The sequence below is a fragment of the Oncorhynchus mykiss genome, chromosome 30, assembly GCF_057628025.1.
Source record: "Oncorhynchus mykiss isolate SJ-2025 chromosome 30, ASM5762802v1, whole genome shotgun sequence".
In the NCBI taxonomy this organism is placed as follows: Eukaryota; Metazoa; Chordata; class Actinopteri; order Salmoniformes; family Salmonidae; genus Oncorhynchus; species Oncorhynchus mykiss.
In genome coordinates, this window is record NC_143051.1 from 32,436,399 (window position 1) to 32,546,510 (window position 110,112).

Here is a 110,112-nt window from a genome sequence, read left to right on the forward strand (position 1 = left end):
TGGATTTGAACTAGGGTGTCTGTAGTGATGCCTTTACCACTGAGATGCAGTGCCTTAGACTGCTGCACCACTTGGGAGACCAAAAGTGAATTGACACAGTGGGTCTCATTACAACATTCTTGATACTTTCTGGTGCGCAAATGAACAGCTCTGTAGATTTGATGACAGGAGGCCCATGTGGTTTGAAGAATTACAGTGGATTTGAAGTTTACTTTGTAGTTTGTTAATAATTAACATCATTTGGCACATGACCTTTCCTGGTCTGGTTTTAATGAACAACTCTCTGGAACAGACAGTGGTCTGATTCAGCACATAGAAGTGAAGGTATCCTGTGCTTTTTCCCAGAAAATACTTTCCTTTGTAGACCACCAAAATGAACAGTCATTACAATGGTATTTGACATGGCAAACATTGCTGGTTAAGATACAATGTTCTTGAACTTTTTCTATATGGGTAAGTTTATGTGTAGCAGCCTACGCATTAACTAAAGTGACTAAGTCAGCCTTGACCCAAAGACATTGCTCAGGACCACGATGACATACTTAAACAGTAGCGGGTAAAATTACTGAGGAATCCAAGCCTGAAAAAAAAGCCTATGTGTTTGGGCGGCAGGGTAGCCTAGTGGTTAGAGCATTGGACTAGTAGCCGGAAGGTTGCAAGTTCAAACCCCTGAGCTGACAAGGTCGTTCTGCCCCTGAACAGGCAGTTAGCCCACTGTTCCTAGGCCGTCATTGAAAATAAGAATTTTTTCTTAACTGACTTGCCTGTTTAAATAAAAAAATAATTGTGTTGTTTGCTCTATAAACCTATTAGTTCATGGACCTTGCAACTGTAGGCCTAAATCCGAGACAAAAAACCTGGGCACAGTGGCAGAATAGAAATCCTTGCTCTCTAGCCTAATTTCTTTTAATGGGCAACTTTAGCTATTTAACATTCGCCTTCTATTGAACTTCCATTCCCTCAGGCCAGGGGCACAATGTATTCTGTATGGTGGTATTCATTTATGGTTAGGTCAGAATCGCCGTCACTGGCCAGTACTGAGAATTAAGTAAAACCACCAGTCCAAATCCCTATTTCCATCCATGGCTAATTTAGGAAAGGGACAATTTTAGCTAGCTAGCCACCGGAAGACAACAACACAATGAGATGCAACAATTCAAGTTGTTTCTGTCAATGACGTAATTCTCCTGATGCGATGTGATAGGGGAGAATCCAAACAGGCTTCCCTTAACACATCTTTTGGTACGCCAGGACCTTTCACAGTTGAGTTCACTCAGTTTAGCATGTCAGAATATTTTTTATATTTTACTCTGCGAACATTAGAAGAGAGTTTTTTTTTTTTAAACGTGAAGACAAAAAGTTTTATACAATAAATGAATGTTCAGCGCCTCATATTGCCCAAGATATGGCACCCAGGCCTCTGACTTACAGACAGAGTCAATATTGAGGTGAACGAACATATCAATTATTATAAATGACTATGAGTCCGTCTCCTTGATGTACAAGGTGATTGTAATATGATGTAATACTTTTTGGACTGAGAGCCATGTACAGTGCCTTCAGAAAGTATTCATACCGTTGACTTATTCCACATTTGTTGTGTTACATCCTGAATTCAAAATATATATATTTTTTATTCTCACCCATGTACACGCAATAGCCCATAATGACAAAGTGAAAACATGTATTTTTGTGTGCAAATGTATTGAAAATTAAATACAGAAATATGTCATTTACATAATTATTCACACTCATGAGTCAATACTTTCTAGGTGCACCTTTGGTAGCGATTACAGCTTTGAGGCTTACTGGGTAAGTCTCTAATTCACACCTGGATTGTGCAACAACTGCTCATTATTCTTTTCAAAATTCTTTAAGCTGTCAAATTGGTAGTTGATCATTGCTAGGCAACCATTTTCAGGTCTTTCCATAGATTTTCAAGTAGATTTAAGTCAAAACTGTAACTCGGCCACTCAGGAACATTCACTGTCTTCTCGGTAAACAACTCCAGTGTAGATTTGGCCTTGTGTTTTAGGTTTTTCTCCTACAGAAAGGTGAATTAATCTCCCAGTGTCTGGTGGAAAGCAGACTGAACCAGGTTTTCCTCTAGGATTTTGCCTGTACTTAGCTACATTCTGTTTATTTTGTATCCTGAAAAACTTCCCAGTCCTTAACGATTACAAGCATACCGATAACATGATGCAGCCACTACTATGCTTGAACATATGGAGAGTGGTACTCAGTAATGTGTTGTATTGGATTTACCCCAAACACAACACTTTGTATACAGGACAAAAAGTGAATTGCTTTGCCACATTTTTTGCAGTATTACTTTAGTGCCTTGTTGCAAACAGGGTGCATGTTTTGGAATATTTTTTATTCTGTACAGGCTTTCTTCTAGTCACTCTGTCAATTAGGTTAGTATTGTATCCCATTTTATTGAGCAAACCACTCGATATCGTCCCTACGTTACTTCAGCATCAAACATGTCACCCTCCCTAGGAGGGTGAGCTCCTAGAGTGTGCGGCTTTCCTTGAACTTTTCTAGTATTGTGGAGTAACTACAATGTTGTTGATCCATCCTCAGCTTTCTCCTACCACAGCCATTAAGCTCTGTAACTGTTTTCAAGCTACCACTGGCCACATGGTGAAATCCCTGAGCGGTTTCCTTCCTCTTCGGCAACTGAGTTAGGAACAATGCCTGTATCTTTGTAGTGACTGGGTGTATTGATACACCATCCAAAATGTAATTAATAACTTCACCATATTCAAAGGGATTTTCAATGTCTTACCCATCTCCATAATTGTATGTGTGGGGTACAGAGATGAGGTAGTCATTCAAAAATCACGTTAAACATTATTATTGTACACAGAGTGAGTCCATGCAAGTTATTATGCGACGTGTTTAGCAAATTTTACTCCTGAACTTATTTAAGCTTGTCATAACAAAGGAGTTTAATACTTCTTACGTCACGCCTGCTCCCGCTCTTCCTCCCCCTGGTGCCAGGATCCCCAGCATTACGCACTCAAACCACCATCAGTATGCACACATGCCTTCTCCCCGTCACGCGCATCAGCGATCATTGTACTCACTTGGACTTAATTACTTGTGTCATTACCTTCCCTATATCTGTCTGTTCCCAAGCTCTTTTCCCTGCTTCAGGATTATTTGTCTCATGTCCGTTTACCCGTCTGTCCTGTCTTGTTTCCTCTCCTGTCCGGAATCGGCCGTTACATATTGAACTTATTTAGACTTGCCATAACAAAAGGGTTGAATACTTACTGACTCAAGACATTTCAGCTTCTCATTTTTAATTCATTTGTAAAAAGTTCTAAAAACATAATTTGCTTCGACATTATGGGTTATTGTGTGTAGGACAGTGACCAAAAATCTAAACTTTATCCATTCTAAATTCAGGCTGTAACATGAAAAAATGTGGAAAATGTAAATACTTTCAGAAGGCACTGTATCTCTAGGGCTTTGGTTGGTTGAATAGCCATTGACATAAGCATACGCAACAGTCAAATTAGATGGGATAATTTTAGCCCATATGATTTTTCTATTCAAATTGGCACAATACACAAGACTGTAGTACTGTACACAACCGAATAACTCTATTTCCTGCTAGGCCAAGGTGGTCTTGAGTTTCTCAAAGATCATTGACCACCAGATTGTAGGATCAGACAATCAATTCACATGCAGAATAACACTTTTTTCAATATTTTTTTGTTTAGTACAGCATCTTCAAATTGAGAAACCCAAGATGGTAAAAGGACTGAGTTTTTCATGGTTTTATAGAATTTCTACGTAAACAAAGCCAGGCAAAGCATGCTATTTGCTTAGAAGGGTATGATTTGTGCATTTGTATGGGCTGCAGGTGAGTTGATGCTGTATTTAGATCTCATTGGTATAATATAATGCTTTCTATTTTTGAGTTGACGTCTAGTCAGCATGTCGCTCTACTCAGCACGTACCTCGAGTCAAATTTCCTTTTATAAAGTCATTTGCATAGACTGAATGCACTGTCAGTTATACACTGAGAAACCAGACAACCCTATTCAAGGAAAAAGCTTTCGTGATAGCAGCGTGCATGTTATACTGTACTATCTGTGTACATATAGTGAAAACATCCTCATCATATATTTACAAAACAAATGTATGTGTGCTGTGTCTGTTTTCAGAACTAGAACTACACATAGCAAAATTGCACTAGGCTATGTAATAGCTGCATTAACAAAATGCAAAATAGAACACTGCATGATACACTTGTGTGTTTTTTCTGGACACACACTTTGCAGCACTTTAAGGCACTCAGTATGGAGTCAATTCCATATCAGTGCAGTCAATTCTTGGAGTGAAACTCAATTTTAGGAACAGACGAATAAATGAATGAATGAATGAATATCCTCATAAAAATTGACCCTTTCATTTACTGTAATGAAATATAATCAACCCCAACCCTTGTAGGATGCCATTAGTTTTACATGCCTAAATTATAACCTATATTCAAGTGTATTTCTTCAAAAGGTATTGATGTGGGATCTAAAAGTTAGCTAGACATCAAACTGAGGAATGCTGCTATTTAGGGAATTTTTCCTAGCCACCGTGCTTCTACACCTGCATTGCTTGCTGTTTGGGGTTTTAGGCTGGGTTTCTGTACAGCACTTTGAGATATCAGCTGATGTATGAAGGGCTATATAAATACATTTGATTTGATATTTGGAAAGGAATGGTTTCCACCTTATACAAGCTGGTTGGCCTCTTCCCCAAACAGCAACATCCCTACTCAGTTATGTTGGGAACAGGAAATTGGAAGAGGACATGGGTGTATCTCTCACCACAGTTTAGTGGGATGGGATGCAATATGTAAAAACACAACTTTGTAAGGTATACAATTATTCAATTGCACAGGGCTTATATCAAATCAAATTATATTTGTCACATGCACCGAATTAAACAGGTGTAGACCTAACAATGAAATGCTTACTTACAAGCCCTTAAAACCTGTTGTGACTAGGGGGCAGTATTTTCATTTTTGGAAAAATAACGTTCCCAAAGTAAACGGGATATTTTGTCAGGACAAGATGCTAGAATATGCATATAATTGACATCTTAGGATATAAAACACTCTAAAGTTTCCAAAACTGTAAAAATATTGTCTGTGAGTATACCAGAACTGATATTGCAGGCGAAAGCCTGAGAAAAATCCAATCCGGAAGTGACTCATGTTTTGAATGCTCTGCGTTCCGATGCATCCCTATTGAGCAGTGAATGGGCTATCAATCAGATTCCTTTTTTCTACGTATTCCCCAAGGAGTCTACAGCATTGTGACGTAGTTTCACGCCTTTATGTTGAAGAATACCCGTAAGCGGCTACATTGCGCAAGTGGTCACCTGATGGCTCTCAGAGGTAGCCATTTTTCCTCTCGCTCCTTCTGAAAAACCAATTGTCCTGGTGGATAAATAAATCGAATAGATATTTAAAAAACACATTAAGGATTGATTATAAACAACGTTTGCCATGTTTCTGTCGATATTATGGAGCAAATTTGGAATATTTTTCGGTGTTGTCTTGACCGCAATTTCCGGTCGATTTCTCAGCCAAACGTAAAGAACAAACTGAGCTATTTCGCCTACAAAAATAATATTTTTGGAAAAAAGGAACATTTGCTATCTAACTGGGAGTCTCGTGAGTGAAAACATCCAAAGCTCATCAAAAGTAATCAATTTAATTTGATTGCTTTTCTGATTTTCGTGACCAAGTTACCTGCTGCTAGCTGGACATAATGCTATGCTAGGCTATCGATAAACTTACACAAATGTTTGTCTTGCTTTGGCTGTAAAGCATATTTTGAAAATCTGAGATGACAGGGTGATTAACAAAATGCTAAGCTGTGTTTCAATATATTTCACTTGTGATTTTCATGAATAGGAATAGAAACAATATTTGTTTTGTCTTTTCTGGTGGATTAAACTGAAATTGCAACCAACTTTCTATGGCTTGTTTTAAAAATAGCGATATTTTGGAGATGTTTTCGTTTTCAAATAGCCAAAAGTGATAAAATGTATTCTGAATAAAGGGGAAAACGCCATTCTTTAACATGAGTGAGACATTCGTACTAATCTTCTAGAGAACCGGTTCGGATTTAAGTATAACTTTTGTATGCCTGAAGCCTTTAGTGAGTGGCCTAATGCTTTAATATTTAATGATTTCTGCCCTCCGAATTCATATTCATTATATAAATAGGCCAGTTTAATTTTCTCTGACTTGTCGTTCCAAATTAAATGTAATATTTTTTGCTCATATAATTTTTAAAACAAGTTCCTAGGTGTAAGCAAGGCCATAAACAAATAGGTAATCTGGGATATATCTAAAGAGTTAACCCGGGTTATTTTTCCACAAATAGACAGATATTTTATTTTCTATGGTAGCAAGATTTTATCTATTTTTGCAAACTTTCTATTAAAATGCATTGTAGCGAGAATTTCTTTCTTTTGGGATATGAATCCCAAGTATATCCACTTCACCGTCAGACCATTTTATTGGTAAACTATACACGGTAATGTAAAAGTTGTATTTTTTTGTGATCCAATACGTAATATAGTACACTTAATTACATCATAATTTGGTTGTAATCCAGAGAGGTTAGAACAATTATCTAGATCCTCTATGAGGCAGTGGAGGGATCCAAATTGTGGATTTAAAAGAAAACATGAATCATCAGTGTACAATGACACCTTTGGTTTTAAACCCTGGATTTTTAAACCCTTGATATTATTGTTGGATCTGATTTTAATAGCTAGCATTTCGATGGCCATAATAGATAGATATGCCGATAGTGGACAACCTTGTTTTACTCCTCTTAACAGTTTAATACTCTCTGAGAAGAACAGTGGGGCAAAAAAGTATTTAGTCAGCCACCAATTGTGCAAGTTCTCCCACTTAAAAAGATGAGAGAGGCCTGTCATTTTCATCATAGTTACACTTCAACTATGACAGACAAAATGAGAGAAAAAAAAATCCAGAAAATCACTTTGTAGGATTTTTAATGAATTTATTTGCAAATTATGGTGAAAAATAAGTATTCACGGCTCCATCGCACGCGATGGAACCGGTGTTTTTCTGAATCAAACGCGCCAAATAAATGGACATTTTGGATATATATCAACGGAATTAATCAAACAAAAGGACCATTTGTGATGTTTATGGGACATATTGGAGTGCCAACAGAGGAAGATCTTCAAAGGTAAGGTATGAAATATATCTTTATTTCTGCGTTTTGTGTCGCGCCTAGCGGGTTGAAATATGATTGCCTGTGTTTGTTTGCTGAGGTGCTATACTCAGATAATAGCATTGTATGCTTTCGCTGTAAAACCTTTTTCAAATCTGACATGTTGGCTGATTTCAGGAAAGTTACATTTTTATAGTAATTTATTTGAATTTGGCGCTCTGCATTTTCACTGGATGTTTTCCAGCTTCCGTCCCACCTATCCTAGAGAAGTTTTAAAACAAAAAATAAAATGAATAGAAATAAATCCTTAAAATTAACTTTGGTTAGTGGAGATGGAGGAGACCGAAACGAAAACATATACTTAAAGTAGTTTGCTACCTCTTTCCAAATATAATTTGGTGAATTATGGGTGACTACATAATTTGTAACAAGTTTCAGTAAATAATTTTTGGTAGCATTTCTATGTTGAAGATTATACAAGAATTTGGTGCATTTTCCCCCATATTCCATCCAGTTAGCTTTATTTTACATTTTTTTATTTATTTTTAATTTTCACCTTTATTTAACCAGGTAACCTAGTTGAGAACAAGTTTTCATTTACAATTGCGACCTGGCCAAGATAAAGCAGTGCAACAGAAACCACAACACAGAGTTACACATGGAATAAACAAGCGTACAGTCAATAACACATTAGAAAAAGAAAGTCTACATACAGTGTGTGCAAATGGCGTGAGGAGGTAAGGCAATAAATAGGCGATAGTAGCAAAGTAATTTATAATTTAGCAGATTAACACTGGAGTGATAGATGAGCAGATGATGATGAGCAGATGATGGTGTGTAAGTAGTGATACTGGTGTGCAAAAGAGCAGCAAAGTAAACAAAAACAATATGGGGATGAGATATGTAGATTGGGTGGGCTATTTACAGATGGACTGTACAGCTGCAGTGATCGGTTAGCTGCTCAGATAGCTGATGTTTAAAGTTAGTGAAGGAAATGTAAGTCTCCAGTTTCAGCAATGTTTGCAATTCGTTCCAGTCACTGGCAGCAGAGAACTGGAAGGAAAGGTGGCCAAATGAGGTGTTGGCTTTGGGGATGACCAGTGAGATATACCTGCTGGAGCACTTGCTACGGGAGGGTGTTGTTATCGTGACCAGTGAGCTGAGATAAGGCGCCACTTTACCCAGCAAAGACTTATAGATGACCTGGAGCCAGTGGGTTTGGCGACGAATATGTAGCGAGGGCCAGCTGACTAGAGTATACAGGTCGCAGTGGTGGGTGGTATAAGGGGCTTTGGTGACAAAACGGATGGCACAGTGATAGACTGAATCCAGTTTGCTGAGTAGAGTATTGGAAGCGATTTTGTAAATGACATCGCCGAAGTCGAGGATCGGTAGGATAGTCAGTTTTACGAGGGTATGTTTGGCGGCGTGAGTGAAGGAGGCTTTGTTGAAAAATAGGAAGCCGATTCTAGATTTAATTTTGGATTGGAGATGTTTGATATGAGTCTGAAAGGAGAGTTTACAGTCTAGCCAGACACCAAGGTATTTGTCGTTGTCTAGGTCAGAACCATCCAGAGTAATGATGCTAGTCAGGTGGGAAGGTGCGGCAGCGAACTGTTGAAAAGCATGCATTTGGTTTTATTAGCGTTTAAGAGCAGTTGGAAGCCACGGAAGGAGTGTTGTATGGCATTGAAGCTTGTTTGGATGTTAGTTAACACAGTGTCCAAAGAAGGGCCAGATGTATACAGAAATGTGTCGTCTGCGTAGAGGTGGATTATGTGGCAAATTATGTGGATATATTGAAGCAACATCTCAGACATCAGTCAGGAAGTTAAAGCTTGGTCACAAATAGATCTTCCAAATGGACAATGGTCACAAGTATACTTCCAAAGTTGTGGTAAAATGGCTTAAGGACAACAAAGTCAAGGTATTGGAGTGGCAATCACAAAGCCCTGACCTCAATCCTAAAGAAAATTTGTGGGCAGAACTGAAAAGGCGTGTGCAAGCAAGGAGGCCTACAAACCTGACTCAGTTACACCAGCTCTGTCAGGAGGAATGAACCAAAATGCACCCAACTTATTGTGGGAAGCTTGTGGAAGGCTACCCAAAACGTTTGACCCAAGTTAAACAATTTAAAGGCAATGCTACCAAATACTAATTGAGTTTATGTAAACTTCGGATCCACTGGGAATGTGATGAAAGAAATAAAAGCTGAAATAAATCATTGTCTCTACTCTTATTCTTACATTTCACATTCTTAAAATAAAGTGGTGATCCTAACTGACCTAAAACAGTGAATTCTTACTAGGATTAAATGTCAGGAATTGTAAAAAAAAAAACTGAGTTTAAATGTAATTGGCTAAGATTTATGTAAACTTCCAACTTCAACTGTATATAATAGGCAGTGCCAGAGGAATGCCAGAGGAATGCCCTAAAATAGTCAGAGACTCCAGTCACCCATAGACTGTTTTCTCTGTTACCGCATGGCGGTACCGCACGGCAAGCGATACATTGACCAACCCCTCCATTTGTTTTGTACACTACTGCTACTCGCTGTTTATTATCTATACATAGTCACTTCACCCCTACCTACATGTACAAATTACCTCGACTAACCTGTACCCCCGCATATTGACTCGGTACCGGTGCCCCCTGTATACAGCCTCGTATTGCTATTTAATTGTGTTACTTTTTATCACTTTTTACTTTAGTTTAAATAAATATTAGTAAATATTTTCTTACCCAACAGTGCAGTTTAGGAAGAGTTAAGGGCTTTAAGTAAGCATTTCACGGTAAGGTCCACACTTGTTGTATTCGGTGCATGTGAGAAATCAAGTTTGATTTGATTGGTAAACCATAGAGCATAGCCTAATATATCAATTGTCGGTATTTATGAAAGGTACCCCCTCCCCTTCTATTGTTTATTGTCATGTTGTGATGTTTGTTGTCACTGTGCTGTTGTTGTCATTGTAAAAAAAAGTAGAAACACATCAAAATACATTCTCTTTTTTACAATTGAAATTGCTTGATTCATTGTCACAATACCCAACCTCCATTACATACACACACAAGGATAGGAGTAGCATAGTGTCAGTTGCAGATCAGTGTGGCTGGGTTATTAAGTTCCTTGCTCAAGGGCACAACGGCAGTGAATGGTGCCTGGGAGCAGAGACCACACTTTTATCGCCAGGCCCTGGGCTTGAACCTTCCAGCTACTGGTCCGCCTCTCTAACTTCCATGCGAGCCATGGTCCGAATTCGTACTCAGAACGGGGCCAATACGGATCCCGGGTCCCTACAAGGTATGTATCCTGAAACACAACAGCTGTTTTGTCACTTCTCAGCAGGGTATAATCCAGTTTTACTGTACTTTCCCAGAGCCAGCTGCTATGCATTGAAGTGAATACTACTATGCTCAAATTCCCCTTCAGCTACTATTTCCTTTTTCCTTCTACTCATAAAAAGCCTTCAGTGTTTTGCTGTGTTTACATAATGAGAAAGCATCTGAAGGCCATCTGCCTCTAAAAACAAGGGTGGTGTGACACACTGCTTGCCTAACACACACTCCCTAATCGTTCATCGGAAAAGTATGTCCTCCAGCAGCGTCTGTCCGTATTACTGAGATAACCAGACAAAAAGGCTGTGTAATGTGGATGGCATTGTGCACAGTCAGTGATAATGATGGCCATGACTGCGCATTTAAGGGGTGAAAATGTGGGGTGAGAATCCTTAAGTGTGGGCACGTACTGTATGTGGTATATCACACGAAAAGGGGTTGTGATGAAGCCTGATAAAACGTCAAATGTACTGATGAGCATGTGATGACTAAGCAAATAGTACAACACTGTGTTGAGTATGCGTCACTTGAGTGGGTTGAGTCACTGATGTGATCTTCCTGTCTGGGTTGGCGCCCCCCCTTGGGTTGTGCCGTGGCGGAGATCTTTGTGGGCTATACTCGGCCTTGTCTCAGGATGGTAAGTTGGTGGTTGAAGATATCCCTCTAGTGGTGTGGGGGCTGTGCTTTGGCGAAGTGGGTGGGGTTATATCCCCAAGTAACAAACAAAAAAGTTACTTGGCCATTTTAAACTGGAATAAGAACCATAAAGTCCCCTGATGTCCAGTATATCAAAGCCTTCAGCTTGTCAGACCATTTTAACCAACATTGCACAATCAGACTGTGCACTTTTGATTCTAACACGTATGCTACAACTCACCAATTGCACTGATATCAACTGCTGTTAATAGATATATACTGCAGCATAAATACTGGAGGCTGAGACAGGAGGGGTCAGGAGACACTGGGGGGGCTAGGGTCAGTTTGTTATATCTGGAGTACTTCTCCTATCTTATCCGGGGTCTTGTGTGAATTTAAGCATGCTCTCTCTAATTCTCTCTTTCTTGCTCTCTCTTGGAGGACCTGAGCCCTAGGACCATGCCTCAGGACTACCTGGCATGATGACTCCTTGCTGTCCCCAGTCCACCTGGCCGTGCTGCTGCTCCAGTTTCAACTGTTCTGCCTGTGATTATTATTATTTGAACATGCCGCTCATTTATGAACATTTCAACATCTTGGCCATGTTCTGTTATAATCTCCACTCGGCACAGCCAGAAGAGGACTGGCCACGCCTCATAGCCTGGTTCCTCTCTAGGTTTCTTCCTAGGTTTTGGCCTTTCTAGGGAGTTTTTCCTAGCCACCGTGCTTCTACACCTGCATTGCTTGCTGTTTGGAGTTTTAGGCTGGGTTTCTGTACAGCACTTTGAGATATCAGCTGATGTACGAAGGGCTATAAAAATACATTTGATTTGATGATATTTCCTAGGTGATGATGACTGGGGAGAACACAGAGGAGCACTTCTTTAAAACATTCAGAAGCAAACGTCTTTAGATCTAGATGTCAGTTTATTGTCTGTAGCCTAAAAGTAAGCGATGATTTAGATCACACAATAGTTGGGCTATTGACTGGATTATTTCATTGCAGATTATTTGTGTAAATTGAGAGTTTATTTTATTTGAGTGGATACAGCAATGCTTATGTCAAGTTATTAAATTGAAATCTTTCAGCTGAAATAATAATGAAAACTCTTCACGATGCAGGGCAAGGAAGTCAAGCGTGTATGTTGAATTGTTTTTATTGACTATTGAACTGATTACACATTCCATGGGTAACACTCAGTGAAAAATGGCTTTAGCAGATCAGAAACTTGTACTGTATAGTAGTATATCTACGTGTGCGAAAGATAGTCTATTTGGTTATGGGTGCCGAGATTACTGCAAACATATGTGCCGTGTAAAGTTTAAAGCAAAATAAAAAAGACAACTTTTCACAAATTAAAAAAAATGATACTTTGAAGTGTAGAGAGACATTTATGTAAGAGTAGCCCAAAGTCCTTGTGTCTCACATGAACAATTACATGAAAAGGAAGAAACATTATTGCAAAAAGCATTTAAGGACAGCTTTATGGATTCTATCTTATGTTATATTAGAAAATGTTCCATATCCAAAAAGTGTGCCTTAAATAAATAAAAATATATTTCTTAAATCTTGAAATCTTTCTTAAAATGCAACAAAATCACAAAACATGTTTGCATAACAGCAACATTTTGTGTGTGTGTGTGTGTGTGTGTGTGTTTGAAGGCGTAACCATTGATTGCAACAGAGGTAGGAACATGATACATTTAATGAAACAATCAATGAAACAATATATCTAGACATGGGGTCCCCAGTTACATTCAGCCTTGGGACGATTTTTCCTTGAGTGCATGGTCGGAGGGCCGCAACACAGTTATAAATAATGGAAAAAAAGGTATACCCAAACGCGATTCAGCCCAGCTTAACAGAAAAAGCTGGTTTGTCCCATCAAGAAATCTATCAGATTTATGCAGAAACTGAGAGCACATTTTTTTCTTTATTCTGCCAGATAGTCACCAGTTGAAATATCCTTGATCACATTGGGAGACGATCACATACAGTATACCCCTATGTATGTGTAGGAATACTTGGGAACAGATTTCCTAAATTAAAATGACTTTGAGCTGATTTCCTGGTGATTTTACAGTCTTTTATGTCCAACAAAGAAAATTATATAGGCCTATAAAAAACATCTTCTTTTTGCCCAGAAAACTTGTGTGGTCAAATAAAAAACCCAAGCGCAGAATTTGGCCTCCACCTATTGGAGAGCCCTGGTCTAGACTGTATAGCCCACATACCCTATATGGACCATTTAAAATGAATGGACACCTGTTGAACTGAATAACTTTTTGCTGTCCTGCTCAAGATGTTATTCAGAAGATGGGGATGACAGGCTACTTGAACTCATTTTGGGCTACTTCAACTAACTCTTCACAGAGTTTGGATTGCTGGTCGATATATGCCAGTTTACGCTCTAGTTTGTCTCCCATGTTGAAGGCCCCTATCTTCCTCAACACCTCAGGAAGTTTCCTAACCTGATCGTTCCCTGCACTTAGGTCCCAACTGTTCATAAAGTCGTGAAGACCCCTTCTATTAAGCTTCATGACCGTTCCTATGAGCGGTTTCTTGCCTCCCTCTTGTGGCAGTCTCGTTGCTAACCGACGCATTCTTTTGATTCCCATCGTCTGGTGAAGTTGAATGAAGAACGTAGGAAGGATTTCATGCAGATATTCAGCTCCATCTGAAAATTAAAAAAACATGGTTGGGAAACTTAAACTCAGTTGAGGCCACAAATGATTAGTTCATTATAAATATTGTTATTCAAAATGTGTTTTACCACGAGTTTTGAGGTCATGGCATGAGGCGCACAGTGTATCGTGCCAGTCCTGGCCTTTCAGAACCACGCGCAGTCCACCAACTTTGCAGTTTGATTGCGCTTGACAGGTCGCTTTTGCGGAGGAAACTTCAGAATAGAATCCGGCCTGGCACTGCACACATTCTGTATCTTGTTGTGGTGTACCTGAGGAAATATTTTGAAATGTGTGCCACGTTATTTATCTCAAAATCATGTTTTACCAATTAAATGAGGAACACAATCCATTTAAGATTTGATTTGGGTTTGACATTCAATACATGCTAAACGGGGGGATTGATTTGCATGTTTGCTAATTGTTTGCGTAGCTAGTTTAACTAAACCATAGTGTGTATTGCAGTCACTACATGTCTATAGACTGCTTTCGTGGTAATGAACCATATCTACATAAATGAAATAATTGAAGTATCCCTTTAATTCACCTTAATTCGCAGATTTGTTATTGATGCCAAATGTCATTTTTACAATCCAAACCAAGACAAACACAATCAGGAGAGACTGAGACATCTGAACATGCAACCTATGCATATGGAACTATAGACTGTAAACGGTGATGATAAGAAAGTGTTTAAATCAAATAGATTAAGTGGAAATAGTCATTTGGCGTATAACATTTTCTGTATGTAAAACGCGGCCTCTATTTTAGCCATACCTGTAGTATTCGCTCCATACCCGGGGGGACATTCTTTATGTTTGATGCATGCTTCGTATCTCTTGTTGAAGTAGTAATCCTCCTTGCACTCGCACTCGCAGTTGTTGGATGGAGAACACGCCTGCTTGACAACCTGGTTCTCGGCGCACATGCTGCAGCGCAGGCACTTGGAGATGTGGTTCCAAAATTCAGTGTATGCCCCATTGGGACATTCCGCACAGTCGCTCTTTCGCGTTGCACTGCAGGGCGTGCGGAGGTACGTTCCAGGTGGACAGCGGTCACACACTAACGAAAGACCAGAGTAACGATCATCGTTCTTGAAAGTTCGGGCGTGTAGTGCCATACTGCCATCACCACTAACTAGCATCAACATAAAAAAAAGCTGTAGAGATAGAACAGACAGGTTGTCATTCACTTTGTTTATACATCATTTGGTTCACAAATTCATATTCAATTAATTGCAATGAACTAAAAAGACAGTTTTCATACAGACTAAGCATATGTTTCTACATACCGTCATTATGTAGGCTAATGCACCTCTCCTTGGATTCAAATAGATGCTTGATTTCTTTGGTCCAGAAACAAGACCGCCTATTTAAGGACGCGCCTATGCAAGCGTCACTGAGGTTGATTTTAACATAGCCTATTAGTCAGTTAAACGTGTTGACGTTGGTATGAGTAACCAATTTTAACCAAGCTGAAACGTTACAAATTCCTATAAAGATCATTTCCGATTGAGCCGACATATGCAGCGTTTACTGTGAATGCAGTCTCTGCTAAAGCAGGAGCATTAGCCTCCGCAGATTGAATAGAGACCCTATTCTACTGAATTGACCATTTCCATCCTTCAATAGTATATGCATTTTATGCAGAGTTCTTCTCATATTAATTTACTGTTAGAAATGCCTGAGATGTTAGGCTAGTCATGGAATCATACATTAATTGCACTGATAATAAATACTAGTTATTGTTCTTGTTAGTCTATTCATAGGAGGAAATGTCACTATAAGATACTAGGAACCCTTGGGGAAGGACATATCAAATAATATATTAATGAACTTCCTGAACCTCTCACCATGCATAATTGCTATTAGCCTACAAACAGGGTTGGGTAGGTTACTTTCTAAATGTAATCATGTTACAGTTCCTAATTACATCATCTGATTACTTTACCCCTTAAGAAGCATTCGAAGAAGACAAAATGGATCCATCAAGGACATTTGGTGCGTCATAATAATGGTCTGTGACTTGTGGTCAGACTTGCTCAGGTGGAACAAAGTTAAAACTGCAACTTTTTTCAGTGCTAAATTGAATGTCATTGAGAAAACAGAAAGGTGTCAATGTATTTTTTCACAAACATCCTTTCTGATTTAAAAGTAATCCAATAAGTAATCATCTAGTTTTTTTAAAAGTATCGTTCATCTGATTACAATATTTTAGCTGGTAACAACTGATCAGTTACTCACCAAACGTGTAAATTACTCACCAAAAGAATTATACACCCATATGCAAAATTTCTACCTTTTAAGATGTCAATGTGTAAATGTATGTTCAATTCAATCTCAAAGCCAATGACCAGCATGACAATATGAAAATCCCATGTGGATGTCTTCCTCTGTCCTAAAATTCCAACTGTCCTAAAATTCTAAATCAAATAGCTAAATGATCCATAGTATGACCATCTTAAAACAATTCCATATTTGGCAAAACAATACAAATACCATGGCTGTAGAAAAGGCCCATGGAGTTGGTGGAATACTCCTTTAATTCATTGCCATTTACTCAGCTGGGCCAGGGGCACTTTAATTAGGTCAGGTGGAAATGTCCGACAGATCTCAACACCATAAAAGGAGGAAATTGCCATCGCCTGATCTCGCTGCTTTCTCTCCCTTAACTCCATCTGATCCAGAAGTTCTGTGCGTCCATGAATCCACCACAGACTACTCAGTAAATATACCACTTTATGGTTAAAGGAATTCCTGCCTCAGTCTCATCCATTCCTCTGTCACCTGACACGTGACCACCTGTTCACCTTCACTGTCAGTCATCCTACCTGTCCAGCTACATACACAGATTCCACTAATCTTTCAATGGCAATGCCTGACCATTAGAAGTACCAGACAGTATGACTAAGTATGTGAGAAGTTCTCTTATTGAAATTGTTTAAAAAAATCTGTTGCTGTATATATTTAACAAAGTGCTGATGTACATTTCCCCTGTAAATGGAAACAATTATTCGCTCATTCCTTTGGCATGGGATAATTAACAAATCATTCCTCAAGTATGCCCAACAGACTTTCTTATTGCAAAAATACGCTTGTGTAGGCAACTATATTTGATTCCATTGGTGACTCAGGAGAAGACCTTCTTAGGTACTTAACCGTTAAAATTATTTGATTACACCCGCATGTGCATTTGGATAACAAACTGACCAATTAAATAAGACGCCGGTAAAACGAGGTTTACAAGAAACCTGGAAGGTGCTGGAAGGTTTATGAAGAACCTCTGTAAGCACGGCTGGTGAAAATACCATTAGTATTTTCAGTCTCATCCCTGTGGCATCTCTCAGTCTCGTCATTTCCGGTAACAATTTGTAGACTTGTTAACATGCTGCTTGTTGCTAACCTTACTTTGCTACCTGCCAACTTTACGTTTTTTACTTTTTAATTACCGTTTATATTTTTTGTTTGTCCCTCAACTTTTTCACCCCGGGCACTTTATCTGGATGTAGTTGTGAGGACCTCCACCAGCCGAAGCTAAGTAGTAACATTAACATCATGCCTTCTAATTGCAGTCGCTGTACTCATACTATACAGGAGAACGATCGCCTTATGGCGAGGATAGCTGTGCTGCAAGCCCAGCTTCAGACGCAATCGTTAGGCAAGGGGAATTTAAGTGTAGGAAAGGATGAAACAGCGTCTCTGCCACCAATAAGTACAGATCGTAGTATAGATCCCCTTGCACAGTCCCCGAAGCCAGACAATTTTCTCATGGCTTCTGGAAGGAAATGTTGTAGGAATGCTCAACCGGTGTCACTCATTCAGCCGACAGAAACTTTTTACCAGTTCTCCCCATTAAGCAATATATCGGAGGCAGAGGCGGAGCCTTTTCTGGTCTCTCCTCCTCCCGTTACGGGGTCTGAGACGCCGAAGCCTCCCACCATTAGCTCTGACAAATTGAAACCCTAGTCATTGACGACTCCATTGTATTACACTTAAACCGAATTATTGTCATTATTGAAAGAGTTTGTGATATCTCACATGTCAAAATAGGGATATTTAATGTTAGATCCCTCACTTCCAAGGCAGTTATTGTCAATTAACTAATCACTGATCATAATCTTGATGTGATTGGCCTGACTGAAACATGGCTTAAGCCTGATGAATTTACTACTGTGTTAAATGAGCCTCCCCTCCTGGTTATCGGACTATACAGTGGGGAGAACAAGTATTTGATACACTGCCGATTTTGCAGGTTTTCCTACCTACAAAGCTTGTAGAGGTCTGTAATTTTTTTATCATAGGTACACTTCAACTGTGAGAGACGGAATCTTAAACAAAAATCCAGAAAATCACATTGTATGATTTTTAAGTAATTCATTTGCATTGCATTGTATCTCCCCCGCACATCCTGCAAAAGCGGAGGAGTTGCTAGCATTCATGATAGAACATTTCAATTGACAAAAAAACTGCTGCATTTTTGTCTTTTGAACTTCTAGTCATGAAATCTATGCAGCCTACTCAATCACTTTTTATTGCTACTGTTTGCAGGCCTCCTGAGCCATATACAGCATTCCTCACTGAGTTTCGTGAATTCCTATCGGACCTTGAGGTCATGGCAGATAATATTCAGATTTTTGGTGACTTTAATATTCACATGGAAAAGTCCACAGACCTACTCCAAAATGATTTCGGAGCCATCATCGACTCAGTGGGTTTTGTCCAACATGTCTCTGGACCTACTCACTGCCAAAGTCATACTCTGGACCTAGTTGTCCCGTGGAATATATGTTGTGGATCTTCATGTTTTTCTTCATAATCCTGGACTATCGGACCACCATTTTATTACGTTTGCAATCACAACAAATTATCTGCTCAGACACCAACCAAGGAGCATCAAAAGCCGTGCTATAAATTCTCGGACAACCCAAAGATTCATAGATGCCCTTCCAGACTCCCTCCACCTACACAAGGACGTCAGAGTACAAAAGTCAGTTAACCACCTAACTGAGGAACTCATTTTAACCTTGCGTAATACCCTAAAAACAAAAAACATTTGTAATAAGAAACTAGCTCCCTGGTATACAGAAAATACCCGAGCTCTGAAGCAAGCTTCCAGAAAATTGGAACTGAAATGGCACTACACCAAACTGGAGGTTCCGACTAGCTTGGAAAGACAGTACCGTTCAGTATCGAAGAGCCCTCACTGCTGCTCGATCATCCTATTTTTCCAACTTAATTGAGATAAATAAGAACAATCCCACATTTATTTTTGATACTGTCACAAAGTTAACTAAAAATAAGCATTCCCCAAGAGAGGATGGCTTTCACTTCAGCAGTGATAAATTCATGAACTTCTTTGACGAAAAGATCATGATCATTAGAAAGCAAATTTCGGACTCCTCTTTAAATCTGCATATTCCTCCAAAGCTCAGTTGTCCTGAGTCTGCACAACTCTGCCAGGACCTAGGATCAAGGGAGACATCTCTTGACACATTGATGAAAATAATCATGGCCTCTAAACCTTCAAGCTGCATACTGTACCCAATTCCAACTAAACTACTGAAAGAGCTGCTTCCTGTGCTTGGCCCTCCTATGTTGAACATAATAAATGTCTCTCTATCCACCGGATGTGTACCAATCTCACTAAAAGTGGCAGTAATAAAGCCTCTATTGAAAATGCCAAACCTTGACCCAGAAAATATAAAAAACGAATCAGCCCGTATCGAATCTCCCATTCCTCTCAAATGTTAGAAAAGCTGTTGTGCAGCAACTCACTGCCTTCCTGAAGACAAACAATGTATACGAAACGCTTCAGTCTGGTTTAGACCCCATCATAGAATTGAGACTGCACTTGTGAAGGTGGTAAATTACCTTTTAATGGCATCAGACCAAGGCTCTGCATCTCTCCTCGTGCTCCTAGACCTTAATGCTGCTTTTGATACCATCGATCACCACATTCTTTTGGAGAGATTGGAAACCCAAATTGGTCTACATGGACAAGTTCTAGCCTGGTTTAGATCTTACCTGTAAGATATTGGTTTGTCTCTGTGGATGGTTTATCCTCTGACAAATCAACTGTAAATGTCGGTGTTCCTTTTGATAAAACATGGTGAATCCCCAAAATTGCCATTCCTGGAAGCCTATGTTTCAGGCATAAGGAAGTGGATGGCGTCAAATGTTCTACTTTTAAACTCTTTTAAAGGTCCCAAGAAACAAAGAGATCTTCTGTTGAATCTGACAATTAATCTTGAAGGTTGTACAGTCGTCTCAAATAAAACTGTGAAGGACCTCGGCGTTACTCTGGACCCTGATCTCTCTTTTGACATATCAAGACTGTTTCAAAGACAGCTTTTTTCCATCTACGTAACATTGCAAAAATCTGAAACTTTCTGTCCAAAAAGGATACAGAAAAATGAATCCATGCTTTTGTCACTTCGAGGTTAGACTCGGATAAAGCACTAAATAAACTTCAGTTAGTGCTAAACACGGCTGCTAGAATCTTGACTAGAACCAAAAAAATGGATCATGTTACTCCAGTGCTCTACACTGGCTTCCTGTTAAGGCTAGGGCTGATTTCAAGGTTTTACTGCTAACCTACAAATGCTGATGCTTGAATTGTTTACTGTGTGTGTTTGGTTTCTGAGTGAGTTTGAGAGTTAGCATTTGTTGGTTTTTCCCCAGTGTACTTGCCCATCCAAGAAGGATAAAGGTCATTGGCCACAGAAAATGACTTCAAATCACATTATACTGTATGTACAGTAGCTTTGATTGGACTGATTATATCAACATCATTCTTTCAAAATCTTAGCTAGCAGTCATTATCATGAATCAAGTCGACAATCTACTGGCAAATCCTTTTTAATCCTTGTCATATGAAGAGAAATTATAGATCAGTGCTCATCAGCCATTGGACATAAACGTTACACAAGTTGGAAATCTCAAATTCAACGAGGGGTTTTGAAGGAATCCGTGACAGTGGCTGTGTGGTCTCAAATCTGGCATTAAGGGGCTCTTTTCCAAGTTTAAAATGATAAACATTCAACATTGGCCATGCTGTAGATGAAGCATGATTTGTACCGCGCTCAAAACAACTGTTAACTCGGAACTGCGAAAACTTGACTTCAATGAGTTCAAGACAACTGGGAAATTGGGAATAAACAAGCTCCGACTGGGAAAATAGGTTTTGAACAGTCATCCAACTAGGAATTGTAAATTCGGCCTCCAGTTGTTTTGAAAGCACCATAAATCCAGAGAATGCCAGACTTTGATGACAAAATTTGGACCGCCGCGCCACCTTCCTGTTCAAGTGAGCACAGCACAACAAGGTGAGTCCAAAAATGTATTGTATGCTGCTGGATAAATTCTGTAATATGCCAGGGAGATACAGTTGAAGTCAGAAGTTTACATGCACTTAGGTTGTAATCATTAAAACTCATTTTTCAACCACTCCACACATTTCTTGTTAACAAACTATAGTTTTGGCAAGTCAGTTAGGACATCTACAAACTAATCAAACTGTTCAACCTACTTCTTGACTATCCTTTTACCCTATAGAGGGAATGTTTGGCGTGACACCTTCCCCATTTTAGGTAACCAGAATACCACAGAATTCGGTCATTGTATTTCAAGCACAGGCCGAGTCACATCCCCACATCTGTTCTCAATGTATTAACATTCCCTCTACTCAGTTTTCCCACATTATAATGGACTTCTTCAGAGCTTTTGACACAAAGATGTGTCACTTGACAACAGATTCACCTCATTCTCATGAATGCCTCGAAGATATTGAGCCTACTTCCTTTCTCTGTGCCATTTGAATTACATTATCTTCAGTCACTCTAGTTGTGGATATAACACATGCAATGGTACACCCTAGAGGGAACAAATGATGATGCACTAACTAACTTTCCAGGTTAACACATTGGTTGAATCAATTTTGTTTCCACGTCATTTCAATTAAATTGCGTTGCATTGATATCTGTGCCTAGTGGGTCGATTGACCAAAATGATTCATGATTATACATGGATAAACAACTGATTTATGTGACTATGACATTAGTCATGTATTCAATGACATGGCGTTTGGGAGTTCAGTCTGATACAACCCAATTGTTTTGTAATTACTTTATTCAAGATGTTCTTCATCAGAGGAACTAAGGAAATACCTACACATGACGTTTAGAGTATGAGCTAATGTACTCTGGATAATGTTGGTACACATTTACCTGTCTGACACCATTGATGAGGCTTGAGAAAATCCGAGGTGAGGCTTCTGCCCATTCTCCTACACAGTGCATTCTGGTTGGTGGCCCCATTACGGACAGTTGTCTGTCCCAATCTGGTACAATTATTGTGGGGAAGTCAAGCTGGAGAAAATAGCCCCCTGTACACTCTTCCTTCACACACTGTCACTTAGCTATGTGCCCGTATGTAAGAAATACAAATCATGACAAGGAATGGTACAGAACTGTGTATACACGCATAGGACATTTGCCTAGATATCAGTTATTGTGGTGTTTTTAGGTTTTGTAAAGAGAGCACAGTCAACCATTTGTAATCACTGCACCTCCACCACAGGTCAGTTCACTCCTGTGACTTTCTATTTACGGAATACAACTCAATCTTCACCTGTTAGTTGTATCTATCCACATGTATTACCTTGAACTTCTGTCCCTGAACAAATTGAATCCACACGTGTCCACTTTACAATAATGGAGGATGGCAAAGGACTTTATGGTTTACCTGTTGCATAATCAACTGACTGAATCACTTTACCTCAAAACATTAATTGAGAAATTCACAAGAAAGCTGTTGCAAAGTTGTCAAGAATATAAAGAAACAGTCATAAGAACTGGTGACACAGTTACCCAACTCCAGTCCTTGAGTACCCCCAACAGAACACATTTTTGTTGTAGCTCCAGACAAGCACACATGATTCTACTTGTCAAATAATTATCAAGCCCTCAACCAGGTTTTTTTTATCCCGAGCTACAACTAAAATGTGTGCTGTTGAGGGTACTTGTCACGGGAGTCATCGTCTGAAGAAGAGGAATCGGACCAAAGCGCAGCATGGCATGTGTTCATGCCTTTTTATTGTAACTGAACACTATAACAAAATAACAAAGAGAAATAAACAAAACCGAAACAGTCCTGTCAGGTGGAGAAAACACTAAACAGAAAATAACTACCCACAAAAACCATGTGGGAAAAAGCTGCCTAAGTATGGTTCCCAATCTGAGACAACGATAGACAGCTGTCCCTGATTGAGGACCATACCCGGCCAAAACAAAGAAATACAAAAACATAGAAAAAATAACATAGAATGCCCACCCAAATCACACCCTGACCAAACCAAAATAGAGACTTAAAAAGCTCTAAGGTCAGGGCGTGACAGTACTCGAGGACCAGAGTAGGGAAACACTGGCCTTGAAGGTGCTAAAAGTGCTTGTTGTTTTCCTCAGAGGTTGTCACTAGCTATGTTTCCATGAACTTGTCCAGTGATTTTTTTTGGGGGGGCATTTGAAAATGTGGCATAGAAATAGATGCAATAATTGCCTGCTACGGTGCATTCCCATTAAACTGTCTTGTGTCAATAAAAACGCCTGGACGTAATAATGTCACACCAAAAAAAAACAGTGTAGGATAAAAATGAAATGGTTTAATGTTTCTATTATCCATTTGGGCAAATTAATTGTGCATTAATAAATTGGCGACAATTTGGTTGTTGATCATTAATAGACTGCCATTTTCAGGTCTTGCCATAGCTTGTCAAGTCGATTTAAATCAAAACTATGTAGGCCACTCATTAAACGTTGTTGTGGTTAGCAACTCCAGTCTAGATTTGGCCTTGTGATTTAGATTATTGTCCAGCTCAAAGTTGAATTCGTCTCCCAGTGTCTGTTGGAAAGCAGACTGAACCAGGTTTTCTTGCAAGATTTTACCTGTGCTTAGCTGTATTCCATTTATTTTTATCCTAAAAAACGCCCTAGTCCTTGCCGATGACAAGCATCCCCATAACACGATGAAGCCACCACCATGCTTGAAAATATTTTCTACATTCTAGAATAATAGTGAAGATGTCAAAACTATGAAAAAAAACATGGAATCATGTAGTAACCAAAACAGTGTTAAACAAATCAAAATATATTTTAGATTTTAGATTCTTCAAAGTAGCCACGCTTTGTCTTGATGACAGCTTTGTAGAAGCTCTGGAGAAGCGTGCTGAGATCAATGGACAAGATAAATATTTTGTGTCCCTGCCTTTGACAAAGCGGCATCAGCGCTCACCTAAAAAGCCCATAATAATGCCACTGTTTGAGAGAAATTGTCCTTGTTTATGGCCAGAATTATGCGAGATTTTATGTGCTGTTGGAGGTGTGTCTTGGTCAGTTTAGCCATAGGAGGACGGTTTTTTGATTGGTTGAGCTGAGGTGGTTCAAATTCACATTCAAAGTCAAATGCACATTATCAGCTAGAGTGATGGTGCTTTCAATACAAATGGGAACTCTGAAAAATACAAGGTCAAATCATTACATCAGTGATCTTCAGGTCGGAAAGTCGGACCTCTAGAAAGAGGCCCGAGATTCCGAGTTGGAATTCTGAGTTGGATAACCTAGTCGGACCTTGTTTATTTCCCAGTTCCCAGTTGATTTGAACGTGGCAGTCACCCCTGTCGAAACAGAAAAGCAGAAAGGTGATGCCATTAAAAAGGGCTCTTGAGGGCTACGCTGTTAAATGTGTGAAATTAACCTACTTATTTTCTAAAAGTTCTGGTTCTGCTGGTCCAAGTGCTGTGTCTGTGATAAATGACAGATCAGCTGCTGTGGTGCTGTTGAGGTAGGAAGTAAACAGAGAAAGACACACTCACACACACTGACACAGGTCATGTAGCATACCAGTGGCGTGTATTCATGGATGCCAATGGAAGCTGTATATTGTATGAAATGTATTTCATACCTACCACAGTAGGCTAATTAGGGAAGGGGGATTCGGGGAAACATTTAGACACTAGGCTACTTCCAATATAGCCTAACAAGATGTTAGATTTGCTTTAATAACACATAGCTAAGGCAATAGACATCTACTAGATATTTATACAGTGAGTTTTACTAAACACAAGTCATCATGTATTTCAATTCAGGGATTTATGAGCTGCAGTAACAAGTGATTCAGGTGTTGGATTACAGTACATAGTCACTGCCACTGAAGGCTGGAAAGTCCCGCATATCTCCTGTTTATTTCATTCTCTGAAGGGCCTATTCACTTCTTGGCAGAAAGATACGGGAGCAGCATTGTCAAACGAAGCACAACACTGTAAATCTATCCACATCCACATAAACTAGTCCCAGCATCATTCTTTGACCAACACAAAAGGTTGTATACTGAATTCAATAGAAGAAAACAGAGAGAGGGAGACTGCCAGTTCCTTAATGTAGCAATTGACTGTATTTTACAGCACAGACATTAAGGTCTCTTTCTCTTTCTTTCATTGAATTATATGTAGCCTAATATTGAAACATGGTTTCATGGTTTCCATGTGTTTGATGACATTCCATTCACTCCGTTCCAGGCATTATTATGAGCTGTCTTCCCCTCAGCAGCCTCCACTGCATTCCAAAGTCTAATAACTTCAACCATGCTCAAAGGGATATTCAGTGTCTGATATTTTGTTGTTGTACACATCTAACAATTGGTGCCCTTTGCAAGGCGTTGGAAAACCTCCCTGGTCTTTGTGGTTGAATCGGTGCTTGAAATTCATTACTTGATTGAAGGACCTTACAGATAATTGTAAATGTGGGGTACAGAGATGGGGCAGTCATTAAAAATAATGTTAACCACTATTATTGAACTCCGGATGAGTCCATGCAACTTATTATGTGATTTGTTAAGCACATTGTTACTTATTTAGGCTTGCCATAACAACGCGGTTAAATACTTCATTTGTAAAAGATTCTAAAAACTACATTTCACTTTGACATTCTGGGGTAATGTGCTTAGATCAGGGACACAATTTCCTTTCCTCTACCTTATGATAGGTATGACAGTTATGACAGCTACCGTTTAGCTCAAATTCAGAACATTTATTTTAAAAGAATGGTGGATTTGTTAATACAGAAGCCTCTTTGTACCATGACAACTCCATACACATGCCATAACGGTATTGACTGAACATGAACCCATTAGAAATCCAGCCTATTTAGGCCTGTTGTCCATCAGTGTCCTGATACTGTAATACTCACTTATTAAATGCTAAATATATCCAGTCACGGAGCACAAATACTAAGTACATACTAAACACCACTGAAGTCAAGGTCATGTTGTTTGGTAGACAGGACCCTGCTTGATACTGCTCTACAGTATCCTTCTCTGCAGCACTTATCCAAACTACAGGCTACTTATCCAAATTGACAAAGTTCATAAAAGCTTATTTTTTGCTCATTTTTTAAATAGATTATCATATTAGTCCTATGTCGTAATAATACCAATAACAGAATTACGACATATATTAACTTCAAGTGTATGATTTTAGAAATTGCATGACTAAGTAAGTACACATTTTGATTTTAAGTACATCATTTCACCAGTTGTTTATCTGAATGATTGTGTCTAGTCTAAATGAGAGCACTGCAATCCAGCTCTTTCAAGCGCAATGTGTCAAGTTGACATATGGCAAGCATCCACAATGCCACAATTTCCCATCTGCTCAGCATGACTAGATGGAAGTTATCACATGGAGTTTCTCTAATCAGCATTTGGAGACAGGGCCAAGGAACTGACCCCCGCATAAACTTACAGTTTTATCAACATTTAGATAACCCTGATAAAAACTGGGAGTGAACTGCCAATCTAAGAATGTTATGGTTAGGATCATTCACAAGTGGAATGAGTTAGAAAACCCATTCCACTGACCTGACATCAGTTCATTCCAGTACATTAGAACCATTTACTGATGATACATCACACCCAGCTTTAAAGTTGTTGGGAACCTGCCTGAAAGAAGCACACCAATCTCTGCCAAGCGGTGTACCTCTCTTGGCATGAACAAAAGAACGACCTAGTACCAAGCCCTGGGGTACCGACATTGACCCCTCTCCATGTCATATGGCAGGAGCTATCTGTCATCTAGGGCAGCAAACCAGGAGAGTGAAGAGCCTAAGACAGGTGTACCCAAACTTTTGTGCTTTGTGAGGTTTCTGTTGCTTTGCGACCGACCATAAGGGTTTGGTATTTTATTAGGATCCCCATTAGCTATTGCAAAAGATAGATGGTGCCAGAGGGGATGGCAGACGTTTTACGTGCCCCCAGCCAACTTATTTTGTACATAATTTTGCCGCTACCGTCTCTTATGACTGAAAATAACTTCTAGACATCAGGACTGCGATTACTCACCACGGATTAACAGAATCCCTATTTTTCCTTTCAGGACTCTGTTGAGCCCGACACGAAAGATACACTGTTTCCTCCGGAACAGGCCCCGATCCCCATGATCTGTGTGAAGAATAGGCAGAGAAAGAGGGGGAGAAGGTCGGGCTGCCTTCTGAGAATTCGTAGGTGATCGAATAAACACCCACTTCCCTCCATTCTGCTAGTAAACTTGCAAACCTTGAACAATAAAATTGCTGAGTTACGCGGAAGATTAAACTACCAACGGGACATCAAAAACTGTAACATCTTATGCTTCATGGAGTTGTGGCTAAACGACAACAACATCAACATACAGCTGGCTGGTTATACGATTATACGATGTACCGGCAGGATAGAACAGCGGCGTCTGGTAAGACAAGTGGTGGCGGTCTATGTATTTTTGTAAACAACAGCTGGTGCACGATATTTTTAAAATATTTGTATTTTAGTTCTCATTTGCAACTGTGACCTGGCCAAGATAAAGCAAAGCAGTGTGACACAGAGTTTTCATCTGTATTCTTTGTAGCTGTTTATATACCACCACAGACTGGAGGCTGGCACTAAGAAAGCATTGAATGAGCTGTATTCCGCCATAAGCAAACAAGAAAACGCTGACTGAGGCAGCGTTCCTAGTAGCTGGGGACTTTAATGCAGGGAAACTTAAATCAGTTTTACCAAATTTCTATCAGCATGTTACATGTGCAAACAGAGGAAAAATAACTCTGGACCACCTATACTCCAAACACAGAGTCGCATACAAAGCTCTCTCTCTTTGGCAAATCTGACCATAATTATATCCTCCTGAATCCTGCTTACAAGCAGGAAGCACCAGTGACTAGATCAATAAAAAAGTGGTCAGAGGAAGCAGATGCTACGCTACAGGACTGTTTTGCTAGCACAGACTGGAATATGTTCGGGGACTCTTCCTATGGCATTGAGGAGTACACCACATCAGTCATTTGCTTCATCAATAAGTGCATTGATGATGTCATCCCCACAGTGACTGTACGTACATACCCTAACTAGAAGCCATGGATTAAGGGCAGCATCCGCACTGAGCTAAAACCTAGAGCTGCCGCTTTCAAGGAGCGGGAAGCTTATAAGAAATCCTGATATGACCTCTGACGAACCATCAAACAGGCAAAGCGTCAGTACAAGGCTAAGATCGAATCGTACTACACTGGCTCTGACGCTCGTCGGATGTGGCAGGGCTTGCAAACCATTACAGACTACAAAGGGCTGCCCAGTGAAACTAGCCTACAAGACGAGCAAAACTACTTCTATGCTCGCTTCGAGGCAAATAACACTGAAACATTCATGAAAGCACCAGCTGTTCCGGAAGACTGTGTGATCACGTTTTCCGCAGCCAATGTGAGTAAGACCTTTAAACAACTCAACATTCACAAGGCCACGGGGCCAGATGGATTACCAGGACGTGTACTGTGAGCATGCACTGACCAACTGGCAAGTGTCTTCACTTACATTTTCAACCTCTCCCGGTCCGAGTCTGTAATACATGTTTCAAGCAGACCACCATTGTCCTTGTGCCTTAATGGTAACCTGCCTTAACGACTACTGACCCATAGCACTCACGTCTGTAGCCATGAAGTGCCTTGAAAAGCTGGTCATGACTCCAATTAACACCATCTTCCCAGAAACCCTAGACCCACTCCAATTTGCATACCGCCCCAACAGATCCACAGATGATGCAATCGCCGTTGTACTCCACACTGCCCTTTCCCACCTGGACAAAAGGAACACCTATGTGAGAATGTTATTCATTGACTACAGCTCAGCATTCAACACCATAGCGCCCTCAAGACTCATCAATAAGCTAAGGTCTCTGGGACGGAACACCTCCCTCTGCAACTGTATCATGGACTTCCTGACGGATCACCCCCAGGCGGCAAGGGTAGGTAACAACACACTCATCACTCTGATCCTCAACACAGGAGCCCCTCAGGGGTGCGTGCTCAGTCCCCTCCTGTACTCCCTGTCCACTCATGACTGCACGGCCAGGCACGACTCCAACACCATCATTAAATTTGCCGATGACGCAACAGTGGTAGGCCCGATCACCGACAACGATGAGACAGCCTATAGGGAGGAGGTCAGAGACCTGGCCATGTGGTGCTAGGACAACAACCTCTTCCTCAACGTAATCAAGACAAAGGTGGACTACAGGAAAAGAAGGACCAAGCATGCCCCAATTCTCATCGACTGGGCTGCAGTGGAGCAGTTTGAGAGCTTCAAGTTCCTTGGTGTCCACATCACCAACAAACTAACATGGTCCAAGCACACCAAGACAGTTGAGAAGAGGACACAACAAAACCTATTCCCCCTCAGATCTAGATCCTCAGATCTACAGCTGCACCATTGAGCGCACCACTGCCTGGTATGGCAACTGCTCGGCCTCCGACCGCAAGGCACTACAGAGGGTAATGCGAACAGCACAGTACATCACTGGGGCCAAGCTTCCTGCCATCCAGGACCTCTACACCAGGCGGTGTCAGACGAAGGCCCTAAAAATTCTCAGACTCCAGCCACCCTAGTCATTTACTGTTCTCTCTGCTACCAAGTCTAGGTCCAAGGGGCTTCTAAACAGCTTCTACCCCCAAACCATAAGACTCCTGAACATCTAGTCTAATGACTACCCAGGCTATTTTCAATGCCCCCCCCCCCCTCTTTACACCACTGCTACTCTCTGTTGTCATCTATGCATAGTCACTTTAATAACTCTACCTACATGTACATACTACCTCAAATAACCGGTGCCCTGCACATTGACTCTGTATCGGTACCCCCCTGTATATAGTCTCGCTATTGGTATTTCACTGCTGCTCTTTAATTACTTGTTACTTTTATCTGTATTTTCTTTTAAACTGCATTGTTGGTTAGGGGCTCGTAAGTAAACATTTCACTCTAAGGTCTACTACACCTGTTGTATTTGGGGCATGTGACTAATACAATTTGATTTGTTGAAAAGCAGCAGCTACTCTTGCTGGGGTCCACACTTAACATGAAACATGACACAATACAAAACATTAATAGACAAGAACAGCTCAAAGACAGAACTACATACATTTTATTTTAAATGCACACATAGTTTGTGTGTATGCATTTATACGTAGGCTATCTAGGTCAAATAGGGGAGAGGTGTTGTGCCGTGAGGTGTTGCTTTACTGTTTTTTGAAACCAGGTTTGCTGTTTATTTGTGCAATACAATATGAGATGGAACGGAGTTCCATGCAATAATGGCTCTATATAATACTGAATGCTTTCTTGAATTTGTTCTGGATTTGGGGACTGTGAAAAGACCCCTAGTGGCATGTCTGGTGGGGTAAGTGTGTGTATCAGAGCTGTGTGTATGTTGAATATGCAAACAATTTGGAATTTAACACGTTAATGTTTCTTATAAAAAGAAGAAGTGATGCAGTCAGTCTCTCCACAACTCTTAGCCAAGAGAGACTGGCATGCATAGTACTTATATCATCCCTCTGATTACAATGAAGAGCAAGACATGTCGCTCTGTTCTGGGCCAGCTGCAGCTTAACTTTCTTTCAAATCAAAAATCAAATTTTATTTGTCACACACATGGTTAGCAGATGTTATTGCGAGTGTAGCAAAATGCTTATGGTTCTAGATCCGAAAGTGCAGCGGTATCTAACAGGTAATATATAACAATTCCACAACAAAACCTAATATCTAACAAAACCTAATACACACAATCTAGTAAAGGAATGAGATGAGAATATATATATAAGTATAAAATATTTGGATGAGCAGTGACAGAGCGGCTGAGATGCAATAGATAGTATAGAATAGATAGTGTAGGATACAGTATATACATGAGATGAGTAATGCGATGATCTTTTTTGCCTTACTGTGACATCGGGTGTTGTAGGTGTCCTGAAGGGCAGGTAGTTTGCCCCTGGCGATGCGTTGTGCAGACCGCACCACCCTCTAGAGAGCCTTGCGGTTGATGGTGGTGCAGTTGCCGTACCGGGTGCTCTCAATTGTGCACCTGTAAAAGTTACTAAGGGTTTCCGGTGACAAGACACATTTTTTCAGCCTCTTGAGGTTGAAGAGGGGGCATGGACCATTTCCGTTTGTCAGTGATATGTACATCGAGGAACTTAAAACTTTCTACTTCTCCACTGCTGTCCCTTCGATGTGGATAGGGGGGTGCGCCCTCTGCTGTTTCCTGAAGTCCACAATAATCTCTTTTGTTTTGCTGACATTGAGTGAGAGGTTATTTTCCTGACACCACACTCCGAGGGCCCTCACCTCCTCCCTGTAGGCTGTCTCGTCGTTGTTGGTAATCAGGCGTGCATGGTCACACAGTCGTAGGTGAACAGGGAGTACAGGAGAGGGCTGAGAACACACCCTTGTGGGGATTTTGTTTTGGATCAGCGGGAGTGGAGATATCGTTAATGTCTAAATATGAAACTATTTGAGAAAAGATTAAATGTAATTTAAGCCTCCTAAATAAAATAATTGTTTCAAAAGTAAACTTATGCTCAATCAGTTACCCCACCCACAGGAGCACAGACATTGGTTAGAAGGATGATACACACCCCTTCTCCTCCCTAGTACAAAAGCTTGTGTAACAATCATTAACACATAGTTCCAGAAATGTGAGGACTACTGTCCTAATGTTTAGAAGGGTGAATTTCAACATGCAGGTGATGATCACCATGCTGGAATGGTGAATTTCGACAACACTAGCCAGAATACAGCACAAGTTGATTTTGGTAACTTGGTATGAACTTTTAACTATTATTCACTAAAGAAGAAGTGATACATCCTACACGTCGAGTTATCAGCTGCAGCTGTAAACGTATGTGGCCTAGGAAAGGACAGACAATCTCCTAAGAACTGAGGGTACTTAAACATGTCCGCTCTACAACACTACGACCAGAAAGATTATTCAAAGGACAATGGCAGTCTCTCAGAAGACAGCAGCTCTATGAACACTCTTCCTTGGTGCCCCAGGTTACTAATGAGTTAATTGTTTCCTAGTTTAATTCAATCACGTAATCAATTAAACAGTAGGTAATCAATTTGATAAAATAGCCTGTCATCTCATTTAATCATAGGCTTGGCCGGTAGGGATATCCTTGTCTCATCGCGCACCAGCGACTCCTGTGGCGGGCCGGGCGCAGTGCGCGCTAACCAAGGTTACCAGGTGCCACGACCCATCTTCAATGCTCTTACTGAGGGAAGGAGGTTGTTGGCCAAGATCTCGCGATACATAGCCCCATCCATCCTCCCCTCAATACGGCGCAGTCGTCCTGTCCCCTTTGCAGAAAAGCATCCCCAAAGAATGATGTTTCCACCTCCATGCTTCACGGTTGTGATGGTGTTCTTGGGGTTGTACTCATCCTTCTTCTTCCCCCAAACACGGTGAGTGGAGTTTAGACCAAAAAGCTCTATTTTTGTCTCATCAGACTACATGACCTTCTCCCATTCCTCCTCTGGATCATCCAGATGGTCATTGGCAAACTTCAGACGGGCCTGGACATGCGCTGGCTTGAGCAGGGGGACCTTATGTGCCCTGCAGGATTTTAATCCATGACGGCGTAGTGTGTTACTAATTGTTTTCTTTGAGACTGTGGTCCCAGCACTCTTCAGGTCATTGACCAGGTCCTGCCGTGTAGTTCTGGGCTGATCCCTCACCTTCCTCATGATCATTGATGCCCCACGAGGGGAGATCTTGCATGGAGCCCCAGACCGAGGGTGATTGACCTTCATCTTGAACTTCTTCCATTTTCTAATAATTGCGCCAACAGTTGTTGCCTTCTCACCAAGCTGCTTGCCTATTGTCCTGTAGCCCATCCCAGCCTTGTGCAGGTCTACAATTTAACCCTGATGTCCTTACACAGCTCTCTGGTCTTGGCCATTGTGGAGAGGTTGGAGTCTGTTTGATTGAGTGTGTGGACAGGTGTCTTTTTATACAGGTAACGAGTTCAAACAGGTGCAGTTAATACAGGTAATGAGTGGAGAACAGGAGGGATTCTTAAAGAAAAACTAACATGTCTGTGAGAGCTGGAATTCTTACTGGTTGGTAGGTGATCAAATACTTATGTCATGCAATACAATGAAAATGAATTACTTAAAAATCATACAATGTGATTTTCTGGATTTTTGTTTTAGATTCCGTCTCTCACAGTTGAAGTGATAAAAATGATGATAAAAATTACAGACCTCTACATGCTTTGTAAGTAGGAAAACCTGCAAAATCGGTAGTGTATCAAATACTTGTTCTCCCCACTATACACAATCCATGTCTCAATTGTCTCAAGGCTTAAAAATCCTTCTTTAACATGTCTCCTCCCCTTCATCTACACTGATTGAAGTGGATTTAACAAGTGACATCAATAAGGGATCATAGCTTTCACCTGGATTCACCTGTCAGTCTGTCATGGAAAGAGTTTTTAATGTTTTGTACACTCACTGTATATACATATATTATACAAAACATTTCCATCATAATTATCAAATGCCTTTATAAATATAGGTATATTTCAAAAGATCATTCATTTCAAGGCTTTCTGTGAATGGCAGCAGTTGGGCGAGTCTTTATTCTTAGAAGTTCCGGAATAGGTGTTACCGTGATAGAAATCCAGTCCTGTGATCCACTCTACATCTCTGACACGTGATTGGTGGAACCACAGGTGGTGTTCAACCCGTAGAGATGCGGTGTCACCATTCTATGGAGGTATAAGAATAGATCAGTGATACAGACCCTAATTATGACTACAGAGGTGTTGACTCAACAAGACTGAGGTACAGACAAAAACAATACGAGTACAGAAAAACAAGTTACGAACCAGGGGATTTCCACCAAAATATCATGCCAAAATGTCTTCAAAACACATGAAAGTGTAGATGTTTTCTCAACTATATAACACTTTTTTAGCTAACGTTAGCGTAGCTACCTCATTACAACTTAGTTAGTTCGTCGTAGTTCATACAAGTGTATTGTGTATTTTCTAGATACTTCTGGTTATGCAAAGTTATCATTTGATGAGGCTAGCGAGGCAGGCTAGCTAATTACAAGCTAGGTGATGTTAGCCTACAAGTTGGATTTGCAAGTTAGTTCGTAGATAATACAAATGTCTCCCGTATTGTCTAAGGCACAACTAAATAATGGATGCAGCTATGGTGTTACTCATGTCTGAGTCTGATTAGCACAATGAACTAGGAACAACAAACCGTAACGGCGTCACCGGCCTAAATCTAATCCAATCTGCAGTACAGACTAAACACAATCCACATCAAGGTGTGAACCAGGGGTTTCCACCAAAATTGTTGACAAGTGTTGGGAAAGTTTCATGCAAAAGGTGATTCTGTCTTCAAAACACATTAAAATATAGGTGTTTTCTCAATGTTATAACACTTTTTTTGTATTTCCCTATGTGTTTGTCAGTGGTAGGAGAAAGAGAGTACAGAATCATTCCAAAGCTCTCGGTACTTTCAATTCTTAGACCTGTACAGTTTTTCTTGTATTTTGCTGTTGTTTTTACAAATAAATAGTCCAGTGCTTTGGAAGTGATATGGTTGCTTTACAATACAGCTCTCTGAGTTGTCTGCTTTGTGTGGTATCATGAAGGAAACGGTCTGTAAACTGATTGTTACAGCTGCTCACTGGTTGCCTTACAGCTCTTGAGCACAGATTAATGGGTTGGGATTGGAATCTGTGTACCTGTTACAAACCTTAATGAAAGCAAGAAATAAAACACGGGTTAGGACTGAACAATCTGACTTCACTGCAATCAGCTATGCCCCACTCAAAGCGCTCTGCTACACTACGTGTTTCATGATTCCCTTTTGTGAGATTTCTAAGATTTTCTTGTATGTATACAGTGAGGAAAGTATTCAGACCCCTTCACTTTTTTGCACATTTTGTTACATTACAGCCTTAATCTAAAATTGATTAAATTGTTTTTTCCCCCTCAATCTACAGACAATACCCCATAATGACAAAGAAAAAACAGGTTATTATAAATTCACATTTACATAAATATTCAGACTCTTTACTCAGTACTTTGTTGAAGCACCTTTGCCAGTGATTATAGCCCCAAGTCTTCTTGAGTATGACGCTGCAAGCTTGGCACACCTATATTTGGGGAGTTTACAATTCTTCTCTGCAGATCCTCTCAAGCTCTGTCAGGTTGGATGGGGAGGGTCGCTGCACAGCTAATTTAAGGTGTGTTCGAGCGAGTTCAAGTCCTGGCTCTGGCTGGGCCATTCAAAGAAATTCAGAGGCTTGTCCCGAAGCCACTCCTGCGTTGTCTTGGCTGTGTGCTTAGGGTCGTTGTCATGTTGGAAGGTGAATCTTTGCCCCAGTTTGAGGTCTGTGCGCTCTGGAATAGGTTTTCATCAAGGATCTCTCTGTACTTTGCTCTGTTCATATATCCCTCGATTCTGACTAGTCTCCCAGTTTCCTCCAGACGCTTGGAAATCAGGCCAAATAGTTCAATCTTGGTTTAATTTGACCAGAGAATCTTGTTTGTCATGGTCTGAGAGTCCTTTAGGTGGCTTTTGGCAAACTCCAACCGGGCTGTCATGAGCCTTTTACTGAGGTGTGGCTTCCGTCTGGCCGCTCTACCATAAAGGCCTGGTTGGTGGAGTGCTGCAGAGATGTTTGTCCTTCTGGAAGGTTCTCCCATCTCCACAGAGGAATTCTGGAGCTCTGTCAGAGTGACCATCGGGTTTTTGGTCACCTCCCAGACCAAGGCTTTTCTCCTCAGATTGTTCAGTTTGGCTGGGCAGCCAGCTCTAGGAAGAGCCTTGGTGGTTCCAAACTTCTTCCATTTTTGCTCTGACATGCACTGTCAACTGTGGGACCTTATATAGACGGGTGTGTGCCTTTCTAAATCATGTCCAATCAATTGAATTTACCACAAGTGGACTCCAATCAAGATGTAGAAGCATCTCAAAGATGATCAATGGAAACAGGGATGCACCTGAGCACAACTTCGAGTCTCATAGGAAAGGGTCTGAATACTTATATAAATAAGGCTGTAACGTAACAAAATGTGGAAAAGGGGAAGGGGATCTGAATACTTTCCGAATGTACAATATACAAAGACGAGCTAAATTAAGAATGCAGTGAGTGTCCTAGAGAGGAAAAAAATGTTTAAAAGGAAGCAAGAGGGAGTTGTCTCGGACTGAAGTGTGTAAGCACTCTTAAACTCAGGATACATGGGTACAACATTGCTCATCAATAGAGTGCAATACTCCTCTGATGTATTGATGAGATCTGAAATAACACAAACAATGACGTATATTCCTAAGACTATATTCCTCATTATTTTGACAGTTGGGATGCCTGGAAGAAGTAGATTGTTATTTTAGTGAGGGGGTAAGACTAGAAAAGCAACAGTTTATTTTTGACCTACATTATATTATTAGTCCTTCGTGAATTCCTCGTGTCCTCTCTCCACATCCTTTTAAAAATATCCAAGGAGAGCATTAGAGTAGACAAGAGGAACCTCGGATCTTCCTAAATGCGTTTTGATAAGGATGGCCCGTGTACTTTGTATGTGTCAAATTACATTCTACCCTTCCTTTATAGAGCGACTGTCCCAAAAAGCAGCTAATCCCTTTGAAACCGGCCGATGTGGCATCGATATAAGTCTGAAACATTTATTCTAGTGTCACAATTGACCACAAAGTGTAAATAGGATAACGTTGGTCATAAAGTCAGTCTCGTCTAAAACTAAGTTTGGAACCTTAGTAAATCAAGGTTGGGTTTGGATTACAATCATGTCAACAAATCAGGCTCCGTTTTGACAAACTCCACGTGCAAATCGTTCTTTCGACCTCTGCTTCCCTTCATTGAATGGAACTTCATCGCCCCCAATGCTTTCAAAGAAGGATCATGGCCCTATATGGATTGACCATGCCCCCTGAGCCAAAATTCGGCTGTTTGCATGCACTGTCGAAGGACCCTGGTATATGATCGTAATAGGCGCTTGGAGTTTGTCGGTACCAGCAACGCTAGCATTGTGTGTTTGCAACAACCGGTGGTGGTGAGTATAACCTGATATATTGACCTCTCTGGTATAATTTAGCTAACGATGTGGTTATTTACGTTAGCTAGGTAGCTATCTTTTCATAAAGCAAGGCAGGCTAGCTAATATTTTAGCTAACGTTTGCGTAGTTTGCTCCCTAGAAAATGACAAATACTGCTGGTTATGTAACATTCTAATTAGATAATTCTAGCGAGGCAGGCTAGCCAGATACTGGCTAACTAACTTTAGTTTACATGTCGAATTTGCAAGTTAATATTAGTTCAAAGCTCATACAAGTATTGTCTATGGCAGTGGTTCCCAACTCCGGTCCTCAAGTACACTCAACAGCACACATTTTTGTTGTAGTCTCAGACAAACAATCCTGATTAAACTAATTGAGGGCCTGATCATTAGCTGACAAACTGAATTAGGGGTACTTGTCTGGGGCTACAATTAAAATGTGTACTGTTGAGGGTACTCGAGGACCGGAGTTAGGAACCATTGGTCTAGGGCAAAACTAAATAATAGATGCAGATATGGTGGCAGCTAATTTATGTCTGACTAATACAGTGAACTATGAGCAACAAAATGTAACGGCGTCATCGGCCTAGATTTAATACAATCTGGAGCCACAGTCAGTCTTCATCTGTAAAACATAGAATTAGGGGTTTCCACTAGTTGTTTTCCACAGCCACAAAGTCATAATTGGTTATACACTGCTCAAAAAAATAAAGGGAACACTAAAATAACACATCCTAGATCTGAATGAATGTTCTTATTACATTTTTTCTTTACATAGTTGAATGTGCTGACAACAAAATCACACAAAAATTATCAATGGAAATCAAATTTATCAACCCATGGAGGTCTGGATTTGAAGTCACACTCAAAATTAAAGTGGAAAACCACACTACAGGCTGATCCAACTTTGATGTAATGTCCTTAAAACAAGTCAAAATGAGGCTCAGTAGTGTGTGTGGCCTCCACGTGCCTGTATGACCTCCCTACAATGCCTGGGCATGCTCCTGATGAGGTGGCGGATGGTCTCCTGAGGGATCTCCTCCCAGACCTGGACTAAAGCATCTGCCAACTCCTGGACAGTCTGTGGTGCAACGTGGCGTTGGTGGATGGAGCGAGACATGATGTCCCAGATGTGCCAGTCCATAGCATCAATGCCTTCCTCTTGCAGGAACTGCTGACACTCTCCAGCCACATGAGGTTTAGCATCGTCTTGCATTAGGAGGAACCCAGGGCCAACCGCACCAGCATATGGTCTCACAAGGGGTCTGAGGATCTCACCTTGGTACCTAATGGCAGTCAGGCTACCTCTGGCGAGCACATGGAGGGCTGTGCGGCCCCCTAAAGAAATGACACCCCACACCATGACTGACCCACCGCCAAACCGGTCATGCTGGAGGATGTTGCAGGCGGCAGAATGTTCTCCACGGCGTCTTCAGACTCTGTCACGTCTGTCACATGTGCTCAGTGTGAACCTGCTTTCATCTGTGAAGAGCACAGGGCGCCAGTGGCGAATTTGCCTATCTTGATGTTCTCTGGCAAATGCCAAACATCCTGCACGGTTTTGGGCTGTAAGCACAACCCCCACCTGTGGATGTCGGGCCCTCATACCACCCTCATGGAGTCTGTTTCTGACCGTTTGAGCAGACACAGCACATTTGTGGCCTGCTGGAGGTCATTTTGCAGGGCTCCTCTTGCACAAAGGCGGAGGTAGCGGTCCTGCTGCTGGGTTGTTGCCTCCCTACGGCCTCCTCCACGTCTCCTGATGTACTGGCCTGTCTCCTGATGCACTGGCCTGTCTCCTGGTAGCGCCTCCATGCTCTGGACACTACGCTGACAGACACAGCAGACCTTCTTGCCACAGCTCGCATTGATGTGCCATCCTGAATGAGCTGCACTACCTGAGCCACTTGTGTGGGTTGTAGACTCCGTCTCATGCTACCACTAGAGTGAAAGCACCGCCAGCATTCAAAAGTGACCAAAACATCAGCCAGGAAGCATAGGAACTGAGAAGTGGTCTGTGGTCACCACCTGCAGAACCACTCCTTTATCGGGGGTGTCTTGCTAATTGCCTATAATTTCCACCTGTTGTCTATTCCATTTGCACAACAGCATGTGAAATTTATTGTCAATCAGTGTTGCTTCCTAAGTGGACAGTTTGATTTCACAGAAGTGTGATTGACTTGGAGTTACATTGTGGTGTTTAAGTGTTCCCTTTATTTTTTTGAGCAGTGTATTATGAAAATGTATGAAAACAAAAACTTATGAAAACAAACATGTACTTAATTTAGGTGTTAGGCATAAGGTTAGCAGTGTGGTTAAGGTTATGTTTATAATCCCATTTTAAGTAGGGAAATTGTAGAAATCGTCAGCCTTTGTGACTTTGTTTCTGTGGTAACTAGTGACGACCTAGAATTAGCTTGACTCGAGTTACTACCTGAATGACACAGACGTCTTCATCGACAACGGTAATGTGTGTAATGTGAAAAGTTGTAAAAAAAAATACCTGGTTTGATAAACTAGTAGGTTAATTACCCAGACAAGCAGATACAAGTGGTAGTCATTTTTGTTGTGAAGTGCAGTATCAAAAAGCTTTGTCCTTTTTATAATAAAATTGTATCACCCTGTCACAGCCTCAGCCAACACCACCTGATGAGGAAGTACATTGTTTATGAGGATTGCCTGCTGCAGTTGTTCGAGAGATGTCCAGTTTGAAGCTAAACATGCAACATAGAGAAGACCAGCAAGGGGACCCTTAGCATCAAGCAGACATGCCTCGCTGTGAGAATTTCTTTAAATGGAACAGGGAGGACACTTGAATCAGATTGGTGACATTTGACCTGGTCTAAGTTCAAAACAGTTTTGAGTTTTGTCCCAATTCACCTTCATAACCAGGCTAGTGGAACTAGCCTGATCACTACATTTACCATTCTATTTCACTTCACATTTTGTGATATCTGAAGTGAAATATAAAGGTGAATGCAGTGATCATGCTGGTTCCACCATACTATTCACAACCACCATTGATAAGGTAATCTGTGCTCTGTGTGATCGACCAGTATCTTTGATATGGGGCCAAGAGCTGATCTATGCTGCCGTGCCCATCAAAGGCGCACAGGCTAAAACCTCACCCCCAGCCTCACCTCTTGCCTGCACACCAACGGTCGTCGATGGGGAGACCAGAATAAAGTAAGTTTAGTCTCACCTGTTCAAACTTCAACATATATGTTTCTTTGTCAGATACTGTTTAACCTATTTTAACTACCATTGGTAATAGAACAGTGGAACAGTGACTGTGTATGTGTTCATAGATGCATCTATGGAGCCGGCACTTGGAGAATTGCAAGATGATGTGATGGAGTCCTGAACGACAGACAGGCTTTATACTGATGTCTCTAAATGGAGAGAGACCTGCCACTCGGCATTAACATTTTACTAGACGCAACTTTTACTTGTAAAGTGTTTCTTTATTATTGAATGGTATCAGTCAATATTGGGAGGGAGAAACCCTGTGTATTATGCACCAGGATCCGGGAACTGCTGCTGTATACAAGACACCACACCGGAAGGTATGACCACGCTGACATTTTTTCCAAGGTAACCCCATTACCACCAGAAACCTCTGGCATCTCACCATACAAGCTACCTCTAGTTATTGAACTCAACCTGCGGGAGGTTTTTGTTGTAATTGAGTGGGGGGAAACAGCTGTGAGAGACTTCAATCAAAGTTGATTTCTGAGAGGCGTTGTTTACTCATCATAGCTAATGGTAAAGAATAGATCATGTAAACACTTGTGGGTGCACAAATATCATGACATTCACATAAAGTTAGACCTTCTAACCGAGAGTTCAAATGAATGTGTCTTGATTTGTAAAAATGATGGCCTTTAGATGAAATGACATGGAACTCTTACAGGTTTGTCCACAGTGAATGAGTTCCACACTGGCATGAGGGATCTCTTGCTATTGCATTGACAAAGACTGGATGATACAGTAGGCAGTAGTCATTGCTGGGTTACAGCATTTTTGGTCTCCCCAACAATGTGTGCTTCTCCTCAACAGCGGTCACTGAAAGTGAGTTGACAGACAGATGACACCATTTTACTTTTTCAGATTTTTGTGGTGTTAAAGCATGAATTTAAAATGGATTGAATTAAGATGTTTTGGTCACTGGCCTACACACCCTATACCATAATGTCAAAGTGGAATTATGTTTTTAGAAATGTAAAAAAAATAAAAGCTCTAATGTCTTGAGTCAAGTATTCAAACCCTTTGTTATGGAAAGCCTAATAAAGTTCAGGAGTAAAAATGTGCTTAACAAGTCACATAATAAATTGCATGCAATAAGTGTTTAACATGATTTTTGAATTACATGAATTCACCTTTCATCAGGACAACAACCTAAAACTCAAGGCCAAATCTACACTGGAGTTGCTTACCAAGAAGACAGTGGATGTTCCCGAGTGTCCAAGTTAGTTTTAAATCTACTAAAAAATCTATGGCATGACCTGAAAATGGTTGTCTAGCAATGATCAACAACCAATTTGACCGAGCTTGAATAAAAGAATGATCCAGGTGTGGAAAGCTCTTAGAGATGTACACAGAAAGACACAGCTGTAATTGCTGCCAAAGGTGTGAAAACGTATGTAAATGAGATATTTCTGTATTTCCTTTTCAATAAAATTGCAAAAAAATATATAAAACATGTTTTCACTTTATCATTATGAGCGTTGATGGGTCTTTCTGTAAATGTGTTAATTTTCCATTTTTTATATTATATGGAAATAATTTCTTACCATAATATTCATTCAGTGGGAGAGGATGAGACGGAAAAGAGAACATCTGCCTAAAATAATTAGCTTCCTCTTTTAAAATATCATTCGGAGAATCATAGATGACTCCGTCTTCAGTAATGAGTTTCTGCAAATTATTTTTGTTAGCGTTCCTGTATTGGAGATTCAGGAAGAATTTTGTGAATTTTTCTGCATATTCCATCCAATTTGCTTTATTTTTGTAATAGATTACATTAGATCGTTCTTGAATAAGTTCCTCAAGTTCTTTTTGTTTTTCCTCCAACTTATTTTGTATCTCTGTAGTATCATTTGTATTGCTATCTATCTGTACTATTAGTTCATGGATTTCCCTTGTTAGTCTTGTCTCTTTAGCCAGAAACTGCTTTTTTATTATTGATGAATATTGAATTGAATGACACCTGAAGGTACATTTAAAGGTATCCCAAACAATAAGTGAATTTGCTGAACCTATATTATACTGGAAAGATTCAGTTATAAATGATTTTGTCTTAGTTAAAAATAAGTTGTCCTCCAGTAAACTTTGATTAAATTTCCAATATGTGAATGCCAATTCGATGATGATCCAATGGCATTCTGTCTCCTATTAAAACGTTTTTGAACCTTTGATGCAAGAGAGAAAGAGACAAGGAAGTAGTCAAGACGACTATTCAAAAGTATCCACCTTCCTTGCGAATCATTCCTGACTATTTGCACATTCAGATCAACATTTTTGTTAATATCATCACACCCGTTGAGTTCCTTTGTCCATGACAGAAAATTGGCGGACCATTCTGATACACACAGGAAATTGTTTAGTGTGTGAAACCCAGCAGTATTGCAGTTCTTGACACCCTCAAACCAATGCGCCTGACACCTACTACCATAACTCGTTCAAAGGCACTTATATAATGATTTTGTCCTGCCCATTCACACTGTGAATGGAACACATACACAATCCATGTTTCAATTGTCTCAAGGCTTAAAAATCATTCTTAAACCTGTCTCGTCCCCTTCAACGACACTGATTGAAGTGGATTTAACAGGTGACATCAATAAGGGATCATGGCATTCACCTAGTCAGTCTATGTCATGGAATGAGCAGGTGTTCTTAATGTTCTGTACACTCAGTGTATATATTTAAAGTTCATATTCCACCTGAAAGAAGAATACAGAAGCACAGAGGGTTCCATTGTCCTGTACAGAACAGGACAGATATCTCAGTCGTTGTTACCATAAAAATCCTTCTTTAACCTGTCTCCTCCCCTTCATCTACACTGATTGAAGTGGATTTAACAAGTGACATCAATAAGGGATCATAGCTTTCACCTGGATTCACCTGTCAGTCTGTCATGGAAAGAGTTTTTAATGTTTTGTACACTCACTGTATATACATATATTATACAAAACATTTCCATCATAATTATCAAATGCCTTTATAAATATAGGTATATTTCAAAAGATCATTCATTTCAAGGCTTTCTGTGAATGGCAGCAGTTGGGCGAGTCTTTATTCTTAGAAGTTCCGGAATAGGTGTTACCGTGATAGAAATCCAGTCCTGTGATCCACTCTACATCTCTGACACGTGATTGGTGGAACCACAGGTGGTGTTCAACCCCTAGAGATGCGGTGTCACCATTCTATGGACGTATAAGAACAGATCAGTGACACAGACCCTAATTATGACTACAGAGGTTTTGACTCAACAAGACTGAGGTACAGACAAAAACAATGCGAGTACAGACTAAACAAGTTACGAACCAGGGGTTTCCACCAAAATATCATGATAGTTGACAGGTATTAGGAAAGGGTCATGCCAAAATGTGACTCTGTCTTCAAAACACATGAAAGTATAGATGTTTTCTCAACTATATAACACTTTTTTTTAGCTAATGTTTGCGTAGCTACCTCATTACAACTTAGTTAGGTCGTCGTAGTTAATACAAGTGTATTGTGTATTTTCTAGATACTTCTGGTTATGCACAGTTATCATTTGATGAGGCTAGCGAGGCAGGCTAGCTAATTACAAGCTAGGTGATGTTAGCCTACAAGTTGGATTTGCAAGTTAGTTCGTAGATAATACAAATGTCTCCCATATTGTCTAAGGCACAACTAAATAATGGATGCAGCTATGGTGTTACTCATGTCTGAGTCTGATTAGCACAATGAACTAGGAACAACAAACCGTAACGGCGTCACCGGCCTAAATCTAATCCAATCTGCAGTACAGACTAAACACAATCCACATCAAGGTGTGAACCAGGGGTTTCCACCAAAATTGTTGACAAGTGTTGGGAAAGGGTCATGCAAATGGTGATTCTGTCTTCAAAACACATTAAAATATAGGTGTTTTCTCAATGTTATAACACTTTTTTTGTATTTCCCTATGTGTTTGTCAGTGGTAGGAGAAAGAGAGTACAGAATCATTCCAAAACTCTCTGTACTTTCAATTCTTAGACCTGTACAGTTTTTCTTGTATTTTGCTGTTGTTTTTACAAATAAATAGCCCAGTGCTTTGGAAGTGATATGGTTGCTTTACAATACAGCTCTCTGAGTTGTCTGCTTTGTGTGGTATCATGAAGGAAACGGTCTGTAGCTCACTGTTACAGCTGCTTACTGGTTGCCTTACAGCTCTTGAGCACAGATTAATGGGTTGGGATTGGAATATGTGTACCTGTTACAGACCTTAATGAAAGCAAGAAATAAAACACGGGTTAAGACTGAACAATCTGACTTCACAGCAATCAGCTATGCCCCACTCAAAGCGCTCTGCTACACTACGTGTTTTATGATTCCCCTTTGTGAGATTTCTCAGATTTTCTTGTATGATAGAAAAACGCTCACATACAGTGCATACGGAAAGTATTCAGACCCCTTCACTTTTTTCCACATTTTGTTACATTACAGCCTTAATCTAAAATTGATTCAATTGTTTTTCCCCCCTCATCAATCTACAGACAATACCCCGTAATGACAAAGCAAAAAAAGGTTATTATAAATTCACATTTACATAAATATTCAGACTCTTTACTCAGTACTTTGTTGAAGCACCTTTGCCAGCGATTATAGCCCCAAGTCTTCTTGAGTATGACGCTACAAGCTTGGCACACCTATATTTGTGGAGTTTCTTCAATTCTTCTCTGCAGATCCTCTCAAGCTCTGTCAAGTTGGATGCTGAGTGTCGCTGCACAGCTAATTTAAGGTGTCTCCAGAGATATTTGATCGAGTTCAAGTCCTGACTCTGGCTGGGCCATTCAAGGAAATTCAGAGGCTTGTCCCGAAGCCACTCCTGCGTTGTCTTGGCTGTGTGCTTAGGGTCGTTGTCATGTTGGAAGGTGAATCTTTGCCCCAGTCTGAGGTCCGTGCGCTCTGGAGTAGGTTTTCATCAAGGATCTCTCTGTACTTTGCTCTGTTCATATTTCCCACGATTCTGACTAGTCTCCCAGTTTCCTCCCGATGTGACGCTTGGAAATCAGGCCGAATAGTTGAAACCAATCTTGGTTTCATTTGACCAGAGAATCTTGTTTGTCATGGTCTGAGAGTCCTTTAGGTGCCTTTTGGTAAACTACAACCTGGCTGTCATGTGCCTTTTACTGAGGTGTGGCTTCCGTCTGGCCGCTCTACCATAAAGGCCTGGTTGGTGGAGTGCTGCAGAGATGTTTGTCCTTCTGGAAGGTTCTCCAATCTCCACAGAGGAATTTTGGAGCTCTGTCAGTGTGACCATCGGGTTTTTGGTCACCTCCCAGACCAAGGCTCTTCTCCCTCAAAACTTGAGACATCTATGGCATTGTGTTTTGTGACAAAACTGCACATTTTAGAATGGCATTTAATTTCCCCAAGCACAAGGTGCACCTGTGTAATGAGCATGCTTTTAATTCAGCTTCTTGATATGCCAAACAGGTCAGGTGGATGGATTATCTTGGCAAAGGAGGAATGCTCACTAACAGGCATGTAAACAAATTTGTGCACCAAATTTGAGAGAAATACACATTTTGTACGTACTGTAAATCAACAGTCAGGGAGTCAGGTATATAATCAAACAGTCAGGGAGACAGGAAGTCAGGGATATAATCAAACAGTCAGGGAGTCAGGGATATAGTCAAACAGTCAGGGAGTCAGGGATATAATCAAACAGTCAGGGAGTCAGGGATATAGTCAGACAGTCAGGGAGTCAGGGATATAATCAAACAGTCAGGGAGACAGGAAGTCAGGGATATAATCAAACAGTCAGGGAGACAGGAAGTCAGGGATATAATCAAACAGTCAGGGAGACAGGAAGTCACGGGATATAATCAAACAGTCAGGGAGACAGGAAGTCAGGGATATAATCAAACAGTCAGGGAGTCAGGGATATAGTCAGACAGTCAGGGAGTCAGGGATATAATCAACAGTCAGGGAGTCAGGGATATAATCAAACAGTCAGGGAGTCAGGGATATAATCAGGAAGTCAGGGATATAATCAAACAGTCAGGGAGTCAGGGATATAGTCAAAAAGTCAGGAAGTCAGGGATATAATCAACAGTCAGGGAGTCAGGGATATAATCAAACAGTCAGGGAGTCAGGAAGTCAGGGATATAATCAACAGTCAGGGAGTCAGGGATATAATCAAACAGTCAGGGAGTCAGGGATATAATCAAACAGTCAGGGAGTCAGGGATATAGTCAAACAGTCAGGGAGTCAGGAAGTCAGGGATATAATCAACAGTCAGGGAGTCAGGGATATAATCAAACAGTCAGGGAGTCAGGGATATAGTCAAACAGTCAGGGATATAATCAACAGTCAGGGAGTCAGGAAGTCAGGGATATAATCAACAGTCAGGGAGTCAGGGATATAATCAAACAGCCAGGGAGTCAGGGATATAATCAAACAGTCAGGGAGTCAGGGATATAATCAACAGTCAGGGAGTCAGGGATATAATCAAACAGTCAGGGAGTCAGGAAGTCAGGGATATAATCAACAGTCAGGGATATAATCAAACAGTCAGGGAGTCAGGGATATAATCAAACAGTCAGGGAGTCAGGGATATAGTCAAACAGTCAGGGAGTCAGGAAGTCAGGGATATAATCAACAGTCAGGGAGTCAGGGATATAATAAAACAGTCAGGGAGTCAGGGATATAATCAACAGTCAGGGAGTCAGGAAGTCAGGGATATAATCAAACAGCCATGGAGTCAGGGATATAATCAAACAGTCAGGGATATAATCAAACAGTCAGGGAGTCAGGGATATAGTCAGGGAGTCAGGGAGACAGGGATATAGTCAAACAGTCAGGTAGTCAGGAAGTCAGGGATATAATCAAACAGTCAGGGAGTCAGGGATATAGTCAGACAGTCAGGGAGTCAGGGATATAATCAAACAGTCACGGAGTCAGGGATATAGTCAGACAGTCAGGGAGTCAGGGATATAATCAAACAGTCAGGGAGTCAGGGAGACAGGGATATAGTCAAACAGTCAGGTAGTCAGGGATATAATCAAACAGTCAGGGAGTCAGGGATATAGTCAGACAGTCAGGGAGTCAGGGATATAATCAAACAGTCAGGGAGTCAGGAAGTCAGGGATATAATCAACAGTCAGGGATATAATCAAACAGTCAGGGAGTCAGGGATATAATCAAACAGTCAGGGAGTCAGGGATATAGTCAAACAGTCAGGGAGTCAGGAAGTCAGGGATATAATCAACAGTCAGGGAGTCAGGGATATAATAAAACAGTCAGGGAGTCAGGGATATAATCAACAGTCAGGGAGTCAGGAAGTCAGGGATATAATCAAACAGCCATGGAGTCAGGGATATAATCAAACAGTCAGGGATATAATCAAACAGTCAGGGAGTCAGGGATATAGTCAGGGAGTCAGGGAGACAGGGATATAGTCAAACAGTCAGGTAGTCAGGAAGTCAGGGATATAATCAAACAGTCAGGGAGTCAGGGATATAGTCAGACAGTCAGGGAGTCAGGGATATAATCAAACAGTCACGGAGTCAGGGATATAGTCAGACAGTCAGGGAGTCAGGGATATAATCAAACAGTCAGGGAGTCAGGGATATAGTCAGGGAGTCAGGGAGACAGGGATATAGTCAAACAGTCAGGTAGTCAGGGATATAATCAAACAGTCAGGGAGTCAGGGATATAGTCAGACAGTCAGGGAGTCAGGAAGTCAGGGATATAATCAAACAGTCAGGGAGTCAGGGATATACAGTGCCTTGCGAAAGTATTCGGCCCCCTTGAACTTTGCGACCTTTTGCCACATTTCAGGCTTCAAACATAAAGATATAAAACTGTAGTTTTTTTGTGAAGAATCAACAACAAGTGGGACACAATCATGAAGTGGAACAACATTTATTGGATATTTCAAACTTTTTTAACAAATCAAAAACTGAAAAATTGGGCGTGCAAAATTATTCCGCTCCTTTACTTTCAGTGCAGCAAACTCTCTCCAGAAGTTCAGTGAGGATCTCTGAATGATCCAATGTTGACCTAAATGACTAATGATGATAAATACAATCCACCTGTGTGTAATCAAGTCTCCGTATAAATGCACCTGCACTGTGATAGTCTCAGAGGTCCGTTAAAAGCGCAGAGAGCATCATGAAGAACAAGGAACACACCAGGCAGGTCCGAGATACTGTTGTGAAGAAGTTTAAAGCCGGATTTGGATACAAAAAGATTTCCCAAGCTTTAAACATCCCAAGGAGCACTGTGCAAGCGATAATATTGAAATGGAAGGAGTATCAGACCACTGCAAATCTACCAAGACCTGGCCGTCCCTCTAAACTTTCAGCTCATACAAGGAGAAGACTGATCAGAGATGCAGCCAAGAGGCCCATGATCACTCTGGATGAACTGCAGAGATCTACAGCTGAGGTGGGAGACTCTGTCCATAGGACAACAATCAGTTGTATATTGCACAAATCTGGCCTTTATGGAAGAGTGGCAAAAAGAAAGCCATTTCTTAAAGATATCCATAAAAAGTGTTGTTTAAAGTTTGCCACAAGCCACCTGGGAGACACACCAAACATGTGGAAGAAGGTGCTCTGGTCAGATGAAACCAAAATTGAACTTTTTGGCAACAATGCAAAACGTTATGTTTGGCGTAAAAGCAACACAGCTCATCACCCTGAACACACCATCCCCACTGTCAAACATGGTGGTGGCAGCATCATGGTTTGGGCCTGCTTTTCTTCAGCAGGGACAGGGAAGATGGTTAAAATTGATGGGAAGATGGATGGAGCCAAATACAGGACCATTCTGGAAGAAAACCTGATGGAGTCTGCAAAAGACCTGAGACTGGGACGGAGATTTGTCTTCCAACAAGACAATGATCCAAAACATAAAGCAAAATCTACAATGGAATGGTTCAAAAATAAACATATCCAGGTGTTAGAATGGCCAAGTCAAAGTCCAGACCTGAATCCAATCGAGAATCTGTGGAAAGAACTGAAAACTGCTGTTCACAAATGCTCTCCATCCAACCTCACTGAGCTCGAGCTGTTTTGCAAGGAGGAATGGGAAAAAATGTCAGTCTCGATGTGCAAAACTGATAGAGACATACCCCAAGCGACTTACAGCTGTAATCGCAGCAAAAGGTGGCGCTACAAAGTATTAACTTAAGGGGGCTGAATAATTTTGCACGCCCAATTTTTCAGTTTTTGATTTGTTAAAAAAGTTTGAAATATCCAATAAATGTCGTTCCACTTCATGATTGTGTCCCACTTGTTGTTGATTCTTCACAAAAAAATACAGTTTTATATCTTTATGTTTGAAGCCTGAAATGTGGCAAAAGTTCACAAAGTTCAAGGGGGCCGAATACTTTCGCAAGGCACTGTAATCAAACAGTCAGGGAGTCAGGGATATAGTCAAAAAGTCAGGGAGTCAGGAAGTCAGGGATATAATCAACAGTCAGGGAGTCAGGGATATAATCAAATAGTCAGGGAGTCAGGGATATAGTCAAACAGTCAGGGATATAATCAACATTCAGGGAGTCAGGAAGTCAGGGATATAATCAACAGTCAGGGAGTCAGGGATATAATCAAACAGCCAGGGAGTCAGGGATATAATCAAACAGTCAGGGAGTCAGGGATATAATCAAACAGTCAGGGAGTCAGGGATATAATCAAACAGTCAGGGAGTCAGGGATATAATCAAACAGTCAGGGATATAATCAAACAGTCAGGGAGTCAGGGATATAGTCAAACAGTCAGGGAGTCAGGGATATAATCAAACAGTCAGGGAGACAGGAAGTCAGGGATATAATCAAACAGTCAGGGATATAGTCAGACAGTCAGGGAGTCAGGGATATAATCAAACAGTCAGGGAGACAGGAAGTTAGGGAGACAGGAAGTCAGGGATATAATCAAACAGTCAGGGAGTCAGGGATATAGTCAGACAGTCAGGGAGTCAGGGATATAATCAAACAGTCAGGGATATAATCAAACAGTCAGGGAGTCAGGGATATAATCAAACAGTCAGGGAGTCAGGAAGTCATGGATATAATCAACAGTCAGGGAGTCAGGGATATAATCAAACAGTCAGGGAGACAGGAAGTCAGGGATATAATCAAACAGTCAGGGATATAGTCAGACAGTCAGGGAGTCAGGGATATAATCAAACAGTCAGGGAGACAGGAAGTCAGGGATATAATCAAACAGTCAGGGAGTCAGGGATATAGTCAGACAGTCAGGGAGTCAGGGATATAGTCAGACAGTCAGGGAGTCAGGGATATAATCAAACAGTCAGGGAGTCAGGGATATAGTCAAACAGTCAGGGAGTCAGGAAGTCAGGGATATAATCAAACAGTCAGGGATATAGTCAGACAGTCAGGGAGTCAGGGATATAGTCAGACAGTCAGGGAGTCAGGGATATAATGAAACAGTCAGGGAGTCAGGGATATAGTCAAACAGTCAGGGAGTCAGGAAGTCAGGGATATAATCAACAGTCAGGGAGTCAGGGATATAATCAAACAGTCAGGGAGACAGGAAGTCAGGGATATAATCAAACAGTCAGGGATATAGTCAGACAGTCAGGGAGTCAGGGATATAATCAAACAGTCAGGGAGTCAGGGATATAGTTAGGGAGTCAGGGATATAATCAAACAGTCAGGGAGTCAGGGATATAGTCAGACAGTCAGGGAGTCAGGGATATAATCAAACAGTCAGGGAGTCAGGGAGTCAGGGAGACAGGGATATAGTCAAACAGTCAGGTAGTCAGGAAGTCAGGGATATAATCAAACAGTCAGGGAGTCAGGGATATAGTCAGACAGTCAGGGAGTCAGGGATATAATCAAACAGTCAGGGAGTCAGGGATATATTCAGACAGTCAGGGAGTCAGGGATATAATCAAACAGTCAGGGAGTCAGGGATATAGTCAGGGAGTCAGGGAGACAGGGATATAGTCAAACAGTCAGGTAGTCAGGAAGTCAGGGATATAATCAAACAGTCAGGGAGTCAGGGATATAGTCAAACAGTCAGGGAGTCAGGAAGTCAGGGATATAATCAACAGTCAGGGAGTCAGGGATATAATCAAACAGTCAGGAAGTCAGGGATATAATCAACAGTCAGGGAGTCAGGGATATAATCAAACAGTCAGGGAGTCAGGGATATAATCAACAGTCAGGGAGTCAGGGATATAATCAAACAGTCAGGGAGTCAGGGATATAATCAAACAGCCAGGGAGTCAGGGATATAATCAAACAGTCAGGGAGTCAGGGATATAATCAAACAGTCAGGAAGTCAGGGATATAATCAACAGTCAGGGAGTCAGGGATATAATCAAACAGTCAGGGAGTCAGGGATATAATCAACAGTCAGGAAGTCAGGGATATAATCAAACAGTCAGGGAGTCAGGGATATAGTCAAACAGTCAGGGAGTCAGGAAGTCAGAGATATAATCAACAGTCAGGGAGTCAGGGATATAATCAGACAGTGTACCAGGGATATAATCGGATGAGGAGATAGTGGAGGAGGGAGTGAGTTTTAAAGGACACATTCATGTCACAGAAATACCACTAAGAAAAAATAGCACTCAGACACAGTGAACTGAAAAAGACAAAGAGAATATGTAATATATCGGGTTTTGTTATCACTACTGGATTAGGCTACTGTTTCCATTATGCTTTGAAAGAAAAAAGTTAATTCAGTCTTTACACTTATCTAACATACAGAGACTCAAAGTTTTCTTTAAGTTCAAAAGTCAGTGGTTATGAACTATTTATAGGCTCTTATACTTTAATACCCATCATTGTATTATTATCTTTCTCAGATCTTATATAGTCATGCTGTTATAGGGACAATCAGTAGTTGCTACATGTACTATTTTTTAAGTATTAAGTATTTTAAGTATTGATTCTGAAAGAATGTAACTTACATTATAAATGCCTCATGCACTGAGTTCAACTGTTGTACCCCATCATAACCCAACATATGAGCTTGTTTTGCGCCAATGTTTGTAAACAAACAATGTAGCTTCAAAACATCATTAAAACTATAATTCATATCAGGTGAGATCTGGACAGGTTCCCAAAGCTGTCAATTGATATCTTGCATTTTACCAGGGCAGAAACATGAGGTCCTCTCTTCTGACAATAAGTTACTTCCTCTCTCTCACAGCCTTCCAGAGTACACTGTTGTGGTGATTCCTCTGATAATGTGTGTGTAGCAGTACCCTGTGTAGGCTGTGAACTGGACAGCTCTCAAGTACAGTATGGAGATAAGCAAGGAGTTGCAGAGAAGGAAAACGATTGTCGTAAGTGCATCCAACATCCAGCTTCTTTTGAATGTTTCACGAATGGAAATGGCGTATAATGAGATATGGGTAACACTAAACTTAAAGCCTGCAGGAGATATTTATCATGATGCAGTCATAATGTATTGTAAGACTTACAGTTGAATTCGGGAGTTTACATACACTTAGGTTAGAGTCATTAAAACTCGTTTTTCAACCACTCCACAAATTTCTTGTTAAACAAACTATTGTTTTGGCAAGTCGGTTAGGACTTGTTCCAACAATTGTTTACAGACAGATTATTTCACTTATAATTCACTGTATCACAATTCCAGCAAAGTAAAAAATCCTACAATGTGATTTTCTGGATTTTTTTCCCTCATTTTGTCTGTCATAGTTGAAGTGTACCTATGATTAAAATTACAGGCCTCTCTCATCTTTTTAAGTGGGAGAACTTGCACAATTGGTGGCTGACTAAATACTTTTTTGCCGCACTGTATATACTTTATTTAACCAGGTAGGCCAGTTGAGAACAAGTTCTCATTTACAACTGCAACCTGGCCAAGATAAAGCAAAGCAGTTCGACAAATACAACAATACAGAGTTACACATGGGATAAACAAACGTACAGTCAATAACACAATAGAAAAATCTGTATACAGTGTGTGCAAAGGAAGTAAGGAGGTAAGGCAATAAATAGGCCAATAGTGGCGGGGGTAATTACAATTGAGCAATTTACACTGGAATTATATTTGTGCAGATGAGGATGTGCAAGTAGAAATACTGGTGTGCAAAAGAGCAGAAATACAAAAATAAATATGGGGATGAGGTTGTTGGTTGGATGGGATATTTACAGATGGGCTGTTGATAAGAAAATTATGTTCTCAGGGTACATAACCCAATTTAATTATATTACTCTTAGTCTGAAAACCAGAATTTGTAAGATCCTGGTCAAATGTTTCAGGGCGGAATTTTCGAATCATTCAGTTAACAGATAATTCTCAACTAACAGCTGTGTACAGCTGCAGCGATCAGTAAGCTGCTCTGACAGCTGATGCTTAAAGTTAGTAAGGGAGATATGTCTCCAACTTCAGTGATTTTTGCAATTCGTTCTAGTCATAGGCAGCAGAGAACTGGAAGGAAAGGCAGCCAAAGGGGGTGTTGGCTTTGGGGATGACCAGTGAAATATACTTGCTGGAGCGCGTGCTACGGGTGGGTGTTGCTATGGTGAACAGTGAGCTGAGATAAGGGGGAGCTTTACCTAGCCAAGACTTATAGGTGACCTGGAGCCATTGGGTTTGGCTACGAATATGTAGTGAGGACCAGCCAACGAGAGCATACAGGTTGCAGTGGAGGGTAGTATATGGGGCTTTGGTGACAAAACAGATGACACTGTGATAGACCGCATCCAATTTGCTGAGTAGAGTGTTGGAGGCTACTTTGTAAATGACATCGCCGAAGTCAAGGATCGGTAGGATAGTGAGTTTTACGATGGGTATGTTTGACAGCATGAGTGAAGGATGCTTTGTTTGCGAAATAGGAAGCTGATTCTAGATTTAACTTTGGATTGGAGATGCTTAACATGAGTCTGGAAGGAGTTTACAGTCTAGCCAGACACCTAGGTATGTATAGTTTTCAGAAAGTCAGAACCGTCCAGAGTAGTGATGCTAGTCGGGCAGGCAGGTGCGGGCAGCGATCGGTTGAAGAGCATGCATTTGGTTTTACTAGCATTTAAGAGCAGTTGGAGGCCATGGAAGGAGTGTTGTATGGCATTGAAGCTCGTCTGAAGGTTAATTAACACAGTGTCCAAAGAGGGGCCAGAAGTATACAGAATGGTATCGTCTGCGTAGAGGTGGATCAGAGAATCACCAACAGCAAGATCGACATCATTGATGTACACAGAGAAGAAAGTCGGCCCGAGAATTGAACCCTGTGGCAGCCCCATAGAGAATGCTAGAGGTCCAGACAACAGGCCCTCCGATTTGACAACCAAGGCTGTTGAGTCTGCCGATAAGAATACGGTGATTGACAGAGTCAAAAACCTTGGCCAGTTCAATGAAGACGGCTGCACAGTACTATATTTTATCGATGGCGGTTATGATATTGTTTAGGACCATGACCAGCTCGGAAACCAGATTGCATAGCGAAGAAGGTACGATGGGATTCGAAATGGTCTGTGATCTGTTTGGTCATTTGGCTTTCGAAGACTTTAGAAAGGCAGGGCAGGATGAATATAGGTCTGTAACAGTTTGGGTCTAGAGTGTCTCCCCCTTTGAAGAGGGGGGTGACCGCGGCCCTGACTCCCTGACTGTTTGTAGCATTTTGTGGAAGACAACCCAGACATTATCGGACGGGCCTGAGTGCTTTATACAATAAAAAGGGCCACACTTTGACATCCGGCGAACTAGTGTCGATATCATCCACAAATTAATTTATGAACCAGGACTACCACGATTTACTGGCACCAAATACAAAGCCTAACGGCTCTTTGAAGGAAATCAACACTTCCACTGAAGGAGGGAACGGCGCTTCGTACATTATCTGGACTTTGCAAAGCCAGTCATCGAAATCTGAAATAACAACCACCCAGATTTTAGTGGGTAGCTTGCACAATCATTTCTCATGGATAAACAGCCAATTATAAACAGCCCTGAATACTAATTACATTGGTAACCAGTTTATAATAGCAATAAAGCACAAGGGGGTGTGGTATATTAGCCATATACCACACCCCCAGGGTTCAAATATTGACTAGATGGTGCTCTCAAATGTCTCTATGCATAACATAAGTTCTGAACTATTTTTGGCGTGCCAGGCTTCCTACTGTATAACCAGTTATTTTAATTTCATGGTTATTGAAACAAAAATGACTCAAATGCTCATCTGCAACATTTTAAGAATTTATTCTGATCAGAACCCTGCCACATGTTAATAATACACCATTTAGAAGGTAAAAACATAACCAGATACCATCAACATAACATCTGAGGCCATCAATGGAGGTTGTATTAAGTGACATGAAAATGTTTGTTAATTGTGCTGAATCTGTAGGACATTCAATGAGTCAAGTGTTCTGCAAGCAGGGCCGTTATCAGTAGTAGATTTAGTACAGTACGCTCAAAGCCAAACAGCCAAACACTGCACTTGACTCCACTGTCATAAACATCATATACCAGTTGCTAAAGTTACGTTATAACACAGTTATAAGAGCACTTTTAACACCCATAATACCAATGCACACCACTAGCCTGTTAGCTAACCTGAACAACACTTTATGTCACCAATAAAGTATTACAGAAAATTGTCATTGGTGTCTCGACTGTTTTTAACATTTGCTATGTCATCCTTATGTAAACCTTATGTAAGTGTAGGAGGTGGCAATAAAGTCTTCACACCAATTACAAAGACACGTCAGGCTATAGTAGATCATCACTCTGCAGTATTAATAGATATGACCAGTGGTGTAAAGTACTTAAGTAAAAATACTTCAAATTACTACTTAAGTCGTTTTTTGGGGTACCTGTGCTTTAATTCACTATTAATATTTTTGACAACTTTTACTCTTTCTTCACTACAATCCTAAAGAAAATAATGTACTTTTTTACTCCATATATTTTCCCTGACACCCAAAAGTACTGGTTGCATTTTGAATACTTAGCAGGACAGGAAAATGGTCAAATTCACGCACTTATCAAGAGAACGTCCCTGGTCCTCCCTACTGTCTCTGATCTGGCGTACTCACTAATCATACATGCTTCATTTGTAAATGATGTCTGAGTGTTGGTGTACCCCAAGAAAATGGTGCCATCTGGTTTGCTTAATATAAAGAATTTGAAATTATTTATACTTTTACTTTTGATATTTAAGTATATTTTAACAATTATTTAAAACCAAATACTTTTAGACTTTTACTCAAGTAGTATTTCACTAGGGGACTTTCAATTTTCTATTAAAGATAACTTTACTTTTACTCAAGTATGACAATTGGGTACTTTTTCCACCACTGGATATGACATCATCTTCCTGCAACCGAAAGCTTCCATTAACCTAATCCAACCCATTCCTCCACTTCCCCAAACAAACACTTAATTCACAACACAACACTTTCTCTCAAACCATACACAACAAAAGTCTAACTCCACTCCTATTTCGAACACAAGAGCTCTCTGGATTAGTGTGACGAAGTGGCAGCATTATTATCCTCTACATAATAAATATGACAAATACTATAAAAAATATACACCTAAGGATCAGACATGTACTGGGGAGAGAGAAAGAGAAAGAGAGAGACCCCACTGAGCACACACGGTTTGAATCAAAGTTGTTTTTCACGTCATTTCAATGAAATTACATTGAACCAACGTGTAATAGACGTTGAATTTACATCTGTGCCCAGTGGGACAAAGAGGGGAGAGACAAAGAGTGGAAGTGAAACACAGTATGAAATTTGAGAAGAAAGAGAAAACGATACAGAGATACAGTGAGAGTGAGTTTGTGTGTGTCTGTTTTAGGTGTCACTCTCGAAGGTGTGCAGGTAGGTCTTGAGGGAGAGGGTCTGGGTGTAGTTCAGGGTGGTGGAGCGGTACATGTCCAGCCCTGTGAGGATCTCCACGTCTCTGACCCGCGCTGTGTGCAGCTTCAGCAGCTCCTCCACCCACTGCGACTCGTCCTCTGAGCTCTGCAGGACCACCACAAGACGAGGTGAACATATTTTGTATGTGTGTTACATATAAATCATATGTAATTTGGGCATTATCAGCTGGCTCATTCAATCTCTGTATTATTTATAGAAAGCATTTCAAAAGACTACACACAGCGTTACAAGGTCATCAATATTGATAGAGGGGAAATTACGGAAAAAAACAGCTGCACTCATAGGAAACCCACTATATGACTGTCACAAGTAGGGCTGTTGCAGTGACGGTATTATCACCACACCGGCGGGTCACGAGTCATGAAGGCAGTCAAATTCCACATGACCATTTAGTCATGGTATTTAGCCTTCTCCAAACTCTGATGCTGCTGCTGGTCATTAGTAGCCTACTAAACTTGCTAACTGTCTGGTACTCAGCACTCTATTGTCCCTGTAATCACTCTGACATCAATGCAAATGTGTTCGAAAATTTAATCAAACACTTCATGGGAGCCCATGAGCTCATGTTGTGCAACTTTTCTATAGGCTATACAATTGCGGGAGAAAACAGAGTGATGGCCGCAAAATAAAAGAGGAGGATCTCATCAGCATTCTATAGGCTAGGCCTACTCTATTTATTTCTCAACTTTCCTAATATTAAGCATATTACTTCTATTTACAACAGGAGTATAGCCTACCTGATTGCCATGAAAATAAACCACAGGGAAAAGCATCCTTTTTACTATTTAAGTGCATATTTTAAATAAAAGATTTGCCGCTGCCCCTGTTTTGATACAGGTGCAAGATAATGGTCCATTCTAAATCAATACAAATGTCACACATATATTATTTAGTATATGTAAAGACAGGATTAAATCAAGAATAGAGTGATTGGTGACAATATTAGCCTATCACTTGTGAATGATATATTATCACTTGTGAATGATGCAATGGCCTTTTTTGAAAACTTTTTTCCTATCATAGTGGTAGTCTACACCTCATGTAGCCCAGCCCATAGGCCTATATGATGTAATAAGATTAGTAGCACAACTAAAGTGGCCAAATAACTTCTTAAAATTAAGCACATGAATCCGCTTTACAAGGGGTGTAGAGCCTAACTGGCATATATAAGCAGTACGTGAGTTTCAAGTTTGGAGAAGATACATTTCACCATAAAAACCTTTATAATTAAAGCGTTACATGCATATTTTCATTTGCAGTCACTTTTGATAATGGTGTTTTCTGCTAATGGAACATTCACGCTTACAGCCTACTACCATGTGCACATTGCTGCGCTTATAATGTGAAAAAAATAGCCTAATAGTTTACCAACATTTTACGCTACACTTTCTGATCTGTTGCTTCAGCCACATTGCATAAAAAAGTTTTTTGATGCTAGTGGTTCTATTAATTTGGGATCTCTCACATTCCACAACTGTCCCAGACTATGTTTGGAACATTCATTTCTCACACAGATTAGGTTGACTTTTGTACTAGGGGGCATAGTAGATTGACATAGGCTAGTGCTTTTGCTGTTCGTTAGGCCTACTCATCTTGTTGGTAAATGTGGACAGTTCTTCCAATATCTTCAATATGCACCTTGGAATTGGATAAGGACGTGCGCAGTTGCGTCCCAGATGTGTCTGTCTTCACTTGTAGCCTGTGAGAAAGACCCGTTCACGTGATGGAGAGCAATGCGAGTGAAAGACGCTTCGGATTGCGCAGCACACTCAGGGAGAAGGGCACAATGCAGCACCACTGACATTGTGGGATGAGTGGTCATGGTCATGTAGCCTCAGACGATTAATTACAGTACGTTCAGTAAAAGTTACAGACCGATAAGTGGTCATGGTCATGTAGCCTCAGACGAGCAATTACAGTAAGTTCAGTACATAATCCATCAATTACAGTAAGTATAAAAAATATAAAGGATGATTATTCTTCCGATACACACTGGCAAATGGATGGATTAGGTATTGTCAACAGGGTTGTTGTCTCTAGTGTGTGTGTGGGCTGGTTAACACTGGGATACAGTGATTAAAGTTAACGGTATAACTAATACAATAATTGGCTTATGGAAGCACTTCTCTAAGCGAGAGAAAGGTATATTATATATTTCTATATAAGCTATTTATGCTATATTTTATATTCTTGATCCTAATGATATAGACCTAGGTGTAAAACAGCTGTGATAGAGCAATGACTCTGGAATAAAAAACATCATGTGTAGGGTGGAGAGAGGGTTGGTTTTACAGGTTTACTCACTCCGAATTGTCAGTACTGCATGTGTTCTTGGCTGTCGTGCCGTGGCTGTGTCGGAATCCATTGTGAGTTTGAACTTGAGTATGCCTTCCCATAAGAGAGTGCCCGGTGTTGGCTTGCAGTTGCCTCTGGCACAGCCATTGTATGATACAACAGGATATAAGTTCTTGCCTAAGACACATTTTTACTGACAGTCATTAGCGGCCGTTAGAATCTACGTTCCTTGTTCCTTTTACTGTCGGAATATAACATGATATAATGAAGACTCCATGAAATATGTCTTGCATGTAATGGACATAAAAAAGGACTGGTCTTGCGATATATTTATGTTGTTTTCTCTTTTAAAAAAAAGAAAATTTAACGAACAACTGTATCCAATGAACTGAGCAGGCTAGGCGGACATGCTTATAGCCTGCTAGGACTTTCAAATATGAGCATTCATGTATATAGATTATAACTTCTAATTTCCGACTAATTGAAAATTATTTTTTTTTATAAAGTATCGCCCCATCTTAAACAAGCCATACAAAGCTGGTTACAATTTCAGTTTTATCCTCCAGAAATGAAAGAACAAATATTACCACAAATGCTATGGTTAAACTCAAATATATTGATTAATAAAAAAACATTCTTTATGGAAGAAATGTTTAAAAATTATATTTATTAATGATATAATGAATAGAAATGGAGGAGTTATGTCACATATGCAGTTATTGAAAATATATGGGAATTTCTGCTCAATCCAAACTTACAACCAACTGATTGCAGCACTACCACAAGTGGAAAAGGCAGAAGGAAGGGAACTTGTTTGCCTGCCATATATTAAAGATACAAATTGGCTGAAAGGAACTGGCATAAATAGAAAAATATACCAGTTTCACCCGAGGACAGAAATGTTGACAGCTGCGCCATACAGCTTGCAAAGTAAATGGGCGGAGATTTTTAATGTACCAATTCCATGGCACATGGTTTATGAACTGGTACAAAAAAATACACTTGACTCAACAATGAGTTTTTCTATTTAAATGATTCTATCAAATTCTTGCCACCAACAGAATGCAATATATATGGGGCATACAACAATCTCAAGTTTGTAGATTTTGTTGCGAAGAGACAGAATCAATAGATCACTTATTCTAGTATTGCCCCTATTTAGTTTGTTTCTGGTCACAGGTTCAGAAATGGTTAAAAAATCACAACATCACAACAACAAAATTAACCTTACAAATAGCAGTGTTGGGCGATCTGGAAAGCCATAGCCATTTCTTGAGTAGGCTTCTTCAAGCAGAGAGACAGCCATAGACATAGTGCCCCCATGTGGTGAGAGAATTACCTTGCAGCTCTCGTCGTTGTCTGAGCGGTGGGGTAGGAGGAAGGAGAAGACATTGAGGGGGCCGTCACACACCCCGGCCGTCTGGTTGACATCCTGACAGCTGGTGATCACTACATAGTAGTGTGTAGGGACTGGAGCCGAGACTGCGGCGTATCTGGGGGTCATATGTGGGCCACAGTCATAAGTAGTCACGTTAATGAAGATACAGGCAAGCACACACACACACACACGCACACACACACACACACACATGGAAGGGTGGCATGTAGCCTAGTTGTTAAGAGCATTGGGTAACCGAAAGGTTGCTGGTTCAATTGCCTGAGTCAGCAAGGTGGAAAAATCTGCCGTTCATGAACAAAGCAAATAACCCGCAACAAGAACTGCTGAAGTGTTCATTTAGGCAGCCCTTTGCAACTCTCTGATTCAACGGGAGACACATTTCGATTAAATGCACTGAGTTGTGCGAATGACTAGTTATTACCCTTTTCTTTTACACAGAAAGACGCACTATTGCAGACACAAAAACAAACATGATCAGAGGAACCTGATCATTGCTACCATTTTCACAAATATGTGGTACATTTTCTAAATCTTAGAACAAAACTCCAAATTGGTAACACTTGTAACACAGCCAGTTTTACATCCAACACTTTTTTTTATTATTGTGCATTAATTTGGTTTGTAGACATCTTTCACCACACAGCCATTGATCCAAAAATGTTTACTGTGAAATATAATGAGTACATTGGTTTAATCACAAAAACATAACGATATCTTTGCAATTTAGTAATTTTAACAAAGTTAATCCAATAGAAAAATATGTAAGATACATGTTCCAAAATTGTCCTTTAAATGCAGTATGCTACAGTACTGTAAACTACAGTACATTACACTGTTTTCACATTAGGAAGTATACTTGCACTACCCATAAAAATGTACTGATCATCAAATGTCCATAATTTCTATCCCATGTGTGATCAAAGGTGTGATCATTGAAGACATCTTTCACAATGTAATGAATTGAAAGAAATGAAAGAAAAAAAACGTAATATTTAGCAGCACTAGTTTGCATCAAGCCTGTCTGGAGTATTTGGCCATAAGTTGTCATCGAAATCACAGTAAATATCCTCATTGTTCATGCAGCTGCGGAAAAACCTGGCGAATCCAAGCCTGACATACCGTAGGTCTGGATTGAAATCATTGCATGCCTCATCCATGGCCTTCCACCTGTATTGTAATCGTGTATTGTATTTTACAGTATTGTATTGTACTTCTGTATTGTAGTGGTCCTGTACGTGGTTCAGTTCATAAGAGCATGGGTCAAGCAACTAGAGTTTTGTGTTTGATTCCCACTGTGGTCACATACCAAAATGTATGGACTGTTGTCACTTTGGATATAAGTGTGTGCTATATAAATGGCATATATTATGGTATTACAGTACTGTATAGGCCAATGCAATTTTAGTAAAGCAGTGTGAAGACTTGAATCCCATTGAAAATCTTTGGAAAGACTTGAAGATTGTTGTTCACAGCCACTCCCCATCTAAGTTAACAGAGCTTGAGAAAATCTACAGGGAAGAAATCCTGATGTGCAAAGCTGATACAGACATATCCAAGATGACTCAAAGCTGTAATCGCCGCCCAAAGTTGCTTCTACAAAGTATGGACTCAGGGGTGTGAATAGTTTTGCAAATAAGATATTTCTGTATTCCATTTTCAATAAATTTGCAAACATTTCTAAAAACATGTTTTCACTTTGCCATTATGAAATATTGTGTGTAGATGGATGAACAAAAAATCTATTTAATCCATTTGAATTCAGGCTGTAACACAAGAAAATGTGGATTAAGTCAAGGGGTATGAATACTTTCTAAAGGCACTGTGGATGTTTAATGTATAGTGGATGCATTTCTTTCTTGTTTTGAACTTATTGGATTATTTCGTATTGGTATTGTATTGATATTGTATTACTCCACTTTAGGAGCTACAAACACAAGCATTTTGCTGCACCTGCTGTAGCATCTGCTAATCTGTGTACTCGAACAATAAACTTTCAGATAATTTGATTTGTTACATACAGTACATTTCTGATCTTGATTTGTATTTTTGAATCAAAATATCATCATTATACATTATACTTTTATGTTTCTACTTTACAGACATTTTCAAAATCTGTGGTAGACAAACCAGTTTACATGTAAAATGTCACACCCTGGTCTGTTTCACCTGTCTTTGTGATTGTCTCCACCCCCCTCCAGGTGTCGCCCATCTTCCCCATTATCCCCTGTGTATTTATACCTGTGTCCTCTGTAATAGTACAATGTATCAAAAGTAATGTGAGCTTTGAATTGTGACAAGTAATTACTTTATAAGAACATGTATTGCCATCTTAAAATGTATTTCTAGATGAAACAATGATCAAATTTGGTGAAAAGGTGACTGTATGATTTTGTGTTATACTTGTACTGTTCAGAGTTTTGAAACAACTGCCTTCTTAATTATAATTTTTAGTTTTGTACTAAGAGTTGTAACAAATGTACCACATACTTGTGAAAATTGCACCAAAGCGATAAAAAAAACAGTAGTAAATAAACAGCATTCCAGTTACAATTTGCGTGAACCAGAATGAGGCTCTCTCCTCACTATATTGTTAATTAACTAAGGAATTACCATCTTCAGACAATCTGCAGATAATTGATGTCTGGAGCTCAGTAGTAAAAATTTGCAATTTAGGGAGCCAGATGAAGGCTTGTTCAAATATGCATTGCCGTAATTTCCGGACTATAAACCGCTACTTTATTCCCACGCTTTGAACCTCGCGATTTATACAATGACGCGGCTAATTTATGGATTTTTCCCGCTTTCACAAGATTCATGCCGCCAAAAAACTAAGCACCGTCACATAATGTGACGTAAATCGAGCGCGCTCAAACTTCCCATCATTCTGATTACGGTAGTCATTTTGTCACCCTCATCATGGCAAAGACACAGAGAAATGCATATGATGCAGCTTTCAAGTTGAAGGCGATCGATCTGGCTGTTGGAAAAAGAAATAGAGCTGCTGCACGGGAGCTTGGCCTTAGTGAGTCGATGATAAGACGTTGGAAACAGCAGCGTGAGGAACTGACTCAGTGCAAAAAGACAACAAAAGCTTTCAGAGGGAAGAAAAGCAGATGGCCCAAAGTATTTGCAGCCACTCGACATCAGTGTAAATCGTGCATTTAAGGTGGCGCTCCGTGTTCAGTGGGAGGCTTGGATGACAAGTAGGGAGAAATCATTCACTAAAACGGGCCGCATGCGAAGAGCAACTTATGGTCAAGTCTGCCAGTGGGTCCTGACAGCGTGGAGCATTGTCAAAAAATCCACTATCATCAACGGGTTTCGAAAGGCTGGACTGCTGCATGTTGAAGAGGGCAGCATGAGCTCAGCGGGGAATTTGCCTCCGGATGAAAGTGACGAGGCGACAATGAAAACGATCCAACATCGGATGAAGCAATTCTGAGGCTATTCAACGCCGACACCGAAGGAGATGACTTCAATCAGTGCACAGGAGGAGGAAGATAGTGACCAATGACTTTCTTGGTAGGCTACTGTTTACTGCTATTTTTTTGTTGTTGTTACAAGCCGTGTTTCGTTAAAGCCTATTTATTTTTGTTACAAGCCGTGTTTCGTTTAAAAGCCTATTTATTTTTGTTACAAGCCGTGTTTCGTTTAAAAGCCTATTTATTTATGTTACAAGCCCTGTTTTGTTTAAAGGCTGTGTAAAGTTCATTTGTTTCAATGTACCGGTATGCACCTGCGGCTTATAGACATGTGCGGCTTATTTATGTACAAAATACATGTTTTTTAAATAATTCAGTGGGTGCGGCTTAAATTCAGGTGCACTTAATAGTCTAGAAATTACGGTACTTTTATGATTGTTTGGTGGCTACTCATAGGTCTGCAAGCTACTGGTAGCTCGCAATCGACCTGTTGGAGACCCTTGATTAATTATGTATTTCGGGCTCCTGAGTGACACAGTGGTCTGAGGCACTGCATCTCAGTGTCGCTACAGACCCTGGTTTGATTCCAGGCTGTATCACAACTGGCTGTGATTGGGAGTCCCATAGGGCGGTGCACAATTTGCTCCGCATCGTCCGGATTAGGATTTGGCCGGGGTACGCTGTCATTGTAAATAAGAATTTGTTGTTAATTGACTTGCCTAGTTATATAAAGGTTAAATAAAAATTATTTAAAAAACAAACAAATGAATCCAGATTACTCCATTGGAACAGCCATAACCATATGAACATAAAAATACAATAACACAAAACAAGATCCCCTTTGAGGCATCTTACAAACCTGAGTGAAAGGGCAACATCTTGACCTGCCACTAAGGCTGGGAATTGCCAGTGTCCTCACAACATGATATTATCAAGATACTTAGGTGCCAATATTATCTGTATTGCGATTCTCACAATACTATATGAACCCTCACCCATAAAAGGATTGATTTCTGACATCAGCGGTACCAACCTTAACTACGCCATTAGAGGAAAAACAGTAGAAATCGCGACAAATGCTCTCCAAAATCAACCATCGGGCGCAGGCCTTGTAAAGGGTCTCTCCAGTTTAGCCCTGATGTTTTGCCATCCGAGATTGGCATCGGTCCAATACTGCAGTGCACAGCTGAAGCACGAGCAGGAAATGGTAGACAAAATATTATGCTAGCTATAGAACTGCGGTTGAAAACTGAACAATTAAATGCAATTGCAAAAACGTATGATGATGATCGAGCAAACTCTTCAGCAAAACCGTCTTCTACAGGAACAAAATCGTCTTCTACAGGAACAACTCGATTTAGCCAAAACTAAATAGGACGATGTCCAAGCCAAAACTAGATTAATCTGACGAGTTATCTACAAACAGTACCGTTTTGTTGAACGGTACTCAAAGTAACAATGTTCTACTCCAAATGCTGCAGACCAAAGACAATTAGTTAATGAACACAATGACTAAGTTGGATGACAAATCAGCATAACTCATTAAAGTCGCTGACCAAATGAATGATGAGAGAACTCAGATGATGAAGATGGAAATATTGATTTCTAAGGAATTGGGGGAAATCTCATCACTGAATCTCTCGCTACTTACTCAAGACCTCTATCTGCAAACAATGACAGATAAGTATGAGACCGAAGGGAACAAGTGCTACACTCACGTGTCCAAAATCTGCAATGAAGCAGAATATCACCCTTAGGTACCATCTGGAGGAATTCCAGAATGGTCACACACTACAGCTTGACTACCCAACCAAGCAACCGGAGCCCAGTACTCAAAGGAGTGAAGACCATAGAAGGTTTCAGACTTTACCTCCCTCATGTGTCCCCCAGTCTTCTCCTCTTGGAATTTCGGCACTGAGTAATATGGCGCATCTTTGCCAACAAAGCCAAAGCTTGGCTTCTCCTCTTTTTTCATCCCCACAGGATGAAGCCAACCCTCTTTGCCCACTTGGCGCGGAATGCCTTGACAAACTCGTCCAAAATTTTCCCAACTCGTTCCAGGTCAGCCAAACGACACAGAGAAATTCCTAGCTGACATAGAGGACGCATTGGATGGCTACCCGAATGCTACGGGTTATAACAGGCTTTACCAGTCGAAGCGAACGTTGAATAGAGACACGTGACGAAGTTCATTAGTCTACAACAGCAACAAATGCTAGATGACTACGCTAAACTTGCCACAGCTTTGAAATTAGAATTCAGTGGTTCTGCGACTCACAAACACAATAGCTCACTGGCTAACACTGTCAAATAAGCTCGGAATGAACACCCACAAGCTTACTATCATAGGCTTCATTCAGCTTACTTTGGCCTACTCACTGAAACAGGAATGGAAGAGCTGTTACCATTCAAACAAACGCAACGCTAAGAGCCCTGACCAGGAGCACTAAATCCAGTTAGAGGGTAAATTATCAGGTATTGGAGTGTTGAGAAATGACGCACAACAACGGTTTCTACCATGAAACCACGACTCCAATAACCACCTCGGTAAAAATAACTGTACAGTACGTCGCCATCGAAATGACTACCACTACAATCGACCTTTTCGGTACGTAACTGCACCCAACCCACACAAAGTGTCAGAGCACAAAGGTAACAAAGAGTTAAAGGACAATCAAAACATAGACCAATGTCCTCTAGAAGTTCCGCTACGTGATGAACTAAAGCGAGAAAATTTGGAGAAAAGGGTGAAAGATAAGTCACAAGGACTAGACGGGGAATTGCTGGACACCAGGTCCGCAGGAATTAACACCCTTAGCAAGGACGTTAAAAATCGAATTTCTCCCACTCTCACATGAGACCCTATCCAGGGCCTGCTCGCTCAAGAAACAAGCCCACAGGCTTTGTCTATAGACTCCGATACAAAGGCTGCAAAGAAAAAGGTCTAAAGCTTCGCTAAAGCCAAGCCCACTCAAAATCCGAAAAGTCGATCTCCTTTCACCTTGAACTAAAATGGCAAATCATGTCGTTGCAGATGACCACTCCACTTTGTGGGGAATATGTCCACTAATAGCCACTCTAAACGGCCATACGTGGAAACAGTCCTGGAGGACTGCTTAACTTGTCATGTGCTAATTGATTCGGACACGACAATATCGCTCATCTCTTCAAACATTGTTCAATGATCTCAAAATGGCTTTGAAGCCAACTAAACGTGGGTTAAAAGCGGAACGATGCGACACTACACTTTGAGGTTTCACTCAGACTACCTCGCCTCTCACATTGAGAATCATGCTGAAGCTACACTTCTAGGACGTATTGCTTGTTCGCTTGTATGTGACCATCCTCAAATTTGAACCCTGCTACTAGGAGCTGACTTGATGGAAAACCAACCATGGTCACAGGTCACAGTATCTTCTCCACTGCAATGCAGTCATCCATGAGGGGTGTCTGTCGAAAGCACCCCTTGGGAAAAAGACCTCGAAACCTCTTGGTGCAGAATCCAATCCAAGTGGATATTACGATAGCTCAACACATTCAAATAGCAAACCTGATTGACCATTCTTTTCATGATTTTGAGCCAGCAGTCTCTGTGAATGAGCAACTTCCCTTCTCCTTGAAGTCATGCAATACTGTGGTTGAGATGAACTTCTCTTGCCCTACGGACACTTCCGCAAGCACTGCGGCCGTCTCAGCAGGAAAAGCATACAGTGGGGCAAAAAAGTATTTAGTCAGCCACCAATTGTGCAAGTTCTCCCACTTAAAAAGATGAGAGAGGCCTGTAATTTTCATCATAGGTACACTTCAACTATGACAGACAAAATGAGATTTTTTTTTCTCCAGAAAATCACATTGTAGGACAAGCTTTTTTCCGGATGCTCCAAACAATCGGAAAGGGGATTCATCAGAGATAATGACTTTACCCCAGTCCTCAGCAGTCCAATCCCTATACCTTTTGCAGAATATCAGTCTGTCCTTGATGTTTTTCCTGGAGAGAAGTGGCTTCTTTGCTGCCCTTCTTGACACCAGGCATCCTCCAAAAGTCTTCGCCTCACTGTGTGTGCAGATGCACACACACCTGCCTGCTGCCATTCCTGAGCAAGCTCTGATCCCGCTGCTGAATCAACTTTAGGAGACGGTCCTGGCGCTTACTGGACTTTCTTGGGTGCCCTGAAGCCTTCTTCACAACAATTGAACCGCTTTCCTTGAAGTTCTTGATGAGCCGATAAATGGTTGATTTAGGTGCAATCTTACTGGCAGCAATATCCTTGCCTGTGAAGCCCTTTTTGTACAAAGCAATGATGACGGCATGTGTATCCTTGCAGGTAACCATGGATGACAGAGGAAGAACAATAATTCCAAGCACCACCCTCCTTTTGAAGCTTCCAGTCTGTTACTGGAACTCAATCAGCATGACAGAGTGATCTCCAGCCTTGTCCTCGTCAACACTAACACCTGTGTTAACGACAGAATCACTGACATGATGTCAGCTGGTCCTTTTATGGCAGGGCTGAAATGCAGTGGAAATGTTTTTTGGGGGATTCAGTTCATTTGCATGGCAAAGAGGGACTTTGCAATTAATTGCAATTCATCTGATCACTCTTCATAACATTCTGGATTATATGCAAATTGCCATCATGTCACGCCCTGACCTAAGAGAGCCTGTTTATTTCTCTATTTGGTTAGGTCAGGGTGTGATTTGGGTGGGCATTCTAGTTTTCTATTTCTTTGTTGGCCGGGTATGGTTCCCAATCAGAGGCAGCTGTCTATCGTTGTCTCTGACTGGAAATCATACTTGGGCAGCCTGTTTTCCACCTAAAGAAAGATGTTCACTTTCCACGCTGCGCTTTGGTCTCATTCCGACGACGGACGTAACAGAAGATCCCACCACCAAGTGACCAAGCAGCGTGCCCTGGAGTGGAGGACATCATGGACCTGAGAGGAGGTAATGGCAGGGGACAAGACCCTGCCATGGAAGCAGGCGGAAGCAGAAAGAGAGGAACGGTGAAGAGATCAGGAATCTTGGACACAACGCAAGAACGAGAGGCAGCCCCCCCCAAAAAAAATTGGGGGGCACACGGAGTGGTCGACGGAGCCGAGGGTTGAACCAGAGCCAGTCAGGAAGTCGAGTGAGGAGCTCAACGCAAGATTCCGGAGAGAGGTGCTGGCGTTGAGAGCGCTGCAGAGCGGGCGTGCTGAGGAGCGTGACACAAGTTCGGTGTTATGTGCACCGGTGTCAAGCATCTGGCCTCCGATGTGCCTCACCAGTCCGGTGCGACCTGTGTCTCCTCCGTGCACTCGCCCTGGGGTGTGTATTGCCATTCAGGCACCATGTTATGCGGTTCTACGCACCGTGTCTCCAGTGCGCCTTCACAGCCCAGTGCGTCCTGTGCCAGCACCCCACACTTGCCCTGAGGTGCGTGTCATCAGCCCGGTGCCACCTGTACGGGTCCCACCCATCAGGCCTCCAGTACGCCTCCACAGTCCAGAGCTTCCGGCGACATTTCCCAGTCCAGAGCTTCTGGCGACAGTTCCCAGTCCAGAGTTTCCGGCGACGTTTCACAGTCCGGAACCTCCAACGATGGTCAAAAGTCCAGAACCTCTTGAGACGGTCCACAGTCCGGAACCTCTTGAGGCGGTCCACGGTTCGGAGTCCTCGGCGACGATCCACGATCCGGTTCCTCCGGCAATGATCCACTGTCCAGAGTCCCCAGCGATGATCTACGGTCCGGAGTCCCCGGCAACGATCTATGGTCCGGAGCCTCCGGCGACGATCCACGGTCCGGAGCCCCCGGCGGCGATCCACGGTCCAGTTCCTCCGGCAGCGATCCACGGTCCGGTTCCACGGAAGCGGAGCGATCAGCAAGCGGAGCGGGGTCTACGCCCCGAACCGGAGCCGCCACCGAGGCTAGATGCCCACCCGGATCCTCGCTCATAGAGTCAGGTTTTTTTTTGGGGGGGGGGAATACTGTCACGCCCTCACCTTAGAGAGATTTTAGTTTATTTCTCTATTTGGTTAGGTCAGGGTGTGATTTGGGTGGGCATTCTAGTTGTTTTCTATTTCTTTGTTGGCCGGGTATGGTCCCCAATCAGAGGCAGCTAGCTGTCTATCGTTGTCTCTGATTGGGAATCATACTTAGGCAACCTGTTTTCCACCTGAGTTTGTGGGATCTTGTTTGTGTGGAGTTGCTTTCTGCACTGCATATAGCTTTACGTTCGATGTATATTTTGTTGTTTTTTCATTTAAAATAAAAGTATATTGTACGCCTACCACGCTGCACCTTGGTCTCCTTCTAACCACGGATGTAACACATCATACAAACTGAGGCATCAGACTTTGTGAAAATGTATATTTGTGTCATTCTCAAAATGTTTGGCCACGATTGTACACTTCTCAATTTTGGGGTTTGCTTCTGAATATATGATAAAATAAGAAACTATTTGTGAGAAGATGATGTTAGCCTTCTAAATGAGAGTATGTTATTTTATATAAAGTTATAACTAGTCAGTGACCACACACCGTGAGCACAGACATTTACATCAGCATCATGGAACGCCCCCTTTTCTACTCCAGAATACAATGGCTTGTGACAAAATGTACATTTAGTCAAGATAACAGGGTCCCCACGTTGAAATGGCTACTACTTTAGACCAAAACGCCGGGTGATGCTGGTGTGTGAAGTGGTTTAAACTACAACTCTACAAAAGCACAATACCGGAGAACATGGAGATCATCCCCATGCTGAAATGGTAAAGAAATCTACAAACTAAAGATAGATTATTCAGGCTGCAGCTGTTTAAATACTTTAGTCTGGTAAATGCATCAGATTTAAGAACATTTCCGAATGGTATTCTGACGTATCCTCTCTAACAACCTACAACCACGAAAGATCTTGGGACTTCTGGGGAACGCAACCAGAGACTCTCTGATGAACTATTATCTAGCAGACGGACCGGCGATCACAGAAAGGGACAACAAAGGCATACACTCGCAAATATGTAAATTGATATTTATTTTCTAATGAGCGGCTGTTCATGTTCCAAGTATTAGCATTTACATGAGTGTAGTTATGAACTGTAATACAGTGGGTCCACTCTGAGTTTCCCGCTCTTGAGCTGTCCCCACCCTTTTCCTTTGTCTACCAAGCCGTCATATCAGTTTCGTCCACTAGGGACTTTTCCATGTGTCATGTTAGTACCCATTGTATAACTAATTGTGTGTGTGTTTATGTAATTTTGGGATTGATTAGTTAGTTAGGAAATAAATAAAGCCAATTTGTATATCGCTGATTCATGATTTGATGCTAGGGTTCGTGCAAATATCCAAGGGTTTGCGATGTTCAGAAATTAGCCTGATGAGGTAACAATACATTAACAGAAGACTAATTGATAAGATAATAAAATATCTGAAGCGTTATATTCAGGAAATTAAAAAAAACATTTTCCTGTGATATTACAGTAATGACAGCAAACGCTAAAACACACCAAGAAGAAGAAGAAGAGACTTGCTTAGGCCAAGAAACACGAGCAATTGACATTGGACCAGTGGAAATCTGTGCTTTGGTCTGATGAGTCAAAATTTGAGATTTTTAGTTCCAACCGCCATGTCTTTGTGAGATGCAGAGTAGATGAACGGATGATCTCCGCATGTGTGGTTCCCACCATGAAGCATGGAGGAGGAGTTGTGACGGTGTGGGGGTGCTTTGCTGGTGACACTGTCAGTTATTTATTTAGAATTCAAGGCACACTTAACCAGCATGGCTACCATAGCATTCTGCAGCGATACACCATCCCATCTGGTTTTCACTTAGTGGGACTATCATTTGTTTTTCAACAGGAAAATGACCCAACACACCTCAAGGCTGTGTAAGGGCCATTTGACCAAGAAGGAGAGTGATGGAGGGCTGACATCAGATGACCTGGCCACCACAATCACCTGACCTCAACCCAATTGAGATGGTTTGGTTGAGAGAATGCCAAGAGTGTGCAAAGCTGTCATCAAGGGAAAGGGTGACTTTATTAAATATTTTTATTTATTTAACCAGGCAAGTCAGTTAAGAACAAATTCTTATTTACAATGACAGCCTAGGAAAAGTGGGCTGATTACCTTGTTCAGGGGTAGAATGACAGATTTTTACCATGTCAGCTCAGGGACTCGATCTAGCAACCTTTCGGTTACTGGTCCAATGCTCTAACCACTAGGCAACCTGCCACCCCAAATACTTTGAAGAATTTTAACACTACATGATTCTATATTTGTTATTTTATAGTTACTATTTCTAAAATGTAGAAATGGTAAAAATAAAGAAAAACCCTTGAATGAGTAGGTGTGTCCAAACGTTTGACGGGTACTGTTAATAAAGTGTAATTTTGGGATGTAAACTCAAAATTGAATACATTTCAACTCTATATCTGACATGGTATAGAGCCCATAGCCATGTGTGTGAGGTGTATACTTTTGTTTCAAAGAATCACTCTGTGTGACCCTGATTTAGCTCACTGCAGTAAAGTGAATCTACTGTAGATGTTTGACTGCCGACATTTTTCATGGGATTCAACATGTAAAATCGGTATGCACTCGGTTCGCAAATTACGTTCAGAGGTGCTAAGCACTCTCGGCCAGCAAAGGCTATTGTTCTGAGCTCTTACTCTTTGATCTTCACGGTGGTGTCCCGGAGGCCATCATAGTTGTTGTCAAAGATGGGACCGGTGACCACATTGATGCCGTTATTCTCCTCTGCGTAGCGCTTGAGAAGAGTCCCCTGGAGGTAGCTCCATATTTCTGCAGAGTTGAAGGGAAAAGAGAAAAAGGTACAAGCAAATGTGGTTTTGTTTTGGTACAGCAAAACAAATAACCAAAACAAATGCTTTCTAACATTGTCTGTAAAACACCTGTTGCATGAATGCATTTGGGACGTTATAAGGACTCATGAACTGAAATGAATTCTTATAGCCAGCCTTGAAAAATACTCTCTAGACTGCATCTGAGTATAGCGTTTTGTGAATACATGTTATTAATGTGGTCTTACACCATTTAAATTATAGCAGGGCACCTTGTAAGCATTTCAAAAGCCAAAGTCTGGTTTAATTTTGATGCACATTCCTTCAAGAAGAAGTGAAAGTCATGCCCTGCTCTAAAAGTACCCAGACAAGGGAACTGCTCTTCACATCCATCTCTACAATCATTCACCACACCAGGCTTCACTGAGGCTCTCTCTTTGTGTGTGTGTGTGTGTGTGCGTGTGCAAGCCCGTGTGTGTGCGCACCCGTGTGTGTGCGCGTGAGTGCGCGTGTGAGTGAGTGAGTGCGTGGGTGGGTACTGGACGTCTCTCTCCAGTGAGAGGACAATGGGTGTCAGCCTGTCCCTTCTCTCCCAGACCTGAGGTCATCAGACTAGCCTCCCTCCTCACTCCCCCTCCTACCTCTCCCTCCACACATTAGCATGGCCAGTCCATGCAAAGATACAGCACAACACTCACAGAGGGCCACATGTACTATAAACTATGTGATTGGTAACTGTAATAGCTTTGGAGGGAAGCATCTACCAGAGAAAAACTAATATTGAGAAACAAGGATCTCCTTAGAGAACCGATAACAACAACCTGCTTAACAAAACACAGTGGCAGATTTATAAAGCATTCGAACCAGCATTTTCAAATGGGTTGGAAATATACAAATAAAAATGTAATATGTAAATATAAATAAATGAATACTCACTTTTGAATGCAGGGTACATGGGAACGGTGTTTGTGATCAGTGATGCATCATATTTTGATTCAGGAGACAGGGCCAGCTCTAGCATAAAACATGTAAATATATACTTTAATTTACCTCCCATTTAGGCCTGGAAAAAAGCCTGCACACCACCAAGACCAGGGTCATCTTCATTAGGTACCAAACTGAGTGAAACAGGAGATACTGTCTGAACTTGTCCAATAACATACGTTTGTTTTTATTATGCATTGCAAAACGTTTTGCTTCAGTGTGCCTTAATGAACATGACCCAGGGTGGACTAGTGTGCAACTCACCTGGTGGATAGAGGAAGCCATAGGAGACGTCTGTATCCTGGCTGTAGGTGGTGCAGGCCTGGCTGTGTTCAGGAGGAACCCGCAGGTCTGCTCTCACACACTCACTCACTGGCTCAGGCTCAGGGAGGGGTGTGACTTCTTCCTGGAAGGGAACATGTTGTCATTGGTAACACATTGTGAAATCCCATCGTAAAATGAGATAGAAATGGCAAACACCCATTGTTTACAAACACCCAATACAGTGTTTCTGTATGTGATTGGGGCCATGTCATTAGTTGATTTGTGTGCTGTATCGTTTCTAAATCTGTATAGGGTTCTGTTAGGTTAGTGTTACGCAAGTCCCTATCCAGGCTCTCTCCCCCCAATAAATCAAAACCAGGCTCATTCTTATACAAAATGCAATTAACCAGTTGAGTCAAAGACCAAAATTACATTTACGATCTCCTAACAGGACTACTAATTGTTTTCATGCATGCTACTCACTGCAACCATTCAAGTAAACAGATACATTTCAAAAGAGCTTTGGAAAGATATGACCTAATGCAATGTTTCCAAAATGGTGGCTCCAGACATACTGGTGCAAAAAAAAATGTATAGCCCCAGCCCAGTCTTTGGTCAGGGACCAAAGACTGGGCTGGGGCTATAACATTTTTTTTGTGTGTCTATTCTATGGGTAACAAGAACTAGAATAGAATTATGTGGGTAACAAGTATAAAAACAACATTCGGAAACCACTAATCAACTAAACAAACATGACACAGGTCTGAGGACAAACTCTCAAATCATATGGATCGAGTCATTAAATGACTTGAGGTCAGTTACATTTGTTGTGTTCCATGTGATGAATAGCCTACTTGTTTGGGCACTGTGAATGACGTCCATAGGGGCATGGAGAGCTCCTGGCTGTATCCACTGATGAAATCACTGTGGAGGAGGAGGCTGTACGTCGTTTGGAAAAGAACCGCTGGTCGACCGAAGGGGAGGTGTGTGGCTTCTGTGAAAACACCAGTTAATCAAGCAAGGAGGGCAGTAGTAAACCTGGGTTCGAAATGAGTCACTTTGTATTTGAATTCTACAGTGTAGCACTCTTTTCATGTTATATGGTCTGAATATTGCATGTTTCATGCATACTACGATTTTCTGGTTGTTGTCATCTTTTAAATTACAGAATGTAAAAAAATATGTTTTCACATGTAGACACTGATATGATGCTCGCGATAATAAATGCAATTATCACATTAGCATTAGTATTAGGGTTAGCATTAGCATTTATGTTAGGGTTATCATTAGCATTGGGGTTAGCATTAGCATTTGCATTAGTTAACGCATTCAAAACCATGGGGAAAATGTGTTGGAGTTGGCTAGAGACACTCAGGAGTGGAAAATGAACATGTGCGTACAATGTGTAAACGCTCTGCACTACGGGTTCTCGACCAATCACATTCACATTGTCATGGGTTGTCTGTAACCGAGTTGAGTTGGTAAAGCTCACTCTTCAGCTTGAAATACCACCACCTGTGCCATTTAATTGCTTTTCGTGGCTAAGCTGACTAAGGTGTTTCAAGAGGACGGTCACGTGTATTTGCGAGACAGAGGACGCAAGATCAATCCCTCTCAGCAGTGGACTTGTGAACGAGGAAGCAAAGCTGTTAAGCAAGTAGCATGCCGCCGGTTAAAGTGGTGTCGTGAACCGGATCTGCAGTTGCACTCAGCTCAAAGGCTGGGGTTGCTGTGGACTGAGAGGAGCGAGTGTAACCACGTTGAGTTGATAAAGCTCACACCTCAGCTTGAAATACCCCCACCAGCGTCATGGATGTGATACAAGAGGGCGGTCACGTGTTTGGGATACAGAAGACATAAGATCAATCCCAGTTGCGGACGTGTGAGCGAGGACGCAGAGCTGTTAAGCCACACAATGCCACCGGTTACATGTCAGGTGGTTGCTAAGCTCTTAGTCACTCAGTAAAACGGGAATGTCGGAGTATGAGTTTCAGAATAGTTAAAGGGATAGTTCACTCAAATTACAAAATGACGTAGTTTCCTTACCCTGTGAACAGTTTATGGACAAGGTAAGACAGCAATCCATGCTTTGGTTTTGTTTATCTGGACATTTGTGTCCAAAATCCAATGCAAGTTAATCTCCCCATATTAGCATTTGTCACATTTCATGTCACACCTTGTCAAGAGAGACTAAGCCAGTTATAATACTTTCAATGCACCTCTAACTGATACAATATTTCATAAAAACTGTTAGCCAGGAGATTCTGGAAGTTGATAAATAACCTGCTAACAAACTTTAAAATGGTTTTGATGATTCCACAACACCCTAGGTAAGTGGAAAATAAGCTAAAACGTCAAAAAAAGAGAACTATCACTTCAAGTAAACTGTAACCGACCACACTAAAAGATAGACACTTACCATCTGCTGCTGGGCTGAATCTCTGATTGTTCTCCTCTACTTTGTTCTGTAACAGAAGACAGTGACCTTCAGGGTTCCTGAGTGGCACAGTGGTCTAAGGCACTACAGTCCCTGGTTCAAATCCAGGCTGTATCACATCTGGCAGTGATTGGGAGTCCAATTGGGCAGTGCATGTTTGGCTGGGGTAGGCCATCATTGTAAATAAGAATTTTGTCTTAACTGACTTGTATATTTAAAGGCCCAGTGCAGTCACAAATGTGAAAATAAACGTCCTCTCACTGCCAACTGCGTTTATTTTCAGCAAACTTAACATGTGTAAATATTTGTATGAACATAACAAGATTCAACAACTGAGACAAACTGAACAATTTCCACAGACATGTGACTAACAGAAATGGAATACTGTTTCCCTGAACAAAGTGGGGGTCAAAAGTAACGGGCAGTATCTGATGTGGCCACCAGCTGCATTAAGTACTGCAGTGCATCTCCTCCTCATTGACTGCACCAGATTTGCCCGTTCTTGCTGTGAGATGTTACCACACTCTTCCACCAAGGCACCTGCAAGTTCCCGGGACATTTCTGGGGAGAATGGCCCTAGCCCTCACCCTCCAATCCAACAGGTCCCGGACGTGCTCAATGGGATTGAGATCCGGGCTCTTCGCTGGCCATGGCAGAACACTGAACGAGCAGTACAGAACGAGCAGTATGGCTGGTGGCATTGTCATGCTGGAGGGTCATGTCAGGATGTGCCTGCAGGAAGGGTACCACATGAGGGAGGAGGATGTCTTCCCTGTAACGCACAGCGTTGGGATTGCCTGCAATGTCAACAAGCTCAGTCCGATGATGCTGTGACACACCGCCCCAGACCATGACAGACCCCCCACCTCCAAATCGACTCCGCTCCAGAGTACAGGCCTCGGTGTAACGCTCATTCCTTCGACGATAAACGCGAATCTGACCATCACCCCTAGTGAGACAAAACCGGTACTTTTTGCCAGTCCTGTCTGGTCCAGCAACGGTGGGATTGTGCCCATAGGCGACGTTGTTGCCGGTGATGTCTGTTGAGGACATGCCATACAACAGGCCTACAAGACCTCAGTCCAGCCTCTCCCAGCCTATTGCGGACAGTCTGAGCACTGATGGAGGGATTGTGCGTTCCTGGTGTAACTTGAGCAGTTGTTGTTGCCACCTTGTACCTGTCCCGCAGGTGTGATGTTCAGATGTACCGATCCTGTGCAGGTGTTGTTACATGTGGTCTGCCACTGCGAGAACAATCAGCTGTCCGTCCTGTCTCCCTCTAGCGTATCTTAGGCGTCTCACAGTACGGACATTGTAATTTATTTCCCTGACCACATCTGCAGTCCTCATGCCTCCTTGCAGCATGCCTAAGGCATGGGACACTGGGCATCTTTCTTTTGGTGTTTTTCAGAGTCAGTATAAAGGCCTCTATAGTGTCCTAGGTTTTCATAATGGTGACCTTAATTGCCTTCCGTCTGTAAGCTGTTAGTGTCTTAGAGACCGTTCCACAGGTGCATGTTCATTAATTGTTTTTGGTACATTGAACGAACATGGGAAACCCTTTACAATGAAGATCTGTGAAGTTATTTGGATTTTTACGAATTATCTTTGAAATTCCGGGACCTGAAAAGGGACGTTTCTTTTTTTGCTGAGTTTATATATATTTCCACACTACGAGGTTGGAATAATACAGTGAAATTGTGAAAATTATGATAATGCACTTTTAGTGCTGTTTAAAAAAAAACACCTGAAATTTCAGCCTGTTTTAGTGGGATGGAGTTTTGGCCTGCCCGGTGACATCACCAGGCGGTAAATTAGTTCATCAAATCAAATCAAATGTTATTTGTCACATGCGTAGGCCTTACCGTGAAATGCTTACTTTAAAGCCCTTAACCAACAATGCAGTTCAAGAAATAGAGTTAAGGAAATATCTACAAAATAAACTAAATTAAAAAATAAAAATAGTAACACAAGAATATTACATAACAATAATGAGGCTATATACAGGGGGTACCGGTACCGAGTCAATGTGTGGTGTTACAGGTTAGTCGGGGTAATTTGTAAAGTGACTATGCATAGTAAATAAACAGCGAGTAGCAGCAATGTAAAAACAAAGCGGGGGGAGTTCAATGTAAATATTCCGAGTGGCCATTTGATCAATTGTTCAGCAGTCTTATGGCTTAGGGCTGAAGCTGTTAAAGGAGCCTTTTGGTTTTAAACTTGGCGCTCCAGTACCGCTTGCCATGCTGTAGCAGAGAGAACAGTCTATGACTTGGGTGACTGGAGTCTTTGACAATTTATCGGGCCTTCCCCTGACACCTCCTAGTATACACAGTGGGGAGAACAAGTATTTGATAGACTGCCGATTTTGCAGGTATTCCTACTTACAAAGCTTGTAGAGGGCTGTAATTTTTTTTATCATAGGTACACTTCAACTGTGAGAGACGGAATCTAAAACAATCTAAAACAAAAATCCAGAAAATCACATTGTATGATTTTTAAGTAATTGTGAAGACTTACAGAAAACGTTTGACCTCTGTCATTGCCAACAAAGGGTATATAACAAAGTATTGAGATAAACTTTTGCTATTGACCAAATACTTATTTTCCACCATAATTTGCAAATAAATTCATTAAAAATCCTACAATGTGATTTTCTGGATTTTTTTCTCATTTTGTCTGTCATAGTTGAAGTGTACCTATGATGAAAATTACAGGCCTCTCTCATATTTTTAAGTGGGAGAACTTGCACAATTGGTGGCTGACTAAATACTTTTTTGCCCCACTGTAGAGGAGAACTCTCTTGGTAGACAGTGTGGTCTAATGTTTATCATGAGGTATTCTACCTCAGGCAAGCAATACCTTGAGACTTCTTTGATATTAGCAGTTATTGACAAATAGACACACACCTCTGCCCTCTTCTTACAAGACGTAGCTGCTCTGCCCTGCCGATGTACGGAGAAGCCAGCCAGCTCTATATTATCTGTGTCGTTATTCAACCACATCTCGGTGAAACATAAGATATTACAGTTTTTAATGTCCCGTTGGTAGGATGGTCTCAATCGTAGATCGTCCAGTTTGTTTCCAATTATTGCACGTTGGCCAATAGTACGGAGGGAAGTGGTGGTTTACCTACTCGTCTGCAAATTCTTACAAGGCACCCCGGCCTCCTCCACCTTTTCCTCTGTGTTTTCTTCCGCAGATGATGGGGTTTTGGGCCTTGTCTTGACAAAGCAGTATATCCTTCGCGTCGGATTCATTAAAATAAAGTCTTTGTCCAGTTCGAGTTGAGTAATCGCTATTCTGATGTCCAGAAGCTCTTTTCGGTCATAAGAGACGGTAGCAGCAACATTATGTACAAAATTAGTTACAAACAATGCGAAAAAACAAACAAAATAGAACAGTTGGTTAGGAGCCCGTAAAACGGCAGCCATCCCCTCCGGCGCCATTATAAGAAAGAAAGTTCCAAACCTCTCTGCCAATACCAGCTAGTTTTTAGGTTTACCTTCCCTAATCAGACCAGTCCCAGACAGTCCTAGCTAAATTCTTGCTTGAGAAATTGCTCTTTGATAAGAAGCTATTTTTGTTTCTTTTTGACCATTTTAATTGAAAACAACAGTAAGGTACTTAATTGTTACCTTTAAGAAGTGATTTCAAGAATTTATGTGTCATTAAGTTGAAATAAATGGAAAGGAATTGCAATTTTAATGTAGCTCCCAAATGACCTGAAATGAAAATGGAATGGACCCCCAACCCTGTTACTCTATGAAACTCTTTGAGTTGGTTTCCAGTCATGACCTCACCACTGACCTCATTGTCACAGCTACATCCCAAATCGTAGGTTGTGGCAGAGGTGGTGTCGGAGGTGGTGGGTGCGGTCACTTCCTCTGGCATGATCGGTGTGAAAGGAGGAGCTTTCAGCATGTCATTCAGACTGCCATGGGTTCCATTGTTAGGGGCAGGGACTAAGCCCAGGAGGTCTGGGAAAGAAGGGCATATGAGATGGATGCAACAAAGTTTCCACAGAGACTTTATATTTCCTGGTTATGAAATAACTCTTGTAAATATTGGTTTCAGAGTAATCAGGGGTGCCAACAAATAAGCTCGTACTAGCACTTAATAAGTACAGAAAGAAATCGTACCGCACATGACATTGTACAACTCAATATTTTCAAATTCTGCCACTTTGGTCTGGAACATAAAGCTTGGTCCATAGCCCAAAAAGATTGTCTATATTGGGAACAAACATAGGAAACAATGTAAGCACAAACAGCTAAGAATAGAATACAGTATGTGAAAAATGTTGCACTGATAGAATGTTAATTTAAGTGGTTACCCGCATACTGGTGATCTTATTGTCAAATCCGTGGTCACCAAAGAAACCACATCTCCCAGGATGCCTCCTGTTTTCAGGTACTTTCCTGCATCACATAGAAAGAATATACAAAATAAAAAGCATTACACAAATACCAATTAGTCCCGAAATTCCATATAATGCTTTTAACTTATTCTAGTTGAGTTGATAGTACTAGTAGTGTAGAAAAATACAATACCAAGCAACGTGCCACTTTCTCTCCATGAGTAAGTGGACAGCCTCAATTCTGCGGTTGTTGGCGTAGTGAAGCCGTTTCGGGAGGTGTTGTTTCAAGTAAGGCTTAAAGTGCTGGGTTGGCATTTTACACTGAAAAACAAGGTCATTAGATGGACTCTGTGACCACACATGTAGATGACTTACTGTAAGTTCTACACAGCCAGCAAAATATCTAACAAAAACATAATAATTGTTTAGTTTTGTTCGTTTTTTTCATGTGCACTTACTGTAAGATTTGCCACAACTACTTTTGGGTCATCTGAAAAAAGTAAACATAAAAAAGTAAAACAGATACATAGGAAAATAAACTAGAAAGAAAGAAATGTGTGTGAACACATTCTAGTTCACACATCTAGCCTGCTACATCCATTCTCTTACAGTACTGTGTAACTCACAGGTGGTTGATTTGGGATCCCTGGCCCGGATTCTCCCAAGAGATCCAGGGATCAGATTGATCTCATCCACGTTCACAGGATAGGTACTGAGGAACTCAGTCCTATCACAGTGGGCCTCCTCCATTCCTAGGGGGGGAAAGAGACAAGTTAACATAAGACAAAATAAACATGACTTTATGCTTGTAAAATGGTTTTCTGGTTGTAGAGACATCAAATAACCAGATTACAACAAGGTACATATGGATATTTTCACAATGTTATCAAGACATCAGGGAAAGACATCTGGTTTGGGTGTTATTCAGGGGTGGCAGGTAGCCAAGTGGTTAGAGTGTTGGGCCAGTAACCAAAAGGTTGCTGGATTGAATCTCTGAGCTGACAATGTAAAAATCTGTTGTTCTACCCCTGAACAAGGCAGTTAGCCCACTGTTCCCCGGTAGGGCCTCATTGTAAATAAGAATTTGTTCTTAACTGACTTGCCTAGTTAAATTAACAAAATATTAAGTCAGTTAACCAGAGTAGACAGGCTAGTGCAGATACAATTCAAAATTGTGGTCTATTCTTCCATACCATGGTCTCCAACGACGATGATGTTGACACAGCGGTGTAGGTTCATCTGCTTCAGGCCGTTCATCAGCTGTCCAATGACATTATCAATCTCCCTCAGGGGGTTGTCCAACTACAGCACACAAAACATACCAAGGTTACTACAAGTCATGCCTCAAGAACAATCTCTAGAATTTGTCAATTATGGTTCATGATAACATTTGACCTGTATTTACAGTATCGATGCGTAAATATCACCGTAGTTAGAGAGCACAGCATTATTTAGCCGCTTAAAATGAGTTGCTCTTACGTGAAACATCCCCCACACCTTCCCATAGCAACCATTAACCATCTTTGGCCTAATTTCGTCCACCAGCCAGTTCTCGCTCTCTCTGTCGAACCAATTTGAGCCTGGGGATGAGGTTATTTCTGGTCCAATCAGAGGAGCTCACCTCATTGCTGAAGGGCCCCAGTCTGTGTCCGAAGGTGTCTGGCTGCTCTGAGTGGACAGCGTACACATAGGGCCTAGAAATAGCACACAGACACACATCTCAACCACTGACCAATACTCAGTACAGACACACAGCTCAACCACTGACCTCAGTACAGACACACAGCTCAACCACTGACCTCAGTACAGACACACAGCTCAACCACTGACCCCAGTACAGACACACAGCTCAACCACTGACCCCAGTACAGACACACAGCTCAACCACTGACCCCAGTACAGACACACAGCTCAACCACTGACCCCAGTACAGACACACAGCTCAACCTCTGACCTCAGTACAGACACACAGCTCAACCTCTGACCCCAGTACAGACACACAGCTCAACCTCTGACCTCAGTACAGACACACAGCTCAACCACTGACCCCAGTACAGACACACAGCTCAACCACTGACCCCAGTACAGACACACAGCTCAACCACTGACCTCAGTGCAGACACACTGCTCAACCACTGACCCATAATTAGTACAGTAACTTGCTTCTCTATTCAGTATCTATTAATACTCTTATATATATTAATGCCCCCGCCCCCTCCCAAATTAGTCCATCTGAGTGTCTTGGGGAAATTTGGTTGGACAAATTGGTGGAAGTGAGGTTGGCACAGGTTGATGTTAACATGAAATGAGCACTGGGGATGAATATCTAACCTCTCATCGTCAGGAAGACTTAGCCAACGCAAGATGGTCAGGATTCTCCTCTCCAGTGGAATCACCCTGCAACGACACAGACATGTCAGTCAAGTATACTTGCAGGTATCTCATGGTTTAGTTCTAGAATAACTGCATGTTATGGGGGTAAAACATTTTAGAAAAAATCCAAAAGGGTGCCAAAACATAGAAATATCAACCAAAGTGTTCGTCTGGCAGTCTAACGTGGCTCTCATGTGTGTATACTAATTAGCGAAACTTGCTAGCAAAACCAGCTGGGCTCTACACTACCATGCTTTGAGAGCTCAATGGCCAATGTGTCTGCTTGAATGGGGGGTATTGTTTGTAAAGATGTGCTGTAGGAAGGACCAGCTCCCTCGTGCTTATTAGGTCATAGATATGCAAATGATTTGCGTCATTTCACAAGTAAAATCACAACTTATTTGTATTTATATTGACCCTTATCATCATCTTTATACTAAGTTTCACCACTCAATGTGGGCGGGGGGGGATTGTTTAAAGATGGTAATACCATGGATCCTTTAGCTATTTGATTTGGAATATTAGGACTCCTTTAGGTATAAAAAATATATATAAAAATGATTTGATACAATATCGAATTTGGCCTTTACTGCTATAGCCCATAGAAACGCACTGAATAACACATTCATAAATGGCAAAACTGACAGTCAAAAAAACATAAAGTAATTGACTAAGAGAGTTAACACACCATGGCCAGAAGAAGGTGCCTGCCTTCACCCCTTGCTTCTCTGCAGTGATCCAGATCTACAGACATACAGGGAAACAAGCATTGTTCCAAGCACAGATATAAAACATGAGGCATACAGTATGCAACAAATCCATTCACTTATTATCTTATCCATTCCTAACCACTTGATACTGCTCCAAGTTGCTTTCTTACACTATAAATGTCATTGTGCTCCTGCAAACGTAATGGTGTATTTCCCTAAGTTTAAAAAACCGTGTAAGTGTGAAGAATTGGACAGTATCTATACACTCACAGGTTGGCCACCCCACCAGCGGTGGTTCAGTTTCTCCCTCCCCCTCAAGTGGAAGTTGGCGTCAAACACGGGGTCGTGCATCGAGTTTCCCACTATTCCATGAGACTCAGGATAAAGCCCCTTGAAAACATCACAACTCACAGAGTTATGAGAGAAACATCATTGATCGGTTTAAAAGTTGTTGCAGTGTTATTATAATGTCGTTACATGTTTTTACACTGTACATGGACATGTATTGGAAACCATCTAATTGAAAACCTATTTTATTTCAAGTTTCAATAAAACAGTGTAAATTCATATGGACATGCATCGGAATAAGTAAACATACCGTGGCAAGAGTATACAAATTGGGGAAAGTTTTGGAGGGGTACACTGGTCGCATGTAGGGTGCATGAGTGCCACATGTTCCTATATGGAAATAAATTAGCCAATGATCAGTAGCCTATAATATTTCATCACACTGCATGATAACTAAACACATCCATTCTGATCTAAAACATAATAGAGTAGAGTAGCTGGTTTTTTCCCCCCTAGAGACCCTATTGCCTTCTAGGGAGTTTTTCCTAGCCACTGTGCTTCTGCCTCTGCATGGCTTGTTCTTTGGGGTTTTAGACTGGGTACTGTAAGGTACTTTGTGACAACTGCTAACGTAAAAACGACTTTACAAATTAAATGTGATTGACATGCAAGTTGCTAGTGGCTACCAAATGAAACTTTTTTTAAAACATTTTAATTTTAATTAAAATGCCTTTCTGCCTTCAATGCCATTAGCTACAGTATGGCCTATCTAGTGTCAGGATGTGAGTGGGAGTGACTTACTCAGTTTCTCCATGTTGGGGATCACCGCTTTGCCCTTCTTCATATAGGATGCCCGGAACCCATCCACCGACAGCATGATCAGAGGAGGACGGATAAAACTGTGAAGAATGATCAAATACTCAAAAGCTGTCATGGAAAATTAAATGTTGATAAGATGTCACTTCTTTAGTTTACACAAATTATATGGGAACCATATGGCCTAGCAGTGTTAGGTCAAAAAGTGCCAACAGGGCTACTGGTTCCAGTCCAAGTTGGAGGTGACTGCTCAACTGCTGCCACTTTCCCCAGATAATGAAGCCATTGTCGCTGTTTCTGAGGATAAAATCATAACTAATAAGAAAACATTCTTGAGTTTTTGATTCAAACTTACCCTGCAGGACATTCAGGGCCTGTGATGTCCTCACATTCACCATCCACCCATTTAGTGTCTCCTGCAACAGGAGAATTTGAAAAGTCTAACACATGATCTAGTAAAAGTCTGTTACTGGTACATTGGAATTTGATTCAAAATAAGAATTTTCTTCACACTGCTTGTTGCAAAGTTTCACTTCTTCATTTCGAAAGTATGCAGATTAGCAAGGGTTGTCAGAGTATGAGGATGATACATATAATACATGTATACCATGAAGAATGTGAAAGTTACTCACAGTTTGCACTTTTTATCGGTTCATTTTAGAGCAAACAACATATGTGAAGCTAATGCACTTCTGTCCAAAGGAAGATGCAAGACAAGAACCCAAAGCCCACATCCTATGTCACCTTCTAACCAACTGCCTTCCCATTTGGGTCTCAATATGGAATGAACTGACCTAAATTAACTTTCTTCAACAGCCTTTCAGACATCCCAAGTTTGAGTGTGTACCTTTGCAGAGGGCTTTGTAGTTGGTGCAGCAGTCTCCTTTCTTCAGACAATCTTCTGAGCAGTGGCATGCATGTTCATCATTCCTCATCTCCCCACAGCGATCTTCACTGCACTCAAAGCCACCCGCTGCACCAGGGAAGGGACATAAGAGTCTGTATTCAGCATCAACAACTAGCTACAACAGGACTAGTCATGACTCATGGACACAAATCAATCAGAAAGCAAATTCAATATCAGCCATTGTTTAATTTGGTTGAATTATTTTCAACAGTAGTGGATGGTTATAATCTGTTCATATTGGGGATTGTAAACTTGGTGGTTCGAGCCCTGAATGCTGATTGGCTAAAAGCCATGCTACATCAGACCGTATACCATGGGTAAACATGCATTTGTACTGCTATAATTACGTTGGTAACCAGTTTATAATAGCATTAAGGCACCTCGGGTGTTTGTGGTATACGGCCAATATACCACGGCTAAGGGCTGTAAACAGGCACTCTTTGTTGCGTGACGCTTAAGAACAGCCCGTAGCCATGGTATAATAGCAATAATGCACTTTGGGTGTTAGTGGTATACGGCCATATAGCACAACCCCTCGGGCCTATTGTGCAATTATACCATGGCACCACAGTAAGAGACACCGTAAGAGAAAATAGTTCAAAGACAAGCTGGTACACAAACCTGTTTTTAAACAGTGCTCATCGAAATCTGAGCAGCAGCTGTAGTAGGTTTTGCACAAGTTGTCACATCTGCAACCTGGCGGTAAAGCTTCTTCCAATTCGAAACATCTGCCCTTACATGATCCTGCTGAGCTAACCCACAGGGAGTCTGAGATAGCTGGGACAAGAGAACACCATTACACAATGCTAAAGAGACACGCCAACTCCAAGTGACTCTGACTCAACTTCCATGGACGTGTCCTCGTATGGATACCACATTCACTAGAAAATAAGTCAGTGCATTGAAAATGTAGCCTGGTAAACACAGCTTGTGTGTTGCACATAATAAGCTATGGAATTATGACAAGACAAAGGCTAAAGGCGATCAAGCTGCAGAAAATGAAACGTCAATCTTAAATATTGGGTTACTACAGTTCCAGAAAAAAGGTGCAATATGGAAGAAAATGAACAGTGGTGATGCCAAAGAACAGTTTCCATCTTTGAAGGGACAAAACAGTTATATTATTCTCTATTTTACTCCACTGTAATAAAAGCATTATTAGCCAATTGAGTGTCAGGGCAGGACAGGCCAGATGTCAACACAGAGATGAATTTCTCACTTTTGGTTTGTGGCGGAGATCCTGCATCTTCTCCAGGTCGACTTGCTTGAAAGACATATGCCACACTAACACCGGATCCGGTAAGGAGTGCGAAGAGAACAACTAACTGAGAAGAAGAGATAGATGTCATCCTAAAGCTGTTCATTCAACATCAGAATCAAGGAGTCAAGCCTAGACCATGAGGTATTCCACCTGATGAATTCAAACAGTTCCAAAAATAATTTTCTACTAGTGCGAAAGTACCAGTTATAGGTAGGTACTGTGACAACTTAGATATTTGTATACTGGTCGATGTCAACTACATTCAAATACTCAAGCTGAGCATGATTTATCTTACACTGTAAAATGTAACCAATGGAATAGTCCCAAAAGTGCACATTTACAGCAAAATCAAGTGCACCTCAAATAGGCTAATAACTATTTGACCTACAGCCTATATTTGACTCTTGTCTAACCATAGCACCATCATTTTGACAAATATTTTGTTACTAGAGTATGTACTGTATGTGTTCAGCTTGAAATGTGATTCAACAATCATTGAAGAGAGGAACATAATATTTTTTTAGCTTGAAATACTCCTTTAAATTCATCACAACAAGTGGTTGTCTTTTGTTATTCCATAAACAGCCCACGGATTGACGCAGTTTGAAGAGAGGTTTGTTTTCCTAATGGAGAACAGAAAATCTGAATTTACGTATAAAAACTTAATTATCATGGCAAAATATTTCCTACACAAATGTTGCTTTTTAAAAACTACCCCCATGTTCTTGTATTTTGAACGAGGCACTTTGATCCCCGTATAGACCACCAGGTGTATTTATTTAGATTATTATTTATTTTTTACTGGGCTATTGAAACAAATATTTTTATCTGTGACATTTTCTGGTGGGGATAAATAAATAAGATGCTGATATTTAAGTAAATTAAGAGAAGACTTAAATGAATGTGATTAATTATAGGTTAATCAATCTGAACTGACGATTCCTGTCACTCATTTGCGATAATATTGTTTCAAGTTCATCCGAACTGTTGCAGTTAAACTGATACATCTGACACAGGCCTGCCTATTCCGTTGAAACGTTGAAACGTTCAAATAATAGCTGGCACCATTTAAAAGGAATGAAGAACAATTCGTCACAGAACAGAATGGAGCCTTACAGTACATGACTGTTCAAAATATTAATCATTAGCCAATTAGCTTGTTTACTTGCCCGGGTAAACAAGTGCGTGTGCCACTATTTACAGACTGTAGCCTATCGACAATTAGGCGTAGCCTACCGACAATTAGGCTATTAATTAATTGTTTATTTTCGTTGAAGACAATATATTAATGAATAGGATGAATAATTACATACGTTTACTAATAGCCATCTTGCAAGATCTGGACGCCTGTCAATAAGATTCAAAGTACAATTTCTTCCCTACACCTATCAATATGTTGCAAGGACGCATTTTGCATTTTGTCAGGTTGTCCAAAAGAAATCCAAGAATTTCAAGACTACATTTCAGAATACAACAATTATGCAACAACTTTACCGTACCAATTTTCCCAGTAACATGTTCCAAATAGCGTATCCTCCTCTTTAGCATTCCCCAAAAGAGTCCAAAAATTGTGGGCAAAGTCCACCCCTGACCGTTCTGAATCGATGACCAGGGCACAGGGGTTCAGCGCTGTTGAGTTGTCTTGCTCAATTTGCTTTTTGCTGCAAACCACAGCGGATTAAGAAATGGTGACAGCTGCACTGTGGTACAAGGGTGCTGCTGGCAGATGTTCTGTAAACCATAGTCAGCACTAAACTGTGGGTTCACTCGACTCGCGCAATGACAGAGGGAGAGGGTAGAGAGAGGCGCTCAGAGAGAGAAGGGGGTGGGTTTTTATAAAAACAACTTTCTCTACTACAGTTTATGTTGAAATGACAGCTGTAAAATCATGTAGCTGCCAAATTTGAGAAAACACCACCCCAAGAACTTGCTTGGAAAAGGCCTTGGGAGCATAGATGAAATTGCCATACATGTTGACAATGACATGTCCCTATACTATCTGGGTTGTTCTGACCTCCAAGGTGCTCCCCCCCCCAATATTCTGAAAAGGTCGACTGCCCCCCCCCCCTCCCCCCAATGATATATCCTACATTATTTAGGGGGGGGGGGGGTTGGGAGCCCCTTGGAGGTCAGAACAACCCAGATAGTATAGGGACATGTCATTAGCAATGTCAACATTTATAGAATTGCGGGAAATTTGCTTTAACAGTTTACTTTGGGCTCCAACGTAGTTAGTTTGTTAACTAAGCTAGCAACTTGTAGCTAGCCAGTAACTCCTCCAGTATGTCTTGATGTCATTTCACAGGATTTGTTTTTGGACGGAAGCTGTAGAGATTGGTAAGAAATGGCACTTCTGTTGCCAAATATCTTATTCATTCATTTATTTAGATTTTTAAGCATTAAATTACCTGGTATGGTGGTGCATTGATCAGTTATACAGTTTAAAGCGGTTATTTTTGCGTTTTTGTCAACCTTTAAAGTAACTGTCCAGTGTTTGCAGATTTCTATGAAATATGACCTATAATTAATTACAGCAGCTTTTCTGTGTTGGAATGGTGTGGGCGTATCCCAACAACAGAATGGTGTGAGCGTATACCGGTCATACAAAATATTCCTGCGAGTAGAACGGTGATTGGCCAGATCATCCTCCTCTATAAGGAAATAGCAAGTATTTTTTAACAGCATGTTTGAGATACAAGTTTGAGGTGGGTTTTTTAAAGAGTTTTTTTCTCCTATTTATGCTGTGGCCACAAATATGAGTATAGGATGAGTCAACAACATTACTTGGGTATGAGTTATAGAATATTAACTTCTAAAAGTGAGATTTTCACTGGACAGTTACTTTAAAACTGCAACATTTCCCCTCATCCTCTTGGCAACATGGGAAGAATAGCATGAGATGAGCTATAAAACAGAAGATTTTAATCCCTGCCCCAGAATTTGCTTTAAAACTGCAAAATTGTCTCTCAGATTCATGACACAATGTGTAGAATAGCATTATTAAACTGCCCCATGGCAAAATGTGTTGAAATGCAGGAAGTAAGCTGTTTTCATGATGGGGGGCCTTTCACTTATCCTTCCACTTATACTGTGTTTTCAAAATACCTCTCCATATAACCCTCAAAATATCTACACCCTTGCATGGGAGGTGATCGCACAGAGTGATTCAGATAACAGCTAGGCCTCTACTATATGTCAGATATGGCATGTGTCCCCTTGTCGACCTCTACTTGTGATGCTAGGGATTTGACTTGAAATTGACACCTTATTGAAATATGTTTTGAAAATGCATGGAAAAGAACTTCACTTGCCCTTTGTAATTGCCTGTGTGATGTTGACAGGGTAACACATACCTTTTTAGGTATGAGGCCCTGATTTCATTTACTACAACAAATACTCCCCATTCTGTATAGTTTACCGATCATTCTGTTCTGTTTACTGAGTCAAAGGGGGATGTCACAATGCAAAGGGAACAGTTACTCAATGCTCCTCTCAAGGCTGTCCCAGAAGTATAGAGGGTTCAACCCGCCCACAGGGGCATCTTTCAGTGCATGCTGATATACAGTACAGTACACAATGTTATATTCCATTCATTTCGCAGGGGCTCTGATTCACAGAATTATAAAGACGGCAATGTTACCAATACTCTGAAATCTGTATTTTTATGGCAGTCAAGCTCTTTACAGGAGCCTCTCTGTCACTGCTTTACTGTTTTGAAACTAATCAGGACAACCTTTGCTTGAGGGCATCCACTCCCTAAAATGTACACTGATGTTCTGAAATATTTATGAATCAATGTTTTTTTATTCAGCCGTTGGAGGCTTAGGGAGTCATGGGTAGCTGTTGAATGACACAGCATTAAGACTTAAAGCTTGTCCTGTCTAATTAAGCTATTAGGCCTCTGGAGCATTATCTGGCATGGCCATGGAACAATTTGATTGGACCGTGAACCTCTGCTACATGGAGCTATGCTTACCTCTCTGATCCTACAGGAAGTTGGATTGGATAGGGTTTCAACTTCCATGTCACCTGGGAACCAGATTAATTAAAAATTTTCTTTCTTTCTCTCTCTCTCTTTCTCTCTCTCTCTCTCTGAAAAAGGGCTTCATTCAACTTCCGACACGGACTAAAATGACAGACTGTCTTGGATTGGACACAGTCTCGTTCCCCCTCAGGCTCTGGTTGGTTAACTTTACTATAAGGACACTTATTGGATATGGTTTCTAACAACGCTATCTTGCAATTTTTGACCAGAGAATCCTGCATGTAAGAGCCCTGGAGTTTATTTTGTCTAACTCCAGATACACACCACAAGTTGAAATGGTTAAAGAAAATACATTAGACAAAGAAGAATATTATGAATTTGTGAGTTTATCACTGCTCAACATGCAGTATTGCTCAAGACCCACCGTGCTTCAGTCTTTGTACAGTCAAAAGTGTCACCCACTATGACAGACCTAAAAGGAAACATTGTTGCTACTCTAGATTAATTGAACATATTAAGAATTGCCCAGGAATAAAATTGAAAGTAATATGGTTATAGGAAGTCAGGTCAAGAGTATACTCAAATAAGCTTGTGCTGACATTGCTCTCAAACAATGTGCAAGAGCACACCACTGCACTTTGGACAAAGTTTGTAAATATTTGCCCTACCACACACACACACAGTGTTCACCTGTAACAACGTAAAGATTCCTTGTCAGTCTATGAGGCATTTCTCTGATCTTTATTAGCCAGTGTACCTTATTGATGCCATTGGGTTTCTTTCTGACAATGATGGTGTCTGTCAGCTAATCCCAGCAAAGGTCAACCAGACAGTTCAGCTAAGTCCAAATGCCTCAGTTAAAGTGAATGGAAAATATATGATTTTATTTGGTGCTTATCCATCTATTTTTTGGGGGGAATGTAGCTGGATCTACGCAAACATTGGAATCATAATGAGACTACTTTTGAGGTCTGCAAACGTTATGATTTCGAAGTGGACTGTCCCTTTAAAGACAGCATTGTATATTTGTGTATGTTACCCTTTTCTTGGAATATATATTCCATGTAAATTTTACAGGAGACTAATCATATAAAAGAACCAAATCTTGCTTGACTGCTAGCTTCCCGCCAGCTTCTAGATTTGGGCCTGCGGGGAAAGGCTGAGATGTTTCGCCTAGTACAAGTGGCAGAACCACGGTGGACAAGTCGGTAGCAGACAAATCAACATCCCCTCCCTTCTTAAAGCCTCGGCCAAGTCTAAGAGCCAAATGAACCTCTCCTTTTTCCAAAATCCAAAAGATGCCAGCCAGGTGTAGGTACACTCATACAAAATTGTGATTCGTCCAAAGAAACAGTGACACAAAAACCAGAGCGCCAGTAGAGTTGTTCCTCATAATACTAATATCACATAGCCTATGGACAGATGTAATATTTGACTGTTTTACCTTATTCATGTTGTTTATTGCTCAGTGTGTAGTGGCGAGTTGTGTAGAATTTTGACCACACAGCCCACTAATGTAAGACCATTGACCTACAGTTGAAGTCAGAAGTTTACATACACTTAGGTTGGAGTCATTAAAACTCGTTTTTCAACCACTCCGCAAATTTCTTGTTAACAAACTATAGTTTTGGCAAGTCAGTTAGGACATCTACTTTGTGCATGACACAAGTAATTTTTCCAACAATTGTTTACAGATAAATTATTTCACTTATAATTCACTGTATCACAATTCCAGTGGGTCAGAAGTTTACATACACTAAGTTAATTGTGCCTTTAAACAGCTTGGAGAATTCCTGAAAATTATGTCATGGTTTTAGAAGCTTTTGATAGGCTAATTGACATCATTTGAGTCAATTGCAGGTGTATCTGTGGATGTATTTCAAGGCCTACCTTCAAAATCAGTGCCTCTTTGCTTGACATCATGGGAAAATCAAAAGAAATCAGCCAAAACCTTAGAAAAAAATTGTAGACCTCCACCATTCTGGTTCATCCTTGGGAACAATTTCCAAACGTCTGAATGTACCACGCTCATCTGTACAAACAATAGTACGCAAGTATGAAGACCATGGGACCACGCAGTCTTCATACCGCTCAGGAAGGAAGTGCGTTCTGTCTCCTAGAGATGAACGTACTCTGGTGCAAAAAATGCAAATCAATCTCAGAACAACAGCAAAGGACCTTGTGAAGATGCTGGAGGAAACAGGTACAAAAGTATCTATATCCACAGTAAAACAAGTCCCATATCGACAGAACCTGAAAGGCAAGGAAGAAGCCACTGCTCCAAAACTGCCATAAAAAAGCCAGACTACGGTTTGCAACTGCACATGGGGACAAAGATCATATTTTTTGGAGAAATGTCCTCTGGTCTGATGAAAGAAAAATATAAGTATCAGTCTCATCAGTATCATATCAGTTTGTCTCTGTGGATGGTTTGTCCTCTGACAAATCAACTGTACATTTTGGTGTTCCTCAAGGTTACGATTTGGGACCACTATTGTTTTCACTATATATTTTACCTCTTGGTGATGTCATTCGGAAACATAATGTTAACTTTCACTGCTATGCAGATGACACACAGCTGTACAGTTCGATGAAACATGGTGAAGCCCCAAAATTGCCCTTCCTGGAAGCCTGTGTTTCAGACATAAGGCTGCAAACTTTCTACTTTTAAATTCGGACAAAACAGAGATGCTTGTTCTAGGTCCCAAGAAACAAAGAGATATTCTGTTGGATCTGACAATTAGTCTTAATGGTTGTACAGTCGTCTCAAATAAAACTGTGAAGGACCTCGGCGTTACTCTGGACCCTGATCTCTCTTTTGAAGAACATATCAAGACCATTTCAAGGACAGCTTTTTTCCATCTACGTAACATTGCAAAAATCAGAAAATGTCTGTCCAAAAATGATGCAGAAAAATTTATCCATGCTTTTGTCACTTCTAGGTTAGACTGCTGCAATGCTCTACTTTCCGGCTACCCGGATAAAGCACTAAATAAACTTCAGTTAGTGCTAAATACGGCTGCTAGAATCCTGACTAGAACCAAAAAATGTGATCATATTACTCGAGTGCTAGCCTCCCTACACTGGCTTCCTGTCAAAGCAAGGGATGATTTCAAGGTTTTACTGCTAACCTACAAAGCATTACATGGGCTTGCTCCTACCTATCTCTCTAATTTGGTCCTGCCGTACATACCTACACGTACGCTACGGTCACAAGACGCAGGCCTCCTAATTGTCCCTAGAATTTCTAAGCAAACAGCTGGAGGCAGGGCTTTCTCCTATAGAGCTCCATTTTTATGGAACGGTCTGCCTACCCATGTCAGAGACGCAAACTCGGTCTCAACCTTTAAGTCTTTACTGAAGACTCATCTCTTCAGTGGGTCATATGATTGAGTGTAGTCTGGCCCAGGAGTGGGAAGGTGAACGGAAAGGCTCTGGAGCAACGAACCGCCCTTGCTGTCTCTGCCTGGCCGGTTCCCCTCTTTCCACTGGGATTCTCTGCCTCTACCCTACTACAGGGGCTGAGTCACTGGCTTACTGGGGCTCTCTCATGCCGTCCCTGGAAGGGGTGCGTCACCTGAGTGGGTTGATTCACTGATGTGGTCATCCTGTCTGGGTTGGCGCCCCCCTTGGGTTGTGCCGTGGCGGAGATCTTTGTGGGCTATACTCAGCCTTGTCTCAGGATGGTAGGTTGGTGGTTGAAGATATCCCTCTAGTGGTGTGGGGGCTGTGCTTTGGCAAAGTGGGTGGGGTTATATCCTTCCTGTTTGGCCCTGTCCGGGGGTGTCCTCGGATGGGGCCACAGTGTCTCCTGACCCCTCCTGTCTCAGCCTCCAGTATTTATGCTGCAGTAGTTTATGTGTCGGGGGGCTTGGGTCAGTTTGTTATATCTGGAGTACTTCTCCTGTCCTATTCGGTGTCCTGTGTGAATCTAAGTGTGCGTTCTCTAATTCTCTCCTTCTCTCTTTCTTTCTCTCTCTCGGAGGACCTGAGCCCTAGGACCATGCCTCAGGACTACCTGACATGATGACTTCTTGCTGTCCCCAGTCCACCTGGCCGTGCTGCTGCTCCAGTTTCAACTGTTCTGCCTTATTATTATTCGACCATGCTGGTCATTTTTGAACATTTGAACATCTTGGCCATGTTCTGTTAGAATCTCCACCTGGCACAGCCAGAAGAGGACTGGCCACCCCACATAGCCTGGTTCCTCTCTAGGTTTCTTCCTAGGTTTTGGCCTTTCTAGGGAGTTTTTCCTAGCCACCGTGCTTCTACACCTGCATTGCTTGCGGTTGGGGTTTTAGGCTGGGTTTCTGTACAGCACTTTGAGATATCAGCTGATGTACGAAGGGCTATATAAATAAATTTGATTTGATTTTAAATGTATTTGGCTAAGGTGTATGTAAACTTCCAACTTCAACTGTAGTTCAAACGATGTAATGTAACTAAAAAAAACATATTTGAACTTCTTGTACTGCATGCTGAGAGGCCAGTTGAGGGGTATTATTCATGTATTGTATTTTGAAAGCCAAGCCATAGTTCACAAGTTTGAGAATTGTGAGCGTTGGCAGTTTGCTCCTTGAAAGGCTGACAGGTTTGAGGCTGTCTCTATGCTCTGCACAATAAGCAGCTTCAAAAGACATGTTTCAGCATGGAATTAGTATTGTTCATCAGGTGATTCCATATGAGATTGGCCCAAAGATTTTTACTTTGTTTTGGATATTCAAGAAATGAAATCCATAGAAAGGTCATTTTGGGGAAGGATGTTTGGTGTACCTTTGAAATCTGTTTCCCAAATAATTATTGAATTTGGGAAATTTGTTACATTTTGGCCTTACCCAGTCCTTCCTTTAGACACTACAACGATGAAGGCCAAAATGTTACTAATTTCCCCAATTGAATTAATTATTTCTCAGTAGTCATTTTGGATACAGACTTCAAAGGTATGCCAAACATGCTTCCCCCAAATGACCTTTCTATGGATTGGTAATGGGTAAAAGCACAAGAACTACTGTACGTAAGGTTTGTCCTCTAATGCCCTTCAAAACTACCACATTCATGATGCCATGGGATATGTTTGCACTTTTGTGCTTTGTGATGCTCAAGGTACATAGTAGAAGAGGGTCCCTTAACCACATATCTAAAATCACATAACCCTACTGCCAATTCTAATCTTAACCATTTGTGGGATTAAAAAATATGTTATACTGTATCAGTTTTTAGGAACTTGAATGTCATTGGAGGAAGGGGAGGAACATTCCTCTATTTAAATGGAATAAAACACACATATATTCGCTCTAACCACTAGGCTACCATATTTAGTGATGAGACATGATATTTATTCAGTATAGATTAATCTAAACTGATGTTTTTCCCATATGGAAAAATATGAATCTATACTGAATAAATATCATGTCTTGTCACTAAATATGGTAGCCTAGTCGTTAGAGCATTGGGCCAATAACTGAAAGTTTGCTGGATTGAGTTCCTGAGCTGACAAGGTAAAAATCTGTTGTTCTGCCCTGGAGCAAGGCAGTTAACCTGTTCCCTGGGCGCCGAAGACGTGGATGTCGATAAAGGCAGCCCCCCGCACCTCTCTAATTCAAAGGGGTTGGGTTAAATGCAGATAACACATTTCAGTTGTACAACTGACTAGGTATTCACCCTTTCCTTAAATACAGTATCTGGATAAAAACACTGTTTTGCAATACAGTATCTGTATTTAAGGAAACAGCACACCCTATTTTCTGTCCTCCTCTAGGTTCCTATTCAGTATTTAAAAATGGTTCATGGCTTTATAATTTACACATTCCTGAATTCCCAATTAGTTTGTTAAGCCAAAGAGTTTGAAACCTCTCTGGTTTAACTGTTCATTTAAATAGCTGATGACGAGTTCACATCAATATGTTAACATTTAATGTTAGTCAGCAAGCAAACACAATCTGATACATACTTTTGTATAGACAGTATAGTGTAGGTGGACACTTTCTCAAATGAGTGTATTCGGCTATTTTAGCCAAACCCGTTGATGATAAGTGTATAAAATTGAGCACACAGCCATGCAATCTCCATAGACAAACATTGGCAGTAGAATGGCCTTACTGACTCGCTCAGTAACTTTCAATGTGGCACCGTAATAGGATGCCACTTTTCCAACAAGTCTGTTCGTCAATATTGTGTCCTGCTCGAGCAGCACCGGTCAACTGTAAATGCTATTATTTTGAAGTGGAAACGTCTAGGAGCAACAATGGCTCAGCCATAAGGTGATAGTCCACACAAGCTCACAGAATGGGACCACCAAGAGCGTGTAGCACATAAAAATGGTCTGTCCTCGGTTGCAACACTCACTACCGAGTTCCAAACTGCTTCTGGAAGCAATGTCAGCACAATAACTGTTTGTCGGGAGCTTAATGAAATGGGTTTCCATGGCCGAGCAGCCCCACACAAACCTAAGATCACCATAGGCAATGCCAAGAGCCGGCTGGAGTGGTGTAAAACTCGCTGCCATCTGGAGCAGTGGAAACACGTTCGCATGACATGGAGCCAGTGGGTTTGGCGACGAGTATGAAGCTAGGGCCAGCCAACGAGAGCGTACAGGTCGCAATGGTGGGTAGTATATGGGGCTTTGGTGACAAAATGGATGGCACTGTGATAGACTGCATCCAATTTGTTGAGTAGAGTGTTGGAGACTATTTTGTAAATGATATCGCCGAAGTCAAGGATCGGTAGGATAGTCGGTTTTACAAGGGTATGTTTGGCAGCATAAGTGAAGGAGGCTTTGTTGCGAAATAGGAAGCCAATTCTAGATGTAACTTTGGATTGGAGATGTTTGATGTGGGTCTGGAAGGAGAGTTTACAGTCTAACCAGACACCTAGGTATTTGTAGTTGTCCACGTATTCTAAGTCAGAGCCGTCTAGAGTAGTGATGTTGGACAGGCGGGCAGGTGCAGGCAGCGATCGGTTGAAGAGCATGCATTTAGTTTTACTTGTATTTAAGAGCAATTGGAGGCCACAGAAGGAGAGTCGTATGGCATTGAAGCTTGCCTGGAGGGTTGTTAACAGTGTCCAAAGAAGGGCCAGAAGTATACAGAATGGTGTTGTCTGCGTAGAGGTGCATCAGAGACTCACCAGCAGCAAGAGCGACATCATTGATGTATACAGAGAATAGTCGGTCCAAGAATTGAACCCTGTGGCACCCACATAGACTGCCAGAGGTCCGGACAGCAGACCCTCCGATTTGACACACTGAAATCTATCAGAGAAGTAGTTGGTGAACCAGGCGAGGCAATCATTTGAGAAACCAAGGCTGTCCAGTCTGCCGATGAGGATGTGGTGATTGACCGAGTCGAAAGCCTTGGCCAGATCAATGAATACAGCTGCACAGTAATGTTTCTTATCGATGGCGGTTAAGATATCGTTTAGGACCTTGAGTGTGGCTGAGGTGCACCCATGACCAGCTCTGAAACCAGATTGCATAGCAGAGAGGGTATGGTGAGATTCGAAATGGCCTGTAATCTGTTTGTTGACTTGGCTTTCGAAGACCTTAGAAAGGCAGGGTAGGATAGATATAGGTCTGTAGCAGTTTGGGTCAAGAGTTTCCCCCCCTTTGAAAAGGGGGATGACCGCAGCTGCTTTCCAATCTTTGGGAATCTCAGACGACACGAAAGAGAGGTTGAACAGGCTAGTAATAGGGGGGGCAACAATTTTGGCAGATCATTTTAGAAATAAAGGGTCCAGATTGTCTAGCCCGGGTGATTTGTAGGGGTCCAGATTTTGCCGCTCTTTCAGGGTGCAGTGCTGTTGACCGGGGTAGGGATAGCCAGGTGGAAAGCATGGCCAGCCGTAGAAAACTGCTTATTGAAATTCTCAATTATAGCGGATTTATCAGTGGTGACAGTGTTTCCTATCTTCAGTGCAGTGGGCAGCAGGGAGGAGAAGTTCTTATTCTCCAAGTTCTGGGACACTTTACAGTTAGTTAGTGTTGCAGGAAGCAAATTTCTGCTTGAAAAGCTAGCCTTGGCTTTTCTAACTGCCTGTGTATAATGGTTTCTAGCTTCCCTGAAATGCTGCATATCACGGGGGCTGTTCGATGCTAATGCAGAATGCCATAGGATGTTTTTGTGTTGGTTAAGGGCAGTCAGGTCTGGGGAGAACCAAGGGCTATATCTGTTCCTGGTTCTAAATTTCTTGAATGGGACATGCTTATTTAAGATGGTTAGGAAGGCATTTAAAAAAATAACCAGGCATCCTCTACTGACGGGATGAGATCAATATCTTTCCAGGATACCCCGGCCAGGTCGATTAGAAAGGCCTGCTCGCTGAAGTGTTTCAGGGAGCGTTTGACAGTGATGAGTGGAGGTCGTTTGACCGCTGACCCATTACGGATGCAGGCAATGAGGCAGTGATCGCTGAGATCTTGGTTGAAGACAGAGGTGTATTTAGAGGGCAAGTTGGTTAGGATGATATCTATGAGGGTGCCCGTGTTTATGGCTTTGGGGAGGTACCTGGTAGGTTCATTGATCATTTGTGTGAGATTGAGGGCATCAAGCTTAGATTGTAGGTTTGCTGGGGTGTTAAGCATGTTCCAGTTTAGGTCGCCTAGCAGCACGAGCTCTGAAGATAGATGGGGGCAATCAGTTCACATATGGTGTCCAGAGCACAGCTGGGGGCAGAGGGTGGTCTATAGCAGACGGCAACAGTGAGAGACTTGTTTTTAGAGAGGTGGATTTTTAAAAGTAGAAGTTCAAATTGTTTGGGTACAGACCTGGATAGTAGGACAGAACTCTTCAGGCTAACACCGCCCCCTTTGGCAGTTCTATATTGTCTGAAAATGTTGTAATTAGGGATGAAAATGTCAGAATTTTGTGGTCTTCCTAAGCCAGGATTCAGAAACAGCTAGAACATCCGGGTTGGCAGAGTGTGCTAAAGCAGTGAATAAAACAAACTTAGGGAAGAGGCTTCTAATGTTAACATGCATGAAACCAAGGCTATTACAGTTACAGAAGTCCTGGGGAATAGGAGTGGAGCTAGGCACTGCAGGACCTGGATTCACCTCTACATCACCAGAGGAAAAGAGGAGGAGTAGGATAAGAGTACGGCTAAAAGCAATGAGAATTGGTCGTCTAGAACGTCTGGAACAGAGCGTAAAAGGAGGTTTCTGGGGGCAATAAAATAGCTTCAAGGTATAATGTACAGACAAAGGTATGGTAGGTTGTGAATACAGTGGAGGTAAACCTAGGTATTGAGTGATGAGATATTATCTCTAGAAACATCATTGAAACCAGGAGATGTCATCGCATGTGTGGGTGGTGGAACTAATAGGTTGGATAAGGTATAGTGGGCAGGACTAGAGGCTCTACAGTGAAATAAGCCAATAAACACTAACCAGAACAGCAATGGACAAGGCATATTGACATTAAGGAGAGGCATGTGTAACAGTACAAATTTAAACCGTCCCCTCGCCCATACCCGGGCGCGAACCAGGGACCTTCTGCACACATCAACAGTCACCCTCGAAGCATCGTTCCCCATCGCTCCACAAAAGCCGCGGCTCTTGCAGAGCAAGGGGAACTACTACTTCAAGGTCTCAGAGCAAGTGACGTCACTGATTGAAACGCTATTTAGCGCCCACGCTAACTAAGCTAGCCGTTTCACATCCGTTACACATGCCTAGTCGAGTGATCAAAAGGGTCCAGTGAGTAGTGAGGTTGGTTGGGGTCACAGTGATTCAGACAGCTAGCCGGGCCATCGGTAGCAAGCTAGCATAGGATGGAGGTCTGTTTTTTGCCACCTCATGCGTTTCCGTCGGTAGGATTAGTGTGGTTCCGTGTGGTAGAGGGGATCAATCCAATTCACAAAAAAAAAAAAAGAGGCCCAAGAAGAAAAAAATTAAATAATTGTCCGATAGGTGTATTCAGATATCGGCTGCTATCGGCTGCTAAGACAACTAACGATTAGCGGACCGCAGATGTGCGTTCAGGTAACGTCGTGATGGAGGAGCCAGCTGCATAATAACATCCGTAGTCCAGTTGTGAAGGCCCGGTGGGGCTCCGCGTTGGCAGTAAAACAGGTCCGGATAGGTGATTGTAACCCAGGAGTGACTGATGGAACACTTCAGCTGGCTAGCTCCAGAATAATTGATGTTTGCTCCGGAATCGGAACACGGATAGCAGCTAGCTAGCTGCGAGATCCAGATATAAATGTCCAGAGCTTGCGGTTGAAATCCGGGGACATGGAGAGAAAAATAGGTCCGGTAAGTTCCGGTCCGAGCTGCGCCGCACAAAACTGGCGATAGATTTAAGCTAAAGGATAGCTGATGACCAAACCGTGGTTAGCGGAATAGTAATGATTAGCCAGTAAAGAAACTAACTAGCTTCTGGCTAGCTTCTGTGGAGGATTACAGATGAGGTAAATAATATTTTTTCTTTTTTATATAAATTGGTGAGACGGGTTGCAGGAGAGTGTTTTGAAGATGAGTTTACGGAAAAGAAAAAAATATATATAAAAAGGTATGGGAAGAAAGTTATAAATATATATACAGGAAACAAGGACAAAAGACATCTGACTGCTATGCCATCAAATGGACAATGACCCCAAGCATACTTCCAAAGGTGTGGCAAAATGGCTTAAAGACAACAAAGTATTGGAGTGGCCATCACAAAGCCCTGGCCTCAATCCCATAGAAAATTTGTGGGCAGATCTGAAAAAGTGTGCAATCAAGGAGGCCTACAAACCTGACTCATTTACACCAGCTCTGTCATGAGGAATGGGCCAAAATTCACCCAATGTCACGAACGTCTTAAGAAGCTGACCAAAATGCAGCATGGTATGTGTTCATGATGATATTTTAATTAAAGAAAGCACTGAACACAAACCAATAAACGAAAAACCGACCGTGAAGCTGTATACCAAAATGTGCTAACACAAGCAACTAACATAGACAATCACCCACAATGACAAAACAGGCTACCTAAATATGGTTCCCAATCAGAGACAACGACTAACACCTGCCTCTGATTGAGAACCATATCAGGCCAAACACAGAAACAGACAAGCTAGACATACAACATAGAATGCCCACTCAGATCACACCCTGACCAAATAAAAAATAGAAACATACAAAGCAAACTATGGTCAGGGCGTGACACCCAACGTATTGTGGGAAGCTTGTGGAAGGCTACCCAAAACAATTTAGTTAAACAATTTAAAGGCAATGCTACCAAATTCTAATTAAGTGTATGTAAACTTCTGACCCACTGGAATGTGATGAAAGAAATAAAAGCTTAAATAAATTATTCTCTGTACTATTATTTTGACATTTCACATTCTTAAGATAAAGTGGTGATCCTAATTGACCTAAGACAGGGAATTTTTACTAGGATTAAATGTCAGGAATTGTGAAAAACTGAGTTTAAATGTATTTGGCTAAGGTGTATGTAAACTTCTGATTTCAACTGTATCATCAATTTTTAAGTCAAAAAATGTAGGAACTGCAAATTGCCGTTTTAAACAAATTTGCACTTTGGTGCTGTAGCGTCGACAGCTTGATTAAAAATAGGTATTTTTGAAACTAATTTACCAAGTCAAATCTGACATTGATTTGAATTTAAAGAAAAATACAGTATGATCTACTACCATCTGCATTGGGACTCTTGAACTCCTCATGCTGAAACCTACTGTCTCTGCTGGTGAATAGTGGTACTGTCGTAATTTCTACTTCTGTGTAACCTACGGTCGGTCATATGCTCTTTGTTACAGCACTGTTGCTGTACGACTACAAATATACGTCTGGCTGGATCAGGACTGCTTGTTATTTAACTTGTCCATTGTTAGAAACAAATTTAGATGTCCTCGATAATCATGATCAACAAAATGGTTGTGGTTTGGTAGTCACTGTTAGTCTGTCTATGGCCAGTAGATGGCAATGTTATCTATAATACATGTCCATTTTAGTAATTTAGCAGACACTTATCCAGAGAAACTTACTTGTGTGCATACATTTTTCTACTGGTCCCCCATGGGAATCAAACCCACAACCCTGGCATTGCAAGTACCATGCTCTACCAAGTGAGCCACATGGGGCTAATACAAAAAGCACCGTAACAGTGGTCACCAACCCTGGTATTGTTAACACTTTTGCTCAAGCCCTGCACTGCAACACTACATCCAGCTGACCAACCATTGTCTCTTGGAAAGTGTCTCATTCCTTCAACCATCTGTCAACTGACTTTAAATGGCAAATGTAAAAAAAAAAGGACTGAAATGACACTGTGTGCCTGCTATTGCTATCATGTGGGCCAATAGAAAGGGTGGACTCTGTTACACATGATACAAAGCAAGGACAAATTAAACTACATTTGTGGTTCAAATGTATTACATGTGCTGATAAACAGTCGTGGTAATACTATCATGTTGACTGTACTGTCATCTTGCAATTCTCTAAACTTAGCTTATCGTCTATATTTTTGTCACTGTTCAGTGCAGGCTTTTATGGTCATCTTGACATGCGGTGACATGCCTTGAAGGACGTTAGTCCACATACAGCATAGTACATACTTTACAGCTTACTGCACTTTATATAACAGTGGCCTTATGTGACTCACACACTACCTTTTCTGGAATTCCGGAGGCATCTATCTTTGAACAGAGCCTAACTGTTAGTATTAGTAGTATAATATCCAGGAATATGCTGTTATTTTATTTGTAGACATATGGGAAAGAGCTTTGCGCTACATGTGGGTTTTATTGAATTGAGCCCTAAGTCTACAGATGTAGGAGCTTAATTTGTGCTAGTTTGTTACAGAAGGAAAATAATCCTGCAGCAACAAGAAATGTCAATCATTATGTGGATTATAATTCATGGACAGGTTTTTGTAGGGGTTGATGCATTTTTCATTAGGACAAATCAAGTCTGACATTTTAAAGTGGAAATTGCAAACTTTAGAAGCTTTTTGAAATCTTGAATAGCCTACAAGTTTGCATTTTCTACTGAGGCAACAGAATAGTGATCAAATGAAGATCGTACATCTGTATGTAAGATAAGGCCTATATAAAGTTATTGAGCTGTATGTTTTCTAAATACCAGAGGCAGTGTGTCATCCATATCAGACTTTATCGGCCTATTGATCATGACTCATCTCTAAACAGTGGGGTGCCAGGACAACAACCTCTCCCTCAATGTGAGCAAGACAAAGGAGCTGATTGTGTTCTATAGGAAAGGAGGGCCGAATAGGCCCCATTAACATTGACGGGGCTGAAGTGGAGCTGATTGAGAGTTTCAAGTTCCTTGGTGTCCACATCACCAACAAACTATCATGGTCCAAACACACCAAGACAGTTGTGAAGAGGGCACGACAACACCTTTTCCCCTTCGGGAGACTGAAAATATTTGGTATGGGTCCCCAGATCCTCAAAAAGTTCTACAACTGCACCATCAAGAGCAGGCCTGGGCAATTACAGTCATTGGGGGCTTGATTGGTGTCATACTTTTCCCCCATCCCTAGCAAACACACCTGCTTTAAACTTATAGAATTTTTAACTGAAGATCATGGTTAGTTGATTATTGGAATCAGGTGTGTTAGCTGGGGCTGGGGAAAAAGTGTGACACCAATCAGGCCCCCGATGATTGGAGTTGCCCAGGCCTGATCAAGAGCATCCTGACCGGTTGCATCACCACCTGGTATGGCAACTGCTCGGCATCTGACCGTAAAGCGCTACAGAGGGTAGTGCGTACGACCCAGTACATCACTGTGGCCAAGCTTCCAGACATCCAGGACCTATATACTAGGCGATGTCAGAGGAAGGCCCAAAAAATTGTCAAAGACTCCAGTCACCCAAGTCATAGACTGTTCTCTCTGCTACCGCACGGCAAGCGGTACCGGAGCGCCAAGTCTAAGACCAAAAAGGCTCCTTAACAGCTTCTACCCCCAAACCATAAGACTGCTGAACAATTACTCAAATGACCCCCCCCCCCCCCCCCCTTTGTTTTTACACTGTTGTTACTCACTGTTTATTATCTATGTATAGTCACTTTACAGATTAACCTGTACCCACGCACATTTACTTGGTATATAGCCTCGTTATTTTGATGTCATTTTATTGTGTTACTTTTTGATTTGATATTTAAAAAACTTTTTTTTTTTAATTTAATAAATATTTTCTTAACTCTATTTCTTGAACTGCATTGTTGGTTAAGGGCTTGTAAGTAAGCATGTTGTATTCGGCGCATGTGACAAATGACATTTGATTTGATGTATGTCTCTACCTTTTAGCAATGTGAGAGGAAAGAGACATTGCTATTGCAGGATAGAGGTCATTAATGTTATACTACGGATTAGGGTGCACTCAGTGTTGGTGTGTGGTCAATGATCATCTTGGTTTGATGATCATCTTGGTTTGTCATTGAATTATACAATAAACTTTCTCTTGGATATAGTTCACATAATCTAGGACAGTGATAGTAAACTATACAGTAAAATCACTGTATCATATTGTTTTAAAAGGGGTTGAACAGGTTCATTGACCTCAATGACAGCCAGCAAACTCATGGACACTTTTGTTTCTAGAAACAAGTATGTTTGATCCTATTATGTTCTATTTGCTACTGCTCTTAAATTTCTGATAGCTTCTTTGTTTTCAAATGACCAATGCTATTATATAGGCCTTTTATATAATTGGGTAAATATGTTGAATGTTGTATTTGTAGAAGCAAATACCTCATGCTGACAACAGCTAGGAATGTTCTTGATTTATCTCACAGAATGCCATTATCACTAGGCCATTATCAGCAGTTTGTTTGTCTATTTGTCATTGTGGATGTTGTTGTTGTTGATAATGTTGAACCTTCCTGCTGTCCACGTCTCTCATCCATATACCATGACAGAGAATGTGTGTGTTTATGTGTGCGTATGTGTAACAGAGAATGTCCGGTCATTCCACTCCATCTTGCCTGACCACAGTGACCAGTGGAAAACTCCACTGTGTCTGTCCCTACCTCCATTAGAGCATTAGTGATCCCAATGCCTTTCTCAGCTCTTATCTCCTACCCTGGGATAGCCTGGCAACAAGGCATCCCTCAACTCCTCCCTCCCTCTCCCTCCCTCCCAGCAAGCCTAGACTGTTTACTCTTTCTGGGGGTTAACATTTAACATTTACACCGGAGCACCATAGCTGACTGCAGCATCAGAAATATTAGACAGCAACTTTCCAAGTTACTTGGCACTTTGGCTGGCAAACCTTTGAAGTGAATTTAATTGTATTATGGGACCTCGGACAGCTGGTAAGGGCTACTTTTATTATGTGAGGCAAATATGTGAAAAGTGTTGATTTTAGGCATATTGAATTTGTCCACAAGTAAATGTGGAACTGTTTTCACTTGTACTTGGGCTCTACTAAGTATTTTTAAATGATCACATTTATTTGTTATTTTGGAGAGATTGAGAACAATTTTATTGATGACAAATGATAGATTATATTAAACTATAATGTAGAAGAGATGCAGAACATAGATGAAAGCATTATCGCATTGAGTTTGACGGGGGGTGAATTCTACCTTTACTTTATGTGCCATCATAATGGTATGCTGGTGATTGTTATGTAGCTAAGTGCAGTATCCATAGCTACATGGATAGGCTGGTACATAAATATTAGCTTGTCAGGAAGTGTTATTGTGATATCAATCAGGTCAGGGAGTGTTGATACAGCACATTGTGTGGCTATATTTGATTAACAGCAGACGCTTAGTTCTTTCAAAACACTCAAATATGAAATGGGAGGCGGGGGGAGGGGGGGGGTGTGTGGTGTGTGTTTGATGTGTTCTACTATAGATACTACAGCACAGTAAACAGTTCTGAATGTGTGTATGAAATTTCAGAATGAATAACATGGCTTCCTTTCGTTATTAGTGCTTTTTCCTCTCAGTACACTTTGTCAATCACTCGCAATTATACAACATGTATATGTTCTCTCTGTGCGATATCTCTATATATTCTTCTTCTCTTCTCAGTCACTCCATCCAAGGAAAGAAAGATGGTGTCTGGGGCGCATGATAACAGTCTTAGTAGTGGCAACAGTGGGTATTATAACAGAGGCCCCACGCTTACCCCTACCTCACCTGTGCTGTCAAACCCCAAATCAGGTAAGAGTCTCTTTGGTCTTCATCTAAAGCTCTATCACGTCCAATCTACTGTACAGATTCAATATAAACACCACTGTTCATGATTACACTGAGAACCTGCTGATTAAGTGTTTGTTCCATTGACAGTGCTGAAGAGACAAGTGAGTCCAGAGGAGCTGCAGAGACCAGGAGGCCCATACATAAAGAGGACATTTACAGTACGTTACCACAGTGTTATCTCTTATTCATGCCAAAAGCATGAAACTCAACCAAATATCATTCAAATCCATAACCTTTTTCATGAGTACATTATATTTGTGATTTTACTGACTATTTTCTTTTTAAGTAATCTGATCAATCTATCTCCAGATTGTGGGTGATGCGGTGGGTTGGGGATTTGTGGTCAGGGGGAGTAGGCCATGTCACATCCAGGCAGTGGACCCCAGTGGGCCTGCAGCAGCAGTAGGAGTGAAGGTGAGTACCATGGCATTGTGGGACATGTAGTGTAAAGAGCAGCTCCAGAACCTCCAGGTTGATAGCTTTGTCAAATCAATATTGTTAGATGGGTACGCAATAAACGTCTTCCTCTGCTATATGCAGCTCTCATAAATTATATTCAGTACGTACAATATTTGACCAAAGTCTGTTTTCCAGGTGCGCCAGTTTGTGGTCTCTGTCAATGGTCTGAACGTCCTGTCTCTGGACTACAAGATGGTCAGAAACCTCATCCTCACTGGAAAACGAACCGTGGTCATGGAGATTATGGAGGAGTCTGATTGTTGAGGATGAGGTTGTATTGTATTCGGTTACAGTCAATTTAAGGTCTCAGTCACCCATTGGCTCTTGGCGCGGGAAACGTAGAGTAAGAATGTGGACTGTATTGGCCCAAATAAATCCATAGAAACCTTATGACCTTGATATGGAGCCAAATGGACTTAGCTACATCATCGACCTGAGACGAGGGTCACAGAAACAGCGACCCCACAGAAACCTGATGGGCCCCACTGTGAAGACGTGTGTTTACATCATCAGTCCAAGACTGACCAGTGTTCCGTGGTTAACATGGTTCCAGCTTGTGCTTTTGTTCTCTTGAGGCGGTTTAGACTTTTGACCTGTTCGCCTACTCATTGCCTACTCATCCCCTGCTGTTTGCTTTTCCATCCACTCCCTCCTATGCTCCAATAGAGGGTTCCTTCCTAGAAAGACTAGTATTTAGGGTGTTGTTGATAAGTGATGTGGCACATATTGTAAACAACTCCATGCTTTCTGACATGGCAGAGGTGTTTTTAAATATAAGTTGTTTTGTTGAATTAGCTTGGTATTTTGCTTTGAATATGTTTGGCATTGAATTCTTAAGTTTGGTAGCAGGAGCAATTTAAACATTCTACTTATATTGGCCTGGAAATAGCACAATACTGTCAAACTGCAGACCACATACTGCCTAGCTGCATAAAAAGGCTTGAATGTCATCTCGGTTTCTCAAATCAAATTAAAACAAATCTGATTCCATTGCAATGTTTTTGGAAATCCACAATACTGACAAAAGTTAAAATAATCAGTCAGTAGTAGCCTATCAATATGTTAATCCTTCTTTTTTTTAAAACAACAAATGAATGTATTATGTCAAAGTGAAATAGATAGGTTATAGCAGTGATATTGTGCATTTTGTAGAATACTTCAAGTGTAATGCATGATCACATGGTCCAACATAAGGTATGAAGGACCAAAAGCACTAAAGGATGTGTACTTGTATATAGCCATACACTGTAGCCGGACCCTATACATTTGCTATGATCAACTGATCTTTAGAGGGTATTAGTGCAGGCAGGCCAGCAAGGAGTATCTACATTTGTGTTAGTGTTTGATTAGTGTGTAAATATTTCAATTAGCCAATGAATTAATAAAATAAAGTAATTCAATTCAAAATATTAGCAAATGTGTATTTCAATGTATCAATGTTTATGATATAATTCATCACTTGCAAATAATACATTTTATAATCTTATTAAAAAAAAGGAATCACATCAAATGAAGCAAATTATTTTAGCTACATCAAGATTATGGCTAGAATTTTTACTCTGCTTCAATCTAATGGCAATAAAGTAACAGCATGTATTGAACCATGACAGGTACTTTAAACTGCAATAAAATAAGAAATGACCTTGAAGATCAAGATCGACAGGATCACATTGGCATTCATAGATTAAGTGGACATAATATCTGGTCAATGAGAGCATGGTGCTATAATATCATAGATTACATAATGAACTATAGTATAAGGAACAACAT

General features: G+C 41.2%; 3 protein-coding genes and 2 long non-coding RNA genes across 10 annotated transcripts; 2 read left to right on the plus strand and 3 right to left on the minus strand.

Annotated features, from left to right (window-relative positions):
* Positions 1–12,345: 12,345 nt before the first annotated feature.
* Positions 12,346–15,236, minus strand: LOC110488319 (tumor necrosis factor receptor superfamily member 11B). The gene is made up of 3 exons (XM_090228335.1): positions 14,667–15,236; positions 13,979–14,161; positions 12,346–13,882 (listed from the first exon to the last, which is right to left on the minus strand). The coding sequence occupies exons 1-3, from the start codon at positions 15,037–15,039 to the stop codon at positions 13,536–13,538; spliced, it is 903 nt and encodes a 300-aa protein (XP_090084461.1). The 5' UTR covers positions 15,040–15,236; the 3' UTR covers positions 12,346–13,535.
* Positions 15,237–30,354: 15,118 nt separating this feature from the next.
* On the minus strand, positions 30,355–37,161 carry LOC149970265 (uncharacterized). Its single transcript, XR_016493719.1, has 2 exons — positions 36,700–37,161; positions 30,355–34,005 (listed from the first exon to the last, which is right to left on the minus strand). It is a non-coding gene; the product is annotated as an uncharacterized LOC149970265 (long non-coding RNA).
* LOC110488320 (uncharacterized) lies at positions 37,153–42,035 on the plus strand. Of its 2 annotated transcripts, XR_016493718.1 has the most exons (4): positions 37,153–37,332; positions 39,966–40,521; positions 40,644–41,406; positions 41,725–42,035. It is a non-coding gene; the product is annotated as an uncharacterized LOC110488320 (long non-coding RNA). The 2 variants fall into 2 exon arrangements; XR_016493717.1 differs by lacking the exon at positions 41,725–42,035 and having other exon boundaries at positions 40,644–41,586.
* A 13,688-nt stretch (positions 42,036–55,723) lies between these two features.
* On the minus strand, positions 55,724–89,721 carry LOC110488321 (autotaxin). 2 transcript variants are annotated; one of them, XM_036970677.2, is made up of 26 exons: positions 89,227–89,721; positions 87,686–87,791; positions 87,088–87,243; positions 86,407–86,532; positions 85,915–85,975; positions 85,545–85,642; positions 85,054–85,133; positions 84,726–84,845; positions 84,434–84,489; positions 83,704–83,769; positions 82,994–83,066; positions 82,566–82,674; positions 81,999–82,124; positions 81,831–81,862; positions 81,566–81,693; positions 81,349–81,433; positions 81,155–81,242; positions 80,823–80,992; positions 76,995–77,040; positions 76,622–76,678; positions 75,430–75,569; positions 74,576–74,717; positions 74,264–74,341; positions 73,196–73,328; positions 61,065–61,218; positions 55,724–57,514 (listed from the first exon to the last, which is right to left on the minus strand). In XM_036970677.2, exons 1-26 carry the CDS (start codon positions 89,242–89,244, stop codon positions 57,344–57,346), a joined length of 2,619 nt encoding a protein of 872 aa, XP_036826572.2. In that variant the 5' UTR covers positions 89,245–89,721; the 3' UTR covers positions 55,724–57,343. The 2 variants fall into 2 exon arrangements, with proteins under 2 accessions (XP_036826572.2, XP_090084560.1); XM_090228434.1 differs by lacking the exon at positions 76,622–76,678.
* On the plus strand, positions 87,737–109,760 carry LOC110488322 (DEP domain-containing mTOR-interacting protein). 4 transcript variants are annotated; one of them, XM_021560521.3, is made up of 6 exons: positions 87,737–87,868; positions 91,829–91,908; positions 107,713–107,844; positions 107,971–108,041; positions 108,193–108,297; positions 108,478–109,760. In XM_021560521.3, exons 3-6 carry the CDS (start codon positions 107,736–107,738, stop codon positions 108,604–108,606), a joined length of 414 nt encoding a protein of 137 aa, XP_021416196.1. In that variant the 5' UTR covers positions 87,737–87,868; positions 91,829–91,908; positions 107,713–107,735; the 3' UTR covers positions 108,607–109,760. The 4 variants fall into 4 exon arrangements, with proteins under 4 accessions (XP_021416196.1, XP_021416197.1, XP_021416199.1 ...); XM_021560522.3 differs by having other exon boundaries at positions 87,786–87,937; XM_021560524.3 differs by lacking the exon at positions 87,737–87,868 and adding an exon at positions 89,935–90,064.
* The last annotated feature ends 352 nt before the right edge of the window (positions 109,761–110,112 follow it).

Bases quoted from the DNA above. Each gene is read 5' to 3' on its own strand.
- LOC110488319 (XM_090228335.1), bottom strand. From the start codon at position 15,039: ATGTTGATGCTAGTTAGTGGTGATGGCAGTATGGCACTACACGCCCGA. The intron at 14,162-14,666 runs GTATGGCTAAAA...ATATTTCCTCAG, and splicing joins GTATGGAGCGAATACTACAG to GTACACCACAACAAGATACA. The intron at 13,883-13,978 runs GTAAAACACATT...TTTAATTTTCAG, and splicing joins CCATGACCTCAAAACTCGTG to ATGGAGCTGAATATCTGCAT.
- LOC110488321 (XM_036970677.2), bottom strand. The intron at 83,770-84,433 runs GTGTGTTAACTC...GTGTCGTTGCAG, and splicing joins GGCACCTTCTTCTGGCCATG to GGTGATTCCACTGGAGAGGA. The intron at 81,243-81,348 runs GTAACCACTTAA...TTCCCAATATAG, and splicing joins ATAAGATCACCAGTATGCGG to ACAATCTTTTTGGGCTATGG.
- LOC110488322 (XM_021560520.3), top strand. The intron at 108,042-108,192 runs GTACGTTACCAC...ATCTATCTCCAG, and splicing joins ACATAAAGAGGACATTTACA to ATTGTGGGTGATGCGGTGGG. The intron at 108,298-108,477 runs GTGAGTACCATG...TCTGTTTTCCAG, and splicing joins CAGCAGCAGTAGGAGTGAAG to GTGCGCCAGTTTGTGGTCTC.